The sequence below is a fragment of the Bos taurus genome, chromosome 4, assembly GCF_002263795.3.
Source record: "Bos taurus isolate L1 Dominette 01449 registration number 42190680 breed Hereford chromosome 4, ARS-UCD2.0, whole genome shotgun sequence".
Classification (NCBI taxonomy): Eukaryota; Metazoa; Chordata; class Mammalia; order Artiodactyla; family Bovidae; genus Bos; species Bos taurus.
In genome coordinates this window covers 54,646,194-54,790,372 of record NC_037331.1, presented here as the reverse complement: position 1 = coordinate 54,790,372, position 144,179 = coordinate 54,646,194, and the positions used below count along the sequence as shown (strand labels likewise).

At 37.1% G+C, this 144,179-nt stretch overlaps 1 long non-coding RNA gene across 1 annotated transcript; it reads left to right on the top strand.

Moving 5' to 3' along the window:
• The first annotated feature begins 28,125 nt into the window (after positions 1 to 28,125).
• LOC132345095 (uncharacterized) lies at positions 28,126 to 127,664 on the top strand. The gene is made up of 3 exons (XR_009494223.1): positions 28,126 to 28,297; positions 97,917 to 98,037; positions 127,337 to 127,664. It is a non-coding gene; the product is annotated as an uncharacterized lncRNA (long non-coding RNA).
• The last annotated feature ends 16,515 nt before the right edge of the window (positions 127,665 to 144,179 follow it).

The following is a 144,179-nucleotide window of genomic DNA, read 5'->3' as shown; positions in this document are numbered from 1 at the left end:
GGCAGGGACCATAATTTAATATTTCACAAACACAAAATACCAGAAGGTGTCAGTTGTTCTTGGTTCCTAATGTCAGAATACAAGCTTTTATACTGTATGTTTCTAATATTTACTTATGTTAGTATATATAAGTCAACTTCATTCATTTTAACTGCTGTAGGATTTCCATAATTCTATAATTTGCATTTTTCATTCAATACTGTTTTAAAATGATACATAAATCATGATACATTCTGTAGAATTTTAAAACATATAAATCAGTTTTATGCTTTGGTGAAAGATAAAAACATATTTGGTAACCATAGAAACAATGCAGGCAGGCAAGTTATACTTCAGGATAGTAATAGAAACTGTAAAGGAAGGTGAGCGAATAGGGATAGGGGAGCGATACGAAGAACCATGAACTGCTTATTTAATATTTTATTTAAAAAAATAAAATGAAAAGGAAGGGGAAGCTATCTGAAGCACATATAAGAAAAGGCAAAACCAATACAATATTGTAAAGTTAAATAAAATAAAATTTAAAAAAAAAAAGAAAAAGTCTGTTTAACCTGAGTGGTAGGCACATGGACAGAGAAGGCAATGGCACCCCACTCCAGTACTCTTGCCTGGAAAATCCCATGGATGGAGGAGCCTGGTGGGCTGCAGTCCATGGGGTCTCTAAGAGTCGGACACGACTGAACGACTTCACTTTCACTTCTCACTTTCATGCATTGGAGAAGGAAATGGCAACCCACTCCAGTGTTCTTGCCTGGAGAATCCCAGGGATGGGGTAGCCTGGTGGGCTACTGTCTATGGGGTCGCACAGAGTCGGACACGACTGAAGCGACTCAGCAGCAGCAGCAGTAGGCACATGGATGTTTTATTACTCCCTATGATTTGCTAAATGTTCATGTGGGAGACCTGAGTTCGATCCCTGGGTCTGGAAGATGCCCTGGGGGAGCCTGGCGGGCTTCAGTCCATGGGGTCACAAAGAATCAGACATGACTGAGAGACTAAACTCTCACTTTCTTTATGATACTTTAATGGATTTAAAGTGCTTTGATATGAAAATTTTAAATTACCCAAATAAAAAATGAAACAGTATCTTTTAACATCTTTCTGTATGATAGGATGAAATTAGTGACCTTTAAAAAATTATCTACCCTCTCTCCATTTTGAACTTTAGTTTTTGTTTTAAATCCTGAATATTAGATGGCAATTTTCTCATTTAATGATGCTTCAAAAAATTTAGTACTATCAGTTGAACAACTGTTTAAATGGTTTTAGTGAATGCCACTAACAATTTTGCACCACAAGTTCTCTATTCATTAGTTTTTAGTTTTGAAATCATTGATGAATAACTTAAATTTTTTGATGATTTTATTTTCTGAAATAATTCATTGTCAGTATATTTTCTAAGTCCTTGATTTATGAAATTATCTTACTTTCTTATATGTATAGTAATTTGGCTAAATATATCATTCATGGGTTAAATCTGCCTCCTGAGAAATCTGTATGCAGATCAAGAAGCAACAGTTAGAGCTGGACATGGAACAACAGACTGGTTCCAAATCGGGAAAGGAATACATCAAGGCTATATATTATCACCCTGCTTATTTACCTTATATGCAGAGCACATCATGCGAAATGCTAGGCTGGATGTAGCATATACCGGAATCAAGATTGCCAGGAGAAATGTCAATAATCTCAGATATGTAGATGACACCACCCTAATGGCAGAAAGCAAAGAACTAAAGAGCCTCTTGATGAAAGTGTAAGAGGAGAGTGAAAAAGTTGGCTTAAAACTCAACATTCAGAAAACTAAGATCATCATCTGGTCCCATCACTTCATTGAAAATAGATTGGGAAACAATGAAAGCAGTGACAGACTTTAATTTTCAGGCTCCAAAATCAGTGCAGATGGTGACTGCAGCCATGAAGTTAAAAGATACTTGCTCCTTAGAAGAAAAGCTATGACCAACCTAGACAGCATATTAAAAAGCAGAGACGTTACTTTTCCAACAAAGGTCCGTCTAGTCAGAGCTATGGTTTTTCCAGTAGTAATGTATGGATGTGAAAATTGGACTATAAAGAAAGCCTGAGCACAGAAGAATTGATGCTTTTGAACTGTGGTGTTGGAGAAGACTATTGAGAGTCTCTTGGACTGCAAGGAGATCCAACCAGTCCATCCTAAAGGAAATATTCATTGGAAGGTCTGATGTTGAAGCTGAAACTCCAGTACTTTGGCCACCTGATGCAAAGAACTGACTCATTGGAAAAGACTCTGATGCTGGGAAAGATTGAAGGTGAGAGGAGAAGGGGATGACAGAGGATGAGATGGTTGGATGGCATCACCGACTCAATGGACATGAGTTTGAGTAAACTCTGGGAGTTGGTGATGGACAGGGAAGCTTGGCGTGCTGTAGTCCATGGGGTCACAAAGAGTCAGACACAACTGAGTGGCTGAACTGATTAATGGATTAAGATACTTTCTCGATGCTGTACATGTTGACCATTGTTGACTAACATTTAGAAGCATTAAGCCAGTGTGATTTTTGTTTCTTAGATTTCTTAGTTTTTTGTCTATTACTTATAGTCCACGTTCTCTTATTTTTCAATTAAAAACATTTTCCTGAATTGTCACTGTTGTTGTTCAGTCACTAAGTTGTGTCTGACTTTTTGTGATCTAAACAATGGTGAACATTTTTGATATGTTCAGCTTGGTCTGTTTCATCTCCAAGATGTTTTCTTCAGCTATGTTTTGAATATTTATTCTGTTTAAGTGTTTGGCTTCTTAAGACTATAAATAAATAATTTTATGTTAGATTTCGATTATGTTATCTTCCCATGGACAATATATTTCATTAATGTTTTAACTCATCTTCTATCCTCCATCTTCTGGTTGAACTCCTCATGTTCATATTCCACATCACTTTACTTTTTTCCCTATGTCAGTATTGTTATTTATTACCTCCAAAGCAATTTTTAATATTGATATTGTATTCTTGTATTCTTGAAAATTTGTATTATAATCCTTGAAGCTTGTCTTATTTTCATCTCAGTCCTTGCGTCTCAGCTCTGGTGTTCCTAACATAACTGTTAGTAGTATTATGTCAGTAATACTCTTACTCCCGCTTAGTCTCTGTTTGGTTGCTATTAACATCTTTCTCATAGATCCTCACTCCTGAGATGGAATGGAGAGTGGCTGTTATTGTTAGACAGTACCCAAATTTTCCAATGTCTTCTGGCATTTACTGCTATACCCTTACTGACCAGATGGAATCCTTTGCTGTCCATATGAAAGTTTTTGGGTACTTTAAAGCAGTACAGCTGGTGAAACTTTCCCACTCCAATTATGACTTGTTCCCAGGTTTCTGTCTCTTCCCTCATCTATGGAGACTATGCATCCAAAAGTGTAGCATGCCAATTCTAGCAAACCTCCATGCCATTCATTGGCAAATAGAGTATCTAAATCGCTATGGAAAGGTAGGTAATAATGGGTTGTGGGTGAGTACAAGGGTAAACCAAATCTTCATGCAGTTTTAAGTAGGTGAGCCAATTATCTCTTTAGATAGGTGCCAAATACATCTATTTTAAAATGAAATTCAGAGAAAATAGAATAGTTAAAATTTCTACCTACCTACCTCTTAACTAGCAGGCTCGTATGTTTCAGAGAATGTGCCAGCCAAGTTTATGTTTTTTAATTAACTCTTTGGTATTTTTGTTAAAATAGAAGTTCCTTTTAGATTTTAGCATTCTAGCTTCTATTTTTTTTTTTTTTAACAAATTCACAGTGAGTGCTGGGAAATTCAGAGTCAGAGATTAGCAATTTGACACCTTCCTATACAACAAAGGGAAAATATTAATTATTCAAGTAATTTTGCATATGTTTAAAAAATAACTGATATACATTAAAAGTAAATTGGTCTGAAAACAGTATTTTTAAATAGTTCCTTCAAATCAAATATTTCTTCTCTACTTATATATTTGAAACATGACCAAATTATGTTTTTTGGTTCTGTAACAATAGATATTCAAAGTTGTAGAAAAAATTATTGGTGAAAATCTGTGAAAGGTGAAATTCACTGTTTGGTTAAAATTATACAAGTGTTTAAGAATATTAGTAACTTGTATTTTCATAGTAATAGTTACGGTCATATCATTCACATAGGTATATAAATATATAGATTTGGAGGGATATATATTATAGACATACATATATCATATCTATATCATAGTCTCTATGAATTTCACAACCATGGGCATTTTATAATTCAGTTCAATTTGTCAAAGGTATTGAGCAGAGACTTCCCTTATGGATCAGTGGTTAAGACTAAACACTTCCAGTGTGGCTGGTATGGGTTAGATCTCTGGCCAGGGAACTAAGATCCTGCATGCCACACCATGTAGCTAAGAAACAAAAATAAATTAACTAATAGAAAAAGGCACAAACTGGAATCAAGATTGCCAAAGAAATATTAACAATCTTAGAAATGCAGATAATACCACTCTAATGAAGGAAAGTGAAGAGGAACTAAAGAGCCTCTTGATGAGAGTGAAAGAGGAGAGTGAAAAAGCTGGCTTAAAATTCAACATTCAAAAAATGAAAATCATAGCATCTTGTTCCAAAACTTCATGGCAAATAGGTGGGGATAAATGTAAACAGGGACAGACTTTATTTTCTTGGGCTCTAAAATCACTGCAGATGGTTACTGCAACCATGAAATTGAAAGACACTTGCTCCTTGGAAGGAAAGCTATGACAAACATAGGCAGGATATTAAAAAGCAAAGACATCAAATCAGTTGGCTGGCTAAGGTCTGTACAGTCAGAGCTATGGTTTTTCCAGTACTCGTGTATGGATGTGACAGTTGAACCATAAAGAAGACTGAGTGCTGAAGAATTGATGCTTTATAATTGTGGTGCTGGATAAGACTCTTAAGAGTCCCTTGGACAGCAAGGAGATCAAACCAGTTGATCCTAAAGGAAATCAACCCTGATTATTCATGAAAAGGACTGTTACACTTAAAAATATTTTAATTGGAGAAGCAATTGCATTAATCCCTCTGCAGGGCACCAGAGGCTTGGACTAATTTGCCATCAGTTGAAATGAAAATAAATGAATGGATTTGAGACTATAATTTAGAAATAAAGTAATAGAAGCTACAGGAAATAAAGATGGATTGCATGTGGGAGAGGAATAGTAATGAGGATATTTTTTTTAAGTTAGCTTTAATGGTATTGACTATAACATGGTTTACTAGTAACTATTTTCAGACCAGACCAGATAAAAAGACAATTTTACCCTTCTGTCAGCAGTTATTTTTCATTTCTAAATTGAGTTAAGATTTGAGAGCTTCTAAATATTCTTTTTTTCATTTTAGTGCTTTTGTCATTTTATTTGAATGTTATTCTTCTGTGTAGGGTAAAATTGGAGAGGAGATAGCAAAATTTAATTAGTGAAGCTCCCCACCAACACCATCGCCAGCAGTTCACACTAGAACTCAGAATGAAAGTGCCAGATATTACATAGAAAATCAAGGAAATTTTCAAATGAGTCTTCAAATTCAAAACTACTAGAGAATTTAGTTAAGCTTTGAAAGTGAAAGTGAAAGTGTTAGTCCCTCAGTTGTGTCTGACTCTTTGAGACCCCATGGACTGTAGCCCGCCAGGTTCCTCTGTCCACGGAATTCTCCAGGCAAGAATATTGGGTTGGGTTGTTACTCCCTTCTCTGGGGTCTTGCCAACCCAAGGATTGAACCTTAATCTCTTGTGTCACCTGCATTGACTTTGGTGTGACCTTAAGTTTCATTTCATATAACTCTAGCTATTAAAAATATTTAAAGTGTTTGATCTTACTTCTTAATGAAATTGATTCAGATGAGAGTGATCAGGTGAAGTTTTTGAGGCCTGAAGCTGTTAGACCTTAGATTTGTGTGTCACAGCTGATGAAAGAGCTGTTTCTCAAACAATTTAATGTATTTCACTCAAATTTGCTGTGAGACCTTTAGTTGATCATATCAAAATAGGAATGTTCTCCCTTTCACTTTGCCAGGGTACTTATGAACAGCTCAAGATGCACTCTGACATTAAGGGCAGCAGTTGTCTTGTCCTGCTGTAGTAGAAGAAATGTTGGAAGGACCAGAAGTAGATCCTCTTGACCAGTGCATTTGCTGAAGTCTAAGATGTGTCCCAGATTGGTGTTCCAGATGAGCTCTGGCTAAGACTGATTCTTCAACTTACATAAATGTCTTTGCAATATTTAAGAAAGTGGGAGACTGTGCTATATAGGATTGACCAAGCAACTGGAAACTCTGAGCCTAAGTGCTAAAATATTATATCTGTAGTTAGTATTGGAGAAGCTAGGAGCAATTTGATTTCACCAATACAAATAGAGAATCTAAAAGGTACAAAGGGTGTGTTTAATAAAATACTTTAATTCACCTGAACAAATATTAGTATTTGTTCATCAGTTTTAAGAGATACATAAAATTTTTTTTCTTCTTAATTTTATGATTTTAATTTTTATAATGAACATAAATTAAGATGATATTCATGATGGAGTTTTTGTTAGCTGATTTTCTTTCAATTTTTTGGAGTAAACATTTTTATTCATTTTTGTTTAATTTCTGTGATAGAAAAAATTAGTAGTTTTATTATTAATTTCTCTGTGGATATTTGAAAACCACTTATACTCTTGTTTTAATTTACAATATGGTATAAAACAGAAATTATTACTTCATCTTGATTTTAAATGTATCTGTGCTTTACAGATTTTGAATGACTTACAGGGGAAATAAGACTGAGTACTTAGAGTATTTGTCATATTTAAGTGGAACAGATATTGAATGTTCTTGAAAGACTTGGGCACAAGGAAATATAGTGTACTAATCAGCAAATTGCTTCTTAGTTATTCTTAAAAGAAGCATATGTGCTACCAAGGCTTGTCAGGAAATAATTTACATAGTCTTCTACAGCACTGTGGAGAAGGAAATGTCAACCCACTCCAGTATTCTTGCATGGAGAATTCCATGGACAGAGGAACCTGACAGGCTGCAGTCCACGGGGTCACAGAGAGCTGGACATGACTGAGTGACTAACACACAGACACACTATAGTGCTGGGGGCTGCTAATTCTCAATAGAAAATCAAAACAGCAAAACAGAAAAAACAGATTAAAATGAACACAAGCTTTTAAAAAATAAGTTTTCCATTGAAAATACAATGGTTAATATTTTCTAATTGTGGTTGATATTTACAAATGCAAGTGAAATTTAAAACTAAATGAATCTTCATCAATCATTTTTGAAATAGGTTACCAACCAATGAAATAGAGATAAAATATATGATTTTTAGTTTAAAAATTGCTTTAAAATATATGTACATTTAATATAGAAAATTATAACAACTGGAGAAAGTAAAACATTTTAATATTAATTTCTTAGTTTATTTGAAAATGTTGTTATAAACTGTCCATTTTTTCTATAATTACATGCACAAACCAGTTTGCTTATATTGTTACAAGTTTAAGTAATTTTTTTAATCACTTTTTCTATTTATTTATTTTTTACTTTACAGTATTGTATTGGTTTTGCCATACATCAACATGCATCCACCACGGGTGTACATGTGTTCCCCATCCTGAACCCTCCTCCCATCTCCCTCCCATATCATCCCTCTAGGTCATCCCAGTGCACCAGCCCCAAGCTTCCTGTATCCTGCATCTAAACCTGGACTGGCGATGCATTTCTTATATGATATTATACATGTTTTAATGCCATTCTCCCAAATCATCCCACCCTCTCCCTCTCCCACAGAGTCCAAAAGACTGTTCTATATCTGTGTCTCTTTTGCTGTCTCGCATACAGGGTTGTCGTTACCATCTTTCTAAATTCCATATATATGCGTTAGTATACTGTATTGGTGTTTTTCTTTCTGGCTTACTTCACTCTGTATAATAGGCTCCAGTTTCATCCACCTCATTAGAACTGATTCAAATGTATTCTTTTTAATGGCTGAGTAATACTCCATTGTGTATATGTACCACAGCTTTCTTATCCATTCATCTGCTGATGGACATCTAGATTGCTTCCATGTCCTGGCTGATATAAACAGTGCTGTGATGAACATTGGGGTACATGTGTCTCTTTCAATTCTGGTTTCCTCAGTGTGTATGCCCAGCAGTGGGAGAAGTAATGTTTTCATTGAGATTCACTTTCAATTCAAATTGGTTATACTAATGAGTGCCTACCATGTAAGAAATCATGCTACAAAAATGTTTTGCATGTTAGAACAATTAACAGACCCAAAACAACTCTAAGAAACTAATATGACTTTCATTTTTGGCAGTGCGAAATCCGAGGTCTTGTCGAGCTAAATAACGACAAGCGTATAACAGATATAAACAGTCAAAGCAAGAACTAGAAGCACATTTTCTGATATACTGTGGTTTTCTAAAATTGTAGTAAATAACTCAAATTTTAATATTTTGATGAAACTGTAGATGCAGATATACTGTTGAGCATTTTTGTAAACTGTAACTCTCCATCTTCAGCACTTTGGATGGGTACAACTGGTGTTAATAAATCGAGATGAATAAACATAGTACTAGGATGAGCTCAGCATATTAGGACAAGCCAAATGCCAGAACAGTAGATGCAGTTTTTCTTTTCCATGATTCTTTTTCCTATTGTATGATTTTACTGAAAAAAATATTGCAAATTATTTTGAAATATTTGTTTATTTATAGCATGAGAAAATTATTATTTAAATCCTTTAACAGGGCCTCACTTCATTTATTTACACTGAGTTTTAATCATTATCTATTCTTGAATAGACACTCAGTTTAATTAATTTAAAATCATATTTCCTGAATGTAACCATATGTCAAGCACTCTGTGACACACTTCTGAATGTACAAAAATAAGTAAAACAGTTCCTACGCAAGAATGTATTCTGGGGTCACATACAGATTAAGACACCATGAAGTTTAGCAAAGAACAGCTGGTGGGGGAAGAGAGATCTAATCAGATATATCATAAGTCATGAAATCCTAAGATATATTGGACCTCCAGCCCAGCTAGAGTGGAGAGATACTGCTGAGCTCTTTTTATGTTGAAGTAAAATCCTAGAAGGCCATCCTTAAGGTAAAGACTACACATTATTGGTAAGATTAAAGAAAAATGCAAAATAGATCAATTCTAATAAGCATAAAATAAGCTTAACAAAATTTTTAAAAATCTGCTGGTAAACTAACTTCAAGTCAAAATAAAATTCAAAACACTTAAAAAGAATACTAAATAATCAGGACTCTCTCAAAAATAAAATAGAGTTCAAAATTAGCACACAGAGAAAAAGAAGCAGGAAATAGTGCCTTGTAATCAAAATAAAAAGCAGTTAACAGGAAAATAAACAAGTAAGCAAAGTCAGAGCTTAGAATGAACAAAGACTGTCTATAGATATCTACTATAGAACATTCTATCCAAAACCAGAAGAACACATATCTGATTTCAAGTGCAGATGAAACATTCTCTAAGATATATCCCATGCTAAGTCACAAAACAAGTCACAACTAATTTAAGAAGATTGAAATTTTATCAAGCATCTTTTCCAACTACAACAGTATGAAACTAGAAATCCATTACAGGAGGAAAGCTGGAAAAAACAACACATGGAGACTAAACAACACGCTACTAAAAAGCCAATGCGTCAATAAAGAAATCAAGAATAACTTGAGATGAATTAATACACAAACACAGTTTTCCAAAATATGGGATGCATCAAAAGCAATTCTAAGAGGCAAGTTTATATAATCAAGCCTCCCTTAGATAACAAGGAAAATCTCAAATAAGCAACCTAACTACACCTAAAGGAATTAGAAAAATAAGAAGAAACAAAGCCAGGTTTTAGAAGGAAGGAAATAATATCAGAGCACAAATAAATTAAATAGACTTTAAAAAGAAACAGTAGAAAAACTAATGAAACTCATATGATGTTTTTTAAAGATCTAAAGAACTGATAAAACTTTGGCCAAATTCATCAAGGAAAGGAAAAAAAAAAAAAGAGGGAAGGACCAAAGAAATAAAATTAGAAATGACTTTTTATTCTGATGTCACAGAAATACGAACAATTCTAAGACAATATTATAAACAATGCTAACAAATTAAACAACTTAGAAGAAATTGGTAAATTCCTGGAAACATACAATCTTTTCAGACTATATCAAGAGGAAATAAAAAATCTGGATAGACTGATTACTAGTAATAAAATTGAATCAGTGACCAAAAAAGAACTCCCACCAAACAAGTCCAGGACCAGACAGATTCACAGGGAAATTCAACCAAGTATTTAGAGAAGAGTTAATACTTGTCCTCAAACTATCCCAAAATATTGAAGAGGAGAGAATCCTTCCAAACTGCTTCTATGAGGACAGCATTACCTTGATACTAAAACCGGAGAAAAACACTATAATAAAAGAAAATTACAAGCCAATATCTCTGATGAACATAGATGTAAAAATCCTCAACAAAATATTAGCAAACCAAATTCAACAATACATTAAAAGGATCAAGGTGAATTTATTGAAGGGATGCAAGAGTTGTTTAATATCCCCAAATCAAATAACATGATACACCACATTAACAAAACTAAGGATAAAGATCACATGCGCATTTCAATAGATGCATAAAAATCATTTGATAAAGTTTATCACATCTTCATGATGAAAACTCTCAACAAAGTTGATATAGCAGGAACATACTACCTCAACATAATAAAAAGTATTTATAACAAACCCACAGTTAACATTACACTCAATGGTGAAAAAGTGAAAGCTTTACCTACAAAATCCAGAACAAAATAAGGATGCGACTTTCACCACTTTTATTCAATATAGAGTTGGGAGTCCTAGCCACAGCAATCAGATGCAAAAAATAGTGATAAAGGCCATTTTTTAAAGGCTTCAATGTAAGACTTGAAACTTCTAGAAGAAAACAGATGGGATGCTTTTTGACATCAGTTTTAGCAATATATTTTTTTAATCTCTTTCCTCAAGCAAGGACAACAAAAAAAATAAACAAGTGGGACTACATGAAGCAAAAAACCTTTTGTACAATGAAAGAAATCATCAATAAGGTGAAAAACTTGCCTACTGAATGGGAGAAGATATTTGCAAATGATATGTCTGATATCACGTAAATGTCCAAAATATGTAAATTACTCATAAACTCAATATCAAAAAACAATCTGCTTAAAAATGGGCAGGGGACCTGAATAGGTATTTTCCCAAAGAAGGCATACAGATGGCCAACAGGCCCATGAGAGTATGCTCAACAATGTCACTAATCATCAGGAAAATGCAAGTCAAAACCACAATGACATATCCCTTCACACCTGTCAGAATGGCTATCATCCAAAACACAAGAAATAACAAGTGTTGGCAAGGATGTGGAGAAAAGGAAACCCTCAGGCACTGTTGCTGGGAATGGAAACTAGTGAAGTCACTATAGCAAACAACATAGAGGGTTCTCAAAAAATAAAAATTTTATTACCATATGATCCAGGAATTTCATGCCTTGGTGTTTATTCAAAGAAATGTAAAACACTAATTTCAAAAGATACACGCACCCCAGTGTTCAAAGCAACATTATTTATATTAGCCAAGATATGGAAACAACCAAAGTGTCCATCAAGATGAATGGATAAAGCAGATGTGGTATATACATACTGTGGAATATTCCTCAGTCATATTAAGAATGATATCTTGTCATTTGCAACAACATGGATGGATCTGTAGGGTATTGTGCTTAGTGAAGTTAAGTCAGGCACAGAAAGACAAATAGTTGTGTTTTCACTGGATCTAAAAGTAAAACAAAAAATATAACAAAACAGAAACAGACTCAAGGACACAAAGAACCAATTAATAGTTGCCAGAGGGGAAGGGATATGAGTAGGGGAAAAATATGTGAATGGGATTAAAAGGTACAAACTAACATTTATAAACTACAAAAGTCACAGGCTTTATTTTATGTAATATACATCACAGAAAATATACTCAATATTTTATAATAAATTTGTGTGACATGTAATCTATAAAATATCAAATCACTATGTTGTATACCCAGAACTAATATAATATTATATGTCACTTATACTTCAATTTTTAAAAAGCCTGCTATTATAAACATTTTAATGATTTAATAGAAAAGATTGATAAACAGATATGAATTGAGCACATAAAAGAAAGCTACAAAAGAACCATACATAAAATTCTAAAAATGAAAAGTATAATAGTTGAAAATTATTGAATTAATTTTTTAGCCCATAGGACACTACAGTCATAAGATTCAGTGAACTAAGTGAAATTAATAGAAATTATCCTAACCAAGAAAAAACTAAATTACTGAACTCATAGATGAAAGGACATCACTATTGACCTTAAGAAATAAAAAGCATTAAAAAGGAATACTGTGAACCACTGTACGCCTGCAAATTAGATAGCTTATATAAAATTTTAAGGAAAAAATATTAATGCTTATATATATTATATATATCAAAATATTTAGCAACTATGAATATTTTGATTGATATTTTCCTTTTAATTTTTTATTTTGCACAATGAATATGAGTTACTTGTGTTATTAGAAATATTTAGAGGAGATTTAGCAAATGAGGCATGTTAATCTGTTCACTTTTGTGTGCTTCTGTTTGTTGTGATTGGGTTGTTAAGGAAATAAAATTTGATAAAAGTACTGCCTTACAGGAGATCTCTGAGAAAAACTTTACATCCTCTTAATAATGTGTATAACCTATGAAAGCTTATATGTAAGTTTCCATGTATCCATTAAATATTAGTCTATTTCAAGAGTTTAGTGACTTAAGGCTGTAACTCTGGACACTTTGAGACCTATTGGCAGTCTGAATAGTCGCACTTATCTAACCAGAGAGGCAGTCTTTATAAGTGTGAACACACACACCTCATTCTTTCCTTTTTTCCTCGTTTCTAAGTTCGTCTGTAAATAATTGTTATGTTTGAAATCTCAGACAAACTGATAACCCAGAATCCATCTACAGGGAAGTCCCCCTCCCTAATGATTATATTAACTAGATTTGTACTTCTGATGGAAGAACAAATTCCTGACTTGGGTTTTGTATTATCTGAGCTTAGATAATATCTGTTTCAGATATAACTTGAAAATATCTGAGTCATTATCTTGCTTCAAGTTCCATTTCATTGCATTTAAAAAATCACAAACCAAATTACAAAATATTGGGAAATATTTCTATCTTTGATAATGACTTTACTGAAGTTTCTTAATAAACAAGAAACAAGAGAGAGCATAACAAAAATACAGTTCAAAACTTCACAAAATATGCTTTATACATTTCTCTCCAAATTCCATTTCCCTTGGCAACTCCAAAATTTCTTCTTTTTCGTTCTCCTCCTTTCACGCTTTGAGTCAAGTGTACTCCATCTACTCCACCTACTTTTTGATGCCTGCCCTCCCACCTTCTCACTCTCTTCTCTTCCTCAGTGATACCTCCGTGCCTTTTCCAGTGTAAAGCAATTAACGCTCTCGTGTTCTATGTTCTCTCTTCTCTATCCATCAAATCAGCACAATAAAGGCTTAACACTAAGTTGTACAGGTTGAACGGCAGGGAGTGGGCTTGAAAAGATTTTCCTTAAAAATAATATGAATTCTTGTGCTATTTTTTGTAGCCCTGTTACAGTTATTGATTTACATGACCTCTATCAGCCTCTCTCTCTCTCTGTTTATGTGTGTGTGTGTGTGTGTGTGTGTGTGTATGGAACTTTATATTTCTAGGTACATAAATAGTGATGAGTTGAATTATCTTACACATATTTTTGACATTCTTCCTTCTCTGGTTTTCAGGCAGTGGGAGGGCAGGTGGTTGGCTACTGTATAATTTTACTGTGTACCCATCAGCAAGTTTCCTCTTACAACCTTGCAATAACCCCAAGTAATTTGGGAGCAATGGAGCAAACATGAATTGAGCCTAAATATAAAAAGGAGAAAGTATTTATTTAATTAATTAATTTATTTATTTGTGTTTTAAGGATAGAGTTATTTACTTTCTACTGCATTGTAATATATTCATGAATCATTAGGTTGGAAGGAAATTTAAAAGGTCATGCAGCCTACCTTTGCTCTGATTCTTACCCAAAGTAATATTATTAAATAAAAATTTGGGGAAAAGGAAAGATATTAATTGACAAGAGCAGTATACTTTCAGTTGGTTTAACTCCTAATTATGTAACATTTCTAATATCAAACAGAGACCATGGTCTTCAAGTCATGTGTTAAGGAAAAACTAATGACACTTAGAGTGATGAAGTTTAGTGATTACAGTAAAAAAGGCGTGTAGTGGAATAGATTAAGGTAAACTTGTATTTATTCAAGATTATATTCAGAAAGATTCCTAAAATGGTAAAACCTTTGTCTTGTGTTCTGGCTTTGTTCAATTAACACTTGTTAAATGGAGCACAAGGTGCCATATGGTGAGGAGAGGTTCAATGACAGATCATAAAAGAAATTCAAATAGAGCAATGTATTACTCATGGGTCCTGGAGGAAGTACATAATGTTTTAAGGGGCTACATGGGGAGGTCAAAGCAGAGTGCGGACAGAGAATAGGACCTGGGGCACATGTCTTAGGGTCCATAGGTAAAATGCTTTGAGATTCCTGGCCTTAAGGTGAATCGGTCAGTTCCAATCGAAAAAGCAGGGTAATGGTAAACTCCACAGAAGTCTTACCTAAGGGTTGTACAGAGGAGGGTGATGATCACAAGGGCTGCTAGAGAAAGTCACTCAGAAACTTGCATTTGCTTGTGACTCTGATTCTGTTATGTGGGGCATGTGTTTGCATGAGGGAGCTAATGTATAATGATGATAATTATTGAATTTACTTTCCACTGAACACCAATACAGTGTGCAAGATCAGGACTGTGATGTTCTGTGTATGCATATTTTAAATAACTGACATTTTTTGAAGTAATGTAATTAAATCATCATACTAAGACTTTTTTCTCTCTGAAGATCATTAAATATGAAGGGCTCATTTATCCATTAGATGCTTAAAAGTGTTGTAAATTATTTTTATCATAAATCTGCTAATTGTTGGACTATGTATCCAGATATCCAAGCAAATGATCCAGACCATTTGGCAATATTATTGTAACATGTGTTTGGGTTTTTTTGTCTTTTTTTTTTCCTATTTGAGATATAGACATTATAGCAGTTTTTTTCCTTCCTTAATATGATGCCTTAAACTATTGCTTCAGAATTGCCTGATATTTTTGTGACAAAATGTAAATTTCTAGACTTCTCAAAGACTTACTAACTCAGAATAATTAGAGGCTGGGAGTTTGAACTCTGTAGTTTTGAACAAACTCCTTGGGTGAAGCTTATGTCTCTAAAGTTTAACATTCTGAAATTTGAAAACTACCACTCTACCTTGTAGCCCGTATTTTGTTTTTTATTTGCAGGATTTATAGATCACGTTGAGTTATTGGTAACTTTGCCTATCTTTAGTGTATTCCATTCTGGAGACTTTGGAAGTAGAATCTGTACTCGAGTCTCACCAATTCCCGCTTGTAAATCTGTCTCACTCACTAGTGAGTATCTGATATTCATATATTCAGAGGATATCAGTGTCTATTAAAACCCATCATTTGTGTTATTAAGCTTTTAGTACAAATATATTGGGCTTCCCTTGTGGCTCAGCTGGTAAAGAATCCGCCTGCAGTGCGGGAAACATGGGTTTGATCCCTGGGTTGGGAAGATCCCCTAGAGAAGGGAAAGGCTGCCCACTCCAGTATTCTGGCCTGGAGAATTCCATGGACTATATAGTCCATGGGGTCGCAAAGAGTCGGACACGACTGAGTGACTTTCACTTTCACTGTCACAAATATATTAATAGCATCAAAGTTCAAATCATCAAGATGGTCTCTGAAATCTTAGTGGGTTTTTTGTTGTTGTTGTTATATTTTCTTCCAGCAAATTTTTTATATATCATAAACAAGCTGATATTTTAACAAGCTGCCTCATGTTTTTTTGTTGTTGTCTGTTTTAGCAATAGAAAAAGAATTTATCTTTAAGAATATACTGTTCTTTGGTTTTGGAAAGCATGCAGACATCTTGCAAAGAAACATTTTAATAGGCCCTTTAGCTATGAAATAGTAAAGCAAAAATGCTATTCTAGAGGGAAGGAATTTGAGTCAATAAGAAAATTAGCTACTTTCTGTAATAATGTGAAAGACCACCATTATTTTTAACTGGGAGAGAACTCAGCAAATTTTTAGACACCAGTGTGGTTTCAGTATTGGCTAAGGTATTTCCTTCTTAGCTAGGCAAGTTGTTTCTTGCAATGATAGAGAGAAGCAAGATCAAGGAGAAATCTAGAAAGGACATCTCAATGGAGAATCAGGGAAAAGTATGCTACCAGATATTCCAGGTTAAAATTTGCTGTGTGGCATTATGTTATTTGTTTTTTTCCCTCACATCCAAAGACTCCAGTGAAGAATTTTTAATGCCATAGCTTGATAGCAACTCTGCTTTGTGGCTCCCGTAAGGCAAACTGCCATTGTAAGAGGTGCAAGAAGTGGCCCTGTTAGGTGTGTGAAGGCAGGTATCATCAAAAAGCCAGAGTCAATATAAATGATAGAGAATATTAATGACTCCCTGAAAATTTCTAGAATTATGGTATTCTTTGACTCCAAGATGGCGTTATTTTAAGGTGCACTGTTATTTTATATACCACAAAGAAAAAAAATACTGCCAATTAAGTTATCATACAATTTTTCTTATAACTTACATTTTAACTTTCTACTTAAGTATACTATTGATTCTAGGTTATTTTTTCTAAGCCAGTGATGCTAGTTTTGAAGCTGATACTTTTTATAATCTTGCTGTGGAATTCATTAGGGTTCTGTACAACAAATAGATATCCTATTTCTTCCTCAAATTGTCCTTACATTCAAATGTTCAGAATGTTGAAATGTACATTAGCCAGTTTTGCCACCAGGGATATCTATAAAGTCACACATGTCTTGACAATGATACCTATTTCATAACTGTTGTCTGGCTGACAAAGACTGTAAGATTTCATTGACAGCAGGAAACATCCTACTTCAGTGATCTTAAAGTGTGAACAGTTATGCTCCTCATACTTCATGAAATACAGCACTTAGAGAGATCATTGGACTCCTAGCCTGATTATACAGGGTAGAGTCTTGGGGGCTTCAGTTGAATACTAAAGGAGGAGTATCCTTCTCCTAAGGCTAAAGAATTTGAGAACATACACAATTTAATTGTATTCATTGCAATTTTTAAAATTGTACTTACTAATACATGTATTTTTAAAATGGGACTTATCCTTTTTTCAAAAATGATTTCATCATAAGTGAAATGTCAGCTTGTCATATTAATAATAAATTACTATCTCCTTAGTCCTCTAAGGGTCCTTCACCCTTGTTATACTCTACCCTTCTGAGATAAGGAGCAGGAAGGCTTTAAGAACTTCAGCTAATGTAATAATTAGAGAAAGTTGAGCTAATTAAAAATTATGCAGAGACTAAATGACTCTTATGCCTAAATTGTATGAGTTAAGTGGAGGCAATAAGACTTTAAAAAATACAGTATATTCTACTATCTAATTTTCAAATCAAATTAAATACTGAAGCACATGCAAAATTGTATCATCATGTATTTATTTTCTTCCCCTTAGAACCAGAAATTAAAATGTACTTCATAAATGGAGAGACCATGATGGTGTACTTCATAGCCCAACTATGACACTCTGAGCACAGATATTTCTTTAAGAAGTAGTGCCTTACATGATTTATTATCCAAAACATTGAACTATTACCTTTGTCCAGTCTTGCCACCTGGAATGACAACCCACACACACACGATAACAATGACAAATACTACAAAACTGTTGCCTGGCTGTATGATCTAATGTAGATAATCTGGATAAGTTTTCTTAAGGTAATTGAGAACCAAAAAAGAAAGTGTAAATCTGAATTCCAAGATGTTGACTCAAATCTTATATTCTTATTTACAGTGATGTAACTGAATGGCATGCCAAGGTGGTAGGGTTCTTGTGCTTTCATCTCCTACACAAAGACAGTTGATTCAGAGTTTTCTTCATTTCTGGCTGCATGTTGTTTTTATATTCTCCTTCTTTCTCCTCCGTCAGTGTCCTTAAAATATTAAATAATATATACGTAAAATAAGTTTAGCATGAAGCAATCATCAAGATTGGGTTGTATTTGTATAGAGAAAAAAAACACCAATTTCCCCTGCCTTTCTTTTTTTTCCCTTTAAGTCTTCTGCTAGAGTGATTTTGCAGAAACAAATTGATAGGACTAGAAATAAAGAGTTCGGAGAAGGCAATGGCAACCCACTCCAGTACTCTTGCCTGGAAAATCCCATGGACAGAGGAGCCTGGTAGGCTGCAGTCCATGGGGTTGCTAAGAGCTGGGCACGACTGAACGACTTCACTTTCACTTTTCATTCTCATGCATTGGAGAAGGAAATGGCAACCCACTCCAGTGTTCTTGCCTGGAGAATCCCAGGGACAGAGGAGCCTAGTGGGCTGCCGCCTATGGGGTCACACAGAGTCGGAAACGACTGAAGCGACTTAGCAGCAGCAGAAATAAAGGGTCATCAACATTTCTGCTCAGAACCATCTCATTTAGATTATATGGGGTATTTATTCACATGTAAACTTTCATAAGCAAATTGCATTTTAAGTCTGTGTTTGAAATTATTATTATTACTATAGAATAAATTGTGAGAGGTTCAACATTAGCAATTAAGCACATTCACGAGAATGAAGTGACGATGACAAAGATATATGGACACTATTGTGTGAATAACTTTTAATAGGTCTGGAGAGATGAATTCTGAAACAAAAAACAAGACCCAATTTTGAAAATATTGGAAGGACTATTGAGCTGTGTTACTCTAGGAGACTGTGAGAAGGACAATAGATATATGGGAATCTTAAGGATGTATGCAAGATCTATATAGAAGATCCTTGTTACATTGTCTCAGATTTTACACAGTTATATTTAAGATAGTGAATTGTCTAGTCCTGGAGAATGTTTAGGAAACTCTTAGGCCTCCTTAGAATTTTGTGACTTTCTGTAGTCAAGTTTTCTTCTAATCAGTAATTTGGAATAGATCATCAAGACATGTGTTGAACAGAGCATAGGACAGTCAGTAACAGCATGGGAGATGGTAAGGGCTAAACAACAAACTTTTCCATCAGGGCAGCAGACCCTCATGAGCCCCCAACTCCAAACTCAGTTCTGCCACTAATTTGCTCTGTGACCTGTGCCAGCTTCTTAACATATTTTCACATTAAGTAAAGGCTTTGAATTAACAATCTGTAATTTTCCTTCTATCTTATGTACGCCTTCTGTACATTTTTACATAATGTTGACCCTGTTGGTATTTTTCTGTGGAATACACCACCCTTTGAGCACCAGCCCTGAATTCCTTACAGACCTTCATATAGACAATGTGTCAACACTATCGTCAACACCAGTTCTGACAAAACCTTCAGTACAACTTGTAGATATCAAAGAAGTGACACAATTCTGAGGGAAAAATAACGAAGAGGAGTTGAGAGTCTCCTTTAACCTAAAACGGACAACACTAGGTTTAGATAATCTAGCTTAGTGGGCAGAAACTCAGATTACACCTTTTGAAATTTTATTCCATTTAAGAATTTTAAAATCATTTGCATAATAATATTCAGATACAGATATCAGCAATATCAATCAGTTTGGTTAACGATGGCTATAACACATGACATTTAAATGGAGAAGTATTCAGTAGCCCTTACATTTGTTCTCTGGTAATGCTTGCATTGGACTGATATAACAAAAATAGCATTTAACTACATCTATCATTTTTAGTTCTATATTTGCTAATTAATATCTCAACATTCAAAGATTTTTTTTTCCCTTGGTGCAGGCTGGTGTTGATAATGTATATGGTACCTTTCTCCAGAATGACTATTAAGTTGATTCAGCACTTTTCTAATAAAATGAGAAGCAACCAAAAGAGGAACTTTAGCAAGGTTCTCTAAATTATACTGTCTTTTTCAGGCTATTCAGATGAGCAAAAATAATATAAAAGAGCATGGAAAGGAATTGTATTTCTGTCAGGTAGTCTAGATGTGATTTTTCCAGTAGTCATGTATGGATGTGAGAGTTGGACTATAAAGCTGAGCACCGAAGAATTGATGCTTTTGAACTGTGGTGTTGGAGAAGACTCTTTAGAGTCCCTTGGTCTGCAAGGAGATCAAACCAGTCAATTCTAAAGGAAATCAGTCCTCAATATTCATCGAAAGGATGGATGCTGAAGCTGAAACTCCAATACTTTGGCCACCTAATGCGAAGAACTGACTCATTTGAAAAGACCCTGATGCTGGGAAAGATTGAAGGCAGAAGGAGAAGGGGACGACAGAGGATGAGATGGTTGGATGGCATCACTGACTCGATGGACATGAGTTTGAGTAAGCTCTGGGAGTTGGTGATGGACAGGGAAGCCTGGCATGCTGCTGTCCATGGGGTCGCAGTATGGACATGACTGAGCAACTGAACTGAACTCGTTTGTTTGAAATTTAAGAAGGAAGGAAAGAAAGAAGGAAGAAAGCAAACAAACAATACTGTCTCATTTAGTAAATAATTGATAAATAATAAAATATAATCACTTGGTGTTCAAATGTCATTTAAGAAAACTCTGGAAGAAGGCAATGGCAACCCACTCCAGTACTCTTGCCTGGTAAATCCCATGGACGGAGGAGCCTGGTAGGCTGCAGTCCTAGGAGTTGGACACGACTGAGTGACTTCACTTTCACTTTTCACTTTCATGCATTGGAGAAGGAAATGGCAACCCACTCCAGTGTTCTTGCCTGGAGAATCCCAGGGATGGGGGAGCCTGGTGGGCTCTGGGGTCGCACAGAGTCGGACACAACTGAAGTGACTTACCAGCAGCAGCAGCAGCAGCAAGAAAACTCTGAGAGTTGGTAAAGTTACTTTTTATAAATCTTACAATTTTGTTTGTACATAGCATCGTTAAAGACTGAGTTTTTATAATAGATATTTTAGATTTAAAATTCATTGAATATAGGAAGTTTGAAACTAATAATTCTTTATCACTTATTAAGTCTGAATATCATGCAAGGAAAAATTAAAAGTCTAAAGTAGAAAAACAAAGGTCAACAGTATTTTTCTTTTAAAGTGACTTTCCAGTCACACTGGAAAATAATGACAAATTCAAATAATGTTATGCTGAAAATGTGTACATATAAAAATATTTACAAACGCAAAAAGAGTATTTTATACACATGTACACAAATCATACAGAAAAATAGTCTTTTTTAGATATAAATATATGGCCAATATTTTATGTTCATTTTCTGATAAAATAAACATAAATCTGTTTAACTCCATTTTTGTACCACAGTTAATTAAAATTTATTTATGAAACAGTATTTATTTCTGAAAGGGTATTTCTTGAAAGTATACAACTAAATATTTGCTTCTCAGTATTTTCTAGCTGAAATCAAGACTGTAGTATAAAATTTCTCTGACTTATTCATGAATTATCATGAATCATATGAATTATCATGAATCATAATAAAAATGATATTACTTGACTTGCATTATTAGGCACCCCAAAAATAGATATTTGGATATACCAATGGCAGAAAGATTTTCAAAGCTCTGTTATCATATCCCAAATGACAAAATAGGGAAATTGCACACAAAAACCAGGACTAGGGAGAGAGACTGGTTAGGTAAATCCATCAAAAGGATGCAAGTCAAAGAGAACAAAGAAACAAAGCCAATGGAAGAGGCTAATACCACTAGGTTCAGACAAAGCCCGTGTGTGAACCAGAAGAAGTTGGTTTTAGAGATTTCCCTTCTGTCCTTCACAGAATCTTTCCTACCTTAACAGCCAGACACCCATCTTGTCAACTAATTCAGACAGATTTGGCTTCCAGTGAGAGCTTGGGCTTCACTTCCCACACCACATTCTAGGAACAAGAGCAGTTCAAGCCTCCTTAGGGCCACTCTGCTACAAGCTGAAGCTTTTCTTGAATACTGGTCTTTTTTGGATTCACCTTCTCTCTCTTCTCCCCTTCTTTAACTTTCAAAACTAGATTGATTTTCCTTTCATTTAAAAACAAAACTGTTTTAAGATTAATATACATACAATAAAATGAATATTTATATAAAATTTATTTATATACTATAAATACTATATAAATACTATAAACTTGTTACATTTTGAGATAGATGTATACTTATGTAACTATCATCTCATTGAAAATATAGATTATTTCTATCAACCCACACACAAGGTCCCTGTGTCCTTCCCAGTTATGTCTCTGCCTCCATCACCGCATACCTTATGCTTCAGGCAACCACTGAAAAGCTTCTGGTCTCTGAAGGTTAGTTCTGCCTTTTCTGAAATATGGACTTCAGAAATATGGACTCATGTACTCTGTATCCTTTTGTGTCTGGCTTCTTTCACTTGGCAAGATTTTTTAAGATATAATCATGTTGTTTTGTATCAGTAGATTATTTCTTTTTGTTGCTGAGTAGTATTAGTATATTAATATAAAATTATATTAATCATTATATTAATATAAAAGAGCCACTCATCTGTTGCCAATTATCACTTGCTGTAACAAGTATTGTTGAAGGTGTGAGGCAACTCTCTACCTGCTGGTGAGGCTACTTAAAGTGGGACAACCACTTTAGAAAACAGTTTGGCAGCGTCTTTCAAGTTAAATGCATGCTTACTGCATGATCCAGCAGCTCCTTTCCTAGATGTTTATCTAAAGAAGTTAAAATAAATGCCCATAAAAATATTTATACATGAGTGCTCATAGCAACTTTACTAATGTATTACACACTTCAGGTAAATTGGACTAGGGCTACATCCCACCTGGGAGGGGTCTTCTGTTTTGAGAAAGCTGTGCAAGATTCATATTATCCCCAAGGAAAAGAAATCACTGAGTCTGTGAGGCAAAAACAAATGAGTTTAAAACAAATAAATAGCAATCAATATAAATCAAGTCTCTCAAGTGATCTAACACAGCTATCTACATATGGGAGTTTGGGTTAAAGCCTTTGCTAATAATAAAGAAGCAAAATTTTCACTCTTTCCTTATCTTCCTCAAAAACATAAATTTTGGCTTCATGATCTTGGCCAAATATCTTGGTTGTCTTATTCTATCTACGAAGAGACTCTCTCTTTTGCCTTCCAATAATCTGGTTTTTGTTTTTAAATCATAGAATTCCTAAAGTAGTGAAGTACAGTAGCACTTTTATAAATAAATAGAAAACTACTGTTGGATAGGAGGAAACTTGAGAAACCCCTCAAATCAAAGTGTGTGTGAAAATACCTACTTGCATAAGGAGAACAGCTATGAATCCCACTAGCTGGCACACTCTTAAGAAAAAAAAATGGACATCTGTAATCCCTGAATCATCAATATTAATGTGGCTCATAGGCAACCTGAATATAAAAAATTACTAGATCATATTGGAAATCCTACTTACTGCTCCATACTTGTTCTATTCTATCTGGTTATCAAACCTGGTCATTCATTGAAGGGGAAGGGAAACATTCAATTGTGTTTATTGAGGACCTGAAGAAATAGACATTATGTTGACTTCTGGTCACTTTTATCATAACAATTTATTATAGAGTAAAATTGTCTCCTTTAGTGAGTCAGTCAGCTTGACAGAACTTCTTTCTCTACATCATAAGTAATAGTCAATCATTTTGAAAATTATACTCTTTCATCAATTATTTCTGTTCCACAAAATGATTAATATAGATTAAAACAGTAAGGAAACACAGCTAAAGAAGGGGAATCCTACTTGTCTCAGATCTTGTCTCCTACCTATTTCTAAGAACAAAGAGCAGGTTATTCAGGAAACCTAATTTAGTAAATCACCCTTCCCTTATCTTCATTCTGATTTTTTAACCTGTAGAAACAAATTCTTCCCGAGTTTTTGTTTGTTTGCTTGCTTGCTTCCCATCCACCCCTGGTCTCTATTCTTTGTACCTTTGCTTCCCTTTGTTCCTTTTCATCATTATTTTCATGCTAAAATGGCCTGTATCTATTGATTAAAGTGAGAAACAAATGAAACAGAAGTCTTTGTGAATGTCTTCAGATGGGCAAATATAAATAGGAAGTTTGGCCCACAGCTTCTTCTTCTAACCTAGACAGCTTAAAGAAATGGAAAGAGCAGGATTGTTTCAGAAGACCAAATGGAAGCAATGCTCTCTGTACCACCTCAAGCATATTTTCTCTCACTAAGGGCTTAACTGTAACTTTCCCCAGTCTAGCCATAATTGGCTCTATCCCCCAAATCCTGGTGGTTCAGATGGTAAAGAATCCACCTGCAATGCCAGAGACCCCAGTTCTATTCCTAAGTCAGGAAGATCCACTGGAGAAGGAATAGACTAGAGACTCAAGAGACATGGTTTCTATCCATGGGTTGGGAAGATCCCATGGAGAAGGAAATGGCAACTCCAGTATTCTTGCTTGGAGAATACCATGGACAGAGGAGCCTGGAGAGCTACAGTCCATGGGGTTGCAAAGAGTGTTCAGACATGACTGAGCATGCACACACACATACCTAAACACTTTCCTCTTCATGATATTTTATCTAAATCAGTTGTTTTTGTTATAGTCACTAAGTCCTGTCTTACTCATTTTGTGACTCCATGGACTGTAGCCTGCCAGGCTCCTCTGTCCATGGGATTTCCTAGGCAAGAATACTGGAGAGGGTTACCATTTTCTTCTTCCGGGGATCTTCCCTATCCAGGAATTGACCCCACATCTCCTTCATTGATAGATGGATTCTTTACCACTGAGCCACCAAGGAAACCCATCTAAATCAGTAACTATTTCTAATAGGATTGGAAAGCATTTGAAGAGTGAACTAATGGATTATGTTTTAGTTTGTTAGTAGGAAACAAGATTCCTGTTTGTGTTAACTTTTTAACCTGGATAATTTCAGTAGAGATGGGAAACACATAATATGACTTTATAAAAGTTCTCTGTGACTCTATGATTAATAGAACCATTTTCCTTGGGCATATATTACAAGGGTTATTTGCATTAATACTGTCAGGTCTTTAAGGCACAATTTGAGGACATTACAATGTCTCCAAGAGATTTTGGAAGTCTTAATGTCTAATCACTTCCAAAATAAAAGAAGGATAAAAAGAAAACAGTTTTTGTTTGTTTTGCTTTTTTTCCACATAGGATTAGAGGCCACACTGATAAGCAATGTGCAACATCAAAACTTAATGAAGAGCTTTTCAGAGAATCTTGTTGGAACCGAAATATTGAGAGAAAACTGATACAATCCCTCATCTGTTTTGGGGAACTGGATGCATTGAACTGATATTGAAATGGTGTTCCTCATATAGTTTTATAAGACAGTGAATGGGAACAGAAATAGAAGTGGCACACATTCTATTACTAGCAAGGAATTTGGGCTATTTTCATTTCTCATTCCTTCTTAAATAACAACAGCCCTATTTTTTAGAACACAAATGAGTCTCTTTTAAGTTTAAATTATTTTTCTTTGAAATCACTTGTAATTTCACTAGGAAAAACTATATTGAGAAAAGTAAAGCTTTGAAATGAACTAATCACAGGAGAAAACTGCATGTGGCATTATTAGAGTACTAGTTAAATACATTAGAATTGTATTTAAGATGGATAACTCAATTTAATTTAAAAATAATTTGAAACTTTCTTGATTTTTTAATAGATTCATAAATGCCAAGAATCAGAATGGGAAGGATATAGATTGTGTATAGTTATTTGCTATACTTTAAGTTTTTTGCTCTACTTTAGGTTTTTTGCTCTATTTTAGGTTTTAGGGCTAAAGTCTTTAACATGTGGAGACCTTATTATAGATATGTTTGAGTTGTAGAATATAATATCAAAGATTTTAGAGGAAAAACTGTTTCTATTAAAAATATAGTAATCATCTAACTTTTCCTTGCTTTAATTAAAAGAGGTAACTAGGGGAAAAAAACATTTGACACATTACCACCTCATTGGTATTAATAGAATAATATAAAACTTTGCTACACAAAGTTTGATCAAAGAACCAGCAACATCAATGCCATCCAGGAGCTTATTGGCAGGGCATTTCAGTTCAGTCGCTCAGTCGTGTCTGACTCTTTGCGACCCCATGAATCGCAGCACGCCAGGCCTCCCTGTCCATCAGCAACTTCCGGAGTTAACTCAGACTCATGTCATCAAGTCAGTGATGCCATCCAGTCATCTCATCCTGTGTCGTCCCCTTCTCCTCATGCCCCCAATCCCTCCCAGCATCGGAGTCTTTTCCAATGAGTCAACTCTTCGAATGAGGTGGCCAAAGTACTGGAGTTTCAGCTTTAGCAACATTCCTTCCAAAGAAATCCCAGGGCTGATCTCCTTCAGAATGGACTGGTTGGATCTCCTTGCAGTCCAAGGGCCTCTCAAGAGTCTTCTCCAACACCACAGTTCAAAAGCATCAATTCTTCGGCACTCAGCCTTCTTCACAGTCCAACTCTCACATCCATACTTGACCACTGGAAAAACCATAGCCTTGACTAGACGGACCTTTGTTGGCAAAGTAATATCTCTGCTTTTGAATATGCTATGTAGGTTGGTCATAACTTTTCTTCCAAGAAGTAAGTGTCTTTTCATTTCATGGCTGCAGTCACCATCTGCAGGATCTCAAACCCTATGCCATCTGTCTGACCAGAATTAACGTGTAAGCAAGATACCAAGGGAATTCATTTGCACATTAAGCTGAAAGGGGCTGCTATAGACCCTGGCACTGTAATTTAGCACTGTCCAGTAGAACTTTCTGTAATGATGGAAGTGCCCTGTGCCTGTGTCATCCAGTGCAGTAACCAATAATCACATTAAGCACTTCAAATATGGCTAATGACCATTTAAGATTGATCTTTTTATTTTATGTAGCTTTAAATAATTCTAGTCTAAATAGCCAAAGGTGTCCAGTATATACTGTTTATACATTGCAGCTTTAACTTTTTAATCAAATGTATTTATGAGAACAGCATGTGACATCTGAAACTTTGGGGTGTTTGTTCTTTTTATATCATTTGCATTTGTTTGCTGCTGAGTCACTTCAGCCGTGTATGACTCTGTGCGACCCCATAGACGGCAGCCCACCAGGCTGCCCCGTCCCTGGGATTGTCCAGGCAAGAACACCAGAGTGGGTTACCATTTCCTTCTCCAATGCATAAAAGTGAAAAGTGAAAGTGAAGTCACTCAGTCGTGTCCGACCCTCAGCGACCCCATGGACTGCAGCCTTCCAGGCTCCTCCATCCATGGGATTTTCCAGGCAAGAGTACTGGAGTGGGGTGCCATTGCCTTCTCCGTGCATTTGTTTAGTCATAGGCTTATAGGACACTGATACTTCTAAGTATTGTTAAATTATTTGTATACGACCTGCACTATTCCTAGGATGTATTTGTCATATTCTACCACAGTTATTTGATTACATGGCTGTAATCCATCATGTAACACCATCAATCTAACCCAGGAAGATTAACTATAAGCCTCTTGTTAGAGATCACATCTTAATGATCTTTGTATTCCCATGCACTTAATCCCAAGTTTGGTGTGTTTATGGTACTCAATGCAATTTCATTGAACTGAGTTGGCGAAGAAATAAACCTATGGGTATTCATTTCAATAAGAATTAGTTATGAATGGATTAAATTTAATGTAACATTATCTTAAGGACAGAGAAGCCTGGCATGCTGCAGTCCATGGTGTCGCTAAGAGTCGGACACAACATTATCTATTGAACAACAAAAACAGTAGGCTATATCCACTAGTGTTCATCCCACCAAAAAGAAATGGTCAAATAAACAGAAACAATAACAACCATAACAATAATAATGTCTTGCATAGATGAATCAGTTTTCATCCTTTCAAGTCAGGCTGATGTAAGGAAAATGCTGATGCAGGTTGGTAAACATTATACTTCCTGGATAGTTTATTTATGACTAACACACATATCAACATTTTGTATTGTCAGTTCTAAATGGAAAGAACAACAGAGTTGGATCAGGGACGCAGAAGAAGGGATGCCTCCCTGAGGGGATGACTGGCTAATATGCTGCAACTGGATAGCTGAATTCTCCAAGTCCCAAGCTGATATAAGTTAAAAAATTTAGCAGCAGAAGAAAAACAACCCTGGGTCACTAGCACCAGGTGGGTACCTGACCCTCATGCCATGGTGAGAATATTGAAGAGCTATTCTGACAAGTAGAGCAAACAGCCAGGTAAACAGCTTGGTATGTGAGCAGATGGCTGTGTAACAGCAACTTTTTTTTTCTAAAGACAGGGCAGACTGCCTATGGTAACAATGGATTCTGGTTTTGGATTCAACATTCCTTATCAGAATTCTCAAATTATGTGTTTTTACTAAGTCTAGCTCCATGTACTTTGCCCATTTACATTGTCTTGTGAACAAAGATAAGTCTATGTTTAAGTTGGCATATCAATACCTTCGTATTATTTGAATTTACCAGACATTAGAAATGGAATGTTATATATACTGAAAATATTTTGTTGATGAATTTCATGCTCATAGTTCATTTTTAATAAGTCCCCAATATTTGCAAAGAGTTATGGCAAAAGAGTCCTTTGCATATTTATTTGATTTAAACTTTTATGATGGTCATAGCAAATACCCACTTCCACAACACAAGAGAAGACTTTACACATGGACTTTACCAGATGGTCAATACCGAAATCAAATTGATTATATTCTCTGTAGCCAAAGATGGAGAAACCCTATACAGTCAGCAAAAACAAGACTTGGAGCTGACTGTGGCTCAGTTCATAAGTTCCTCATTGCAAAGTTCAGGGTTAAACTGAAGAAAGTAGGCAAAGCCACTAGGCCATTCATGTATGACCTAAATCAAATCCCTTAAGATTATACAGTGGAGATGAGGAATGGATTCAAGGAATTAGATCTGGTAGACAGAGTTCTTGAAGAACTATGGACAAAGGTTCATTACACTGTATAAGAGGCAGTGACTAAAATCATCCCAAAGAAAAAGAAATGTAACAAGGCAAAGTGGTTGTCTGAGAAGGCCTTAAAAATAGCTGAGAAAAGAAGAGAAGTGAAAGGCAAAGGAGAAAGGGAAAGATATACCCAACTGAGACTTCCCTGGTGGCTCAGACGGTAAAGCGTCTGCCTGCAATGTGGGAGACCTGGGTTTGATCCCTGAGTCAGGAAGATCCCCTGGAGAAGGAAATGGCACCCCACTCCAGTACTCTTGCCTGGAAAATCCCATGGATGGAGGAGTCTGGTAGGCTACAGTCCATGGAGTTGCAAAGAGTCGGACACTACTGAGCAACTTCACTATGCTATGCTGTGCTATGCTATGCTATACCCAACTGAATGCAGAGTTCCAGAGATTAGCAAAGAGAGATAAGAAAGTCTACTTAAGTGAACAATACAAAGAAATAGAGAAAAAGAGTAGAATCAGAAGGACTAGAGATCTCTTCAAGAAAATTGGAGATACCAAGGAAACATTTCATGCAAAGATAGGCTCAATAAAGGACAGAAATGGTATGGACCTAACAGAAGCAGAAGAGATTAAGAAGAGGTGGCAAGAATACTCATGAGAACTATATAAGAAAGGTCTTAATGACCCAGATAACCACAGTAGTATGGTCACTTACCTAGAGCCAGACATCTTGGAGTGTGAAATGAAATAGGGCTTAGGAAGCATTACTATGAATAAGGCTAGTGGAGGTGATGGACTTCCAGATAAGTTATTTCAAATCCTAAGAGATGATGCTGTTAAAGTGCTGGACTCAACATGTCATCAAATTTGAAAAACTCAACAGTGGCCATAGGACTGGAAAAGGTTAGTTTTCATTCCAATTCCAAAGAAGCACCATGCCAATGAATGTGCAAGCTACTGTGCACTTGTGCTCATTTCACATGCTAGCAAGGTTCTGCTTAAAATCCTTCAAGCTAGGCTTCCAAAGTACATGAACGGAGAACTTCCAGATGTACACGCTAGATTTAGAAAAGGCAGAGGAACCAGAGATCAAATTGCCAACATTCATTATATCATGGTCAAAGCAAAGGAGTTTCAGAAAAATCATCTGCTTCTGCTTCATTGCCTATACTAAAGCCTTTGACTGTGTGGGTCACAGCAACAGACTGTGGAAAATTCTTAAAGAGGTGGAAATACCACCCTTCCTGTCTACTGAGAAATCTGTGTGCAGGTCAAGAAGCACAGTTAGAACCAGACATGGTACAACAGACTGGTTCAAAATTGGAAAAGGAGTACATCAAAGCTGTATTGTCATCCTGCTTATTTAACTTACATGCAAAGTATATCATATGAAATGCCAGGCTGGTTGAATCAAAAGCTGGAATCAAGATTGCTAGGAGAAATATCAACAACCTCAGATATGCAGATGATACCACCCTGATGGCAGAAACTGAAGAGGAACTAAAGAGCCTCTTATTGAGTGTGAAAGAGGATAGTGAAAAAACTGGCTTAAAATTCACCAAACAAAAAACTAAGATCATGGCATCCAGTTCCAGTACTTCATGGCAAAAATATGGGGAAAAAGTGAAAATTGTGACAGATTTTTTCTTGGGCTCCACAATCACTGGGGATGGTGACTACAGCCATAAAATTAAAAGACGCTTGCTCTTTGGAAGGAAAGCTATGACAAACCTAGACAGCATATTAAGAAGCAAACACACCATTTGCCAACAAATGTGCATATAGTCAAAGCTATGGTTTTTCCAGTAGTCGTGTACAGATGTGAGAGTTGGACCATAAAGAAGGCTAAATGCTGAAGAACTGATGCTTTTGAAGTGTGGTGTTGGAGAAGACTCTTGAGAGTCCCTTGGACTGAACAGAGTTCAAATCAGTCAATCCTAAAGGAAATCAACCCTGTGTATCCAATTAGAAGGAAGACTGATGCTGAAGCTGAAGCTCCAATACTTTGGCTATTGATGTGAAGACCTGACTTGTTGGAGAAGACCCTGATGTTATGAAACATTGAAGGGAAAAGGAAAAGGGGCTGGCAGAGGATGAAATGGTTAGGTAGTATTACTGACTCAATGGACATGAATTTGAGCAAACTCTGGGCGATAGTGAATTACTGAGAAGCCTGGCTTGCTGCCATCCATGGGGTTGCAAAGAGTCATGCATGATTTGGTGAGTGAACAGCAACAGTACTTTGTGTACACATGGGAGATACCCAAGGGAAAATGAATAACTCTCAGAAGTAGGCTAAGCCAGCAGTTGAAATATTGTCTTTGACTAAATACAAAAGGAGCAACTTTGAGGGATAGGGACAAGAAACTGGTACCAGGAAAGTCACATTAAACAAGGAAGGTAATGTTTACCATGGGCTTCCCTGTTTGCTCAGTGGTAAAGAATCTGCCTGCCAATGCAGGAGACAATCCCTGGGTCAGGAAGATTCTCTGGAGAAGGAAATGGATATCTACTCCAGTATTCTTGCCTGGGAAATCCCATGAACAGAGGATCCTGGGGGACTACAGTTCACGGGGTTGCAAAGGAGTTGGACAGGATTTAGGGACTGAACAAGAACCACAACAAAAGTTAATGTCTCTTCCAGTGATAAGATTCTTCTGTGAAATAGTCATCCATCTCTTCTTCTTGTGGAGAGGGAGACATCCTCACAAATGGAGATTTCCTTTACACATGTAAATTTCTCTTCCAAAAAGTAGCTTCTACTCTATTTTCAGATCCCCTCCTGTGTCTGCTTTTTCTCAAAATTATCAGTTCAAATAATCTTTGTGCCAAGGAGGCATATTTGGGAGTGAAATATTCTGTTACTTTCATTAGATACCTAGTAAGAGTGGAAAGCATGCAGCCTTTGTCCTTCTGTGACATATTCATTTCATTTAGCATTATGTCCTTAAGGTTCATCTATGTTGTCACATATGGTAGAATTCCCTTCTTTTTGAAGGTTGAGTAATATTCAGTGTAAGTGTACCATATTTTAAAAGATAGCAATTCCCTCTTTTAATGAGGTGCATTTATTAAAGAAATTGGGTCATTTGTGCTATAAAATTTCACACATTCTAAATATTAGTAACTATTCTTGTGATATTCTTTAAAATGTTCCACTTCAATCTCCTTATGAGTTTGTGATCAGAGGCAGATGTTACTAAATTCAAGCTCAAAGTCTTTTAGCAAGAATTCTGCATTGTGGCTCTCTGTCCTGTTATTTTATCACACCTCAAAAGAGATTCTTCATAAAGTAAGTCTCTGAAAATGGAGGTGAATCATGGTGCAAGTTCTCAAAGGATATTTGAAGCTTACTGAGGGATTAAATGTTTAAATGGATTCTCATGAGACTTGTTCAAAATATTTTTCACTATAAGAATTCGGCCCTAGAATTTTTCAATTCTCTCTTGTTCATAGGATTTTCATAGTTTGGGAGAAAACTGTATTAAAACAATAATAAAAAATGAACTTCCCTATCAAATAGATGAACTGTCTATTTCAAAAGGAGCAAATGCATAAATTTGGAGAAATGCATCAAAAAGACAGCTCTCAAACTTAGTCTGTGGTTTACCCATGGGGAATTGGATCAACACCCATCCAAAATTTAATCTGAATGTGGAAAGTGGTAATGCCACACAGCTGTACCAAGAGGGTATGAAAAGATTTATTATGCACATAATGGGGCTTTCTGGGGACAGCAGGGCAGGCTCTCCAGTAGGTCTAAAAATGACTTGCAAGAGTAGGGAGGGGCAGTAGCTTTGATTTCATTGTAGTTAGGGAATGGCAACGGAGTGAGGATTCCTCTTGCATAATGTGAACTCAAGACATCTTGGCTTTCTTATTGTTTTTTTCAGGTGTGGGGCAAGAGGGGAAAAAATAGGGTGGGGCTTAGATACTGTTACAGTTAAATTAAAAATATAGGCAAACTCTTTACAACAAACCTAAATTACTTGTTTAATTTGATGTTTGCAAAATACAATGACTAGAAGGAAATAGAGACATTTGGGGGTTTTGCTTTTTAAGATCTCTCTGTGTAAGTATACATATATAGACAGATATGGGTATATATTTTTTAAATATCTAGTTTTTAAATTTTTAATTAACTTTACAGTAGGTCCTGTTGGCTATCCATTTTAAATATAGCATTGTGTACATGTAAATCATAAATTTTCAGTCTATCCTTCCTCCTCACCCATTCTCCCTGATAACCATAAGAGCATTCTCTGAGTCAATTTCTGCTTTACAAATAAGTTTGTTTGTATTATCTCTTTATAGATTTACATATAAGTGATATATGATGTCTGCCTTTTTCTATCTGACTTAATTCACTTATGATAATCTCCAGGTCCATCCATGTTCCTGCAAATGGCATTATTTCATTCTTTTTTTTATTATTATGATAAACATCACATAATATAAAACATTATTTTAACCACATTTAACTGTTCATTTAAGTGACACTATGTACGTCCACATCATTGTGCAACTTTTGCCATCATCCTTCTAGGCTGAATAATGTTCCATTGTATATATGTATCACATCTTCTTTATCCATTCATCTATCAATAGACATTTAGGTTACTTCCATGTCTTGGCTATTGTAAACAGTGCTGCAGTGAACTGGGGTGCGTGTGTCCTTTCAAACTATGCTTTTCTGCAAATACATGCCCAGGACTGGGACCACTCAGTCATCTGGTAGCTGTATTTTTAGTTTTTTTAAGAAACCTCTGTGCTATTCTCCATAGTGGCTGTATCAGTTTTCATTCCCACCAACGTTCTAGGAGAGTTCTTGTTTTCCCACACCCTCTCCAGGATTTATTATTTGTAAATTTTTGATGGTGGCCATTCTGATTGTTGTGAAGTGATATCTCATTGTAGTTTTGATTTACGTCTCTAATAATTAGCAAAGGTTGAGCATCTTTCCATGTACCTGTTGGCCATCTATGTGCCTTCTTTGGAGAAATATCTACCTAGGTCTTCTGTCCAGTTTTTGATTGGATTGTCTATATTTTGGATATTGAACCACATGAGCTGTTTGTAAATTTTGGAGACTGATCCTTTGTTGGTTGAGAATATTTTCTCCCATTCTGTTGTGTTTTGTTTTGTTTTGTTTTCCATTTCATTTGTGGTTTCCTTTGCTGTGCAAAAGTTTTTGAGTTTAATTAGGTTTCACTTGTTAATTTTTGTTTTTATTTCCACCACTCTGGGAGACATTATAATAGATATAGATGTGATTTGTGTCAAAGAGTGTTCTGCCTATATTTTCCTCTCAAGAGTTTTATAGTATCTGGTTTTACATTTAGGTTCTAATCCATTCTGAGTTTTGGGGTTTTTTTTTTTGTATATGATGTTAAAGAATGTTCTAGTTTTATCTTTTTAGATGTATGTATAGTTATCCCAGCTGTCTTTTCTCCATTGCACAGTCATTCCTCCTTTGTCATAGACTAATTGGCCATAGGTGGGTAGACTTATTTCTCAGCTTTCTATCCTGTTCCATTGACCTGTATTTCTGTTTTTGTGTTAGTACCATTTGGTTTTGGTTACTATAGCTTTGCAGTATACTCTGAAGTCAGAGAGCCTGATACCTCCACCTCCATTTTTCTCTTTCAAGATTGCTTTGGCTATTTGGGGCCTTCTGTGTCTTTGTACAGATTTTAAGTTTTTTTTTTTTTTAAATCTGTGTTTGTGTTCAGTGACTCAGTTGTGTCTGACTGTTTCAGCCCCATGGACTGTAGTCCACCAGGCTCCTCTGTCCATGGAATTTTTCAGGCAAGAATACTGGAGTGGGGTATCATTTCCTCCTCCAGGGTATCTTTCTGACTCAGGGATTGAACCCACATCTCTTGTATCTTCTGCATTGGCAAGTAGATCCTTTACCACTAGCACCACCTAGGAAGCATGTGAAAATGCTTTTGGTATTGATAATTTTATAAGAATTGCATTGAATATGTAGATTGCTTTGGGTAGTATAGTCATTTTAACAATGTTGATTCTTCTAAGAACGTGGTATATTCATCTGTCTGTGTCATTTTGATTTATTTCATCAGCATCTTATAGTTTACAAATTACAGGTCTTTTGCATCCTTAGGTAGGTTTATTCCCAGGTATTTTATTCTTTTTGATATGATGGTAAATGGGATTGTTTCTTTAATTTCTCTTTCTGTTCTTTTGTTGTTAGTGTATAGAATGCAAGAGCTTTCTATGTATTAATTTTATATCCTGCAACTTTATAAAATTCAATGATGAACTCCAGTAGTTTTCTGGTAGTATCTTTCAGATTTTCTATATTTAGTATTATGTCATCTGCAAACAGTTATGTTTTCCTTCTTCTTTTCCTATTTGGATTACTTTCATTTATTTTTCTTCTCTGACTGCCATGGCTATGACTTCCAAACTATGTTGGATAAAAGTGGCAAGAGTGAACATCCTTGTCCTGTTCCTGATCTTGGAGGAAATGCTTTCAGATCTTCTCCATTGAGTATGATGTTAGCTGTAGGTTTGTTATAGGTGGCTTTTATTATGTTGAGGTATGTTCCCTTTATGTCCACTTTCTGGAGAGTTTTATCATAAATGGCTGTTGAATTTTGTGAAAAGCTTTTTCTGCATCTATTGAGATGATCATATGATTTTTATGCAATTTATTGTTGTGATATATCACACTGATTTGCTGCTGCTGCTGCTGCTAAGTCACTTCAGTCGTGTCTGACTCTATGCAACCCCATAGATGGCAGCCCACCAGGCCCCCCTGTCCCTGGGATTCTCCAGGCAAGAACACTGGAGTGGGTTGCCATTTCCTTCTCCAATGCATGAAAGTGAAAAGTCAAAGTGAAGTCACTCAGTCGTGTCCGACTCTTAGCGACCCCATGGACTGCAGCCTACCAGGCTCCTTCTTCCATGGGATTTTCCAGGCAAGAGTACTGGAGTGGGGTGCCATCACACTGATTTGCAGATACTGAAAAATCCATGCATCCCTGGGATAAATCCCACTTGATCATGGTGTATGACAATGTTCTGTTGGATTAAGAATGCTAGTATTTTGTTGAGGATTTTTGCATCTATGTTCACCAGTAATACCGAATGGTAATTTTCTTTTATTGTGTGTGGTGTTTTCATCTGGTTCTGTTATCAGGGTAATGATGGCCTCATAGAAAGAATTTGAGCATATTCCTTCCTCTGAAATTTCTTGAAATAGTTTCAGAAGATAGGTGTTAATTCTTCTCTAAATGTTTGATAAAATTCACCTGTGAAGCCATCTGGCCCTGGACTTTTGTTTGTTAGGAGTTTTTTAATCACAGTTTTAAAAATCTCTCTATATATTTAATAATAACCATAACTAACATTTATGGGGGCTTCTCAGGTGGCTCAGTGGTAAAGAATCCACTGCCAATGCAAGAGACATGGGTTCTATCCCTGGATCAGGAAGTTCCCAAAGAGGAGGAAATGGCAAGCCACTCCAGTATTATTTCCTGGAAAAATCCATAAACAGAGGAACCTGGCAGCTGCAGTCTATAGGGTCACAGAGTCAGACACAGCTGAGTGACTAAGCCTCAGCTCACACATGCAGCCTTTATGGAGCCATTTTTGTATGCTGGACACTAGTTCTTTATTTGTATTATTTGTATTGCTGAATAGTTCTCAATAGTAGTTCAGAGGTTTTAGGAGTTTTCCAAGAACTATAAAAATTATATTTGCTTTATAATTTGCTATAAACAGATTTAACTTATAGCTTAGAAAATGTTTTTGGAGAGCCATAAGCAGGAAAAACCAAATTCATAAAATCAAGTGTGTGCCTTCTATTGTGTGTTGAAAGTAGAGAAATACTCCTTTTATAAGGAGCTCATACGATGTGTATCAAAGTCTTGAAGAGTCCCAGGACCATTTTATCTTCTTTAAAAAAACATCTACTGATGTTCAACCAACAGAAGATCAATTTTTGTCCATTAATTCATTTTGAAAAACAATTTCCAGTTAAAAGAAATTGAAATGATTGACACATGGTCAAACTAATTAGAGAATTTGCAACACTTTATATCTTGCAGTCAGGAATTTTGGCATTACAGCAGATCCTGGGACTTTTTCTGTATTTTCGTTACCACTAGAATAAAATGAAATTACTTAACATTTGGTTTTTTGGTGCACTCTGTGCCCTCTGAGTTTGTACTGCACTGCCCTCTGGAGGACAGAACTCATCATAGCACATGCATTGTAATTTTAGAAATATCTTATACTCTATAAAGACAAACTGTGTTTTTAAGAATGAGTGATTCTTGACAATAGTATCATAATATAATAAAAAATAAACAATTATAACTTATTCTAATACTTAAGTTTGTATTATTTAGTAGTTCTTTTTATTCCAAATATTTTAATTTCTGTGACATATAATTTAAATATTTTATCAATATATTTTAAAATAATTATGCATCTCTTTGGTTGGCTTTTAAAATGAGTAAAATGTTCCATATTTTAGTCTATTAATATTCAAATTCTTTGTGAATCAAATTACTTTCCTGATAATCAGTGTGTCCCTTTTATTTTGAATGTGCACTCATATCTGCTAAGTCACTTCAGTTGTGTCCAACTCTTTGTACCCTTTGGACTGTAGCCCACCAGGCTCCTCTGTCCATGGGATTCTCCAGGCAAGAATACTGAAGTGGGTTACCATTCCCTTCTCCAGGGGATCTTCCCAACCCAGGGATCAAACCCGTGTTGCTTATGTCTTCTGCATTGCAAGCAGGTTCCTTACCATTAGCCCTTCCTGCAGAACCCTTTGAATGTGCATGTTTTCCTTTTTAAAGAATACATGTGTCTTGTTATTCATTTACCATAGATTTTTCACACATAATCAAAAGTTCACCCTTCACAATGCACATGTGTGAAAATTGATTGGTTGTGTTATAAAAATAAGCTGTTAAGATATATTTTTTGGAAAAATAAATCTATTGTATTTGACTGATTAATAGAATCAATGAAACCTGGAAAGAAAGATGGGGAATTATTTTAAGCATATCTAAGTAACTTTAAGAGCTTTATTGAACTTTGAAAATTATTATTTAATAAAATGAATGCTAGAGAATCTGTGAAAAATTACACAGTGACATTATTGTCTATGACTATCCTGTATTATTTAATTTTATCTGATCTGTATGAAGTTGGTATAAGAAAAGTTACTTTGTGTTTTTCTTTTTTACCTCAGGCTACATATCTAAGATTTTGAGGCGCTATGATCTTTGTCCTGAGAACTAGACTAATTTTACCACATGAAGGATGAAAAGAGAAAGTAGGAATATTTGGGATTTCTTCTATTTTCCTTTTCTAGTCTTATCTCGATTTTCAACCAAAAGTATCTGCATGACCCTAGATTGCTAACTAAAGCCCCATGTGGGTAAATTTTTATTTAGAATTGACATTTCTAAGCTGTCAGTTCAGTTAGGGATGGGTGACCACAGGGAAAAAAAATGGAGCAAAATATTAAATATTACTTGCCTCTCACAGCTATTTTTCTACTCCCATCACCTGAAAACTACTCCACGTTTTCAAGTGTCAGAAAAGCAAATATGACATGTTCTATTTATTTTTCAACTATAATGCAGGTACATGTCAAATGATCAGTTAATAAAAACTAATAAAAACATCAGAATTCATTTCCAAATAACACTACATGCTGGGGTTGTGATTTAAGAGAAAGAACAGAGTCAGAGAAAATTTGAAGGGGAGAGGTTCACTCTTGTTAATTGTATTTCTTTTACTGGGATAGCCAGATATTAAGAATGAAAGTTAATTTATAAATTAACAACCTTAAGGCTACAAAATTGTATTAGGAAAAAGTACTGCTTTTTATTTACTCATTCAATTAATATTTGTTTATTAAATGTCAGCTATAGTGTTATTATATGCAAGTTGTGCTGTCACACTTGATTAGTTTAAATAGGAATAAAATAGATAATAAAGAAAGAAAGTGAAAGTGAAGTCTCTCAGTCGTGTCTGAGCCAACTCTTTGCGACCCCATGGACTGTAGCCTACAACGCTCCTCTGTCCATGGGATTTTCCAGGCAAGAGTACTGGAGTGGGTTGCCATTTCCTTCTCCAGAGGATCTTCCCAACCCAGAGATCGAACCTGGGTCTCCTGCATTGTAGGCATATGCTTTACCATCTGAGCCACCAGGGAAGTCCAAAATAGATAATGCTGTGCTTTTAACTATGAGACTTTGAATCTCTATTCATTGCTCCTTTCTCCACTTCAACCATAGTGAAAGTAAGAGTCACTCAGTCGTGTCCGACCCTTTGTGACCCCGTGGACTATACAGTCCATGGAATTCTCCAGGCCAGAAAACTGGGAGTGGGTAGCCTTTCCCTTTTCCAAGGGATTTTCCCAATCCAGGGATCGAACCCAGGTCTCCTGCATTGCAGGCAGATTCTTTACCAGCTGAGCCATAAATATCTACTTAAAATGTGTATTTCAATATTCCAATGTAAATAGCTAGTTTATATAGATCAGGATCAGATGACAGATTATACCTCATTTTCAAGTTTGCCTATTATGAATTTCTTGTTCAACAAACCACTGGAGTATGTTTATCTCTTTTCTTCTGGATTGTTGTTCAGTCGCTAAGTCATGTCCAACTCTTCATGACCCCAAGAACTGCCAAACTTGCCCGGAGTTTGCTCAGATTCATGTCTATTGAGTAAGCGATGCCATCCAACCATCACATCCTATGTCCTCCCTTTCTCCTCTTGCCCTCAATCTTTCTCTGCATCAGAGTCTTTTCCAATGAGTAGGCCCTTCGCATCAGGTGGCCAAACTGTTGGAGCTTCAGCTTCAGCATCAGTACTTCCAATAGTAAATGCTCACTCTGCCTGTAGAATCCTTCAATTAATTTATTAAGTCAGGGAATCCCCATGTCACTATTTCATTATATTAGATTGCCTTTCTAGTGCATTTTAGTTATCTCATAGTAAAGCAAATTCTGATCTCATTACTACCAATTACAAATTAGCTTTAATCTCACTGTAACTATTGAAATATTTTAATGTTTGCACCAATAATTTTATAACCTAATAGTCATGGACTTTATCTGTTAATCACCATAACCTGAATTAATCTAACTATATATTTGATTTATTTGTATTGTTTCATGATCCCAAAGGAGTTACAACATATTTCAGAGTCTTATCTATGTTCATATTTACTTTTATTGTTGCTTAAAACTTTAGGATAAGACTTTGGCTTCCTGTGCTAATTTTTAAGGTAAAATTTAAAAGAAAAGTTTTGACTGTGCTTGGTACATGGTAATGTTGGCTTCTGAATATGTGTACATAGGATTTCTTATTGGTTGATATCTCACTACAATAGAAATATTACAAATATGGTCACCCCTACCCCAAATATATTTTAATCATCATTCCTGAAGATTTTTGCATACAAGTTTCCACTCTAATTTCATTGGTATGATTTTTAGTTGCTCTCTGTATTAGATAAATTTTTAAAACCAGACTAGATGGACTTTCTGACTACTGGACTTCTCATTCAGTTGCAGAGTTAGATTTTCACACATATCTGTCCCTCCACCTACTAGGGTAAATAGACACTTTATTAACTGTCTAAAATACAGCTACTTTGAAAACAAACACAAATGGATTGTATTGAACTGAACTTTGAAGTTTCCTTTGTAATGGCTTGCTGGATATATATTTTAAAAAGTAGGCAGCTGAAAAAGTGTACACAATTTCAGGTTCTCATTTTTTTTTTCACTCTCCCTTCAAATACACTAATCCCAATAAGCATAGGGATAGACAAAATGCTATGATATCATTTATTTTCTTAAACAAGATGGGACTCTATTGTTAGCAATAAAGCAAATTATTTTGTCCTTTGAGGATAAAGTTATGGGAGCAAACATAGTCACTCCAGTGTCTTTGAGTGGAAGAATCTAAAGTGAGGTTGATATATAAATGTATGAGAAATGAATTTTTTAAATTAATCTTAAGAACTTCATGCCTTTCCAGGCTTTACATTTGGGGTGACATCAATGTTTGATCAACAGCTTTATAAACTTCTGCTAGAACTAGATATCATCAGTCTAAAGAACTGTTGTACATTCATCACTCTTTGGAATTACCTAGCTCTTCAGCCAGAGAAGGCAATGGCACCCCACTCCAGTACTCTTGCCTGGAAAATCCCATGGACAGAGAAGCCTGGTAGGCTGAAGTCCATGGGGTCGCAAGAGTTAGACATGACTGAGCGACTTCACTTTCACTTTCACTTTTCACTTCCATGCATTGGAGAAGGAAATGGCAACCCACTCCAGTGTTCTTGCCTGGAGAATCCCAGGGACAGGGGAGCCTGGTGGGCTGCTGTCTCTGGGGTCATACAGAGTTGGACACGACTGAAGCGACTTAGCAGCAGCAGCTCTTCAGCTAATGATTTTATCATCTTCAGTAATGGTTCTAGAAAGGGAGTATAACACACTAGCACACTTTTGCAGACGATCTAAAGGTAAGAGCTTCAGTGTATGTTAGTTAAAATGAGAAAACTATTCTAATTGACTTGAGAGCTTAAAGAATGGATTTGATAGGAAAAAGATTTATAGGAAAAAAAACAAGCTGAAAAATATGATCCTCTTAAAAGTAACAAAAAAACAGTGAGGATGATTCAGTAAAGTATGAAATAGTCAATAATAATTTAGGAAAAGCATATGCAGAGTATTACTACAGGGACTTTAGAATAAAACAAAAGTATGTGTATAATAATCAGTATAAAGTTGGCACTAATTTAAATTATTTATGTCATAGTTTTTACTGAGAAAATCAATTAATAATTAGTAAGCTTTCTGATTAAGAAGTTGAATCTTTTATTAGTTTGAAGTTGATCTCTCTTAACCACAGGTTAATTTTCTTCTTGATTTTTCCACTTTCTAAAATTCAATCCTGAGAAAGGACAGTCTTTTCAAAAAGTGGCACTAGGAAAACTGGATATTCACATGCTAAGGAATGAAATGAGATCCTTACCTTCCACCATATACAAAAATTAACTCAAAATGGATAAAAGATAGAACCGTAAGAGGACCCAAAACTATAAAACTTTTGAAAGAAAACACAGGGAGGAAGAAGCTTCATGATATTTTTGGATATGATACTAAAACCCAGGCAACAAAAGAAAAACTAGATAAATTTGGACTTAACCAAAAATAAAAACTTTGTGCACTGAAGGACATTATTAAGAGAGCTGAAAAAGCAGTCCACAGAATGGGAGAAAATATATGATAAGGAATTTATATTAAAAATGTATAAATAAACTCCTATAACTCAAGTATAAAAATAAACAACCTAATTGTAAAATGGACAAAGAACTGAAATGGTATTTCTCCAAAGAATATATACAAATGGCTAATAAGAACATGAAAAGATGTTCAACACTGACTCTTATTAGGGAAATGAAAATAGAAACCACAGTAAGTCACCACTTTAAGTCCATTAAAATGGCTATTCTTTAAAAAGCAAAACAAACAAACAAAACAGAAAATACTAGGTTTTGACCAGGATGTCAAGAAACTGGAAAACTTGTGCACTGCTGGTGGGAATGTAAAATGATGTAGATACTGTGGAAAGCATTATGCCAGTTCCTCAAAAAATTAAACATAGATTTGCATATGATCCAGAGAATCCACTTCTTAATGTAAATTACAAAATAATTGAAAGAAGGGACTCAAACAGGTATTTTTACCACCATGTTCATAGCAGTATTATTCACAACAGCCAAAAAATGGAAAAGATCCAAATGTCCATCCATAGATGAATGGGTAAACAAAATGTGGTATTACCTACTGTGATGGTTAACAATGTGTCAACTTGCAGGATGATTTTGGATGAGATTGACATTTAAAATGGTTAACTTTGAGTAAGTAGGTTGTCTTCCATAATATGGATGAGTCTCATCCAGTCAGTTGAAGGAACTCTTAGAGCAAAAAGACTGACCTTCCGGAGCAAAAGGGAATTTTCCAGCAAACTGCCTTCTGTCTTCATCTGTACAATGAAGTGAAGTGAAGTCGCTCAGTCGTGTCCCAACTCTTTGCGACCCCATGGACTGTAGCCCACCAAGCTCCTCCATCCATTGGAGGCATCTGTACAATAAATTCTCCCAAATCTCCTCCCTTCAGATTGGAACTGCACCATTGATTCTCCTCAGTGTCCAGTATGCCATCCTTAGGACTGAATCCACACCATCGGTTCTCCTGGGTCTTGAACATGCCAAAATTGCAAATTTTGGGCTTCTTAGCCTTCATAATCACACAAGCCAATTCCTTATAATAAATCTCTTCACATAGAGATTGATTCTGTTTATTTGGAGAACCTTAAAAAAATTACTTACAGTTAATATGTGTATTTATCTCACTTATCTTTAGCTATAAAATTTTTCAACATTGCAGTTATCAGTAGTTATTGCTGGTGTCTTATACTTTGCTCTCAGAATTTCCTGGTGCTGAATTTCTGTTTGTTTTCAGTGCTTTTGATAGCTTACTCTGTCAGATTCAAGATTTAGCTTTGGAACCACGGACCAGGCTTGATCACTCAAGAGCTTTTTGTAGCAGAGTTTTATTAAAGTATGAAAAGGGGCAGAGAAAGCTTCTGACATAGATATTATATTAGAAGGGAGACAGAAACTGTCCCCCTCACTAGTCTTAGAAGAGGGAGTTATATATTTTTTCAATTGGTTATCACAATAAATCAAAAGAATGTCTGAAGGTTGTAAAGATCTTTCTAGACCCACTCCCACAATTTACATTGTAAGATAACAGGATTAGAACTAACAATAGAAAGATCTTACCAGCCACTCCCATAATACACATTCTAAGATAATAGGATTAGTCAAGTTTTCAAGAAGGAGAAACTGTCCTCAAGCAGGATACATTATTGTTATATAATCCTTACTAAGGAATGTAGAAAAAAGATATTTGTCCTTTCCTCCTCCTTGAGAGCCCCAGACTCCTTTTTCCTCCTCAGAGACCCCGGACTTCTTATCAATCTGCCCAGGAATTGACTCTCACTCTGATATCCCAGGACTCCATTTATAAAAAGTGCAGTGGAAACAGTGGCAGACTTAATTTTGGGGGGCTCCAAAATCACTACAGATGGTGAATGCAGCCATGAAATTAAAAGATGCTTACTCCTTGGAAGAAAAGTTATGATCAACCTAGACAGCATATTAAAAAGCAGAGACATTACTTTACCAACAAAGGTCCATCTAGTCAAGGCTATGGTTTTTCCAGTAGTCATGTGTGGATGTGAGAGTTGGACTATAAAGAAAGCTGAGCACCAAAGAATTGATGCTTTTGAACTGTGGTGTTGGAGAAGACTCTTGAGAGTCCCTTGGACTGCAAAGAGATCCAACTAGTCCATTCTAAAGATGAGTCCTGAATATTCATTGGAAGGACTGATGCTAAAGCTGAAACTCCAATACTTTGGCCACCTGATGCGAAGAGCTGACTCATTGGAAAAGACTCTGATGCTGGGAAAGATTGCGGGGAGGAGAAGAAGAGGACAACAGAGGATGAGATGGTTGGATGGATCACCAACTCAATGGGCATGAGTTTATGTGAACTCCGGAAGTTGATGATGGACAGGGAGACCTGGCATGCTGTAGTTCATAGGGGTCACAAAGAGTCAGACATGACTAAGTGACTGAACTGAACTGAACTGCTTGCCCACTTTTATGAATCCTTGTTTTAGGCATCAGTCGGCAGTTCTATTCACCTTTAGTAGTGCACTATAATCTCTTTCTCATCCTCCTTTCTTGCCTCCTTGCATTCATTCCAACATCGGCACCTTAAGCACAGGCACCCCTCTTTCCTCTTTAGCGCTCAGTTGGTAACTGTCAACTGTGAGTGCTAATGTCCCTGCAGTCTTCTCTAGGGAAGGGAAGGAATAAGGTCCCAGGCTGGACAGGCTGTCAGACAGGCAACTGAGAGAACTGGCTGTTCCTGCACAATGGTCCCAAAGGCTCTCAGGGGACCTTAAGAGGGTGGGAAGGAGTTGAGCCCAATAGTTGTACCTTGCAGATACCCAGCTGGAATAGACCCCTGGCACTGAAAACTGAAGAGAATGTGAACACAGCCAGATTGGTAGCAGCAGAGGAACATTTCTAAAAGTTTTAGTAAACTATATGTAATTTTATAAATTCTGACCATTGTCAATGAAATATTTATAATAATATCATTTAAATACTGACTGACAGTCATTTTGCTACAGTATTGCCTTCACTAATGTGGAGTTTAACTCTCTCCCCTCTCAAATTCTTGTCATTATGTTTTCTGTTGATTGAACACCCCTTTCTTTAATCCACACCCCTAGGTTTGCCAAAGTTAGCAGATAAAAATACAGGATGCCCAGTTAAATTTGAATATCAGATAAACAACAAATAATTTTAGTGTAAGTTTGCCCAATGCAAAAATATTTATTGTTTATCAGAAATTCAGATTTAACTGGGTGTCCTGTATTTTATCTGGCAGCCTAACCTACCCGCCCCAGTTTTGACTATTGATCTTGTCTGAGACCTTCAAATAGTAAACCGTGACCACCAAAGTGGACTTTCTCAAACCCACAGATTGTTAGCTTCCTTGGAACTCCCTTGTCTGCCTCCCCCAGGCCTTGGGTCTCTATATTCTAAAGTATGATAGCCAGTAAACTTTTAAGAGTGTTTACACATGGAATCAAACATGATACTCCTCTTGAAATGTGACCTAAGCCAAACAGGATAGAATTAACACTTCCCTTATTATAGATGCACTTCTGTTAATAGAGCTTAAAGTAACACCAGCCTGTTGGGCAGATTCATCACACTGATAACTAATATTGATCTGCATCTAATTAAGATTTTTTGCATCTAATTAAGTTTTTTTTAATATGTTAATCTGAATATTATACTCCGTGTTTGTTTGTTTTCAAAACTTAAGATCATTCAGTTCAGTTCAGTCCAGTCGCTCAGTTGTGTCCAACTCTTTGCAACACTGTGGACTGAAACAGCAAATAGATATTTCCATTTTTGGTTTCAGAAAATTATGAGACTGCTCTCAGCATTTTTCAACATCCCCATGTACTATGATAATCAGTAAGGAGTGTAGTTTTAATATCAAATTCTGGAGTCGAACACCCTCCTTGCTGAATTACTAGTTGTTGACATATCAGTTTCAGCTTCATGTTGACAGGTAGGTGTGTGTGTGTGTGTGTGTGTGTGTGTGTTTTCTTTTGGCCTTATACGTTTTAGTCAGACTAGATTTTAATAGTAGTATCCTTTTTTGATTGTTTAGGTATCCTTTCTGAATAATTGGCATCCTTTTCAAATCAGTGGTTAAATAACTTGGTGTTCAGTATTTTGACTTGTATACATATGTATATATACATGAGGTTGGATGGAAAGATAAATGAATGGGAAAGCCATTTGCTTCATGGATGCATTTGGTTTAATCAATCCATACATAGCTTCATATAGTGGCTTCAAACAATGAATGAGTTTTTATATATTCAAACTCTGACATTAAAAATAAGCAGGTCTATATACCTCTGTTGTATTGTCTCACTTATAGGGAACTTGAATTAATTTTTATTTTATAACTGGCATAGCTTATAACTCATAGCTTTAATCTACTATAAATACAAAAGTTTTAATCAGAAGTATAATCTAATCATTGTAAATTTAATGGTTGGTCAATTACAAATGGCCAGTAATTTCTTTTTTTCTTTTAACCTCATAAATAGTCATCTGGCATTAAATATTTGTGATCTAGGCCAGTAACCTTTTTCAATCTCACAGGACCTTTTTTAATTAAACTATATCTTTGTCCCATGTCTGTAATCCTCTCACTGACATTTTATATACAAGACACCTTGCTGAAGAAAGGTCAAGCAGTACAGTTATAAATGGAAAAGAGATTAAAAGAATTCTCAAGCCATGGGGTGATCTAAGAGCGAGTTAAATATGGAGCAGTACTTAGTAGACATGCTCATGAGACAAAGAGGAATTCTCTGGGTAGATTTTAATGACTGGGGCAGCAAAGCAAATGAAAATTATTTTTAATGGCAGAAATGAAAATTACACATTTTTTTCATAGTCCACAGTACATATTGTGAAAGACCACCATAAGGTTTTAATAACTATAAAATGTTCAAGAAAACAATTGCAAAACACAGTCACAGTGTTTGTGTAATTCTTGCCTACAAGGACACTTTTGTTGCTCCGTAAACTTGCCAATGTCAGTATAGTGTTAAGGTTAATTAACTCTAGAAGTAAAAGAAACATGTTGAAACTTATATGCATCAATGAAGAGTAAGAAATGAATGCAAAAACTGGGTAAGGAAGAGGGAGTGAGCAAATACTGCTTTACTGAAAATTCTCTTTTAGTACCTATGTATTGAAGAGTGTTTGGAAGGTAAATACTTTCACAGAAGTGACTTACATTATTTTCACCAGAACATTAAGCAGAAATTGAAAACGGATTTTTCCCCCCTTAATATTCTCCAGCTGGCATGTTATGACTAAAACTTGCTGAATCCATGCCACACTGTGATGCATTTAATGGTGTACATGGGTACCACTAAACAATACATTACTTGTAATGTCTGAAATAACCTAGCAAAGCATGGAACTCAAGTGCTGAAATACCACTGACTGTTTCTCAGAGGTTGCTTAGTTATACCCAAGAGGCCAACCTTCTTCTGAAAAGCCTTTACTGCTAATTTCTTTCTGTCACTTTTATATAGTCCAGTGAGAAAAGGGTAGCCTTTCCTTCCTGTGTCATCAGAATGGTGTTATTTAGATGTTAATGCTGGAGGCAAAGCAGTTGACCCAGCACTTTTAATTACAGGACTCATGATTTCAGAGCTCTTAGTATTTTTGTTTGTAAACAATCCACTTGGTTGCAAACACCCTTAATTTTTTTTTAAAAAAGAAAAAGGACCAAAAATAAAATAAAAATAAAACCAAAACTTTGACTTGAGCTAAATCTTTTTTGGTGTCTCTCAGGCTTTAGGTTTTGGGGCAGAATCTTTGTCAGTGCTAAATGAAAAGGTTACTGTTTGCAGTTTCCATCAGCTATTATAAGACTGCTGGCAGTAATGGAACTGTCAGGTTCCAGCAGGCCAGTCCCTGTCCAAAGTAACCAGATGCTGTGTTTGAGAAATGTGATCGTTGACAGGCTGACATTATGATGCTTGTGACCCAGCCTGTGCCCCAAGCTTCAAATCAGCTATCAATCTGCAGGATGAGAACAGTTTCTATACATAAAAATCCAGAGTTGTTTTATTTGTGCATTTTCTTAGTGGAAAAATATTTTAACTCAGTAAAGTTAGTTATATTTCTAGAATCAGACAACTCAGACAAGTTCATTGAGTTCTCTTGGTTCTGTTGGAATGCAACTTTTTTTCTTTACAAGTGACTTGTTCATCTAGATATAATTTTAGACTCAGAGCAGTTGAAAAAAAATTCAGTTAATCAAATAGTTAATTTTTCTAGATGAAAACTTGCAAGCAATTTTCTGAACTAATAGAAATGACTATTTTGCCAAGATTATGTTGGAGAATTGATATACAAAATGTGCTGACCTTTTTGTCCAAGATCAGGCAAAATAAATCAAGCCAGTCAAGACAAAGTAGGAATTTGATAAATGATATTTTTCTGTTTACTTTCTTAATAGGTTAACTTGTCAAATAGCTGAAAGCAAACTCATTGGTAGATAAATATCTATTGAATTATATTCTGTGTGAAACATTTCTCAATAACCCTGTTATTGTTATCATCATGGCATATTAAAGTTTAGGAAACTAAGATTCAGGGCAGTTATGTAATTAGCTTAGCATTGTAAAAATAGTAAGTTTGTTTCTCTCTAACCATGTTTTTCCACTTAAAACACTCTCTTCTATTTGCTAAATGTCTGCACTGCCATCAGAAATAGTGATTAAAAAAAATAAAATGTATGGACCTTCCCGTTTTTGTCATTACCTAGATATAATAGACAAAGCTTTGATTTTATTTTGTCTGTCCACCAGTGAAATAAACAACTGAGAATGTCAAATATTGGCATATGTTAATTATATATGTTATTATAAGTTATATAAGTTTTGTTAATAAAGAAAAAAGCATGTAAATTTTATTCTAATGCACAGGCATATATATAATAAACAGAATTTAAAAGTATAAACATGAAATATGTTTTTATAAGCTGGTCTTGAAATTTTTCTATTTTTCCTGCTGCATAAAATGTGTAATTTTCCATGACTCTGCAGATATTTAGAAAAGTATGTTCACTACTGGAAAAAGAGCAAAATGTTTGTGATGTGGTAAATGCACTAGGAGTTTGCTAGGTGGTGCTACAACATATATTTATAATATTGTACCAGAAATGTCTGCTTGAATAGGGAATTTTCTTGCAATTAGAAATGTTCAGATATGTATTGATACTTGGAGTCTTTTTACCCTGACATATGACTTAGTTTTAAAGCAAAATTATGCTACCATCTCAGCCCCTAACTAGATATCATCCTTCATTTTTATTGAATTTGGGCTATGTTTAACAAATTGTAATTTTATAGAGTATTTTACCATATAGACCAGGCTCAAGAGACCATTGCACAGTAACAAAGTTTAATCTTTAATACTATGTGTCATGGAATACAGGTATATTTTTCAATCATCCTAGTAGTAGCTGATATAATTCAAAATAAGATGATTTAATTTTAAGTATGCTAATTCAGGACAAAACAAAAATAATTTAGAGGGCTCAGTAATGTAAAATATAAAAGTATTCATTATTATATAACATTTTTCATTTAAAAATAATTCAAATAATTTAAAAACAACAGAAAGAGCAGTGTTTTGTGTTTTTAAGGCCAACACTATTTAATATCAACAAGGTGTTATTTGTAGTGTGGCTATTAACTTTAATCATGTGTCTATGCTGTCTGGCCTGTGTCCTAGACAGTGTTCTGCAAAATTAGGCTGAAATTATAAAGAAATAGTGGCCACAGCTAAAGGAGAAAATGGTTGATAATATATGTCAGCATTAACTAACTAATTCATTGCAGATATCATGATTATAACATTTCTAGAAATTCAAACACTTGTGATTTATATATGACCTTAAAAAGAAACAAACAAAAAATGATAAAAGCAATGAATTCTACTTTCCCATGCCTGAGACTCTCAGTATCAATCCTTCAAAAAGTTTCTCAAACCAGGTATGATCAGAGAACAACCAGATATGCCAGATTAAATAAAAGATTAACTAATTTTTAGTGAATGTCTACCTTGGAAAGAAGATATAGTTTGCAAACATTCTACTAAAACTCATAAGAACACATTTCTGATACAATATTGCTGGACAATATATATTGAATTAATAAGATATATTAATTAATATATCTTATTAATATAATAAGATATATTTATACTAATATAATATAGTATAAATGTTAATATATAATTAATTTATTATATATATTATATAATATATAATACACATATTATTATATATATTAATTATATATTAATATATATTGTTTATATATAAATATATAATATATATATTAAATATATACTAATATATATTAGTATATATTTATACTAATATTAATAGTATAAAATTAATACTATTTTATAATCAAACCAGCTGAGGATGATATCACACTGGTTAAAAAACTAAGATTATGTTGTAGAATTCCAGAAACTTCAACCCTGCTGAGTATGAGACAGAAATTTCCTCACTTGGAATTTCAATTGCTCTTCTAGGATTTTTGTATAGCAGACTGGTTGTTATAACATTAACTGTTTTATTGAGGGCAATTTGAGAAGCTGGATACTTTTTGAGGTCTGTTTGAAGTCACTGGAAAGTTCACAAGGCAGTACAAGTGATTTGAGGGGCAGGTTCTCTGAGAAAAAGAAGGCACAGAGGTAAGTCTGATATTTGACTTCTCTTTTTCATTCAAGGCAATATGCCAGTTCCTAAGTCAGCTGAGAAGCTGAGCAAAGCTTATAGAAGACTACAGTTATGGAGAGACAAAAACTGACATATGGACCTTAGAAAGAAAAAGGGGCCCTGGTAATTAGGCTTTTAATTGAGACCTCTGATGAGTTATCTTAGTAATGGAATCATCAACAATAGCTTTCAAAAATGAAAGTGAAATGAAGATCTGGCCAGAAAAAAACCTAAGGAATTATTTGTAAACCAGCACTAAAAAAAATACTCAAAAGATTTTTTGGGCCGAAAATTAAAAATCACAAATGAAAACAGGGAAATTCAGTAAAGAATGAAGGACAAAGGGGAATGTAAATATGTGGTTAAATGAAAATGAAAATACTGAATATACAAAATAAAGACTAATTATTTATGGACTTTTACGTACATACAGAAGATTGGGGAATATACACTTATCAGAACTCATGGAGACTTATAGCACAAAAAGCAAGACCTTAGTGAATGCAATTTAAAAAGGTCAATTTGGCTGTTGTGGGGTTAGAGTGGAATGCAGTTCAGGTCCGTTTAGTCACTCGGTTGTGTCTGACTCTTTGTGACGGCATGGACTGCAGCATGCCAGGCTTCCCTGTCCATCACCAACTCCCGGAGCTTACTCAGACTCATGTCCATTGAGTTGGTGATGCCACCCAACCATCTCATCCTCTGTCGTCCCTTATCCTCCCGCCTTCAATCTTTCCCAGCATCAACACCTTTTCAAATGAGTCAGCTCTTTGCATCAGGTGGCCAAAGTATTGGAGTTTCAGCTTCAACATCAGTCCTTCCAATGAACATTCAGGACTGATTTCTTTTAGGATGGACTGGTTGGATCTCCTTGCTGTCCAAGGGAATGCAGATTGTGACAAAGGGGTCTGACTGAGTTCCAGATGTATGATATAACTTCAATGAAGGGAGTGGGGAAAATTTAACCTAAGTACATTAGAAAATAAGTAGACTAAGGCAGATGGCACTAGTGGTAAAGAATCCACCTGCCAATGCAGGAGATGTAAGAGATGTGGGTTCAGTGAGTGGGTTGGAAAGATTCCCTGGAGGAGGGCATGGCAACCCACTACAGTATTTTTGCCTGGAGAATCCCATGGATAAAGGAGCCTGGTGAGCTATAGTCCATAGGGTCACAAAGAGTCAGACGCAACTGAAGCAACTTAGCATGGCATAAAGCTAAGGACTGAAAAGAAAGTATATATAAGCACTGTACTGTAGTTAATAAAGACATTTTCTATGTGATTATAGGTTAACAGTTCTGGTACCACTATGTATATTGGGATTAAGCAAATAAATAATTAATAGATATGTATAATGGAATCCAGGTTTATTAAGATTGGAGTGAGAAGTGACAAATAAGTAAAGGCCAAAGACTAAAATTAACCAGGTGGTACTAGATGAGAGTCAGGGACATCAGTATGGACTCATATTTAGCTTAAATTAATGGTTACTTAACAGATGGTTACTTACATAGATAATTGTAGACATCTATACAAACAGCTCGGAGAATGCAATGGCAACCCACTCCAGTGTTCTTGCCTGGAGAATCCCTGGGACAGGGAGCCTGGTGGGCTGCCGTCTATGGGGTCGCACAGAGTCGGACACAACTGAAGCGATTTAGCAGCAGCAGCAGCTGCTGCTGCTTATTTAACTTCTATGCAGAGTACACCATGAGAAATGCTGGGCTGGAAGAAGCACAAACTGGAATCAAGATTGCTGGGAGAAATATCAATAATCTCAGATATGCAGATGACACCACCCTTATGGCAGAAAGTGAAGAACTAAAGAGTCTCTTGATGAAAGTGAATGAGGAGAGTGAAAATGTTGGCTTGAAGCTCAACATTCAGAAAACTAAGATCATGGTATCTGGTTCCATCACTTCCTGGCAAATAGATGGGGAACAGTGGCTGACTTTATTTTTCTGGGCTCCAAAATCACTGCAGATGGTGATTTCAGCCATGAAATTAAAAGACACTTACTTTTTGGAAGGAAAGTTATGACCAACTTAGACAGCATATTAAAAAGCAGAGACATTACTTTGCCAACAAAAGTCCATCTAGTCAAGGCTATGGTTTTTCCAGTGGTCATGTATGGATGTGAGAGTTGGACTGTAAAGAAAGCTGAGCACTGAAGAATTGAAGCTTTTGAACTGTGGTGTTGGAGAAGATTCTTCTTGAGAGTTCCTTGGACTGCAAGGAGATCCAACCAGTCCATCCTAAAGGAGCTCAGTCCTGGGTGTTCATTGGAAGGACTGATGCTAAAGCTGAAGCTCCAATACTTTGGCCACCTGATGTGAAGAGCTGACTTATTTGTAAAGACCCTGATGCTGGGAAAGATTCGGGGCAGGAGGAGAAGGGGACAGCAGAGGATGAGATGGTTGGATGGCATCACTAACTCAATGGACATGGTTTTGGGTGGACTCCTGGAGTTAGTGATGGACAGGGAAGCCTGGCGTACTGTGATTTGTGGGGTTGCAAAGAGTCAGGCACGACTGAGTGACTGAACTGAACTCTTTTTTGGTTTGTTTTGGAAAAATCATCATTCCCAAATATTCTTTTTGCTTCTGAGGTATTTTTGTTTTTAAGATTTTTCACACTAAATGCAAAGTCTCCTATGAGGTTTAAATCTGAAGGTATATTATTCAAATGCCTTATGTAGTAGGAAGATGTAATCAGAATGGGAAGAGGTGCAGACTGGGATTCCCAGGTGGCACTAGTGGTAAAGAAACTGCCTGCCAATGCTGGAGACGCAAGAGATGCCAATTTGATTCCTGGGTTGGGAAGATCACCTGGAGAAGGAAATGGCAACCCGTTCCAGTGTTATTGACTGGAGAATCCCATGGACAGAGGAGCCTGGCAGGCTATGGTTCATAGGGTTGCAACGAGTTGGACATAACTGAAGTGACTTAGCAAGCTTGCAGACTGGAAAGGTTATAGGAAGGAGACCTGTAACATCAAGTGTTGAGTAACAGTGCTTTACTATTACCCTGATCACACTCATAATATATTTCTTTTTATTAAAGCTAAATCTCACATACTACAGTTAAATTCCCTTTTTTTTTTCCTGAATCCCCAGAAGAAACAGAGAAACATACTTATTCACTAGAGTAAGTTTTTTAGAGGAAGTCTACTGTGAAGATCTTGCTTTCTTTTACATGGTTTAAATCCATCTCTATGTTCTCTTGTAGTCCCATTTTTGACTCAGGAATCAGCTTCACTGTTTAATGAGTCCCTTCTCTTCCTGTTATTTTGAACAATTATAGGTATTATCAATAAAGAGTTACTTAGTTATTTTTTTTGTATCACTCCTAATTTTCGCTATTGGAAACATACATTATACTATATGCTATAGATTCCACAATCTCAAAATAGGAAATAACATATACTTTTTAAATACCATTGCTATAATATGTAATGTTAAGTTATAGATACTAAAAAATCATTCTTTCTGGTCATATTATTGAAACCTCTCAGAAGTTCAATATCTGAATCAGGATACTGAAGTTCCTCTCCTAAAAATACAAAGTTTAAATGGAGAGCCCAGAATCTTGCCTCACTGCCAGAATTCTTCCAGTGTTATTTTGCGGTGAATAAGAATCATTCATTTTCCCCTCATCATGGCCAAGTGAATGTCTCATTGTTCAGCTGAGCTGACAGAACAGATGATGGCAAAAGAGGCAATACTCAGGAGCACAGTTACTGATAAATAATTACAACAAGGACATTATAATTATTTAATTAAAATCTGCTCACAGGGAGAGATTATGAGTCTTTCAGCTTGCTACCTCATTTAGATGATACTAGTCATTAACCAATTTAGCTGGAGTCAGCACCTTAATGTCCACATGTTCCATTTTATCTTTGAAAGCTGTGCAGTCAGCAGCCATGGCTGCATGCTCTGGGACCCACTGGTGAGGAGGATAGGCATCCTCCGTAATGGTTTTAGGACTTGCCTGTGTTAACTACCCATTACCATCTTACAAACCTTCTCTGGGATTGTGAAGGTTTTCTTTAGAAACTGTGCCCAGAAATTTTGGTGGCTTTACTTTTGTTAAGAATAAACTGAAACCTCTGCCAGAGAACAGATATCAACAGAACTCAGGTCTATCTGATAGTTTCTCTAAAAAGGTATCTTTTCTGATGTATTGAAAAGAACTGGTTTGAAGGAAGAGAGTTCATCACTTATAATTCTTAGTAAGAGGCCAGATTATCAATATTTCAATTTCCACAGAGAAATTGAAACTCCTGCTTTTCACATATTTCCTTTGTTAGTATAATGAAAGAGGCAACTAAATTCTTACTACATAAGAAACCACTGGGGCAAAGGAAATAGAAGGGAGAATCATTTATCTAAATTTCTAAACTTAAAGATGGAGTCTGCTCTTTGTCTCTGTCTCTATTTCTCTTATATACCCACAAGCTTTATTTATTTCTATTTTACTTTGAAAGTCATTTATATTACGCTGTCATGGCCCAATTCTGCAGATGCACCTAGTTTCTAAAAATGTAACAAATTACTCTGTCTCTGAAATCAGCTTGAAGTAGGACATCCTAGCAAATCTAAGTCCCCCAGACACAGTACCTAAGAAAAATAAGACAGTTTGGACCATAGCTTAGTGGAAATTTTAATACAAATGAAAAATGTGATTCTGGACCCTAGGCTACTTCTTTGAAGGTCTAATATGTTACAGCCACCCAAACTGATGCGTCATCTCAAGAAACTTGAAAACAAATAATTTAAAAAATGTATGCAGTCTGTGTAAGTTATGTAAAATTGGTCTCTGGTCTTCCAATGACTCTCCAAAAGATAAATTTCAGGAATGCTGAATGTTTCAGATATGGTAAAACACACAGAAAACCAAATACAGAAATGCCTTCCTTTGAGAATTCCTTTGTCTAGTCTCTTTCCTTAACATAGGAGATGAATGTTCTATCCAAATAGGAGAAATGAGACTTGCATTAAGTAGGAAATGGGTTGCTGCTAAGTCACTTCAGTTGTGTCCAACTCTGTGCGACCCCATAGACTGCAGCCCACCAGGCTCCCCGTCCCTGGGATTCTCCAGGCAAGAACACTGGAGTGGGTTGCCATTTCCTTCTCCAATGCATGAAAGTGAAAAGTGAAAGTGAAGTCGCTCAGTCGTGTCCGACTCTTAGCGACCCCATGGACTGCAGCCCTCCAGGCTCCTCCGTCCATGGGATTTTCCAGGCAAGAGTACTGGAGTGGGGTGCCATTGCCTTCTCCGAGGAAAGGGGTTAGACTGGATCAATTTTAGAATTTATCTACATTCAGTTCAGTTCAGTCTCTTAGTCATGTCTAACTCTTTGCAATCCCATGGACTGCAGCACGCCAGGCTTCCCTTGTCCATCACCAACTCCTGGAGCTTACTCATTCTCATGTTCATTGAGTTGGTGATGCCATCCAACCATCTCATCCTCTGTCGTCCCCTTCTCCTCTCACCTTCAATCTTTCCCAGCATCAAGGTCTTTTCAAATGAGTCAGCTCTTCTCATCAGGTGGCCAAAGTATTGGAGTTTCAGCTTCAGCATCAGTCCTTCCAATGAACACCCAGGACTGATCTCCTTTAGGATGGACTGGTTGGATCTCCTTGCAGTCCAAGGGACTCTCAAGAGTCTTCTCCAACACCAAAGTTCAAAAGCATCAATTCTTCGGCATTCATCTTTCTTTATAGTCCAACTCTCACATCCATACATGATTACTGGAAAACCCACAGCCTTGACTAGACAGACCTTTGTTGGCAAAGTAATGTCTCTGCATTTTAATATGCTGTCTAAGTTGGTCATATCTTTCCTTCCAAAGAGTAAGCATCTTTTAATTTCATGGCTCCAGTTACCATCTGCAGTGATTTTGGAGCCCCCAAAAATAAAGTCTGCCACTGTTTCCACTGTTTCTCCATCTATTTTCCATGAAGTGATGGGACTGGATGCCATGATCTTAGTTTTCTGAACGTTGAGCTTTAAGCCAACTTGTTCACTCTTCTCATTCACTTTCACCAAGAGGCTCTTTAGTTCTTCCTCACTTTCGGCCATAAGGGTAGTGTCATCTGAATATCTGAGGTTATTGATATTTCTCCCAGCAATCTTGATTCCAGCTTGTGCCTCCTCCAGCCCAGCATTTCTCATGATGTACTCTGCATATAAGTTAAATAACCAGGGTGACAATACACAGCCTTGACATACTCCTTTTCCCATTTGGAACCAGTGTTGTTCCATGTCCAATTCTAACTGTTGCCTCGTGACCTGCATACAGGTCTCTCAAGAGGCAGATCAGGTGTTCTGGTATTCCCATCTCTTTCAGAATTTTCCACAGTTGATTGTGATCCACACAGTCAAAGGCTTTGGCATAGTCAATAAAGCGGAAATAGATGTTTTTCTGGAACTCTCTTGCTTTTTTCAGTGATCCAGCGGATGTTGGCAATTTGATCTCTTGTTCCTCTGCCTATTCTAAAACTAGCTTGAACATATTGAAGTTCACGGTTCATGTGTTGCTGAAGCCTGGCTTGGAGAATTTTGAGCATTACTTTACTAGCATGTGAGATGAATGCAACTGTGTGGTATTTTGAGCATTCTTTGGCATTGCCTTTCTTAGGGACTGGAATGAAAACTGACCTTTTCCAGTCCTGTGGCCACTGCTGAGTTTTCCAAATTTGCTAGCATATTGAGTGCAGCACTTTCACAACATCATCTTTTAGGATTTGAAATAGCTCTATTAATGTTATCTACATTAATAATTACTTATTGATATGTTAGTTCATATGTCTTTCCCTTGCCTCTTATACAAAAATATGCTTCCCCTTTTCTCTACTTAAATACATCATCTGCTACAGCAACTGTTTCCTCTTCCAGGGACCAATCTAGTTTCTTCTATCTGAAGACTAATTCTTGTTCTTCCCTCTATCTGGAATACTCCCTTTTCACAGATCTTCAAGTTTCTGGCTCCTTTTTGACATGCAGTTAGTAAGTTAACCACCATTTCCTCTGACAAGTCTTCCCTTACTGCTGCTGCTGCTGCTAAGTCGCTTCAGTCGTGTCCGACTCTGTGCAACCCCATAGACGGCAGCCCACCAGGCTCCCCCATCCCTGGGATTCTCCAGGCAAGAACACTGGAGTGGGTTGCCATTTCCTTCTCCAATGCATGAAAGTGAAGAGTGAAAGTGAAGTTGCTCAGTCGTGTCCGACTCTTAGCGACCCCATGGATGGCAGCCTACCAGGCTCCTCCGTCCATGGGATTTTCCAGGCAAGAGTACTGGAGTGGGGTGCCATTGCCTTTTCCGCTTCCCTTATTACTCTGTTTAAATCAGGCAGCCACCTATTACTCTCCATCTTGATACTTTATCACCTTCATAGTATTTTTAATTACATGAATATTCCTTTGATAACTCACATGTTGACTGTTTATGTCGACTCTAAGTTCCATGAATAGAGGTATAAGGTTGGTCATGTCCAATAGAGTCCCATTATCTAGCACAGTGAATGAATGCATGAACCCCTATCAACTTGGAGTTAATAAACAGAAAGTTTCCTTTAAATATCTTTGTTCCTTTTTAATTTTCCCTTTTCATCTGAGCTGGTTAAATTGTTGTCTAGTACTTTGTGTATTACAATGTAATTTTATCTTCATTCTTGCAATGTGTTTTGTTTTAATGTTTTGGTATTTTTCTCTATTGCAATCCATTTTATTTTTGACCATTTCTCCAATAGTGATTAAATCATTCTCTAATGTGATAAACATTTGGAATTAATCACAAAAATATTAAAATATGTTAGTTTCAGTTCAGTTCAGTCACTCAGTTGTATCCGACTCTTTGTGACCCCATGAATCGCAGCACGCCAGGCCTCCCTGTCCATCACCAACTCCCAGAGTTCACTCAGACTCACGTCCATCGAGTCAGTGATGCCATCCAGCCATCTCATCCTCTGTTGTCCCCTTCTCCTCCTGCCCCCAATCCCTCCCAGCATCAGTCTTTTCCAATGAATCAACTCTTCGCATGAGGTGGCCAAAGTACTGGAGTTTCAGCTTTAGCATCATTCCCTCCAAAGAAATCCCAGGGCTGATCTCCTTCAGAATGGACTGGTTGGATCTCCTTGCAGTCCAAGAGACTCTCAAGAGTCTTCTCTAACACCACAGTTCAAAAGCATCAATTCTTCAGTGCTCAGCTTTCTTTACAGTCCAACTCTCACATCCATACATGACCACAGGAAAAACCATAGCCTTGACTAGACGTACCTTTGTTGGCAAAGTAATGTCTCTGCTTTTGAATATGCTATCTAGGTTGGTCATAACTTTCCTTCCAAGGAGTAAGCAAGCGTCTTTTAATTTCATGGCTGCAGTCACCATCTGCAGTGATTTTGGAGCCCCCAAAAATAAAGTCTGACACTGTTTCCACTGTTTCCCCATCTATTTCCCATGAAGTGGTGGGACCAGATGCCATGATCTTCGTTTTCTGAATGTTGAGTTTTAAGCCAACTTTTTCACTCTCCTCTTTCACCTTCATCAAGAGGCTTTTTAATTCCTCTTCACTTTCTGCCATAAGGGTGGTGTCATCTGCCTGCATATCTGAGGTTATTTATATTTATCCCCGCAATCTTTATTCCAGCTTGTGCTTCCTCCAGCCCAGTGTTTCTCATGATGTACTCTGCATATAAGTTAAATAAGCAGGGTGACAAAATACAGCCTTGACGTACTCCTTTTCCTATTTGGAACCAGTCTGTTGTTCCATGTCCACTTCTAACTGCTGCTTCCTGACCTGCATACAGATTTCTCAAGAGGCAGGTCAGGTGCTCTGGTGTTCCCATCTCTTTCAGAAATTTCCACAGTTTATTGTGATCCACACAGTCAAAGGCTTTGGCATAGTCAATAAAGCAGAAGTAGATGTTTTTCTGGAACTCTCTTGCTTTTTCGATGATCCAGCAGATGTTTGCAGTTTGGTCTCTGGTTCCAAATGTTAGTTTAATTCACCTTTATTTTGTTAATTTCTTTGTGTTTTTTGGGGATCTTGATCTCTACCACTTATGGATACTTCTCTCAAAGAATCTCTCAACTCATCTACCAGCTCAAAATTATCAAATAAATTATTATAGTATCTAGCTATACTTATGAGATTACATCAATGTTAAGTAAAAACTAAGACAGTTTTCTAGTAATTAGCCTATTATTCAAGGCTTTTTAAAGATTTTTCCTTTGTTAAAGTAGGCATGTATCATTTTGTTTAAGAATAAACATTAAGACCTTTCTACATTGGTTTGTTTGTCCATTGTTTAGTCTCCCTAAAAAGTTTTATTGTTGTTATTGTTCAGTCGCTAAGTCATGTCCAACTCTTGGCAACTCCATGAACTGAAGCATGCCAGGCTTCCCTGTCCTTCACTATCTCCTTGAGTTCGTTCAAACTCCTGTCCATTGAGTTGGGAATTCCATCCAATCATCTCATCCTCTGTTGCCCCCTCCTCCTCTTGCTCTCAGTCTTTCCTAGCATCAGGTTCTTTTCCAGTGAGTCAGCTCTTCACATCAGGTGGCCAAAGTATTGGAGCTTTAGCCTCAGCATCAGTCCTTCCAATGAATATTCAGGGTTGATTTCCTTTAGGATTGACTGGTTTGATCTCTTTGCTGTCCGAGGAACTCTCAAAAGTATTCTCCAGCACCACAGTTTGAAAGCATCAGTTCTTTGGTGCTCAGCCTTCTCTATGGTCCAACTGTCACAATCCATACTTGACTACTGGGAATACCGTAGCTTTGATTGTCCAGACCTTTGTCAGCAAAGTGATGCTCTGTTTTTTAATACACAGCAAGGTTCACTCTCACTTTTCTTCCAAGGAGCAAGCATCTTTTTATTTCGTGGCTGCAGTCACCATCCACAGTGATTTTGGAGCCAAAGAAAATAAAATGTCACTATTTCCACTTTTTCCCCATCTATTTGCCATGAAGTGATGGGACTGGGTAGCATGATTTTAGTTTTTTGAATGTTGAGTTGTAAGCCGCTTTTTCACTGTCCTCTTTCACATTTATCAAGAGGCTTTTGGTTCCTCTTCACCTTCTGCCATTAAAGTGGTATCATCTGCATATCTGAGATTCTTGATGTTTCTCCCAACAATCTTTATTTCAGCTTGTGAGTCATCCAGCCCAGTATTTCACATGAGTTACTCTACATATAAATTAAATAAGCAGGGTGACAATTAATTAATGTGTAAATTTAATTAATGTGTTAATTTTGTTACACATAAATAAAATAATGTAGAAAACTGAAGAATGGTTTTGATTATGGTAAGTTAAGGTTATATCTTTTTCTACCTGGAGAAAGTGTTATCAAGAATTAAAAACATGCTTAGCCAAATCCTGCCTATTCAATATATTGTTCCTGGATTTGGATGACTAATGTATTTTCAAGAAGATTGTTCATAGTACAAAGTCTGATAAAATCTTACTTTCCTGTTCATATTACTGTAATTTAGACATGAATATATTCACACTCTTCCCTGGCATTTAGTTTCTTTTACCACTCCATGCAGTGTTTTAGTGAAACTGTTTCAGTTTATGTCCTACAACTCAATTTTTTAAACCACAAAGTTGACCATACCATCACTTTCAGTACTATTTATATTTAAGTAGTTGTTGTCTTTGTTGTAGAATGTGGGGCAACTGAGCAAGTTGTGAGAGCAATTTCTCCAGTAACTTGTGGGTTAGATACTGTGATGTGGCTTTAAATACTTGTTTAGAGTTTCATTCCTAGGAGGCAGTATGAGAAGACTATATATACATAAGAACAAAGACAATCTTGGAACCAATATAAATGGTTTTCCAATTCGTCACTATTTCAGATTTCCTACATAATATCTCTTAGTTAGAGACATAGAGTCTCTTGTTTGCTTGTTTTCTATTTTATAATTTTGGTCAGAACATTTACTGAAAACAACCCCCCAAAAGACACAGAAAATAATAAAACACAACACAATACCAGAAAGTCAAGCATCACAATTTTACTCTGCTTGCAACTATTTCTACATTCTCTCATCTTCTCATCTCTAGACATGGTGAGATGGTGAACATAATGAAAGTAGTTTTTTTTTTTTTTTTTTTATGTTCCTATTTGTATCTCTGAAATTCCTACTCTGAGCCTTGGCCATACTGAATACTTGTTCAATATTTGTTGAAAAATTTTTAATTAAAACTCCTATTGTGAATGTCCAACTTTAAAAATGCATAGGATATTAAATAATATGAAATCTTTTAAACGAAAACTCATTAAAGGCATTGGGATGCTGTAAAAATCTTAGGATATGTATCCAGATTTTGCTGGATTTCCAATCAAACCAATTGTTTAGTAAAAATAGGCTTTCCCATCCAGACAACCTATTCAGAATAGGTATCATTTCTGAGTACAACTTTGGAAACCTGTGAGGTTAGATTCAATATCACGTAAGAGATTCACTGAGCCAGAAAGAGAGAGCACACATCTCCTAAAACAAATAAGCAGCAAAAATAGTTGCCAAAAATATGTAGCTAACAACACAGTGATTTTTTTTACAAATGAACTGGCATTACAGTTTCTGGCAAATCACTGTGAAGTTTTGCTTCTGCACTTGAGGTTGACTAGCTGTATTAATATAACCTTACAGGGGGATGATATTACATCACCTTCTACGTGCGATCTGCACACAGTTGTTAAAGACCTTTAAATCTAATGTGCGCTGACCTCTTGAACATTTGCTCTCACTGGTGGTTTCCAATTTCTTCTATATCAAATGGTGACCTTAACATTCTAACTCACGGATATAACTGTTAGAATTGAACTGACATGATAAATGACTATTCTTGCCACTCCTATCATATTTTATTTTTCAGAGATTCAGTTGATAGTTTTGGTCTTTTCAATTTGCCTTTTACTTCTCTTGAGTTATAACCATTTTACTGTTAATTTGCATTCTCCATAAAACAGAAGAAATATTCAAGTAATTTTATTAGAAAATATGATCTTTGTGCATTATGGTTTGATATTATTGGTTGACTTGTTTGATTTTTTTTTCAAAATTAATTGAGGCACAGTTTGTGCAACTGTGTATCCTCATGATTATCTAAAACTTTATCTTCCACATTTGCAAATGTCATCATTTGCCTTATTATACCCAGTTCTACAGTTCTCACAATGATGTACAATTATTTTAAAAAGATTTTATTATTTAAGTGACCATCAATTTTCTTTAGTCTTGATTCTCTCTGTAAGTTAGTTTCCACAGTTCATGCCCCTGTTGATATTTATCTTCCTGCTACCTGACACTACTGATACTAAATATGTCTTAACCTAAATTATCCTTTCCAGGCACTGCTATTCCCAAACTGTCTGTCCTTGATTATCATCAGTGGTAGAATAGTTCTGTCCCAGCTTATGACAATAACAGAATGAGATGTATCCCTCAATTATGTCCATGCCAGTCCATTCTGAAGGAGATCAGCCCTGGGATTTCTTTGGAAGGAATGATGCTAAAGCTGAAACTCCAGTACTTTGGCCACCTCATGCAAAGAGTTGACTCGTTGGAAAAGACTCTGATGCTGGAAGGGATTGGGGGCAGGAGGAGAAGGGATGACAGAGGATGAGATGGCTGGATGGCATCACTGACTGGATGGACATGAGTCTGAGTGAACTCTGGGAGTTGGTGATGGACAGGGAGGCCTGGCGTGCTGCGATTCATGGGGTCACAAAGAGTCAGACACGACTGAGAGACTGAACTGAACTGAAATTATCATCCTACCTGAAGGGTTATATTTCATTTATCTAGATTTTAGAAATCCTAATTAATATTTACTGTTTAGGTAAGATACTTATCAGTTGGCTTAACTGAATTTGTAGCTATATGTTTGGCTAAATAATGATATATAGCTACAAGATGATCAAATAAAAGACTTTTAATGTTAATGAGGATTTATTTAATGGACAATAATAGTTTCATTATTTAAACACTAAGAGGGTAAGTGCTACAGTCAGATATTAAACTAAACTATCTCCTGAATTATTAATGTGTTTCCATTTAAATGTCATCCTTGCTGCTGCTGCTGCTAAGTCGCTTCAGTCATGTCCGACTCTGTGCGACCCCAGAGATGGCAGCCCACCAAGCTCCCCCGTCCTTGGGATTCTCCAGGCAAGAACACTGGAGTGGGTTGCCATTTCCTTCTCCAATGCATGAAAGTGAAAAGTGAAAGTAAAGTCACCCAGTCGTGTCCGACTCCTACTGACCCCATGGACTGCAGCCTACCAGGCTTCTCCGTCCATGGGATTTTCCAGGCAAGAGTACTGGAGTGGGTTGCCATTGCCTTCTCCGAGATGTCATCCTTAGAACATTATATAATCTAGACCAACTGTGACCGTTGTACAATCATTAAATTTTTACTGGAAGAGTTAAAACATTTTCTAAGTGTCTGATACACATCCAAAAATAACTTTATTTAACTTGACAGTCTAATACATGTATAAACTATTTTGAAAGTAATGGGAAAGTCTTAATAATAGCTGTTTTCTCTTGTGAGGTGTGGTGAATACTAATTTAGGGCAGGTGAAACAAAGCAATTTAACATTTCCCTTGTTAATTCCTTTGACCTATAAGTTTGGAGGTTTTTGCAATATCCTAGAGATTTTCCCATAGGATAAAATAATAGTTGATAAAACCTAGCCAGGAAGTTTTTATTTTGCTGTTAGGTTCTACCTGTATCTTAATACATGAACAAGATAGAAAAAAGAAGAGAAAAAAAAAGGTATGTGTATATGTGCATGTTGATTATACGTGTGCATTATGTATATGACTACAAGGAGATAGAACCTGTCAATCCATGAAGTTGAGCAAACTCGGAGATAGTGACGGACAGGGAAGACTGGCGTGCTGTAATCTATTGGGGGGTGCAAAGAGTTGGACATGACTTACCGATTGAATAACAAAAACCATTATATATATATATGGGCTTCCCCTGTGGTGCACTGATAAAGAATCTGCCTGCCAATACAGGAGATGCAGCCTCCATCCCTGGGTCGGGAAAAGCCTTTGAAGTAGGAAATGGCAACCCACTCCATTATTCTTGCCTGGAAAATTCCATGCACAGAGGAGCCTGATGGGCCACAGTCCACGGGTCACAAAGAGTTGGACAAGACTGAGCACAACCACATGCACATTTCATATATATATATATATATATATATATATATATATATTTATATATATATATTTCTTTCCGCACTCATTGTCTCTTAGCTAAAGTTGATACTGCTCAAGGAATGATGGCTTCTACCTTGATCTTATATAATGGATCTATGTGTCTGATGAATTATAAGTGTGTATTGCTTCTATGTTAAACTGTATGACCTTAAACCACCGTTGTGGCCGCCTCCATTGTTGTGGCTATTCCGATTGTCTTCAATCTCTGTCAATCTTGACTCTTCAGCCAGTCTGAGAGAATAAATTCATGACTCTATACTTTTGAGGAAATCAAGTAAATGCCTAGTAGAAATAATTTACTTAAAGTAAACAACTTGATTTCCTGCAAGACTTTCTGGGTCCTTTCATGTTCTGGGCTTGTGTGTGACAATGTACTTTCACTATCCTGGGCCAAATCAAATCAAGGCATTGTCCACTGCTAAATCAGCCAGCCTGGAGTGCTGTTTTAATTCTACCGTTACCTGACTGTGTATTCTGATAATCCCTGAAATTCCCTGGATTTTATTTTCCTTGTTGATAACATAAAGTAGTTGGATTAAGTTATCTAACATTTCCTCCTATCCAAAAGCTCTATGACTGAGAAAATTCTAAACAGAATTGAGAAAAGGTAGTTTGATGCCAGTGAATCTCCATTTGCAGCTTTGTCTTTTTCCTTCTTCTGGAAGTGCCTGGTACACTCATGGTGCCAAGGCCTCCTTGATCATGAATTGCCTGCCCAACAATTTTGAGCTGGTGAACTCTGAGCTTAGGCAGTGTCTGCTTTGTCTTGAAATAATGCTGACCTCCAATAAATGCAACCTAAGATGAAAGCAATATCCAAATATCTAGTTGTCCTTATCGTCTTCTGCTCCTCGAACACCTTCACCAGTTCAGAAGTATTTTATTGATATAATAATACTAATATTCAGTAGTGTAGAAAGCTTCCATTTTCATACATCTCAATGGAAGTTTAAATCAGTCTAATTTTATAAATAGTAAATCAATAATAAGTAACAAGAGGCTTTCCAATATTTTTCATAATCTTTGACCCAGAAAGTCAACATTAAGGACTTTGCTTTCAAGATATATCAGAAGGGGCATATAAAGATATAAATATAGCACTCTTTCTCATGTAGAGGGGGATTGGAAACAACAGAAATGTCCAAAATATGATATCTGTTCATTTTGAGGACTCCTGTAATGAGCAATTCTATAAGCATCAAAATTGTGGTTTAAAGATAATAGATGACCAAATGTGACTGGTTAATATAAAATTTTAAAAATGATACAAAACTGGATAAGCAGTCTTATTTCTAATTGGGAAAATTCAGGGGAAAATTCCAAAATAAATAAAATTATATGAATTCCTACCATTCAAGACCGTTCTTTATACATTTGTGAATCTTTCATATGCTACAGCTAAGTATTGCTTTGTAGTGTGAACAACAGCAAAAACGACAAACCAAATATTGTTCTTATTTTAAAGAATGTCTCCATGTCAGTGGCCAAATAGTAAGAGAGCAAAGATTTATATGTGTGTTACAGCACAGGGACGGGAGGTTGAAAACCAGAGATATGAATTCATAGAGAGTTTGTATACATATAACTATGAAAATTATACAGACACATAGAGCCTTCAAAAATACTATAGGTTCTGCCTCTGAGCAGGGTTTTTCAGCATTTGCCCCAATGATTATTTTGAAGGATAATCATTTGGCTGGGTTTCTCTGCTCATTATAAGATGTTTATTAATGTCTCTGGTTTCTGTCCAATAGATGCCAGTACAACCTCCCCCTTCACCAATTTGTGACAACCACAAAATGTCTCCAGAAGTTACCAGGTTTCTCTTGGGGTGGCAATGTCAACCCTGCTTAAGAACCACTGCCCTAAATCTACATTTTCCTAGACTGTGTCTTTTTAGTAGCAAACCAGAGATATTATTAGATTGTTTTCAATGTTAAAAACAGAGGAACCAGATAAAAATCACTGTAGGAAAAATTGTCACATGCTCTTGACTCCTAAGTGCGTTTCCTCTAACGTTCTCAGTTATTGACACTGTCTCCAAAGACAGGGCTTCATCATGCAGCAGCTTGGGCAGGAGGGCTCAGACATGCCTGATTTCAAAATAATATCCTCTTTCAGTCTATAACATGTGACAATCAGGCATAGTGTCAAGCACTATTTTTATATCTCTAGGTCCTCCCTGTTCCAAGTCCATGAGAAATATGACTGCCACAGTTCACGTATCTGGGTAAGAGCAGCTTATGTGGAAAGTGATCTTACCTAGAGGTGTGTAAACCATCTATCTTGGTCCATAGCATCTGTAATATTAATAATAATAACAAAATCCACATTACCAAATGAGATAACTTTATCTCTGGGTGTTCTTTATAAAATAAATGGCATTAATCTTTATGATGAAAGGAGGTTTCATAATAAACAAGACCCATGAACTTTTGGTTTTGCACAGACAGCATTACCATACTTGCCACCTCTCTTCCACACAGCAGAAGCACAGTCCTTCTCCTCAATTAAGTCACAATACAATAGAAGACAGAGATATGCCCTATGTAATTGCAAAACATGCAAACAAATCATGAGAAGTAATGAGATAACCAAGATAAGAAACCAAATCTTATAGTGGTAAGCTTGGGAGACTGGAAGTGTATTTCAGCTATAGAACAAAGGTGTGGCTTTAAAACCACTTAAACTCTATTGATATTTATAGCTTTAATAATGGTATATAATATTCATTCAACACCTTCATCACAGATTCAGATATTTTCCTAGCCATATTTTGAAATAAGACTATGGGAGAATAAGAGTTTGTTTCAAGCCCTTTGAGCTAGGAAAACTTGACATCACCCAGGAATCTCTCTGGTAGCTTACATTCTTAGATTGGACGTATTTTACCCTAAGCACATTCCAATGAAGCCTGACCTTTCAAGCAGAAGCTGTTAAGGAAAGTTTTCCTTTTTTCCTTTTGTTGTCATGCAATATTTCATATACCTATACAAAAAAGTATTGAAAATAATAAATTAAGCACCTTAAGAAATAAAGTATCACAAATACCTTTGAAATTCCCTTTTATTTCTTCCTGAAGGAATGCATTTCTCTTCTTTGACTCAAAGGTAGCCACCATCCTGCTTGTGTAAGCTGTGGTATTATTCTGCATGTTTTTATCTTTACATAAGTGTGCAACACTGCACAGATCCTTCTGCAATCTGCTTCTTAGCTATTGTTTTCTTAACTCTATTCTTCATTTTAACTGCTATGTGATGTTTCATTGTAGAAATTCTAAATGTATTTGTCCATTTTCCTCTTTATAATCATTTATATTTCTGTTTTTTCTTACTATTACACACAGTGTTGTTGGTATCTCCAAGAGCAGATCAGTTCAGTTCAGTTCAGTCACTCAGTCGTGTCCAACTCTTTGTGACCCCATGGACAAGAGCAGATACCAGAGTGAATTTATTAGATTACAAAGTTTGAAGAACTTCAACTTTACTGATTATTGCCAAAATGCTTTCCAAAATGGTTGTTTATTTTATACTCTTACTAGCAAATATGAGAGTGCCTTTGGTTTCAGGTTTTTGCCAATTCCTGGGAATGATTTCTGCCAATCTCACGGGTTTGACACAAGTCGTTTAAAATTTTGTATTTCCCTAAATAGCAGGAACTTTAAAAATACTTCAATGTTTATTGGTCATTCAAGTTTCCTCTTTTATGAGATGACTTTCTGTCATGTGCCTATTTCTCAATTGTTTGCCTCTTTCCTTATTAATCATTGACATTCTTTGGTGAAGGTATATACCTTTTCACTTTTTAGCTTGTGTTTTCACTATCTTTGTAATCATTTGATGAAAATCTTAAATTTAATGTAGTCCAATTATCAATTGTAGGGTAGGAAAAATAAATTTTCCTCTACTCTTCTGTGTTCTCGGCTGACATTTCCCCACCCCATAATGAAAAACAGATTAACAGAAGAAAAGCAAACTTATCCAAACAGATGTGGATTACTAAATTTAAACACTTAAAAAGACCTCTATTCTGATTTAGTTATAGTGTTTTTGAATGGATCTTTCTGTATATATAATTTTGGGGGAATTATAGATATTACTGTACATACATAGATAATATCTATAGATTATATAATGTAATCACAATCGGTGCTCTTATTTTTTCAGTTTTACTGTAGAAATCTTTAATAGTATGGTGTCAACTGAATACACACACACATGATAATGCACATATATAATGTAAGAGCAGTGACATTTTCTTCTGGGACTTTACTGAGGGTTAGAGTCAGGGAAACTGCCTCTTAGATAGCTCAGAGGTACTGCTCTAAAGATGTAGGAGAGAAGATTTATCAAAAATGTTCTGTACCTAATGAGATTTTAATTTTAATTTGTTAATGTATTACATTAGATGATTAGACTTCTCAATGATAAGTAATTCGTTGTTAAAATGCAACTTTGTTTATGTATATTCATACATATATACATACACTCAAATACATGCATACATGTGTGTGTCCATACACGCATGGACATACATGTGTGTGTCCGTATAGAAGTACATAGGATATATAAGATGCTTTGCTGATGTTTTGTTACACATTTTTGTTTCCGTGCTCATTGGCAAAATTGTATATGATTTTACTCTGCTACGTCTTCACTGTGTTTGTCTTTGTCATTCTAGCAGTAGGTTTGGCAATTTTACAGATCTTTTCAAAAAACAAAATCTTTATTTCATTGACATTCCTCATTGTCTCAGTTTCAAGTGTCATTGGTTCCTGCTCTTATTTTTATTCTTCTTTTCCATCTCTTCACTGTATGTTCATTTTGTTCTTGGTTTTCTAGGGTCTTTAGGTGAGACCTGACAGTAATGATTTAAAACTTTTCCACATTTCTAATGTATGCATGATTGTTCTCTGGTTTTGTTTTGTTTTCTGTATTTCTGAATACTGGAGTGGTTGCCTTGTCTTACTCCACGGGATCTTCCTGACCCAGGAATTGAATCCACATCTCCCGTATTGGCAGGCAGACTTTGTACCACTGCACCACCTGGGAAGCCCAATATTGTATTATATTTCAATATAATGTTGATTAGTGAAAGGAAGCAGAATATGCCACTCAAAATATGTCACTTTGATATACGGATTATTTTGAGTTGAAGGAATCAAGACCCAGCAAACTCCAGAAAAACTAATTTTGCTCTTAATTGCTTAAAAGCATGTAAATAGGGAGCCTACATCAGTAAGTAAGCTATTGACAGAGATAACATTTTTATTGGAAAGACCTATCTGCATAGTGGGACAAACTTCTGACTACCAAACATCTGCTGTTTATCCTATGAATCATCTTCCTCCCCTGTGAAGACCCAGATCCATCTATATCCCATTCTTTAGCTCAGGATGGTTTTCAAGCTGTGCATGCTAAGTCACTTCAGTCCTGTCCGATTCTTTGCAACTGTGTAGACTGTACCCACCAGGCTCCTTTGTCTATGAGATTCTCCAGGCAAGAATATTGGAGTTGCCATGCCCTCCTCCAGGGGATCTTCCTGACCAGGGATTGAGCCGGCATTTCCTGCAGCTCCTGCATAATGGGCAGATTCTTTACTGCTGAGCCACTTCAGTTCAGTCGCTCAGTTGTGTCCAACTCTTTGAGATCCCATGGACTACAGCATGCCAGGCCTCCCTGTCCATCACCAACTCCTGGAGCTTACTCAAACTCATGTCCCTTGAGTCGGTAATGCCGTCCAACCATCTCATCCTCTGTTGTCCCCTTCTCCTCCAGCCTTCAATCTTTCCCAGCATCAGCGTCTTTTCAAATGAGTCAGTACGTTGCATCAGGTGGCCAAAGTATTGGAGTTTCAGCTTCAGGATCAGTCCTTCCAGTGAATATTCAGGACTGATTTCCTCTAGGATTGACAGTTTGGATCTCCTTGCAGTCCAAGGGACTCTCAGGAGTCTTCTCCAACACCACAGTTCAAAAGCACCAATTCTTCGGCACTCAGCTTTCTTTATAGTCCAACTCTCACATCTATATAGGACTAGTGGGAAAACCATAGCCTTGACTAGATGGACCTTTGTTGGCAAAGTAATGTCTCTGTTTTTTAATATGCTGTCTAAGTTGGTTATAACTTTCCTTCCAAGGAGTATACATCTTTTAATTTCGTGGCTGCAGTCACCATCTGCAGTGATTTTGGAACTCAAGAAAATAAAGTCTGCCACTGTTTCCCCATCTACTTGCCATGAAGTGATGAGACCAGATGCCATGGTCTTAGTTTTCTAAATGTTGAGCTTTAAGCCAACTTTTTCACTCTCCTCATTCACTTTAATCAAGAGACTCTTTAGTTCTTCTTCACTTTCTGTCATAAGGGTGGTGTCATCTGCATATCTGAGGTTACTGATATTTCTCCTGGCAATCTTGATTCCAGCTTGTGCTTCTTCCAGCCCAGCATTTCTCATGATGTACTTTGCATGTAAGTTAAATAAGCAGGGTGACAATATACAGCCTTGACGTACTCCTTTTCCTATTTGGAACCAGTCTGTTGTTCCATGTCCAGTTCTAACTGTTGCTTCTTGACCTGCATATATATTTCTCAAGAAGCAAGTCAGGTGGTCTGGTATTCCCATCTCTTGCAGAATTTTCCACAGTTTATTGTGATCCACACAGTCAAAGGCTTTGGCATAGTCAATAAAGAAGAAATAGATGTTTTTCTGGAACTCTCTTGCTTTTTCCATAATCCAGCAGATGTTGGCAATTTGATCTCTGGTTCCTCTGCCTTTTCTAAAACCAGCTTGAACATCTGGAAGTTCATGTTCACATATTGTTGAAGCCTGGCTTGGAGAATTTTGAGCTTTACTTTACTAGCATGTGAGCCACTGGGATTGTATATAAGTAAGGCTCAACTGTCTGTCTGCCTTGCCTTTGAGTCTTATGTCTTTGGGGCTCCAGTATATACAAACTTTAAATTGTTTTCCTCCTCTTAATCTGTTTTATATCAATTTAATTTTTAATCCAGCCAAAGAAACTAAAAGGAAAGAAGAGAAAATGTTTCTGCCCCTATAACAGTAAGAAAGTTCCCCATAAAGGAACTCTAAGGAGTGCAAGCCAAAGTAAAGATATTCATGACTGATCGAAACATTATATGCCCCACCTGAGGAACTAACTTTTTGCAGGTAAATTACTCCCCAGGAGCATAATTTAATTTTAAGAAAGCAAGTATGCTACCCACGGCTTGCCAAAACTTGCTCTGAAATGGAGATTTTTCCACTTAACTAAAGTATACTTACTATACAGATTTGTTCATACCTATAAATGACAGGAAATCCTCTATCTCAGATAAATAGATTTTAAAAGCATTTTGACCAGAACATTGTTAAGTAGCTATGTAGATATATCTCTTAATTCTCTACTTATTGATATTAAACCAGTGGTCTTATCCAGATTATCTGGTCTATATCTCTCTCATTTTCTCTATAACACCATTAATCCTCTAGCCAATATTCTGTCTCATTTATTTGTTTATAATTATGTTTGAGTCCCTGTAAGGTGCCGAAGATTTTTCCAGGTGGTGGAAATATAACAGTGCACAAAACAGACAACACAGACCTGAAAATCCAATAGGAATTGTATAGAATTTACATGCTAGTGGGAAATATAGATGGTAAATAAATTATGGGAACATAAATGTGCAAGGGTTGTTAGAGAGTGTGAATTATAAATTTTACTAAAGTATAGCATTATTTCAGGAAAGAAAGTAGGGTGCAAGAGGATGGTTACATCCCAGGTCTCAGAGGAGTCCTTGAGATGGCCATCAAGAGTTGGGTTCTTGGCTTCAAGCAGGAAAGAATTCAAGAGCCAGCCATAGTAAAATGGAAGAAGTCATTCAGGGAAATACATACCCCACAGACATAGCGTGAGCCATTTCAGAAGGCGAGAGGCCCTGAAATATGTGGTGGTTAGTTTGCATAGGTTGGGTAATTTTATAGGTTAATGAGTGGAAAGATTATGCTAGCTATTTTGGGAAAGGGTTGGATATTTCCAGGAATTTGGTTACCGTCCACTTTTTAGCCTTCTATGGATAATCTGGGAACCAACATGACACCTATGGGTGTGTCATTTAGCACACTGATGTATTAAAATGAGCATATGGTAAGGCTCAAGGTCTACTGGAAGTCAGTCATCCACCATCTTGAATCTAGTTGGTTCTAATGAGTTTATGTCATGTCCTCAATGGCTGTGTCCTTTTAAAGGTTGTATCCTGTCCCCTTCCTGTTTCAGTATAAATGCAGAAAAGTATAACAATTATAAGTACACAGCTAAATGAACTTTCAGTGTGAATGCACTTATAAAGCCATCATTAAGACCAAGAAGTGGAACATTAGGAGAGCTCCAGTAGTCCCTCCTGGCCCTTAATAGGCAGAGCCCCTACTGGCCCCAGGGGTAATACTATCATATGTTCATTTAGAAGCTCTGCTGCACTAGCAAGAGCTATAGGCTGCGATTTTTGGTAGAAGAGAACATTCTTTTTGAAATCTGAGATGAGATAAGATTTTCTTGCTTTGTGAATGCTCTGTTGCTTCTCTCCCTCAGTTGACCCCATGGACTGCAGCCTTCCAGGCTCCTCCATCCATGGGATTTTCCAGGCAAGAGTACTGGAGTGGGGTGCCATTGCCTTCTCCAATTATATAGTGTAGAGGAGGGAAACTTTTCTCTTCTTCCTTTCCAGGTTCTTTGGCTGCACTATAATTAAACTGACATAAGATAGAGGAGAAAATCTAATTTCATGCATATGGGAGTCTATTAAAATATGAGTCTCAGAGAAGTGACCAAAGTGATCCATTTTATAGTTTGTTTATATTAGCCTTCTCAGCCCTAAATTCCTTATCTCTGATGATAAAGATGCCTTCCTTCTATTCTCTTGGCATGGAGAGGGTACCTTTCACATGAGAGATTTATTTCCTGCTTTCATGGGAACAAAGGAGGTCAGAATGACCTTCTTGAACCATCTGGTTCTTAAGTAACTTTAATTCAAAATAAATTAATATGCCAAAGTAGTATTTTAGGGGACATATTCTGATCCCCATCAATAGCAACATTAAAATTCCCATCTCCCAGCCCCTTAAGATCTTAACTATTCTATAGCCAGTATAAAGACAGTTTTAATTAAGTGCCAATGTACTTTATATAATCTCAAAATTACCTAATGAAGTGGGAACTGTTTATAATTATTTAACACATAGAGTTGAGGAAACTGAGGATGGGCTACTTGGCCAAAGTCTTAGCATTAATAAGTGGCAGAATCAGGATTAGGTTATTTAGAAACCAAACTATTTTTGATTCTAAAGCCTAGATTGTTAACCACAACTCTATTCTCATATTCTCTCAAAGATATCAATAATATCTCTGATATTATTGAAACACTTTATTTTGTTTCAGTTGTTTCACATTCAGGGGTTAATTGTGAAAATTTATCCCATAATTTGGGTCTTTTGGAAGTTAAATATGAAACAAAGACAAGGAAAAAAGCTATTAGCAATAATGAGCCCAGTAAAAACAAATGTTCTGGAAATATTCATGGAGACTCTTCCACGTTAAATGCTGGAATATATCCTTGACTTTTAGCCATTACAATTATATAAAATTTCCTCTTAGTTATTATGTTTGGGTTCAGGAATGACCATTTCATGAGAAAGTAATGTATTGTAGCCTCTAGAATCTTTAGACTTTTTCAAAGTTTACCTGGATCTAGATCATTAAATAGTTTATTCATATTTAAAGATTTAAAATCTACATACTTTAAAAATGTAAACTCTGAACCTATTAAAATGGAATTTTTAAGATTAGATTTCAGTTATCAATGGGTTTATAACAGAAATCAGTTCAGTTCAGTCGCTCAGTCGTGTCCGACTCTTCGCAACCCCATGAATCTCAGCACGCCAGGCCTCCCTGTCCATCACCAACTCCCGGAGTTCACCCAGACTCACGTCTATCGAGTCAGTGATGCCATCCAGCCATCTCATCCTCTGTCATCCCCTTCTCCTCCTGCCCCCATTCCCTCCCAGCATCAGAGTCTTTTCCAATGAGTCAACTCTTTGCATGAGGCGGCCAAAGTACTGGAGTTTCAGCTTTAGCATCATTCCCTCCAAAGAAATCCCAGGGCTCATCTCCTTCAGAATGGACTGGTTGGATCTCCTTGCAGTCCAAGGGACTCTCAAGAGTCTTCTCCAACACCACAGTTCAAAAGCATCAATTCTTCGGCACTCAGCCTTCTTCACAGTCCAACTCTCACATCCATACATGACGACAGGAAAAACCATAGCCTTGACTAGACGAACCTTTGTTGGCAAAGTAATGTCTCTGCTTTTGAATATGCTATGTAGGTTGGTCATAACTTTCCTTCCAAGGAGTAAGCGTCTTTTAGTGCTTTCTAATAATAAATAAATTTGCATTAAAATTATATAAGATTCCACCTTTTTAAACATTTTACCCAGTATTTCACTCCTAGAAGACATAACACATATTTTCTCTAGTAAATGATCAAGTGTCCCTATAGTTCAAGGGTAAACTATCAGGTTGATGATGAAATAGATTTATTCTATAGGATGAAACTTTCATATTATTCCTGATATATTAATACACAAGTCTTCATGCCTGAAATTTACACAATCTTTAAGCAAGACTAAAAACTTATTAAAATTAATTTTTCCCTTAGGACTTATTCTGGATTTTCACACACATTACACAAGAAAAGTCTTTTTAAACTCATGCTTTTTGTCATCATAATTGTTTTACACATCTTGGCAACTTTTCACACCCTGCATGAAACAGGGGTTCATTAATAGTCATTAAAAGAAAATTTTTTTCTTGCAAATGCATTAGAAAATTTGCACAATAATTTATGCAATTTTCAGAAGAGATATAAAATTGTTACTAATAGTGAAGCAAACAGTGTCACTTAACAATAATACAGGAAACAACCTCTCTCAACAGCCATTTCAGAAATGAGAACTTGATGAAATTTAGAAATGAAAGTTTTATAACTTGATATTAAATGTTTACCACTATATTTTTATTTGGTTGTTTTTAGCTCTTAAGTGACTAAGCAATATTTTTATATGTTCTCAAGTATTACAAGAAGGAAATAAGTGTAAGGAAAAATGAATAATAAAATCAAAGGGGAAAATTGTATTCTTAGGGCTTCCCTGATAGCTCAGTTAGTTGGTAAAGGATCCGCCTGCAATGCAGGAGACCCCGGTTAGATTCCTGGGTCAGGAAGATCCTCTGGAGAAGGGATAGGCTACCCAGTGCAGTATTTTTGGGCTTCCCTTGTGGCTCAGCTGGTAAAGAATCCGCCGGCAATGTGGGAGACGTAGGTTCTATCCCTGGGTCGGGAAGATTCCCCTGGAGAAGGGAAAGGCTACCCACTCCAGTACTTGGCCTGGAGAATAGATGCAAAGAGTCGGACACCACCGAGTGACCCTCACTTTCACTTTTTTCCACTTTAGCTTACTCTTACAAATTATTTCTTTCTGAAAGAACGTAGATAAGGGGTGGGGCTGGGGAGTGGAACATAAGGTAAATTTAGAAGTATGAAGTTTAGGTGGTGAGATGCTGTTGAAGGAAAAAAAAAAAAAAAGACAAGCATGCATTTCAGTATTACCAATGTGTGTCATACAAATTTTAAAAATCTGATTTTATGGCCACATTTTGGAGAATCCAGGCATAGTGTTACTACTAGATCCTTAAGAGCATCAACAAAAAATAGTCATATCATCATAATTTAAATGAAGTACAAATATGAAGAGTGAATAAACATTCTTTGTTTCTCAGGGCAACCTCTATTTACTGAATCATGTACAATTGCACATGTGCTTAGATCCTAAATAAATCAACTGTTAGGACCATGCAGTAAAATTTACAATCTGTATCTATACTCTCCAAGGTAAGCCAGGCAATAAATCTGGTACCAACTTATAAGAGAGCCAATATTGACTTTTGATCCTTTGGGAAGAAGGAAATCGTCTTCACATTACTTTGGTACTTACCATTGTGTGGAGGAGTCAAATCATAGAGGTTACTTTGAGTCTCTATTTAGTGAAAGTCTCAACCCCTCCTTTTCTGAGAGAGATGGTGGCAACATAATTACTTATTTATTTATCTGTGTATATATTTATTTTAGCATTTTGTTTCTATAACATTAGATTTATAGAAGTATTGCAAAAATATTGCCTTTCCTCAGCTTTTTCTATTGTTGACACTTTATATAACCATGTTGCTGATGTTGTTCAGTAATCCATCGTGTGTGACTCTTCATGACCCCATGGACTGCACCACACCTGGCTTCCCAGTCCTTCACCATTTCCCGAAGTTTGCCCAAGTTTATGCCCATTGCATTGGTGATGCCATCCAGCCATTTTATTTTCTGTCGCCCTCTTCTTCTGCTTTCAATCTTTTCCCACATCAGGGTCTTTTCCAATGAGATGGCTGTATGCATCAGGGGACCAAAGTATTGGAACTTCAGCTTCAGCATCAGTCCTTCCAATGAATATTCAGGGTTGATTTCCTTCAAGATTAACTGGTTTGATCTCCTTGCTGTCCAAGGGACTCTCGAGAGTCTTCTCCAGCTCCACAGTTCGAAAGCATCAGTTCTTTGGTGCTCTGCCTTCTTTACAGTTCAGCTCTCACAACTGTACATGACTACTGGAAACACCATAACCTTGATTACATGGATCTTGGTCAGCAAAGTAGTGTCTTTTCTTTTTCGCACACTGTCTAGGTTTGTTGTAACTTTCCTGCCAAGAAGCAGTCATCTTCTAATTTCATGGCTGCAGTCACTATCTGTGGTGATTTTGGAGCCCAAGAAGAGGAAATGTGTCATTGGTTCCACCTTTTCCCCTTTTATGTGCCATGAAGTGATGGGGCCCTATGCCATGATCTTAGTTTTTAATATTTAGTTTTAAGTCAACTTTTTCACTGTCCTCCTTTACCCTCATCAAGAGGTTCTCTTATTCCTCTTACTTTCTGCCATTAAAGTGATATCATTCACATATCCAAGGATGTTGATGTTTCTCCCGCTGATGTTGATTCCAGCTTGTAACTCATCCAGCCTGGCATTTCTCATGATGTGCTCTGTGTATAAGTTAAATAAACAGGGTGACAATAAACAGCCTTGTCGTACTTCTTTCTCAATCCTGAACCAGTCAGTTGTTCCATACAGGTTTCTAAGTGTTGCCTCTTGACCCACATACAGGTTTTTCAGGAGACAGATAAGATGGTCTTGTAGTCCATCTTTTAAGAGTTTTCCACAATTTATTATGATCTACATCAAAGGCTTTAGCATAGTCAGTGAAACGTTGACATGAAATTATTAAATATAGACTTTATTCTCTTGCTTTCTCTATGATCCAGTGAGTGTTGACAATTTGATCTCTGGTTCCTCTGCCTTTTCTAAACCCAGCTTGAACATCTGAAAAATCTTAGTTCATGCAATGCTGAAGCCCAGCTGCAGGATTTTGAGTATGGCCTTGCTAGCATGGGAGATGAAAGCAATTTTCCAGTAGTTTGAACATTCTTTAGTACTGCCTTTTTTGGGAGCTGAGATGAGGATTGACCCTTTCCAGTCCTGTGGCCACTGCTGGGTTTTCCAGATATAATGACATATTGAGTGCAGCACTTTGATAGCATCATCTTTTAGGATTTTAAGTAGTGTTAGGATTTTAAATAGATCTGCTGGAATTCCATCGCCTCCACTAGCTTTATTGACAGCAGCTCTTCCTAAGGCCCACTTGACTTCACACTATAGAATGTCTGGCTCTGGATTAGTGACCACACCATCATGGTTATCCTGGGTCATTAAAATCTTTTTTGTACAGTGCTTCTGTGGATTATTTCCATCTCTTCTTGATCTCTTCTACTTCTATTAGGTCTTTACCATTTCTATCCTTTATTGTGCCCATCTTTGGATGAAATATTCCTTTGATATTTCCAATTTTCTTGAAGAGATCCCTAGTCTTTCCCTTTCTATTATTTTCCTCTATTTCTTTGCATTGTTCATTGAAGAAAGCCATCTTGTTTCTCCTTGCTGTTCTCTGGAACTCTGGGTTTAGATTGGTGTGCCTTTCCCTTTCTCCCTTGCTTTTCACTTCTCTTCTTGCTTCAGCTATTTGTAAAGCCTTTCAGATAACCACTTTGCTTTCTTGTTTTTCTTTGGGATGGATTTGTTCACTGGCTCCTATATAATATTATGGACTTCTGTCCATAGTTCTTTAGACTCACTGTTTACTAGATTTAATCCCTTGAATCTGTATTTGTTACCTCCACTCTGTATTCATAGGATATTTGATTTAAGTCATACCTGGCTAGCCTAGTGGTTTTCCCCACTTTCTGTAGTTTAAGCCAGAATTTTGCTATGAGAAGCTGATGATCTGAGCTACAGTCAGCTCCAGGTCTTGTTTTTGCTGACTATATACAGCTTCTCCATCTTCAACTACAAAGAGTGTAATCAATCTGATTTTGGTATTGACCATTAGGTTTTGTCCATGTGTAAAGTAGTCTCTTGTGTTGTTGAAAAAGGATGTTTGCTATGATCAATGTATTCTCTTGGCAGAATTCTGTTAGCCTTTGCCCTGTTTCATTTTGTACTCCAAGGTCAAACTTGCCTATTACTCCAGCTATCTCTTTACTTCCTACTTTTTCATTCCAATGCCCAGTGATGAATAGGACATCTTTTTTTTTTTTTGGAGTTAGTTCTAGGAGATCTTCTAGGTCTTTATAGAACTGATCAATTTCAGCTTCTTTGGCTTGAATTACCATGATGATGAATGGTTTTCCTTGGAAATGAACTGAGATAATTCTGTCATTTTTGAGGTTACACCCAAGTACTGCAGTTCAGACTCTAGTTGATTATGAGGTCTACTCCATTTCTTCTGTGGAATTTTTGCCAACAATAGTAGATAACAAATGGTCAATGAAGCTATGAGCTATGTAACCAGGTTACATTTATTAAAACTAAGAAATGAACATTGACATAAAGCTATTCACTATAGACTTTATTCATATTTCTCCCATTTTTCTGCTGATGTCCTTTTTCTGTTGTAGGATCTAGTTCACATTACCACATTGTGTTTAGTCATGATGTCTCCTTAATCTCTTCTAATCTGTGATGATTTCTCCATCTTTCCTTTATCTTTCATGACTTTGACACTTTTGAAGGGGAATTGTCTAGTATTTTGTAAACACCCCTCAGTTTGTTTGATGTTTTCTCTTGATTGGATTGAGCTAATTAGATTTAAGAGAAGATATATAATAAATATGATGTGCCCTTCTCATTGCATCATTTGAGGTCAATCTCTCCTTTCAAATGTAATTTAATCTGATTTCATGAGAACCTTATTTTTGTGGTGCAGATCTCTAGGTACGCAAGATATGGTTGTGTCCTTGGTCTTTCTTGCCTAATAAGAGTAACTGAAAATACTGGAAGAGGTCAAGACAATTTTGGGGACCAAAAACATAGTAACATGGTCTAAGAAATTCTGAAAATTGTTTTAAAAAAAATATCAAAAATCATCTTATGCTATTGTAATTTTATACACCATGGTGAAACGATAGCTGTGGCTTTTTCAACTAAATTAAGAATAAATAATATCTGTGGTCATTATATTGTTATAATCTGTTCAATGATTATTCTCACTAGAATAATCTCTGCATCAAGAGAAAGGTAATACTTAATTTATTTGCTGAAGTTGAACTGATAGATGGTGAGGATCATGTCAAAGACACCCTAAAAGTTTTCTTCCTTGGCTGAAAATCTGCTTTGCTACTTTATTTTACAAATCAGCTTTGGGGTTTACATAATTTTGTTCCACAAATAAACTTTGAAGTCAAACTACTTGGGCTAAAATCTCGCCCTTCCTCTTTTAGTTGCCAAATCGTTCCCCTTGCTAGAGAATTTCCTTTTCTCCTAAGGTTGTTAAGAAGATTAAGTTGAGTTAATACACATAAATTCCTAGAGCAACAATGCCTGGCACATCAGATCAGATCAGATTGGTCGCTCAGTTGTGTCCGACTCTTTGCCACCCCATGAATCGAAGCACGCCAGGCCTCCCTGTCCATCACCAACTCCCAGAGTTCACTCAGACTCACGTCCATCGAGTCAGTGATGCCATCCAGCCATCTCATCCTCTGTCGTCCCCTTCTCCTCCTGCCCCCAATCCCTCCCAGCATCAGAGTATTTTCCAATGAGTCAACTCTTCCCATGAGGTGGCCAAAGTACTGGAGTTTCAGCTTTAGCATCATTCCTTCCAATGAACATCCAGGGCTGATCTCCTTTAGAATGGACTGGTTGGATCTCCTTGCAGTCCAAGGGACTCTCAAGAGTCTTCTCCAACACCACAGTTCAAAAGCATCAATTCTTCGGCGCTCAGCCTTCTTCACAGTGAGTACTTAAGACATGTTAGCTACTATTATTATTATTCAAAGCTACCAGGCTTTTTCTTAGTAAATATTCTGTATATGACATTTTAGTGTAGAAAAGTAAAGGATATAACTTTTTAGGGGGAAAGGAGCATTATACAAGTAAAAGTACTTTTGTGTATAGTTTGCCTAGCCTTTTTTATATCATCCATTATATATGTTTCTCTGTATTTCAAAAGTAAATGCTTTCCTGTTTGACTAAATTAATATTTATTTTTCAAAATACATCCTTTTTCAATTCTAACTTACTTTACTAACATACACATCATGTTTAGTTTTAGATAGCAAGCCTCTTGGTACCCAAACTTTCCCTATTTATATTGACTTTTAGATTCAAAGGCTGGTTTAGAAATTCTAGAGAATTTAATATTCTTTTCTGGTACACTGTAGTAGCAGTTAAAACCATTTATTCAGTACTCTTGAATAGTTAATTTAGTAACCTACTCTGCTAGTAAAAATTGAAACTCAAAGCATTGTAAATAAATTTGAGTGTGTATAGAATGAAATATGAAGCACTGTTTATATATATTAAAAAATAGTGCCTGCGTAATTATTTTTTATGGTCTGATTTGCCTGATCTTATTAGTGCATGCAGAGTGGCCTAGGTAAGATTACTCCTTGCTTCTCTGAATCAGAGGATCCTAGAAGCTTCATAAAATAACTCTATAATAAATTTGTATTCTCATTAAAATCTATTTCATCAATCCTCACATTGAACAAATTATATCCAACATATGATATAAACACTCTTGCTTAAGTGAAGTGTGTTTTTGTCTTTGTTTTTTGATCACTCATCACAAGTGAATTTCATGACTCCATTGACCATGATCAGAGGAACAAAGAGAAAGATGTTCTTGAAGCTCTTACAAAAAATGAGGAAGAACTTTTTCAAAAGTCTCTATCAAGCCCCTCCTCAAGTCTCATTGGTTCAGATAGGGTCACATGCCCAAGGGGACTCATTGCCCACAGTTGACATTGGTCGAGTTTGCCTGACAGATCAGATGAAGGGGGGAAGATGAAAAATGTAACCTTTTAGTTCTGTTAGGAAGAAGTAAGAAAATGGATGACAGACAGTCGACTAAAAAGGTATGTAATGGTAAAGTTGGATATATATTAATTAAACAGATATTCATATGATTGTTTATTGTATGTGAGACAGTCTTCTAGCAGCTGGGGTTATGCAAACAAGAAAGTCAGTTGCTACCCTCATGAACTTATTCTACTTAGTGAATTCAGACATTTAAGTTGATAAAATAATGTCAGTTATTAATATGTGCAGTGAAGAAACTGAAACAGAGTATGGAGTAGAATGTGTAGGAGACATTTGTTTTAGAGGGGTGACCTCTTGGAGGTGGTAATATCCTAGCTGAGACTGAAATGATGAGAAAAGACAGCTAGGTGAAGACCTGGGGAAAGAATATTCCATTTCAAAGAGAAAAGCAAGTGCAAAATCTTAATATAAGCTTGGTCTTTTCAAATGAGAGAAGGAAGATTGACAGGGTTAGTGTATTATAAGGAGGTAAAAGATGAGCCTGAGAATGAGGTAAAAAATGACTATTGAACTAGCTGAAGCTGCCAACAAAAAAAATGTCACTTGCCATCCGGTTCGACAAGGACTGAGTCATTAGCCACTGCAGTTACTAACCTACAACACACCCTGAAAGGAATTCAGGGGGTGCAGATCAGGAGTGAGGCACTCTGTGCTCTGAGAAAACTGGCAGAACAGACCTTCACAGAGATATTTTCAGAACAAAATTTTATGAACCCAAATTCTTACATCTTCCAGTACTTAGAAAAGTGCTAAAACATTAAGACTAGCAGCAAGCCCCTACTGAAATGGATGCTCGATTACCTGTACCCTTCACCAAATACCATGTATATACTGACCTCCTTTGTTACATCTATGAGCAGTTTCCCAGAGCTATCTGAGAGGCTGTGTTTCCTGGACTATAGTCTTTAATAAGACACTGAATAATTCAACTCACAACTCTTAATGTTGCTTTTTAAAAAATTTTCTCAAGTCAACAAGACTTCCCAGGTCATAATAAAAAGTTTGGATTTTATTCTACTTGGAAAACCACTCAAGTAGGGTTTATGGGGAAGAAACGGTGGTATCAAAGGAAAACTTTCTGTTGTGTGTGTCACAGTTTCATCTGCATTTATTTATATTTTCCACATCAATTGATCTCTTTAATCATGGGGCTTGAGACCATTCATTCCTGTACCCCAAATACTGTTCTGCACTGAATCATTGGTCAGCTTTTCATATGCAGCTTTTCTACAAAATGGGTCACTTTTTAATTTTAGAGAATGCACAACATTAACTTGAAAACACTATTTTACAACTGTTTTATATGGAAGTTGGGCTTTATAGCAGTACTGAGGTAGTCAAAGCATCCAGACTGGCTGGGAAGTATTCTAAATGAGCAAATTTGTCATGGCATGTACCATAAGTCTGAAGTAACTCTATTCACTCAACAGTCTAAACTGTCAACCTCATCCTCCTCCTGCATAAAAATAAACATTTTCTTCACAATGAAGACTTTTTATAAAAGCAATAAAACAACTCAAGGAAGTATTGTTATCATGAGCTAATAACACCCTTGGGGAATTAAAGGCACTTAGCCGCACCCAGTGCCTCACAGGACCCGAGGGCTGTGATTATCTCCAAATAACCTCCCAGTCTGTCAGGCATTGTTGGTTAGTCAGATAATATTCAACTTGGTAATACTGAATTTGAATGGTCTTTCAGAAGTTACATAAGCAAGCACAGTTTATAAAAACACATACATACATACATATATATATATCAGTAAATTTTTGAATAATTAGACTTTCCTCCAAGTGAACCTAAGTTTTAAATAACTATTAAAAAAATAGAGTCCGAGAACTAAACCCTGAGGCAGTACTTTAACAATGAGTAATTCTGATGAGTTCCACCCAGGAAATCTTTGAGTAAAACCAACAAAAATTACATAATGTAGTTTATTTCCAATCAATCAATGGTTGTAACACTTCAGTTCTCTTTATAAGACTGCTTCCCCATTGTTTATAAAACAATAGGGGCAGAATAATAAACACATATTCTTAATAATAAACACAGGTGTAAATACATGCATTATTTTGAAAATTGTCCTAATAAGAATTGTAATAAACTGAATGAGAAAAATCTAGAAATAAACTTGAATATTGAACATAGCTATTGCCAGTTAAAATTTTAATTTAATTATTTAAATAAATAAACTATTTCTTTCTTATTTGTATTCCTAACACAGGTTACTATGCAAAATAAATATGCCCATCCATAGAATATAGTATCTATGAATCTCATAAGTTATGATATTGCATTAATAAATGAGAAAACTTTTTAAAATAAAAGATGTCATAACTGATAATATTTTATAGCACTATCACTTGTTACAACCACCAGAAAATTAAGAAAAATGATCCAAATGTTTTGTTTTGATTTGCTTTCTTATGGTAATTAAACATGAACAAACGTAATAGATTTAAGTAATAATAATTCAGGGTCAGTTCAGTCACTCAGTCCCAACTCTTTGCGACCCATGGATTGCAACACACCAGGCTTCCCTGTCCATCACCAACTCCTGGAGCTTACTCAAACTCATGTCCATCAAGTCAGTGATGCCACCCAACCATCTCATCTTCTGTTGTCCCCTTCTCCTCCTGCCCTCAGTCTTTCCCAGTGAAGAAGGAATTCATAGGGCCTGGACTCCATCTTAGGCCTGTTCATGCTGATCATGCTCGGCCACCTTTCCAATGGACTCTGAACTCTGTGTTTAGTGCCTATGAAAACAACAACAGAAGGATAAGACCCCCTCCAGACAGGGGAACCTTGAAGATCCTATCTAGGTTACTCATCGCCTAAGAAAACATACACTAATCACCCCTTCCTCCAGACAGGCCATAAATTTTTCTGTATCTATTCGAGTGTGACCTCAGGTTTATTGATTATTGGCTAATTGTTTGACTGTTTGAGCACATGAGCACATAGCACATGAATGATGGGGTTATTGGAATTGTATTTTCCTTGGTTTATGTAAGTCTCAAGGAATTTGGGGTGGTGGGTTCGGACATGTACACATGGTGTATAAAAGATTTTCACAAATGCTGGTCAGGGTCCTTGGCTAAGAGGAGACTCTGCTTTGGGCCCGCCGGTGTAATAAATCTGCATTGTCCTTCTGAGTGAGTTTGTTTCCCGGAACGCGTGGCTACAACACCAGCACAGGCTCTTTTCCAGTGAGTCAGCACTTCACATCAGGTGGCCAAAGTATTGGAGTTTCAGCTTCAGCATTCAGTCCTTCCAATGAATATTCAGGACTCATTTTCTTTAGGATTGACAGGTTGCAAGGGACTCTCAGGAGTCTTCTCCAACACCACAGTTCAAAAGCATCAATTCTTCAGGGCTCAGCTTTCTTTATAGTCCATTTCTCACATCCATACATGACTACTGGAAAAACCATAGCTTTAACTAGATGGACTTTTTTCAGCAAAGTAATATCTCTGCTTTTTAATATGCTGTCTAGGTTTGTCATAGCTTTTCTTCCAAGGAGCAAGTGTCTTTTAATTTCATGGTTGCAGTCACCATCTGCAGTGATTTTGGAGCCCAAGAAAATAAATTGTGTCACTCTTTTCATTGTTTCCCCATCTATTTGCCAAGAAGTGATGGGACCAGATGCCATGATTATAGTTTTCTGAATGTTGAGTTTAAGCCAAGTTTTTCACTCTCTTCTTTCACTTTCATCAAGAGGCTCTTTAGTTCTTCACTTTCTGCCATAAGGGTGGTGTCATCTGCATATCTGAGGTTACTGATATTTCTCCTGGCAATCTTGATTCCAGCTTGTGCTTCTTCCAGCCCAGCATTTCTCATGATGTACTTTGCATGTAAGTTAAATAAGCAGGGTGACAATATACAGCCTTGACGTACTCCTTTTCCTATTTGGAACCAGCCTGTTGTTCCATGTCCAGTTCTAACTGTTGCTTCTTGACCTGCATACAGATTTCTCAGGAGGCAGGTCAGGTGGTCTGGTATTTCCATCTCTTTAAGAGTTTTCCACAATTTGTTGTGATCTACACAGTCAAAGGCTTTGGCATAGTCAACAGAGCAGAAGTAGATGTTTTTCTGGAACTCCCTTGCTTTTTTGATCCAACAGGTGTTGGCAATTTGATTTCTGATTCCTCTGCCTTTTCTAAATCCAGCTTGAACATCTGGTACTTCATGGTTCATGTACTGTTGAAGCCTGACTTGTAGAATTTTGAGCATTATAATTCAGGGTAGAATGTAAATTTTGAAAACTTAGTTTATAATGTAGCATGCTAAATAGTATACTAACAAGAGATGATGGGACTTTATAGGGAGTATCAGAAATTTAGTGTTGACTTGAAGATAGTCACAACCTAACAAGTTGAGAGTTATGTTTTATTCAGTCATAATTTTTAGGACTTCATACCGAAGAGACAGCATCTCTAGTAAACCTGAGAGAACTGCTTTGAGGACGCAGGGGAGGAGTCAGGTTATATAGTTTGCAACAAAGGACAGGTAGTCTGAACATCAAAAGTATCTTTTGTGAATTAAAACCAAATATCCCAAGTTAAGGAATTTAGCACTTTTCTATGTATGGGAAGATGCAAGAGTCTGGGCTCACTGAAATCATTCCTTTGATATGCACCTCAGCTATCTTGGGCTGGTACATGTTGAGTTCCTCAGTGTTCATTATGGGGAGTGGCTTTAGCCTGATGACTACCATATTCCTGGTAGAAAACTACCTTAGGGCTCAGGAATTGACCCTTGGAGGGCCGGAGTTGTGATGATAGTGACATCCTTGTTTGTTGATATGGCTGAAAATAACTCCATTTCTCATGAGGGTAAGTAGCTAAGGATGAATAAAAAAGAGAGAAATTAAAATGGAATTCTGAGAAAGGTTATAAAATTTTTTTCACTTTGGCATTGTCAAAATGCCAACCAACAAAGCAGGATTCATTGAGTCACCATTATACACCAAGTACCATTATGGTCTCATTGTATATAAAAGTCAAATAATAAGGTAGAGTCCCTGAACTTGAATAATTTGTCTTTTCATTGGGTATGAAATGACTCACATGCATGAATTTAGCAGATGTTTATATAAGTCAATACAAATAATCAAATTAGTTCAGGATCTCAGTGCCCATCCATTAGAATCAACAGGGAGCATTTATTTTTAAACACAAATTCTTGGGCCCCAAGAAATTCTAACTCAGCAGATCTGTGGGAGGAATTTGTTTATTAAGCCTCTCAAGTGACTCATATTAACAGCTCTTCTTGGGAAGTATTTAAGTGTTGCTTGAGAAATATAGTTAAAAACAAAATCTTCCCATGCCAGAAAACCTCTCCATGAATGTAGAAGAGAAAGAAAGCAATTTTATTATTGAATAAGCAGTAAACAGCATAGCATGCACATCAGAAGCAATCCGCTAAGAGACTGCAAAGACAGAAAGAGATCTCATTCTTTTATATCGCTGAGCAGTTATGACCCATTATATATAGAGCCTCAAGAAACATAATAGCAAGTTCTCAAGTAAGAGAACTTGACAGTGCCATTTACCACACTGTTTATGCTAAATTCACCTGGTAATTAGGTCTGTACAAAGGAAAAACAAATTTCTCATATCTTTATGACAGGAGATAGTTTTGCAACTGGAATTGCATCTCCCACAGAAAATGAGATGCACTCTCTCCCTTGATGTTTACATTCCAAAGGGATGGATCCCAGGCCCCTAAGAAAGATATTTCTTGGTTGTAAAACTAGCAAGAGACTTTTAAAAAGATTTACATACACCTCAAAGGGGCAGAGAAAGAATTTACAATTGCAAGTTTACAAAAGAAAATGCACTAAGAAATGGGAACGGGGCCTATCTTTCCCAATTTTTAACAGGGATAATTAAACCCCTTATTTTGAATTTGCATTTGCCCTTAAAATATACAATATCATAATCCTATCATTTAAGATGGTCTATGAACAAAATCACCTATGAAATAATGGTTATTTTTAATTACACCTTTAAATTCAAATCCCAAAGTGTTATTAGACTTGGGCAATCTAAGACTGAATAGTTAATAAGTAAGTGAGTAAATAAAGGAATTGAGAAATTGATGAATGAATATTCTTTCCTTTTAAGAGGGACTTTCTGTGGGAGGTTGGCTGTCCCACCCTGTTCCCTTGAACTCTTTAAGGAGATTGTAGTTTTGGATAGTTTTGTAGTAGGTGGCCTCCAATTCCCCTTCCATCAGTGAGATTCTTAGAGTATCTTGTTTAAATTATGTTCAAGGATGCACAGGTTAAAATAAAGCAGGCATGTTAGAATCAATCTCTTCTAACATAAGATTCTAGTCTCTGAGACAACCAACAAGATATTTTAGTGTTTGAGATACAATTGATTGGTAGAATTTACTGCCATCCTGTTAGATAAAACAGAAGGTATGGCTAAGTTGGCTACCACCATTAATGTCTTTCATATAAGCAACAAAAATTCTAAATGACCAGAAAAAAAGAGATGAATTAATCTGACATCTTTTGAATTATAATTATAACCCACTATGAAATTAACGCATATCCCAGAAAGTGGCAACCTGTGTTTACTCTGCATAGACTCTTATTAAAATGAAACATTTGAACATACTTCAAAGAATCTACTAAATAGCCAGGTAAAACATATTTCTAAGGGGAGTGTTTGAGCCAGTTTTCAGGATGACAAAAATTTTAAATCTGTAAAACAAAGAATGTTGCTCACCATCCTGTTGTACAAGGATGAAGTCATTAGCCATTGCAGCTGCTGACCTACAGTGTATGTCCTGAAAGAAATTCAGGATGAAGCACTCTGTTCTTTAGGGCAAACAAGCAGTATAAACCCTTAGAGAATTATATTTCAGTGAAAAAATTATTTATGAACATGGATCCTTTCATTTTTCCTTACTTTCAAAAGCACTAAAATTATTAACTGAAATATCTGTGCCAATATTGTGACAAGCAATGACCTTCTACTGAGACGTATGGTAGATAGAGTGCAGGCACTCTTTAAACAAAATCACTTATATATTGGTCTCTCCCTTTTGGAACAGTTCCTCAGAGGTATCTGTCTCCTGGGCTATAGTCCTCAGTAAGACATTGAATAGAATTCAATTTGCCTCATACTATTTATTTATTTAGTCAGTAAACCCAATCACATTCTTGGATTATTTACTCTATGTTTTTCTGCTCCCAAATAATGCATTCACTCAATAAGGCAGTTCAATAAATTTCTTACAAGGTTGTTCTGCAAATAATCCTTCTGAATCAATCTGTGTCTTATCTTACTTCTCTTTGCACAATATTTTGGATTATTTTTCAGTGGGTTAGCTGTTTTTCTTATCTGCAAGAATAAAAAAAAATACTGTTTCATGAGAAAGGAAACCACTAAATATTTTTAGAAGCAAGTAGCTCTATTACTGGAATAGTGGCACAAAAATAAGATGTCAGGCCTTCTACTGAACTATAATAGGACAATATTGTCAGCAGTTGAACACAGTTTTTTGAGCTAACCTTTTTTTGTATGGATTGATGTATTTAATGCAACAACTATTTCAAAATTTCAAGAGAACTATTGTTCAAACTGTTTAATTTTCAAATTAAAATTGACCAAAAAATTCATTGGTAATGTTGAAAGATAAATAGAGGGCTATTAAAAATGTTAAGAGTTTATTTCCACAAAAATTGATTTGAATAGGGCAATGCCAAACTGGAAGTGGTTAGGAGCACTGCATCCCACAGGAGATCAGGAGAGAATTTTATAGTAAAAAGACGAAAGCAAAGTAAGATGATTATTGATTGGCTATAGATAAAAGCCTAGTTGACTGTTCACAATTGATTGTCCTAAGGTTTCAAGTTGTAACCTTGAGGCATTAACAGGTTTAGGTTTTGATTTCCTCACATAGGTCACTCCATGGCGTTAGAGCTACCTCAGCCTAATAGTGTTTTATTAATTTAACAGAAATTAGCCCATAAGATCCTTTGGGACAAAAAGAACATCTTTATTCTATAAAAAATTATTTGTAATGCCTTAATATTTTTGATGAGATCTTGTCAAGATAGTGTGATATCTGGAGTGTACTTTTTGAGCATAAAGTAACTGGACTAAACTTTGTCACTGAGCTTAAACTTAGCACCTAGCAGAGGGCTTTGTCCAATTAAACTAAGAAAACACTGAGGTCAGGTATCAGAGAGGTCATATAATATCTTCAAGAATGTAGGCTTTAAGTAATTCTTGGAAGCCTGAGGAGAAACATATCTTTAAACATTACCTTCTTTCTTTCACGCTAGCTTCTTCTTCTTTCTTTTAAACTGTAATAATATGCATCATTAAAAGTTCCTCAGATCATGAACTCCTTGTTGCCAAATTCAGACTTAAATTGAAGAGAGTAGGGAAAACCACTAGACCATTCAGGCATGACCTAAATCAAATCCCTTAGGATGATACAGTGGAAGTGAGAAATAGATTTAAAGGACTAAATCTGATAGACAAACTGCCTGATGAACTATGGACGGATGGAGGTTCATGACATTGTACAGGAAACAGGGATCAAGATCATCCCCAAGAAAAAGAAATTCAAAAAAAGGAAAATGGCTGTCTGAGGAGGCCAAAAAATAGCTGAGAAAAGACGAGAAGCCAAAAGCAAAGGAGAAAAGGAAAGATATACCCATTTGAAGGCAGAGTTCCAAAGAATAGCAAGGAGAGATAAGAACGCCTTCCTCCGTGATCAGTGCAAAGAAATAGAAGAAAACAATAGAGTGGGAAAGACTAGAGATCTCTTCAAGAAAATTAGAGATACCAAGGGAACATTTCATGCAAAGATGGGCTCAATAAAGGACAGAAATGGTATGGACCTAACAGAAGCAGAAGATATTAAGAAGAGGTGGCAAGAATACACAGAAGAACTGTACAAAAAAGATCTTCATGACCCAGATAATCACGATGGTGTGATCACTCACCTAGAGCCAGACATCCTGGAATGTGGAGTCAAGTAGGCCTTAGGAAGTATCACCACGAACAAAGCCAGTGTAGGTGATGGAATTCTAGTGGAGCTATTTCAAATCTTAAAAGATGAAGTTGTGAAAGTGCTGCACTCAATATGCTAGCAAATTTGGGAAAGTCAGCAGGACTTGAAAAGGTCAGTTTTCATTCCAGTCCCTAAGAAAGGTAATACCAAAGAATGCTCAAACTATTGCATAATTGAACTCATCTCATACGCTAGTAAAGTAATGCTCAAAATTCTCCAAGCCAGGCTTCAGCAATACTTGAACCGTGAACTTCCAGATGTTCAAGCTGGTTTTAAAAAAGGCAGAGGAACAAGAGATCAAGTTGCCAACATCCGCTGGATCATCAAGTGTTCCAGAAAAACATCTATTTCTGATTTATTGACTATGCTAAAGCCTTTGACTGTGTGGATCACAATAAACTGGAAAATTCTGAAAGAGATGGGAATACCAGACCATCTGACCTGCCTCTTGAGAAATCTGTATGCAAGTCAGGAAGCAACAATTAGAACTGGACATGGAACAACAGACTGGTTCCAAATAGGAAAAGGAGTATGTCAAGGCTGTATATTGTCACCCTGGTTATTTAACTTCTATGCAGAGTACATCATGAGAAACACTGGGCTGGAAGAAGCAGAAGCTTGCATCAAGATTGCTGGGAGAAATACCAATAACATCAGATATGTGGATGATATCACCCTTATGGCAGAAAGTGAAGAAGAAAGAGCCTCTTGATGAAAGTGAATGAGGAAAGTGAAAAGTTGGCTTAAAGCTCAACAGTCAGAAAACTAAGATCATGGCATACCATTACCTCATGGCAAATAGATGGGGAAACAGTGGCTGACTTTATTTTTGGGGGGCTCCAAATTCACTGAAGATGGTGACTGCAGCCATGAAATTAAAAGATGCTTACTTCTTGAAGGAAAGTTATGGCCAACCTAGACCGCATATTAAAAAGCAGAGACATTACTTTGCCAACAAAGGTCCATCTAGTCAAGGCTATGGTTTTTCCAGTGCTCATGTATGGATGTGAGAGTTGGACTGTAAAGAAAGCTGAGCGCTGAAGAATTGATGCTTTTGAACTGTGGTGTTGGAGAAGACTCTTGAGAGGCCCTTGGACTGCAAGGAAATCCAACCAGTCCATCCTAAAGGAGATCAGTCCTGAGTGTTCATTGGAAGGACTGATGCTGAAGCTGAAACTCCAATACTTTGGCCACCTTATGCAAAGAGTTGACTCATTGGAAAAGACCCTGATGCTGGGAAAGTTTGAGGGCGGAGGAGAATGGGGTGACAGAGGATGAGATGGTTGGGTGGCATCACTGACTCGATGGACATGAGTTTGGGTGAACTCCAGGAGTTGGTGATGGACAGAGAAGCCTGGTGTGCTGCAGTCTATGGGGTCGCAAAGAGTCAGACACGACTGAGCTACTGAACTGAACTTAATAGTTCCAGAAGACAATTTAGAAGTCTTCTAAAGTGATTACATTTTCAGGCAAAGTTATCATATCTGAAAATAGAATAGCTCTACTTTGTGGAAGTCTCCTAAGTACTAGGAGAGAATTGCAACAACACATTACTAAACATTATCTAATACTTTGCCATCTGAGTTTTTTTTTTTTTTCTTTCATGTTTGATGATATAGAAAGCTTTAGCACATGCAAGTAATATTTCATTGAGTTTGTGGTTGAAATAACTCCCAAATGGAGATATTCAAATCAGTAATTGTAATTGTATAAAATAAGTTTTATTTTAAATGATATGTACTCATAGTTAGCAATTTAGCAATGACTAAATTGGTTAGACATCACCAACTCAATGCACATGAATTTGAGCAAACTCCAGGAGATAGTGGAGGACAGAGGAGCCTGGCATGCTACAGTCTGTGGGATCTCAAAGAGTCAAACTGACTTAGCCATTGAAAAAAAGAGCAAATTGCTTATGTTTGCAAAGCTATCAGCTTCCTACTCAGCATTTTTACCATCTTTACCAATCCTGCACTTTACAGATAGAACTGTGTAGAAAGCTTTCATTCATTCTTCTTCCTCCAACTTTATTTTTTCTTTGTTTCCAACACTTCACTATTTCTTTACTGTAAATTTTAAAATTAATTAATTTATTTTAATTGGAGGATAATTACTTTACAATATTGTGATGGTTTTTGCCATACATCGACATGAATCAGCCATGGGTGCACATGTTCCCCCCATTCTGAACCCCCCTCCCACCTGCTTCCCCACCCCATCCCTCCGGGTTGCTCCAGAGCACTGGCTTTGAGTGCCCTGCTTCATGCATCAAACTTGCACTGGTCATCTATTTTACATATGGTAATATACATGTTTCAGTGCTGTTTTCTCAAAGCATCCCACCCTTGCCTTCTCCCAGAGTCCAAAAAGTCTGTTCTTTACATCTCTTTTGCTGCATTGCATATATGATTGTCGTTATTGTCTTTCTAAATTCCATGTATATGCATTAACATACAGTATTTGTGTTTGTCTTTCTGACTTACTTCACTTTGTATAATAGACTTCAGATTCATCTACCTCATTAGAACTGACTCAGATACATTCCTTGTTATCACTGAATAATATTCCATTGTACATATATACCAGGACTTCCTTATCCATTTGTTTCCGGATGGACATCTAGGTTGCTTCCATGTCCTGGCTATTATAAACAGTGCTGCAATGAATATTGGGGTACATGTGTCTCTTTCAATTCTGGTTTCCTCGGTGTGTATGCCCAGCAGTGGGATTGCTGGGTCATATGGAAGTTCTATTTCTGGCTTTTTAAGGAATCTTCACACTGTTCTCCATAGTGGCTGTACCAGTTTGCATTCCCACCAACAGTGTAAGAAGGTTCCCTTTTCTCCACACCCTCTCTATTATGTATTGTTTCTTTACTGTAATTTTATTGGCATTTGAACAGGTATAGGAAATAAATACAAGAAGCCTGTGTATGTTTTATGTTTAAGCAATGTCCCTATTTAATTTTTGAAAGGGAAGAATCAACAAACTTAAACCTTTCCAATGCTAGCCTTGCCTTCATTTCCAGTCAGACTCCAATGAAGAGAAGGGTAAAGGGCAATAGTGTGGACACTTTTTAAAGCAGATGTCTTTCTCAATACTTCTTGCCATTCTTTCCCTACTGCTACTACTTCTTGGCATATAGTTTCCTTTCCAACCAACTATTTCCACTAAATTTAATTTTTATTGATTTGTTTTAAATAATTTTGTTGTATTTCTTTTTCACTTCTTGGCATATATTTCTCCCTTTCCATAACTACCTTTAATAGTTTTACTTTATATTGCCTTTATCTCAAGCAAATATTTATCTAATTTTAAAAATATTGGAATGTGTATAATATGCTTTAGAGAGATTAACACCAGAAAAAAATGAATAAAATTTATAGCATACTTGTAGATATTATTTAAGTGAGCTTCCCATTTCTCTATTGCCAGATGAGGCAAGACATCTCAAAATAAAGGAATCCATGTGTTTCCTCACTTGAACAAGTAGTGTAGCATTGATGGAAATAGAAATTTGAATATGTTACCAGCAAAATTTCCATAATCAGTCTCATGCATACCCAACTTTCTGTTTCTTTCTTCTACCATTTAAAAAAAGATAAGTAGAACCAACATTTCTAACAGAAATAAAACTGCTTTCACATTTATTTTAGCATTAATCAGGTGTGATCTAGAGTGCCAATAAGTTATTCATAAAGATTTTGTGGGCTCTAATTCAATACAGCATCATTTCTACAATGGCATCAAGATAATTAAGCTAAAAATAAATAAAGTGCCATGCAACTAAAAAATCATGTGGGCTTTTTTATTGTCTAACGCCCACCAAGTAATCATAATAAGCCCCTGTATTTATAGATGATTTTCAATATGCATTTTTTATAGTTTACAATAAGACATGAAGAAAAAGGAAACATATCATTTCAAAGAGTGGTTATATTTATCCATTATTTCTTTAATAAGAAAATCATTTTTTGCAACAAAAATGTTAGGTTTTGTAGAAATGATTTTATATGGTATGGAATGTCACCTAAAGTAGCATCTGTATAACCAGTTTTGTTTAAAATAACCAGCTACTAGTGTGGTACCCCACTCCAGTACTTTGCCTGGAAAATCCCATGGATGGAGGAGCCTAGTAGGCTGCAGTCCATGGGGCCGCTAAGAGTTGGACACGACTGAGCGACTTTCACTTTCACTTTTCACTTTCATGCATTGGAGAAGGAAATGGCAATCCACTCGTGTTCCTGCCTGGAGAATCCCAGGGACGGGGGAGCCTGGTGGCTGCCGTCTATGGGGTTACACAGAGTCGGACACGACTGAAGTGACTTAGCAGCAGCAGCAGCATTAGCAATGGGTTTCCCTGGTAGCTCAGCTGGTAAAGAATCCACCTGCAATGCAGAAGACCCTGGTTTGATTCCTGAGTTGGGAAGATCCCCTGGAGAGGGTTAGGCTACCCACTCCAGTACTCTTGGATTTCCCTGGGGCTCAGATGGTAAAGAATCCACCTGCAATGTGGGAGATCTGGGTTCGATCCCTGGGTTGGAAAGATTCCCTGGAGAAGGGCATGGCAACCCACTCCAGTGCCTGGAGAATCCCCATGAACAGAAGAGCCTGGTGAGCTACAGTCCATGGGGTTGCAAAGAGTCAGACATGACTGAGCGACTAAGTATATACATACAGTGTTAGTGGTATACTTTACCTGGTTGTTTAACTGAATTAAATATCTCCCTTTTCCACTCACTCTTCAAATTTCTTTGCTCCCTTGAGTCTAGTATCTTGAACCTGGAAACAGCTAGTGGGTCTTCAACTTAAAAATTTTAAATGACACTGCTTATTCTCTATTGCCTTCCCTAGGCTATGCTGGGCATTAAATATACCTAAGAATATTGGGGAATCAAAGATCACTTTAATCATAAATTAGGCAATGGTTTCATATGTCTCACATCCTGATCTTCGACTCTTCACAACCCCATGGACTAGAGCCTCCCAGACCCCTCCGTCCATGGGATTTTCCAGGAATGAGCACTGGAGTGGGTTGTCATTTCCTTCTCCAGGGGATCTTCCCTACTCAGGGATTGAACCCAGGTCTCCCGCATTGCAGGCAGACACTTTACCCTCTAAGCCAGCAGGGAAGCCCTCACAATACCTATTCAGTTCAGTTCAGTTCAGTCGCTCAGTCGTGTCTGATTCTTTGCGACCCCATGAATCGCAGCACGCCAGGCCTCCCTGTCCATCACCAACTCCCAGAGTTCACTCAGACTCACGTCCATCGAGTCAGTGATGCCATCCAGCCATCTCATCCTCTGTCGTCCCCTTCTTCTCCTGCCCCCAATCCCTCCCAGCATCAGAGTCTTTTCCAATGAGTCAACTCTTCCCATGAGGTGGCCAAAGTACTGGAGCTTCAGCTTTAGCATCATTCCTTCTAAAGAAATCCCAGGGCTGATCTCCTTCAGAATGGACTGGTTGGATCTCCTTGCAGTCCAAGGGACTCTCAAGAGTCTTCTCCAATACCACAGTACCTATTACTACCCTAATTTTGAAATTACTGGTATTCAAGTAAGGTTTCCCTCACACTCTCTAAATTTAGCATTTGTTATGCCCCGTATCCACCTAGCAAAACTGTTTGGCATGGCAAGGATGCATCAGTTTCCTAGGGATTAAATGGACACAGATGAGGATACCTGAACGTAAATCATCTTGTTGAGACCCCAGTGATACAAGCTGAGAGTGGGTTTTGGAGCTAAAGTTTTATTCTGGAAGAAGAAGGGAATCTGGCAAGGCTGTGTTGGAGCAGCTATTAAAACACAGCTAAGGCACATTTCCTAAAAGAGGACCAGCATCAACACTCCCTCCATACAGCGTTAACCAGTGATACCTAAGAACACAGTGCACTCAACAGAGCACTCCACCATGTGCCCAATTAGGGAAAAGATTTTTGCCCTTTCTCTATAATCCTTCTACCCGATTCCAGATTTAAGAATCTAGATTGAAAGGCAAGATAAAGAGTGTAGTAACATACCAGCTTTCTTCCCCTTTCCCTGATACAGGGTCTACTCAAGAGAAAATAAATTGGACTAAGAGTGACTGAGATTTTAATAACTGGAAATGACTGGAAAGCTATAGAAATCTGCTCAGATATCCTTAGGAGATCTGTTACCCAGAAGGAAGGTAAGATTTAACATTGTTCTCATTAGGGCAGTGATTGGTAAAAAAAATAATTTCATGTTATGTTCTACTGAGTTAAACATTTCAATATCCTGGTTAAACAAATCTCTTCAAAGCTTTAGATAATGAGACACAGTTATAGTGATGGGTTACTGTTTTCATTAGTGTTTTATTTTTAAAACTCAGCAACAGGTGTTAACTCATTATAATGGAGCTAGTTGTGATAGGAAAGGATATTACCCCAAACCACTCTCTGAATATAAATCCCTTAAGTTCTTATAGAAGGGCCTAGATAAGTAGTTTCCAACCTTTTCAAATTATCAAGTAAATTAAGACCCTCCTTAATTATTTTTCTATTTTGCCTCTAAGTAGTCTCATATTTTCCAATCCACCATAATTTTTTCTTTTTTTTTCTTTTTTTAAAATTTTTTTTCAATTATCCATTGAATATCTCTCCTAAATATCCCTTTAAGAGAGGGATCAGGTGTGATCTAGAGTGCCAATAGGTTATTCATAAAGATTTTGTGGGCTCTGATTCAATACAGCAATGGCATCAAGATAATTGAGCTAAAAATAAATAAAGTACCATGTCACTAAATATCCCTTTAGTGACAACCTTGTCTATCTTGTTCACAGATATATCCCCAGATCCTAGTTTATAGTAGATATTCAGTAAATACTTGTTAATTGAAGGTGACCTTTACCTATGCATTATATACATTTTGTATATAATTTCTGCTAAACAAATGGTATTTCATAAGTTCTAAATGTTTCGTGCCCCATTAATTCACCAGAATTGCTACTCTAAAGTGATGTCCTTTCAGGTCAGGTTAGTGAAACTTGATAAACCTTTGCATTATCATGGGGTTAATGTAGAATTTCCCAAGTTAGAAGTAACTGATCAAAAATGAGTGATAACTGTTACCAAAATGTAATGAATATTTTATATCAAAACTATATAATAAATGTATATAAGTGCCAGAGGTCAAGATGATATTAATATTAATTTTCCTCAATTTTCACTTTGATTTGACAAACTAAGCAGTATATCACTGACCATTTCTTTATAGATTTTTGTTATAATCAGAATAAGTATCAATATCAAGTAATACATCACATAATTATGCTTATTAAAGGCATAACATTAGATGCACTATAACTTATTAATCTTTTATTTCTAACAAATTTTTGGGTATAGAATTCTTAACATTCACTAGAATTGGATTTTGTCCATATTTCTCCCTAGTTCTAAATATGGGAATTCTAAAATGTTAAATATTTTTATGAGACTTTACATGTATATTCTGTGTAGATCCAAAGCTACTGATTTTCTACATTCAAAATTAATAACTATGAACATTATTAATGTCAGTCAAATACTTCTGTTTGACACTTTGTCTACCTTTGTGGGGCATCCCCAGCTTAGATTTAATTTGGGGAAGAAAATGAAAACATAGATTGAGACCTTTGGAAAACAATACAATCTCTAACATTAATTTTAATTAGAATGTTCTAAATGGGAATATCCCTTCAACTAAAATGAAGTAAGAAAAATCTCTTGACACAAAGTTGAAAGGTTAAACCAATCAAAATTCTAACCAGACACCAATAGCGCTAAAGATAATTTCACTTGTACAAATACAAATTTGAGGAGTTAGAAACATGGTTAAAATGGATTATATCATTCAGAAAGCGATAAATATAACTCACAATTTTAAAAAAGGTAAAGGAAATTATCAGAATACTTTGGAGTTCTTCTGAACATTTGTCTTAACTCTCAATGGCCACTAGATGGCACCTAGTATTTGGCAACCATAGCACTTTTTTATTTCTAGGGCTTAAAATAACTATAGCACTAGGTCAGTTCTGACAGAACAAAAATTAATCCTGCCACAGACACGGTAACATTTTCTTATCAGATGTCTAAATTTGAAATGCATGTGATTTTATGTCACACAGGAAAATATATACCTTTTTATTGTGCTTAGGTTTTCTAACTTCTAAAGAAATCGTGAGATTTGAAATTTTTCATTGGGTAGTTGATTTGCATCATTCTAAATAGAGATTAGACCATTTTGCTTTAAATATGCTTCATTCTTTAAGCATAGAGCCTTTACAAACGATCCACCCACTTACCCAAGACAGTTGTTCAGTTGCTCAGTCGTGTCCGACACTTTGTGACCCCATGAACTGCAGCACACCAGGCTTCCCTGTCCTTCACCATCACGGGAGCTTGCTCAAACTCATGTCTGAAAATCAACACCTGTTACAATCACTTTAAACAAATGGAGTATTCCACTGAAGATTTTAAATATCTAAATTTAAGATACTCAAAGTGATAAAAGGAATAAATTTTATTTTAAAATAGCAAGGAATTGTATTTTTATTAAAGTATACTTGATTTACAATCAGTGCAGTTCAGTCACTCCGTTGTGTCCAACTACTTGAGACCCCATGGACTGCAGCACACCAGGCTTCCCTGTCCATCACCAAGTCTCAGAGTTTGCTCAAAATCATGTCCACTGAGTTGGTGATGCCATCCTGGTCGTCCCCTTCTCCTCCCGCCTTCTACCTCTCCCAGCATCAGGGTCTTTTCTAATGAGTCAGCTCTTCACATCAGGTGACGCAAGTATTGGAGCTTCAGCCTCAACATCAGTCCTTCCAATGAATATTCAGGACTGATTTCCTTTAGGATTGACTGGTTTGATCTCCTTGCATTCCAAGGGACTCTCAAGACTCTTCTCCAACACCACAGTTCAAAAGCATCTATTCTTCGGCGTTCAGTTTTCTTTATGGTCCAACTCTCACATCTGTATATGACTACTGGAAAAACCATAGCTTGGACTAGATGGACCTTTGTCTCCAGGTCTCTGCTTTCTAATATGCTGTCTAGTTTGTCATAGTTTTTCTTCTAAGAAGTAAGCATCTTTTAATTTCATGGCTGCAGTCACCATCTACACTGATATTGGAGCCCAAGAAAATAAATTCTGTCACTCTTTCCATTGTTTCCCCATCTATTTGCCATGAAATGATGGGACCAGATGCCATGGTCTTCATTTTTTGAATGTTGAGTTCTAAGCCAGCTTCTTCACTCTCTTCTTTCACCTTCATCAAGAGGTTCTTTACTTCCTCTTTGCTTTCTGCCATAAGGGTGGTGTCATCTGCATATTTGAGAGTATTGATACTTCTCCAGGCAATCTTGATTCCAGCTTGTGTTTCATCCATCCTGGCATTTTGCATGATGTACTCTGCATGTAAATTAAATAAGCAGGGTGACAATATACAGCCTTGATGTACTCCTTCCCCAATTTGGAACCAGATCATTTTTCCATGTCTGGTTCTAACTGTTGCTTCTTGACCTGTATACAGGTTTCTTGGGATGCAGATAAGGTGGTCTGGTATTCCCATCTCTTGAAGATTTTTCCACGGTTTGTTGTGATCCACATAGTCAAAGGTTTTAGCGTAGTCAATGAAGCAGTGGATGCTTTTCTGGCACTCTCTTGCTTTTTCGATGATCCAGCGGATGTTTGCAATTTGATCTCTGGTTCCTCTGCCTTTTCTAATCCAACTTGAACATCTGGAAGTTCTCGGTTCACATACTGTTGACACCTCACTTGGTGAATTTTTAGCATTACTTTGCTAGTGTGTGAAATGAGTGAAATTGTGCGGTAGTTCGAACATTCTTTGGCATTGCCTTTCTTTGGGACTGGAATGAAAACTGACCTTTTCCAGTCCTGTGGCCACTGCTGAGTTTTCCAAATTTCCTGGCATATTGAGTGCAGCACTTTCACAAGCTTCCTCTTTTAGGATTTGAAATAGCTCAGCAGGAATTTCATCACCTCCACTAGCTTTGTTCATAGTGATGCATTCTAAGGCCCACTTGACTTCACACTCCAGGATGTTTGGCTCTAGGTGAGTGATCACACCATCCTGGTTATCTGGATCATTAAGATCTCTTTTGTATAGTATTTCTGTGTATTCTTACCACCTCTTCTTAATATTGTCTGCTTCTGTTACGTCCCTATGGTTTCTGTCCTTTATTGTGACCATCTTTGCATGAAATGTTCCCTTGGTATCTCTAATTTTCTTGAAGTAATCTCTACTCTTTCCCATTCTGTTGTTTTCTTCTATTTCTTTGCATTGATCACTGAGGAAGGCGTTCTTATCTCTCCTTGCTATTCTTTGAAACTCTGCATTCAAATGGGTATATCTTTCCTTTTCTCCTTTGCTTTTCATTGCTCTTCTTTTCACAGCTATTTGTAAGGCCTCCTCAGACCCAAGCCAGAAACCCAAAATTTCTCAGACTGCCCCCCTTCCTTATTTCTTACATCCCCAAATTCTGTGCTCTTTATCTTTTAAATATCTCCTGCTCTAATCCCTTCTCTTTATGTCATTCAGACTCAGTATTGCAAAAAATATCTTGTTTCCCTGATTGGCCATCTATCTGCCTCTCCAACTTCATTGTTCTCTGTCCTGTCTCTGATCTTGAGAATGACTGAAATACAGCTTCTCTTCTTTTTATCCCTCCTGCATCTTTATACTAAGTGTTCCCTTAACTTACCTACGGCCTTGATTCTTAGCCTGATAAACTTGTGTTCTCTCATCAGAGTTTAGTCCACACAGGACATGTTCCCTGATGTGACCAGACAGAGCTGGCCATGGTGCCAAATCAGTACCTTGACAATAGATATCTGGGCTTTAGTTTGTGGTCAGTAAAATGGGTAAATAATACATTTACATTATTTCATTTTTAAAAGCAATGAAATGAATGATGTGCTTAGAAAATTTCCTTGTATATAGCAAGTACTCAATAAATGTTAGCCACTAGTAGTAACAGTAGTAGTAGCAGTAGCAGTTATTACTACTATTATTACTATCTCTATTAAAGTACCTTCCATATCTCAGTTTCTGAACTTACTAGAAACAGATGATGGGCATGTATTATTTGCTTGTCTGTCCCTCTTGTGAAGGAGACAGCCAGGGTGACCTCATTATCTTTGGAAAGGAAAAAGAAGAATTTGAGTTTTTATAAACTATTAGGTGTAGCTCAACCAAGATACTTTTTGTTCAGTTAAATGAATTATTTATGAAAATATCATGATCATATTCCTGAAAATTTAGAAAATGTAGAACAAACATTTCAAATCAGTCATAATCTACTATGTGTCATTGTTTTGATGAATTTATCTCCAGAATATTTTCATATGCTTACCTGCTAGAGACTCTCAGTTGTGTATCAACCTTGCTTTCTTGCTGGAAGAAACCACCTTTTACAAAAGAGGCTGAATTTACCCAGTGCTTGTTTTCCCAGATTCCTTTGCAGCAAGGGCACATGAGCCAGCCCTGTGAGATGCTGCTAATACAGTAATTTCTTTACTGCTGAAACTGAAAGCCATATATGTGCAATTGATACCATAAATGGGCAATAGGGTACTGGACATGACACAGCCCCAGGGCACTGAAGAATGAGCTATTAACACTTGAAATAGAAGCGTGCCATTAAACCACTGCAAGTAGCTGGGACCCTGTGTCCTGCAAACACCTCACAAGGAGAGCAGCTGCACTCATATAAATGGACCTTGAAAACACAGTCATAACAGACAGAGAAAGTTAAGCAATATTTTGCTGAGTACTGAATTTTAAAATGATTAACAAAAGAAATGAAGAAATAGAAATTAAATAGAAGTATAATAGAGGCTAGAAAGAAGGAAAGATTGGGGAAAATGATCAATAGAACTAAAAATAAAAAATATTGTCAGTGATATTAAAAACAGTACATAAAATCAATTCATGATAAAAATTTCTAGCAATCAAAGAATAAACAGGAGCTTCTTAACCAGATAAAGACCTACAGAACACCTACAGAAATCTACACCTACAGAAATCTACAGAAAAACACCTACAGAAATCTACAGCAGATTTAAGTTAACATGGACAATCTAGTGGGGAATAGCAGTTTAAAATTTGATTTCATGATCAAGAATCACAAATCACAAATATTTAAGAAGCACCAGCATCATGAACAGCAAAGCAATAAAGCCACTGATCTGAATTTACACCTGAAGAAACAGAATTAATAGAGCAATCAGAATGGGATTTTAAAATGACAAAAATTAATATCCTCAAAGAGAGTATTATAGTATAAAAGAGGAACAGATGGTTAAAGGAGAGAAGCCACTTAATGTTAAAAAAAATTACAAGCAAGTACCTTTGTGTTTTTTTATAATAATTATAATATTTATTTATATAAAATATTTTATATTTTAAGCAAATATTTCTTAAAATAACAAATACTTTTCTAAACTAAAGAGTAGCAATATTTACTCTGTTTTCTCTCTTTTGCTCCTCTACTGTTTTTTAAATTTTAACCAATTTCAGCTTTGCAGATTGGTAAATGAAGAGAGGAAATCATCAAATGGTTGAAATCATAGAAATAAAGCACAAATCCAACTGCCTCAGCTTTAGTAAGGAGAAAATTAAAGCCAAGAGTGACACAAGGTCACTCTTGTCCAAGGTCACACAATCTTGTAGGGAGCAAGGGTTGAGAAGATAAAGAAAAGAAAAAAAAAAAAAAAAGGCAGACACAGAGAGAGAGAGGTAAAAAAGGGAAATTAGTTGGAAACTCAATTTATCTCATTATTCTCTCTACCATCTTATACCAAGTTTCCAAAGCTATAGGGGAATCATTTCTATAATTCTTAAGTAGGCTGAGGTCCACTTGAGAGAAAGAATGTAATATCCAATTAAGAAAGGCATTCGATCTTTTATATGATGGTTAAAGTGGTTTGTTGGTTCTGAACTTTAAATGCCACTTATATATTATGTTGAGTGATAAGTTCCCTATCACTATTCAGAATTTTTCCCATGTCTGTTTTTCAGGGTCTTATGGCAACACCTTTGCAGTGTGTGGAATGTTGCACATAGAAAATCTGATAAATTATCATCAGTGTTAAGCTATCCATTAAGGACCTCCTTAATCCTCCCATTGCTTTTTCTTCTTGACAGATAATGATAAGAAATGGTATGTTCAATGCCATATTCATAATGAAAGCCTACAACTTGCAATCAGACACCAGAGAAAATCAGTTTATATTTGAAGGCTTAGTGCTACCCCAGGGTCACAAGTGATTATGAGGTCAAAAGAAAGAGGCCAAAGCTATTTTCCAACTTGTGTCCAATTTCTTTTCTCTGTAAGGTACAAGTGTCATTCTTTTCAAGTATTTGCAATTCACAATTTTACATAACTCATATCTGCATTATAAAACCAAACAATGATAACTTATTTTCATTTCATCTAATAATTTATTAGATTCTAAAATACCTGTAGTAATTTCTCTGACAAATTATAGAACATTATTTTTCACTACAGGTCCAAATATATTTAGGAATTTGGGTTTAATTACACTTGATCTAAAATACCTATGGTAATTTTTCTGACAAGTTATAAAATGTTATTTTTCACTACAGTTTCAAGCATATTTAGAAATTTGGGTTTAATTAAGCCTGCTCCATCATTACAAGCTATTAGAGAGAACTCTCAAAAGCCTAGGAGCAAACGGTGAGCAAACACAGGAGTGATTGTGGTAATAAAAGTCATGCTTGGTCCAGAGCCTCTTTACAAAACACAAGAGTTCACATCATAGTCTTGAAACAGCACACTTGGGTCTTCCATTTATTTCCATATAATCTTGACTAACTTAATTTACTAAATCTAGGTTCCATAATTTGTAGAGTAAAATATGATATATACTTTACAGTCACCTATAAGGATTACATAAGGTACATATGTGTAATATTTAGCTCCTGGCTCATGGAAGGAACTTAGCATTTAGGTGCTACATTATCATCATCATCATCACTGTAATTGTGCTATCCCTGAGGTGGTCCCTTCCACAAACAGGATCATGGAGTTTATAGATGCCTTCTCTTTGGCCACCACTAGAGGCACTGAAGAAATGTGTGCCCCTCTCTATCTACTTGACGGCCTCATAGACTCAGCTATTATTGCATGACATGCTGATGACACTGGACTCCACGACTTTCCCGATTGCTCTAGGTTGAGCCTGCCAGTATCGCTCAGGTTACTGTCCAGCAGCTGCCAGCACCACTCACACAGTATTTTGGCAGCCTGCCCCAAATCTCCAGCGAGGGTACTCTCCTCACTAAGCTGCTCTCAGACAAGTCTTGCTCTTGGTTTTTGACAATGTTACAACTATTCCATTAGTGTTTCTCTCCCTCCTCATCCCATAACAGTGATTAGTGAGAAAATGTTTTTGTAAACCTGTTGCTCAGAATCTAGCAAAGAAGATGGACATATTAACAACAGGCTATAAAATGATGTGATAAGTTTCATGTGCTATAATTTTACTTGGTTCTCCTTTTCCTCTTGTATGGTATTTATGTTTCTGTCTTCCTAGCTCCCCAGTCATAACCACAGGTCAGATCATAGGCTTAGGTGTCTTAACTGGGCTTCCTGTCTCCGTATTCTCACTCCTCCTTTTCATCTAATATGTCACTGCTAGATAAATCTTTTCAATAGACTACTTTAATCATGTGAACTACTTAAAAAAATTTTGAGCTATCTTTGTTTCTTAAAGACCCTTTTACCAGAGAGATCTCTTGACCCAGTGTCCAAAGACAATTCAGATGCACAATCATACCACCCACTGAGACCACTGTGTGCCAAAGAGTTACCCAGGTCTTGCAATTTCTGCATCTCAGGATAAGCTTCCTCTCCTAGGAACACTCCTTGGCATTTTAGAGAGTACATTTTTTACCATCCCACTCTTAAGATTTTCAAAATTTACAAAAGCATTAAGGAGATGGATCCCTCTATCTATGAATGACGCCCCTCTGCTATCCTCCAGACTAGCTGGCTCGTCAGGAAGGACTGCTCAGTGTCCAGTTGAAACTGAAGCTTGTGGGAAAACTCATCAAGTCACTGAATTACAACAAGAATTAGAAAGGTCTTCTCTTTAGCAAGCCCCTTCCTCCAAACAGAGTCCAAGACCTTCTCATTTCCATTTGTGCCCCTTATAAGCTGTTTTCTCTTAGTGCTAAACTCACTATTCTACACTTGGCTTTGTGATGCCAGTGCTGAGGCTCTGCAAAGCACATTTCTGTATCTCTGTCCATAGTGAAGGCTATTAGGCTATGTAACAGAAAACACTAGAGGAATTCTTCTATGATAAAAAAGGAGGAAGAAGTCTCTCCTGGTTTGTTTTCTTTATGCTTCCTGTTTCTCTGAGCACCATCCTAGCAATGGTACCAGGACTTCTCATCCTGGCAATGGTTATTCTTTCCATAAGAAGATTCTTTCCATGGTTTATAGATTTTCAAACACTTACAAAGCCAGATTCATTGTGATATCCCCTCCCCCACCATGAGACAGCACTACCACCAGTATGACACCTCCTCCTCAGTGGTCTGGGTCCCAGGTTGTGGGGATCCTGCTCTGTTGTCTAAATTCCAATGGTTGAACCTCCTTTTCTAAATTGTGATGATTTCAACCATTCCCCTTCTCCCCTTTAGCAAATAATCCAGCAGAAGCGAGCCAGTGACTAGAGTTCCCTTTAACCTACAGATTACATAGTTAACAAGTTTATACCAAGTTAGTAATTCTTTATACTAGATTCCTCTGCTCAAATAACTGGTATAGTTTCTATTGCCTGACTGGACTTTGGTTGACAGAGACATCATTATTAGGCTGTCAGTCTGGTGATCCTTCTTGCCTCCTCCTTAACTTCTCCATAAAAATGTAGAGCTGCATATGTGTAAGGAAGGTACAACGGCCTGTACCCCCATTGTACATCCAGCCCCACCAGGCCAAGAACAACTCTCCGTTGGACAGTGAGACTCAGGGAGACTACATGAGTTTTGTTTACTTTCTGCCTATAAGTGTCATCAGTGAGCCTGCTTTACAGCTGCACCATTTTCATTTGTGGAGTTTGTCCTGTCTGTGGTTTAACAGGTAAAAACAGGTTCCGTATAGGAGTCAGAGAAGATATCCAGAAGAAGCTTTGATAAATTAGTAAAATAAAACTTATTAGTTGTTTTAAGGAGCAAAATTAAGACTTTAAATTTCTCAGAAGTGTTTCAGACAAACAACTCAGGTATCTGTTGCAGATAATACAAACTCTTGGTGAGAATCGTAATAGCACCCCTAAATTCAGAATCATGACAGGACCCCCAAATGCAGAAGCACATTCTAGTAGGTTCTGCACACATAAGCCACTGTGTTAGTTATTAAACTATTGTTTCTCAGCTTCAAATGTACCCTTCTGTAGTCTGCTTAGTGATGACAAGATTGCTACCAGCTCTAGATGGCTAATACTTTCTGCTCAGTACTTTGAGTCCCAGTTTTGTAAGGTCCTTTCTCTGAGATTTTAGATTAGTAAATCCAACCTCTTTTCATTTTGTCTGCAAGCTACGTTTCTTCTTTGCCAGTTGGCTTCCTGGTGGTTTCTTCCAACAGAGAAAACTAGAGAGAAACCAGAAGCCAAGAGGACAAGAGAAGGAGCTTCCTAATTTTGTTTGCTTGTTAGCATCCCTTTCTTTCATTTATTAAATAGGGATTATAATAATACCACAGTCATAAGATTGTTTTGAAATTTAAATGAATTGATATATCAAAATACTTAGAATAAAAATTATCAATGTGTTAACTATTATATGTTATTAAAATATTCCTTTTTAAATAGTTTGAGTTATATTTTTAAAAACCATTTAATGAGTAGCAGAGTATACAAAAGAGAGCTTCCCAAGTGGCACTAGTGGCAAAGAACCCACCTGCCAATGCTGGAGATGTCAGAAACATGGATTCGATTCTTGGATCAGGAAGATCCCCTGGAGGAGGGCACAGCAACCTACTCCAGTATTCTTGCCTGGAGAATCTCATGGACAAAGGAACCTGGTGAGCTACAGTCCATAGGGTCGCAAAGAGCTGGACATGACTGAAGCGACTTAGCACGCACGTATGCAAAAGGAGACAGAGGGGACAGCAGAAACACAGGAATTGAGTAAACATTGTAGTCAGTGGAGTATTCAGACTGCTTCCCGACCACTGGAACAGCTATAGCATCATGAATGAAAATGAAATCTGCTATCCATCCTCATGTCTTTGCACTTTTCTGTCCTATATTCAAAGAATTTATAATCAATCATAATACAGATTGATAACTGCTATAATAGAAAAATGTAGGATTTCTACAGTGACAGAAGAAAGTCCAGAGAAAATTCTCTGGAGTTAACAATGTAAAAGGGGGAACTCAGTGAAGAAAAGGGGAAAAGCACATGCAAAGAGAATGCTTGAGAGAGAGCACAGCATTTAAGAAAAGTGCAAATAGTTAGCCTGCACCTCAGCATATGTGTGGAATGTGGGGAAACTAAAGCTGGAGACATAGACAGAAGTTCAATTTTTCAAGAGTCATGATTACAAAGCTAAGGAGATTGATTGAAATTATAGGGAATGCTAAGTTGAGTCCCTTTCCCATTATCATGGTAAAGCAGAGACAATGCCATGTGCTTATACACTGCTTTACTTTCTTACTGTGTACACTGCTTATGCTAAGTCGCTTCAGTCGTGTCCAACTCTGTGTGACCCCATAGATGGCAGCCCACCAGGCTCCCCTGTCCCTGGGATTCTCCAGGCAAGAACACTGGAGTGGGTTGCCATTTCCTTCTCCAATGCAGGAAAGTAAAAAGTGAAAGTGAAGTCGCTCAGTCGTGTCCGACTCTTCGCACCCCATGGACTGTAGCCTGCCAGGCTCCTCCATCTATGGGATTTTCCAGGCAAGAATACTGGAGTGGGGTGCCATTGCCTTCTCTGACTGTATACACAGAAAACTACATTTCCAGGTCTCCCCGTTAGACCTAGGTGGGACCAACTGACAGGATTCAGACCAGTTCAGACCAGTACCATGTAAAGTGCTATATACTACTTAAAAACCCAGTGGTCTATTGATAGGCAAGGACAGGAAAATCTCTTGGTTCCCTGTTCCAGGGAAATATCAGCTGCTTCTGAGTGTAAAGAGGATAGAACACCTGATTCCTCCCCGACCATCCTGCAGAGATCTTGAGAAAATTCATCTGATGGTGGAGAGAAGCAGAAATAATCTCATTCTCCGGTGTCCTGCACAGATATAAAAGAGATATCTAAGGACACTAGTGGAGAAGGCAATGGCACCCCACTCCAGTACTCCTGCCTGGAAAATCCCATGGACGTAGGAGCCTGGTAGGCTGCAGTCCACGGGGTCGCTAAGAGTCGGACACGACCGCACGACTTCACTTTCACTTTTCACTTTCATGCATTGGAGAAGGAAATGGCAACCCACTCCAGTGTTCTTGCCTGGAGAATCACAGGGATGGGTGGGCTGCCGTCTCTAGGGTCGCACAGAGTCGGACACGACTGAAGCGACTTAGCAGCAGCAGCAGCAGCAAGGACACTAGGGAGAGCCAGGAAATTTATACTTGCCAAATGCACCAGAGATAGAAGACACAGTGGGCTGCCAGAGACAAGGAGGGAAATCTGCCTGCCCTTCTAGAGCCTAAGCTGTTTTGGAAGATACTAGAGACTGAATGTTTGTGTCCCTCACCCCCCACCCAAATTTATACATTGAAATTCTTATCCCCAATGTAATTGGGATATGAGTAGATTATTAAGGTGGATCCCTCATAAATAGAACTAGTGCCCTGATAACAGGGACTCCAGAGGCCTCACTTGCCCTTCCCCCTTTTGAGGATACACAAAATGACATTTTTTTTTTGAAACAACCATTTATGAAACAGAAACCAGTTCCTGACAAGACTCTAAATCTGCAGGCACCTTGATCTTGGACTTCCCAGCCTCCAGAACTCTGAGAAACAGATATCTATTGTTTGTAAGCCGCCCAGTTTATAGTGTTTTGTTATACAGCAGCCCAAATGGACTAAAGAAGGCATTGTCATCCACTGGAAGAGGAGCTGTAACATGGGAGCAGCCCCACCCTTTCGTTTCTGGTACACAGTCCTGAAGATAGAGGACAAGAGGAACCACCTCTGCCCCCACAGAATCATACACGTGTTACTTGAATAACAAGCAACAATCAATGTTTTGGGAGGGGCAAGAGTGAGGAGAGAAACAGGTGGCACAGGTGTGCAGGTCCCCTTGAGAACTGTATATGGAGCAGGAAAACTTTCTGGCACCCCAACTTCTAACTGAACACAAGAGCATGTGTGTCTGCTACAGGAAAAATATGAAGCCTGTGCAACGAAATCCAGGCAAACTGCTCACTACATTGAACTGGGTCTACATTAACACCCTGGTAAAAGAAGAGATGAACACATTTTGACCATGGATGCTATTTATCTGATTCTCTCCTATTCTTTTATACACAGTGTTTGGAATTCGATTTTAAAAAATGATACACAAATGAGCAAGAAAATTAAAAAATAAAAACATGGTTAAGACATTAAGAAGGCAACAGAACCAGACCCAGATGTTGGAACTATCAGGAAAAAACTTTAAAATGACTACATTGTGATTACAGTCGGTCCACCTGGATAATCCAGGAAAATCCCACCCCCCTTTTAAAAATGCTTAATTTAATCACATTAACTAAGTCCCTTTTGCCAAATAAGGGAACATATTTGCAGGTTCCAGAGATTAGGGTGGGATCTCAGAGTGGGGCAGGGGAGGCATTATTCTGCCTGCTGTATCCAGATTTCAAAATTTGGGGCAAGTTATTTCTTTAATTGCATTATCATTTCCAATCTCCTTTCTTGTTTGCACACCTTCCCCCCCTCCCCTTTCCTTTTCTCTCTCTTCTTTCACTCACTGTCTCCTTTCCTGAGTGCTCTACCTCTAAAATGTCATCCTCACTCTTTCTCTCCACTCTCTACTTCCTCTGCCACTAGAAATCTGGTTTCTTTTTGTTTACAGATTCCCCCATCCTCTACTTCATGTCTTATTTTGCACCAGATGAATTCTTCTAAAGTGCTCATCTCCTCATCTCTCTCTCATTGGCATAAAATCCTTGACTGATGTCCCATTGCTCTCAAGATGAAGTTTCTTAGCAAAGCCCTTTTATCCCCTGCTCCTTCCCACCATGCTAGCCTTCTTTGCAATCACTTCTATTCAGGTACATTTAACGTTGCAGCTTTGCCAGCCTACTAGGTTGTCCCTGAGTACACTAGGCTGCTTTGCATGTGTGTATCCCTCTTTTCTGCTTCTCAGTTGTACGTTCCTATCATCTCCAGGGCTACTCTTCAAGACTGTTGACTTGACCTTTGACCAGAAGGACCCCCTGATTTCTTAACAGAGATAACCCTCTTTCCTGCAGTCATCTGTCACTTTATCTTTCACAGATCCTCTTATCATATGCATGATTCTAAATAGTAATTTACTTAGGCATGTTTTCTTTTCTACTTCTGTGAGTACATGGAGATCAGGAATTATCCATTATTTACCAGGATATGGCCAGAACCAGCACAATGCCTTTATGGGGCACATTTGGTGCCTCATAAATATCTGTTCATATTTGTATCTATTATTAGTGACTTCTTAATATCATTTTTTAACACCTCTCAGTATTTGATATTTGACCTTTAGCAAATATCTCAATGTGAATTTATGTCTCTGGTTTTAGTGAATTTTTAAAATAATTTTCATATACTTAAAAAGATTCTTAAAATATTTTCTCTGATGATAAAATGAATCCTTTCTTTGCTCACTTTGGAAAAAGTCCTGTGATCTGGAAGTCTGAGATCTCATAATAATATAGGATTGGGTCAATTTATATAACCTGGATTCCTGTCTATTCCTCCTGGTTAGATAAACTGGTAAGTAGGTCAGGAATTTGTAGGCCAAGTGATAGGCACTTTTTAGAGAAGTTATAACTGCTACTTATTTACCATATTTTCTTAGAATGTAATTTTCTGATTTTAGCCTGTTTAAGTGTTTCTGGAAATTAGGAGACACTCGCCATGAAATCCAGAGAAGGCAATGGCACCCCACTCCAGTACTCTTGCCTGGAAAATCCCATGGACGGGGGAGCCTGGTGGGCTGCCGTCTATGGGGTCGCACAGAGTCGGACACGACTGAAGCGACTTGGCAGCAGCAGCAGCAGCCATGAAATCAGAAAATCATCCATCCCAGCATCATCATATGGGAGAATACAGACCATGTAAAAGATAGGACTGCAATGTGCGTGTGGGGACTCAATTGTTGTGTGATTATTTGCGACCGTATGGACTATAGCCTGTATGGCTCCTCTGTCCATGGAATTTTCCAGGCAAGAATACTGGAGTGAGTTGCCATTTCCTACTCCAGGGGATCTTCCTGACCCAGGGATCAAACCCATGTCTCCCGCATTGGCAAACGGATTCTTTACCACTGGGTCACCTGGGAGGCCAAGTAGGTCAATAACATCCCAATATGTAAATGAACACCAAGAGCAGCATTGAATGGGGAAAGAGTTCATGTAGCAGAGGGAAGCAGAGAATGTAATATAAAGTTGAAAGGAAAAGTCCAGTTTTGATGGAAACAAGATTCATAAATGTAAGCAGACACAAGAAAAAAAAGAATTGTTAGACATCTCTAAGTGTTACCTTATATGGCTTCTTTTTTTCCTAATTCACGTCCTAGTCGCAGGTAGTACTAAAAAACTTTATTTTTTTAATGCTCATTAAAACCCACTTTCTAGGGTTATTTTCTCTGCTACACAGATGAAATCGAACGGAAATACTATGACTCTTTGGTCACTCATAGGCAAGAAAAAGTCTTCTGATCACATCTAGTCACAAAAAGAAAGTTTCATTTCAGCAATTAAAATGCCCAGACATCTAAATTCAGGGCCTCTCCTGATGCCTATTGACTCCTATAGGTTTTTACCTGAAGGAGGAAAAGGGCCTTGTGAGTTTCTTCTTGATTTCCTCCATTTCTTTGCAAGTCCTTCATAGGTGGTCTAACTTTAGAATGTAGAATAGTTGGCAAATGTTGTCTTGGGGCTTTAGCCAAAACAGAGTCAGAAATAGTTCAGTTTTAACATCCTGTTGCATATCCTTGGTAGCATAACTAAAACACACAATTTTCATACAGTTTTCAACTCCATATATATTGCAAATTGAGATGGAGAATTCAAGAGCAGGCACTAGAATAACAAAGTAGGCACGTTTACACTCTTTACAGGAAATACCTAACCACACATGTCACAATCAACTGCAGTGTTTTCTAAACTTTCCCACCAACTTACCCTGAATCACTGAGAAAGAAGACAGACCTCTGTAGGATATGAGATCTTGGACTAAAGAGGCATTTTTATTTATGATATTTCTTAACAGGCATGTGTTTTACTAATTAAAGCACACAAACTTCATATTCTGTGCCATAGTGCCTGTGTTTATTTTAGCATAAAAATTACTAGTTTTTTCTAACATTTCCTTAAAATTGTTTCCCCAGGGATATACACTACATTTAACCTCTAAGTCCAGTTAAATCCTAGCAAAATGTCATATTCTTCAGTTTGATAATTGTGAACCTGTAGATGATGGTATTTAAGTAGTTCTAAAGGATGCTATTAGACTTGACTTTTCTTGTGTTTTCCCTTATTAATATTAGTGTTAATGAGCATTCAAACTGTGCTTAACAAAATATTTTAAATTCGTATTAAGAGGGGAGCAAACATTTGTTTGCAGAAAATATATTGCCCAAATAAAAACCCAGATCCCTTTACAAACATTGTTTTTTTCCACACCCCCTTAACTTTGCCTCTTAACATATCACTTCCAGACTTGATTAAACTCCAGTTTCAGGAAGAACACTCAGCTTAAAGTAGAAATCAGAAATATCTTTGGAAAGGAAAGTTTAGAAATATAACTGTTTTACTCCTTCAAAAAAAATTGGTCCTGTAAGAAAACCAAGCGAAAAGTAGTCCTGAGTTGAGAGGACACTTAGAAACTCATTTCTTGCCAATTGTCCTGCTGTACCTGTTGTGGACTCATTTACCCATTACAGTGTATCTAAAGTTTTTCTACCTATAACTCCAAGTATAATGGGAACAGGGCCCTCCTTGAACAACTTTTTAAGTTCAAGCTGATACTCTTGAGACAGAAACTCAAAGATAAGTGGAAACTATTCAGCTCTATTTGAGTTCAAAAAGCTAAGTCTGGCCATTGCAAGATAAACATCCCTGAAGAGTTACTGGTGAAGTTAATATTATTCTAGGAAGCCAATGGCTATATGCTGCTGCTGCTGCTGCTAAGTCGCTTCAGTCATGTCCAACTCTGTGTGACCCTATGGACAGTAGCCTACCGGGCTCCTCTGTCCACAGGATTCTCTAGGCAAGAATACTAGAGTGGGTTGCCATTTTCTTCTCCTAATAGTTGGCAATGGCACCCCACTCCAGTATTTTTGCCTGGAAAATCCTATGGACAGAGAAGCCTGGTAGGCTGCAGTCCATGGGGTCCCTAGAGTCAGACACGACTGAGCGACTTCACTTTCACTTTTCACTTTCACGCATTGGAGAAGGAAATGGCAACCCACTCCAATGTTCTTACCTTGAGAATCCCAGGGACGGGGGAGCCTGGTGGGCTGCTGTCTCTGGGGTCCCACAGAGTTGGACACAACTGAAGTGACTTAGCAGTAGCAGCAATGGCTATATGACTTGTCTGCAAAATTAGCCAGACTCAGAAAGGAAAACAAGAGAATGAATTAGCTGTTTCTATGTTTAAAAACACAGGACTGGAAAAGGTCAGTTTTCATTCCAATCCCAAAGAAAGGCAAAGCCAAAGAATGCTCAAACTACCGCACAATTGCACTCATCTCACACGCTAGTAAAGTAATGCTCAAAATTCTCCAAGCCAAGCTTCAGCAATATGTGAACCGTGAACTTCCTGATGTTCAAGCTGGTTTTAGAAAAGGAAGAGGAACCAGAGATCAAATTGCCAACATCCACTGGATCATAGAAAAAGCAAGAGAGTTCCAGAAAAACATCTTTTCTGCTTTATTAACTATGCCAAAGCCTTTGACTGTGTGGATCACAATAAACTGTGGGAAATTCTGAAAGAGATGGGAATACCAGACCATCTGATCTGCCTCTTGAGAAATTTGTATGCAGGTCAGGAAGCAACAGTTAGAACTGGACATGGAACAACAGACTGGTTCCAAATAGTAAAAGGAGTTCATCAAGGCTGTATATTGTCACCCTGTTTATTTAACTTCTATGCAGAGTACATCATGAGAAACGCTGGACTGGAAGAAACACAAACTGGAATCAAGATTGCTGGGAGAAATATCAATAACCTCAGATATGAAGATGACACCACCCTTATGGCAGAAAGTGAAGAGGAACTCAAAAGCCTCTTGATGAAAGTGAAAGTGGAGAGTGAAAAAGTTGGCTTAAAGCTCAACATTCAGAAAATGAAGATCATAGCATCTGGTCCCACCACTTCATGGGAAATAGATGGGGAAACAGTGGAAACAGTGTCAGACTTTATTTTTCTGGGCTCCAAAATCACTACACATGGTGACTGCAGCCATGAAATTAAAAGATGCTTACTCCTTGGAAGGAAAGTTATGACCAACCTAGATAGCATATTCAAAAGCAGAGACATTACTTTGCCAACAAAGGTTCATCTAGTCAAAGCTATGGTTTTTCCTGTGGTCATGTATGGATATGAGAGTTGGACTGTGAAGAAGGCTGAGCACCGAAGAATTGATGCTTTTGAACTGTGGTGTTGGAAAAGACTCTTGAGAGTCCCTTGGACTGCAAGGAGATCCAACCAGTCCATTCTGAAGGAGATGAGCCCTGGGATTTCTTTGGAGGGAATGATGCTAAAGCTGAAACTCCAGTACTTTGGCCACCTCATGTGAAGAGTTGATTCATTGGAAAAGATTCTGATGCTGGGAGGGATTGGGGGCAGGAGGAGAAGGGGACGACGGAGGATGAGATGGCTGGATGGCATCACTGACTCGATGGAAGTGAGTCTCAGTGAACTCCGGGAGTTGGTAATGGACAGGGAGGCCTGGTGTGCTGCGATTCATGGGGTCGCAAAGAGTCGGACACGACTGAGCGGCTGATCTGATCTGATCTGATATGATGTTTAAAAAAAAAAAAAAAGACTCAAAATCCAGGAGATTAAACTTGGAGTTAAGGACAATAATAGTTTACCACAGTGAAAGGTAAACTAAAGTTTAGAACAATATTTTCATTCCAAGACTTTCTGCATCACAATCACGGCAGTGATAGGGGTTACCTAGATTGTTAAAATTACAGATTCTCAGGCCCTACCTTAGACTTACTGAATGAAAATTTGAGAGTTGAAAATTGCTGCCAGGAGATCTTTGTTGTTGTTGAAGCTTGAGGACTATTGGATTGGATTCTAATAGCTCAATAAAGTAAGATGGAAGAAATTATGAATCTGATAGTAAAATAACTCTTAACAATAGTACAAATGATATAGGTTCACAATTCTGAAATCCAAACACCTTTTTTCAAGCTCTTAAAACCAAACATCTTTTTTCTTATAATTTATTTATAGACCATTCCCATTCTGATCTAGACTTATTTAGTGGCAAAAAAAGTGACCTGTATCTATGAGAGATCATCTATAGCCTCTACTTATTGCACTTTGTATATGTGTTTGGATTTCACTGCATAGTCTCTCTGTAATACTCCAAATGGAGTCAGTATATAATACAAGGTAGATGTACTACATTATGAATTCAGAAAACCATTTGGCCCAAAGGGTTTCAGATAAGAGAATGGGTACTTGCAGGTGTTTAAAACTTTTCAGTTGCAAGAAAATAATGCATCTAAATGAGCTTGAACTTATGGCAAATATTGGAGGGAATATATGTGAAAGGTATTAATACCAGTGGAGAGCGAGAAGAAGAAGCAGGGAGAGCCTTTGGGCCTCAGTGCAGTTCTGACACCTGTGAAAGGAGAGCAAGAGGGAATAAGGATAGGCAGGGTATGTTCCAGACTGCAAAGCATCTCCGAGAAGTGTCAGCCCAGCCAATGTGGACTCCTTAAACAAAATTTACCACTAGAAATCTTGCATCACCACGGCAAAGATGGCCTGACTCTGACAACCCTGCCACACTTAGTCTTTGGCTGGAAGTAGCCTAGGAGCTAGTATGGCCTCAACAAGAATGTCTTGGAACATCTGAACATGCAGCAGCTAGTCTTACGGCAGGTTTTCTTTTAAGAAAATCTGGGTGATGCACATTCTTGGCCACCAAAGCCCATAACTTACCAAATGAGGTAGAGCAACTCAACAGACAGAAGCTATGGATTGGAATATTACAGTGAAACATTCTTCCTTGTTCTGTAAACTTCTGTTTTGTGAGGTCTTTTTATTATATTAGCCTAATGGTATTCTGGCCAATACATTTCACACTTATAATTGTCTTTCTCCATGTATTTTGTCAAACTAAATGTCATCATTTAGGATCAGGAAAGTATGATCATTATAAGTAAGAAAATTAAAAAAAAACCCACACTTTTGACCTATAATAGTCATTGAGCCCTGACTAATCAAAGGAATTACTGGGCTCCAGATCCTCTGAAGAAACCTTAAAACATTTACCAACTTCTCTAATTCATATTCTGTCCAGTCCTTTGTTGTTAATAGAAGAGACTGAGGTCAAAACCATCCTTGTTGATAAAGACCAACACCAAAAGGATGCCACCATGGTCTCTGCCTTTCTGATTATCTCCTAAGGGGACCCAGAGCTGAAAGAACCTAACTGGCTGTTACAAGCCAAAGTTAGTAAAGAAAAATTGATCTTTTACACTTTGCATTGCCTCATAACCCCATTTGTTCTTTTTCTTTATTGGCAAATAATGTAGAGTTTTCCACATAAGTCTTACGAGGTACATTGCTTGACAAAAAATAGAGGGATAAATTGGAACACAGTGCTGACTTCTGTTATTAAGATGATTAGAAAATATAATATCTTTTAGTTGAGTCCTTTCACAGAATAAACATTTATAGGATCAATCATTCCTCTCTTTCTCTCTCTTTTTCTTTTATTTATTTATTTTTTAAATTTATTTATTTTAGTTGGAGGCTAATTACTTTACACTACTGTAGTGGTTTCTGCCATACATTGATATGACTCAGCCATGAGTTTACACGTGTTCCCCATCCTGAACCCTCTTCCCACCCCCCTCCCCATCCCATCCCTCCGTGTCATCCCAGTGTTAGTAGTGTTTAGATACAACTCTGTTTTCCCTTGTTTCTTTGCTCTTTCAAAATAGTGGTCACCTTGAAAATAAAGCATAAAAGAATCACCTAAGAACTTAAGTGCCTGCACTTGTTCAGGATTTCACAGGGGTTTTGTGGGTTTCAGGTATAAGAGAATATGGGGAAAAAATTTCACTAGTCGGTGCCGTTGCCTCAGAGCTCAATTTTAGTTATTCTCAGAGATTTTAGCATCACACTCATTGCTTATTTATATCTTCCCTCTTTTTTTCCCACTTTGCAGATAATTGCTACTTAATTGATACTGCTTTTATGCAAACCTAGTCACAAGACACATTGCTAAATAGAGGAATCATTAATCTCTTTGTGTGTATGTGTGTGTATCTCTGTTGTAGATTTCCTTGAAAGGGTGCCTGGAGTAAGCAAAGTTATTAGCAGTTTATTTGCAACAGTGCACTTAGGAAAAGCTCTGTGGAGAACACATCAACAGTCAGTATGTAACTGAGCAATTAACACAGGACTTCTGTACTTTGGGGTGTTAGCAAGGGAGTAAACAGAAGCAGATGTGAAGTGTTTGTGCTGTTAGCATGCACAGTCTGTTCTGACATATGCAAATACCACTTACGCTTACAGAACCTGCAGCCCCTGTTGTATCATGACCTTACTGATGAAGCCCTATGACAGAAGTGCTTCATTTGCACTGGGTGCTATTAATTATTAACAGACCAATAGCACCTCCTCTTGTTATTAGAGCTCTGCAGAGAGCCAGGTGAGAAAGTATCACAAACAAGTTGGTAACACTCTGATTCCCAGTTCACCTTGACTAGTGCTGTCTTACCAGAAAACTCGTTGAAAATAGAGAACAAATAAGCCCAGAGACATGGACTGCAAAAAGATCAAACCAGTCAATCCTAAAGGAAATCAACCCTGAATATTCATCGGAAGGACTATTTCTGAAGCTGAAGCTCAACACCTTGGCCACCTAATGATAAGAGCCAACTCACTGGAAAAGATCCTGATGCTATGAAAGACAGAAGGCAAAAGGAGAAGGGGGCAGCAGAGGATGAGGTCGTTAGATAACATTACTGACTCAGTGAACATGAATCTGAGCAAACTCTGGAACATAGTGAAGGATAGGGAAGCCTGGTATGCTGCTTTCCGTGAAGCTGCAAACAGTCAGACGTGACTTAGCAACTGAAAAACAACAAGGCCAGAGACCAGAAAGGATTTCAAAGAACTGACAGATGGGATCACCTGTGTAATCCAGACATGAGTTTGAATAGTTTTTTCCATGGAATGTAGGTAAACTCTCTGATGATCCAGTGGTTTCTACATGAAGGCTAAAGAATTCTGATCTTGGGTGGATATGTATGTTAGATATTAATTTACCATTCTTCCTTCTTTGACAAGGAGCTGGAAAATTATTGCTCACCAGAATAATTAAAATTAGAAGCAAATGGCATGGCTTTCTCTCCTTGTGTCTTTAAAGGACATGTCATAAGCCTTACTTATCATATTACTTGAATTCTGGAATAGAAAACAAATTTTATGTTGTAAAATGTAATACCTTCCATCTCACTGTCAGTAAGTACTGAGATTCCTCATCATTAAAGATATATTAAGTATTTCCAAAGTCATCTATACATCTTAGAAGTGGTTACACTTAATTAAAAAGAGAGTAACAACAAAGATTATTCTAGATCCATTTTAATCTGTAAATGAGCAGCTTATTCATAGGTAGCCTGACAAAAGATAAGTGATTGATATTAACTCATTAGGATTGTTTTTAATTCTCTAAATTACAATATGATATAATTTTAGGATGATGAAGGGAGACTTTTCTTCAATTCTTTATTTTATAAAGAATTTTTTGTAATCGTGCACTGCTAGATATATGCATATATTTTGGACTTCTCATATTTTTCTCTGACTGAGCTAGACTCAGTTTAAGTACATCCTGTTAAAATGAATTAATTTGAGCCATTAGTATATTCTGCTATAGATATCCTAACATTTACTCTGATCTTATACCAAAACCCTGGTTTTCCATCATCTCTTTGTATAAACATCTTATATGGAGCCTGACTGAGGGTATTAAGGTAAGGGGCTAAAACAACATATCTCAGAGTTATTGAATTGAAATCCTATCTCTGTAAAAACTTAATCAAATAAATGAAATATGAGGGGGATACCTCCCTCCTCCACTTCATTCTGTAATGGAATTCTCAGATTTGAGGGGAAATAGCAAATACTAAATCATATGCAGAGTGTAAATCTTTATTTGCTCATAACCTTAACAATATCATCTCCATCTTTGAGTACTGCCTATACTTTTCTAGGTTTTAAAATACCTGTCCAGAATAAAGTAGATTTTTTTTCCTAGTCATATTCTAAACATACTGGGTATAAACTTAATAAAATAAAATTTATTTCATTTATTAAAATAGTATTTAAAATTTAGAAATATCATCTATCAAGTAAGAAATATTTTCCACGATAAGGGTATGAGTATAAATAGGAAGTAAGAAAACTAGAAAAGTGAATAAGGAATTTGTGCAAAATAACTTTGCTTTGAATGCTTTGATTTTTGAACTGGGACATGTCCCTATATAACAGGAACTCTCAAAGGAAAGGTTTAAAATCTAAGTACTATGTTAACTATGGTGAAATGGGATAGATCTAAATGTACTGAATCCTGGAATCTGGCATCTGGTTCCTGGGCTGTACCTGAGTGTGTAGAGGGGAAAGTAACAAAGAATCTCTATGGGTCTTTCATGTTTCTAGGTGTCTTGGAAGAAGAACCCTTTGTTCTAGATTATCTTTTTAAGGATGTTTGCACAGAAAACAATTTTAGAAGATAGAGATGGTATCTCCCTCCAGAGGAAGGGGGAGATTTGCTTCCTGTCTTGTATAATAAAAATAATGTCTCTCTCCAGGGCAATGTCAGGCATGATGACTGCCCATTATAAAAGATTTGGGTTCCTACATTCAGAGTTTATCTCCTGGAGTGCAACCTATTGCATGTGCAATTACCATCTGGCCCTTTTGTAAGAACTTGGGCTCAGAAACTATGCATAATGTATACTGACTTTCATGCTGGTTTCTGTGCTATGAGTAATGAAGTCCGTTGACATTGGAAAAGGAGTCTCACATCTACTGCTAGTATCCATAAAACTGTGTCCAGTTAACTTGTTATCTCCCCTGTAAAGTAAAGCTCAGACCCTTCACAGTTCTTGAGAGTTTGGTGGTGAATATAGGATAATGACAAAGATATGCTTTCTGGAAGAGGAAAAATTATTGCCTTGCAAGGCAATTAATGGTATTCAAGGAGGTCCATAGGAATCAGTAATAAACATATAGATCAAATTGCATGGCCAGCCTTTCAGTAAATGGTACTGTTTTATTACTTATGAGTGAGGAAGTGTTAGGGAGGTGGTTGTAGGCCGAGTACCAGGAGGTAGGTTCAGAAACAGATGTGTAAATAGTACCCTTGTTGTTGCTAGCTCTGCTTTGAAGGCAGAGGGTGAGGATTCCTGGATAATCCAGCAGTCAGTCTCAGGTCTGCCCCACTGTCACCAAGACAACAACACTTAAGAGTCATCCTGAGTAGGCAGGTAATTCCAATCCATTTCAGCCAATACCTACAGAATGTGCACTACACTGGGTCGAAAGAGGAAAATTCCTAAATAGCATGGGCAGGACTCAGACAAATTTTAGAATGTTGGCTGGTTTGCTTGAGAGATGAAGAAATGAGAGGCCGGAGACTTAACTGCTTGTTTAGGATAATGCAGTGGCTGGAAGTCTCATAGGTCAGCCCGAACCACAGTCTCTTATGACAAACTTAAATCCATTCAAAGATTACAGGAAAAGGTCAAAAAGGTATTTTTGTTGTTGTTTTTGTTTGTTTGTTGCAGTGGTTCATGGCTGCAATAAGGGAGCTAAGGCCCTCTTATGGAGATTTCTCTGAAAGATCCTTTGAGAAACCCCAGGTGAAGCATTGACAGGACTTTGGACTCTTACCGCCCTGATAGGGCTAACAATTCCAGTGGAGTTTATAGAATTCACCCACTGGAGAATGAGAAGCACATCTAAAGACATTTAGATAAATTATTGCAGTCAGTCTTGACACTGTAGAAAATTGCCCTAGCCTTTATATTGAAATTGGGTGTGAACTTAAGATATACGGCTTTGACAATGGGATAGCGAATGATGTAGATGAAGGTAGATTCCTTTAAAGAAAAACAAACAAACAAACAAACAAACAAAAAACTGCTATATAATGTAGATTCAGCTAGATTCCTTAAAAAAAAAAAAAGATAAGACTGCTATGTGAGTTAAGCCCAAGTCAATCAATGTATGCACTTCTCAGGGCCATAGTCTCAAATATATTTGTCTTTGGCTGCTGAATCAAAGGGTTCCTAAATCTGAAATATTGGTGCCAGCAATGATGACTTTTCTGCCCCATATAGGTCTTTGGTAGGCCAATACCATTAGAATTTTGCTTGGTTGAGCCATGAACAGCCACCATATCACTAGAGACCTAAAGTAGATGTGCTTTATATAATAGCCTAGCTCCAACTCTCACCCTGCACATTCCTTCTCTCCTTCTCTAGCCTTACTTAACTACCTTAAAAAGAAAGATAATTAGGGGGGAAGGCGAAAAGCTTCCCCATCCTGAAGAGGAACTGAAGTCCATGCATACCCATTTTAGTAATCTGGGGAGCTTTGGAGAGGGTAAGGACTCAGACTTTTACAGCTCTGTTTGGTGTAGGCAAAAAATTACTATCCTATATAGTCCAATGAGGGGGGAAGTGAAATGAAAGTGAAAGTCACTCAGTAGTGTCTTTGCGACCCCATGGACTGCCAGGCTCCTCTGTCCATGGAATTCTCCAGGCAAGAATACTGGAGTCAGTAACTGTTCCCTTCTCCAGGAGGGGAAAGGGACACCCAAATTCAACTGACAGGCTTTGGGCAAGGTTTGCAGTGGGGAAAAGAAGTTACAGTGATCTCTTGTAGGTGAGATCCTTTGAGTTAATTCAATGTGGCATTGTCATGACCTCCATTGCTGAAAGTATAACTGAATTGATTTTTCATGTGATGGTGATGTGAATGTTCATAAAATCTAGGGGAACTTTTCTGATCAAGAAGAGGTACATCTGGAGAAGTGCTAGGGGGACACACAAAATATGTATTGACCCATCTCCCTATCATCTGTGGAGCCTAAAGAAAATCTTCTGGCTGAATGGAAACCTGAATTCACAGAATTTCCCCTGAATATCTAGGCCTGGTTCATTGAATGATTCAGCAAAGCAGATATATGGTGGTGTACACTGAAATGTTGAGGCTTTTCTACCTTAGTGCCAACTATCCAGGATCAGAGTCTGCGGTTGTTTCTCTTAGTAGGGTAGAGCTCAAGACAGTTCTCATAGCTATAGCTATTATTGTCCTTGGTGAACCTAGTTACAGTTTTAATGAATCTTGGGCTGTTGCCTAGTAGCCTAGATGTTTATTCTGCCACTTGGGAAACTATAAACCAGCAGTTTATAAGCCTCTTCCTGGCAGATTAGCTACATCTGACCTTAGGCCTCCCTTCAGGATTATCAGTGATACTGCACCATTTTTGATACCTCCTCAGGTTATTATGTTGCTGTTCTAGTCCAGTCTGTCAACTGGCTACTAATAGGTATCAGGCTTTCAGTTTTCCAGTCCATTCGTAGTTTGAAAATCATGCAACAGCCAGTGAACAAGAGGATGGTACTCAAGGTTTTGATGGTCTTCCATGCATGCTACTGTTCACTATCATCTGGTATTGCTGAGTGTGGGAATGGTCCCATAAAACATTGACTTCAGAAGCTCTCTGCTTCCCCCTCACCTTGTCCTGGTCCACACAGTTCAGAAAGACTGATCATGGATATGACCTTCTATGGAAATGGATCATCTCCTCTTGACCACTTTCTGCATAATGACCATAATAATCAGGGCAAAATGAGGGAGGTATATAGACATATTTTGAAATTTTTGGAATATGGGTCATTACTGGGCATGATGAATTTTTCTTATCTCCAAAAGCAACTCCAGGCAAGAGATGGTAAGACACTGTAATAGAACCAATAGTGGGAGTGGCAATGATGAGATGACTTTGAGAGAACTATCAGAGGAAACATTAGCAGGATATGATGTATTTTTGGATGCCACTATGTCAGGCAGAAGGAAATGGCAACTCACTCCAGTGTTCTTGCCTAGAGAATCCCAGGGATGGGGGAGACTGGTGGGTGGCCCGTCTATGGGGTCGCACAGAGTTGGACACGACTGAAGCGACTCAGCAGCAGCATGTCAGGCAGGGATGAAAGGAAATTCTGAAAGAGAAGATGTTAACAATGATACCCAGGTCAATTGTGATATGCTAATTAGGAGATGGAAGCTGAGAATGAGAGCTGGTCTGGATTAGGTTCTCACTGAATAACGACCTTCTTTATGAACATGTTGAACAAGCAAGTGGATGTTTTAAAGCTAAAGAGTGAGTTCTGGACTGGAAGTGTAGATTTTGGAGCTACTGATCCAAAGAAAAGATTTTAAATTATGGTGCAGAATGAGATTTCCCATAGAGAGCATATGACATATGACAAAAATTCCAAAATTGGAAATGTATAAAGCAACATTTTTTATGGTCAGCAAAAGAAATTTAGACAAGGAAAGTAGGGATATTGAATTTAGAAAGAACTTTTTTAGAAAGTGGCAAAATGAATGACTTTTCTTATTCTGAAGAAGAGGAAAGTTAGTCCTCTATTGGAGGAAGATAGTCCTCTCTATAGGAGAAATGCAACTTCTCTTGCTGCTGCTAAGTCGCTTCAGTCGTGTCCGACTCTGTGCGACCCCATAGACGGCAATCCACCAGGCTCCCCTGTCCCTGGGATTCTCCAGGCAAGAACACTGGAGTGGGTTGCCATTTCCTTCTCCAACTTCTCTTACTGACACACATTAGTTTATTATAGTAAAGCATTTTTCCACTGACATTTTTAAAAGCTCAGTGATATTTAGATATTCAGAGTGAAAAAAATGTTTTGGTGAGTATAGATTTTATATATATATATATATATATATATATATATATATATATATATATATATACATACACATACACACACATGATTCTAAAAGTGCTGTGCTTAGTTGCTCAGTCCTGTCAGCCTTTTTTTGACCCCATGGACTGTAGCCTTCCAGGCTACTCTGTCCATAGGAATTCTCCAGGCAAGAATACTGGAATGGGTTACCATGCCCTCCTTCAGGGGATCTTCCCAACCCAGGGATTTAACCCAGGTTTCCCACATTGCGGGCAGATTCTTTAACATCTGAGCCACCAGGGAAGCCCATGAATACTAGAGTCAGTCACCTATCCCTTCTCCAGGGCAACTTCCTGACCCAGGAATCAAGCCAAGGTCTCCTGCATTGCAGGTGGAGTCTTTACCAGCTGAGCTACCAGGGAAATGGGTACCTTAAAGTGCTACCCATTTCTTTCCAAGGGAAGTAGTAAATGCAAAACTCTATGTAATCTTTTTGGCAAGAAGAAATTTTCAGAAGACAGTGATTCTCAAGACAAGTAACTAAAAGAAGATGTGATATATTTATCTCCCTAAAAAAAGATGGCATAGATTTTTAAATGCATTGAAACCTGTCTGACAAGAGGGGGAATCCACTGGCCATGTTCATCAAACCATGGATGAATGTTTTTTCCACAGCCATTCCGGTTCTCCAGGCCAAATGGGAAGAGAGAACTAAGAATGCAGACGTGTACAATTCATCCCTAGCTCAGGCGTGTCAGAATCTATTTTAATTTCTCTTTATAAATAGCATTTCTTTTTAAAAACAAATCGTAATGCCTAGCAATAAAGAATATTCTAGAGAAGTGCCAACTATGATGGTAGTTACATTTGCCAACCCTTTGCCCTGCTAAAAAATTGGATGAGAATATTATGTTTGGTATAGGATTTGAAAGACTGCTTCTTTATTTCAAGTGTTTGGAAATATTATGGAAAGGAGCTCTTGAAAATACAACAAAACATATCAAGGAATTAACTGTAAAATATCAACCCTCTCACATGCTCTGTTTTTCCATCCTCAGCCCCCATCCATCACCTCTAGCATATTATAGAATTGAAAATCAGAACAAAGGGATGAGAAGAGACAAACCACACAGGACCTGACATGTTTGTGAAGAATGACAGGTAAAGTGGTCTTCTGTGTTACTTGCTGAAAGTTTCATTACAGAATAGTAATTAAAATTATCCCTCACACTGGTAAATTAGAAGTAGAACATGCTATTTCTCTGAAATATTTCATAGACAAAACTAAGAGTTATGCCTCCTGTGCGCTCCTGACAATTTGTGCAATGTTCCCAGATTCTCTCCTCATCAATTTTCTTCTTGGTTTTTGAAAGAGAGAGGCCCAAGTCATTTTCCAGACCTAGTTCTTTGTGCTTGGTATTGCCTTAAAAGGAATGTGCTGTGAGACTGTACATTTTAAGGACAAGGGAGGCTTACTGTGTAATCTATGCACCACATGAAGGATTTATAAAATAAAAGGCTATTTATAGATTATGATCTAAACTTTCATCACGTTCTTTTCCTTCATAGAGAATCCCACTTGGATTTCTCTCCTTTCTCCCTTCCTTGCTAATTGAATCTTCCTTTTTTAATGTTTCTTTTGTCTCTTCTTTGCTTTCTTTGAAGGGGAAGTTAGGATTTTATTCTCGTTTTATCCCTTTTCACCTTGTTTTCTATTGAACAGATGATCTATTGTTTTGTCCCTCACCACTAAGTTGGGAAATTCTCCACATCATTTATTTAATGAACTAATTACAATTCTTCTGACTTTAATTTGGTCAATTACAACTTATGTTTGGTTACCTCAAGTTCCTAGACTGACACAAATTGTGTCACTTCTAGCAGCTACAAATGCCATTGAAAATAAAAATTTGGTGTCGTTTCAATCAGTCAGCTCTCCCTTCTCCTTTTTAATTATTTATTTTATTTTTAAGGCTCAAACTTCTGTCATTATGAAGAGGGTTGTTCATTATTCCAAAAAGTGCTAAGAACAGGATTGCTACCCAAGCAGAAGAGAATCTGTTTTAAGTGGTGAGACATTTGGGTTGATTGTGGAAGAAAAAGGTGCCTCAAACCTTCCCTTCACTGGTAGAAATGCTTTATTTTAGAATTCTCAGACTTGGTCCTTATTCACTTATTCTTAAAATAGAATGTAGTGACATTTATAAAAGGACAGATGAATTCTTTCTTTCTACCTAAATGCTTTAAAATTTAAACACTTCCTTTAAAAAGATTAAAAGAGTGTATCTATTAACACTAATATACTTAAATTAGTGGATTCAGATCTGTAGAACGTTAAAACAATAAGATTAAGTGTTGAAAGAGTCATCCTAAATATTTATTTAGCCCCATCTACCTATATCTCTGTAATTGGTATTTCTCCAAGATACAAAGAAAGCAGAATTCAATTTGATTCGACAAATATTTATTAAATTACTTTTATGGCCAAGACACTGTGCTAAGTACTGCATGGAATACAAATACAGAAAATGTTTTCTAGTAAGGGCTTGAGTTCAATACTGTTTATTTCAGACAAGATTTATTGAGCAGCTAGGTACCGTGCTGATTATTAAAAGATACATTTTCTGTAGGTAAAGAAACTTGCAGCCTTGTAAGTTGGAATTGATGAAGCCTTAAAATCATATTCAAAATTGTGTGTGCATACATGAGGTATGCATGTGTGTGTGTGTGTGTGTGTGTGTGTGTGTATGTGTCTATGTGTACATTCATGGTTTTTCTGAGAAGAGGGATACTATCTACTGGGTTCTCAAAGAATTCACTGACCCCATAAATGTTAAAATTCATGTATGCAGTACAGGGTAGACTCTCAGAGCTATAAGAGTGATCTAAACAAAGGGCTATTTCTGTTCTGGGTCCTTCAATTACCTGCTGCCTACATGGTGCTTGGGACTAAGATGTGTGCTGAGATGACAATTTAATAAAGTACTTTACAAAGCAATGGAGGACAAGTCTCTATATCAGAAGGAACATTTAAAAGCTAGTGCTAAATGGGAGTATTAAATGTTACAAGAGAAAAAGTCATAGTTACTAAATTTTGGAATTGCAGGAACAGGCTTTCGGATCCCTGAGTTGAGCTTTGAAAGGCATATAGGGCTTTAATAATTAGAAACAAAAGACAATGTATGGGCTCCAAATGAGGAAGTGAGCAGGAAATGGACAGGATATTTTCCCTGATACTTCTGGATACATCCTGAACTGATGGGATTCTGGATCTAAACTCTTTGGAGCTCAATCGTCCTTCAACCCAGCTCTAAAAATTGTTGCACCTGTTATACCACTGTTTGGCAGAAAATAGAGATCTTGTGTGTATATATTTATGTACATAAACACACACATGCACACACGCATGTTAGATCATATATATGTGTACATGCAAATGTATATATGTTATTATCTTTCACACAGCTTTTTTGATCATATTTAACTGTTGTATTTATGAAGTGCCTCTCTTTTGCTCAGTCTTGTATAAGTGCTAATGATGAAAAATATTTCCCATCATCAAGGAACAAATTCCTATCAAATCAGAGGGAAAAATAAAGTATTACAAAAGAGAACAACATAAATGAAGACAGGGAGATAGTAACCTCGCGACCCTTCGTGGCAGTGGAAAATATGTAATTTGAACTGTTGTTGAAAGAGGAGTACACTGAAGAATGAATCTGATGAAGAATACCTCAGGGAGGACAATGTACATCATGTTCAGAAGCTTAGGGTTTAGATAACAGAGAATCTTTAAAAGATTTTCATTGGAAGGACAATGTAATTAGATTTAGATTTAGACAGTCTCTCTGGTAGGAATGTGAACAGTAAGAGTAAAGGTTAGGACAAATTTCAGTTCAGTTCAGTTGCTCAGTCGCATCTGACTCTTTGCGACCTTATGAATCGCAGCACACCAGGCCTCCCTGTCCAACACCAGCTCCCTGAGTTTACCCAAACTCATGTGCATCGAGTCGGTGATGCCATCCAGCCATCTCATCCTCTGTTGTCCCCTTCTCCTCATGTCCCCAATCTCTCCCAGCATCAGAGTCTTTTCCAATGAGTCAACTCTTCGCATGCAGTGGCCAAAGTATTGGAGTTTCAGCCTCAGCATCAGTCCTTCCAATGAACACCCAGGACTGATCTCCTTTAGGATGGACTGGTTGGATCTCCTTGCAGTCCAAAGGACTCGCAAGACTCTTCTCCAACACCACAGTTCAAAAGCATCAATTCTTCAGCGCTCAGCTTTCTTCACAGTCCAACTCTCACATCCATATGTAACCACAGGAAAAACCATAGCCTTGACTAGCCTTGACCATACATACTTTGCTGGCAAAGTAATATCCCTGCTTTTTATTATGCTATCTAGATTGCTCATGTGGAAAATTCTTCAAGAGATGGGAATACCAGACCACCTGACCTGCCTCTTGAGAAACCTATATGCAGGTCAGGAAGCGACAGTTAGAACTGGACATAGAACAACAGACTGGTTACAAATAGGAAAAGGAGTACGTCAAGGCTATATATTGTCACCCTACTTATTTAACTTATATGCAGAGTACATCATGAGAAATGCTGGGCTGGATAAAGCACAAGATTGCTCGGAGAAATATCAATAACCTCAGATATGCAGATGACACCGCCCCTATAGCAGAAAACAAAGAAGAACAAAAGAGCCTCTTGCTGAAAGTGAAAGAGGAGAGTGAAAAAGTTGGCTTACAGCTCAACATTCAGAAAAGTAAGATCATGGCTTCTGGTCCCATCACTTCATGGGAAATAGATGGGGAAAGAGTGGAAACAGTGTCAGACTTTATTTTGGGGGGCTCCAAAATCACTTCAGATGGTGATTGCAGCCATGAAATTAAAAGACACTTACTCCTTGGAAGGAAAGTTATGATCAACCTAGATAGCATATTGAAAAGCAGAGATATTACTTTGCCAACAAAGGTCCATCTAGTCAAGGCTATGGTTTTTCCAGTGGTCATGTATGGATGTGAGAGTTGAACTGTGAAGAAAGCTGAGCGCTGAGGAATTGATGCTTTTGAACTGTGGTGTTGGAGAAGAGTCTTGCGAGTCCCTTGGGCTGCAAGGAGATCCAACCAGTCCATCCTAAAGGAGACCAGTCCTGGATGTTCATTGGAAGGACTGATGCTGAGGCTGAAACTCCAATACTTTGGCCACTGCATGCGAAGAGTTGACTCGTTGGAAAAGCCTCTGATGCTGGGAGGGATTGGGGACATGAGGAGAAGGGGACAACAGAAGATGAGATGGTTGAATGGCATCACCAACTCAATGGACATGAGTTTGGGTAAATTCCGGGAGTTAGTGATGGACAGGGAGGCCTGGTGTGCTGTGATTCATTGGGTCACAAAGAGTCAGACACAACTGAGCGATTGAACTGAACTGAGTAGATTGGTCATAACTTTCCTACCAAGGAGTAAGCGTCTGTTAATTTCATGGCTGCAGTCACCATCTGCAGTGATTTTGGAGCCCAAAAAAATAAAGTCTGACACTGTTTCCACACTTTCCCCATCTATTTCCCATGAAGTGATGGGACCAGATGCCATGATCTTACTTTTCTGAATGTTGAGCTTTAAGCCAACTTTTTCACTCTCCACTTTCACTTTCATCAAGAGGCTTTTAGTTCCTCTTCACTTTCTGCCATAAGGGTGGTGTCATCTGCATATCTGAGGTTATTGATATTTCTCCCAGCAATCTTGATTCCAGCTTGTGCTTCTTCCAGCCCAGCGTTTCTCATGATGTACTCTGCATGTAAGTTAAATAAGCAGGGTGACAATATACAGCCTTGACGTACTCCTTTTCCTATTTGGAACCAGTCTGTTGTTCCGTGCCCAGTTCTAACTGTCGCTTCCTGACCTGCATATAGGTTTCTCAAGAGGCAGGTCAGGTGGTCTGGTATTTGCATCTCTTTCAGAATTTTCCACAGTTTATTGTGATCCACACAGTCAAAGGCTTTGGCATAGTCAACAAAGCAGAAATAAATGTTTTTCTGGAACTCTCTTGGTTTTTCCATGATCCAGCAGATGGTGGCATTTGATCTCTGGTTCCTCTGCCTTTTCTAAAACCAGCTTGTATAGCATTACAAAAGATTCAGTGACAGAAAACATCACATAGACAAAGAAAAATTGAGTAGAATCAATAAGCTTGATATTAGATGTCAGAAATGAAGGAAATGAGGAATCCAGGATAACTTCCATGTTTAAGGTTTAGATGAAGAAGTAGATGGTAGTTCTACTCAACAAGTCAAGGAACAAAAGAGAGGAGAAAGTATAAGCCAAATTAGTTCAAATTCCTGAGGTCAGGCAGAGTTTGAGGAATCTAATGAAGTGAAGCTGTTGCCCACTTTATAAAATGAAGCTTAAAGAGGGACCTCTAGATCAAGGGTCAGCAAATGAGGGCCTGCAGCCCCATTCTGGCCCATTATCTGTTTGTGTACATCCTGTGATGTAAAAATAGTTTTGCCTAATTTAAATGGTTGAAAAAAATGAAAAGAAATGTGATGTACACACTGCTATATTTTATTAAAAGAAATAACCAACAAGGACCTACTATAAAAATAATTAATTAGTTTTTTAAAAAGAATATGTTATATTAGTTTTATAGGACTGTTATAACAAAGTACCACAGACTGCATGGCTTAAACAATGGTAATTTATTTCTCACAGTTCTGGAGGCTGGATGTCCACAAGGTATTGGAAAGACTGCTTTCTTCTGAGGCCTCTATCCTGAAGCTGTGGATGGCTATCTTCTCCTTGTGTCGTCACATGGTCTTCCTTCTATGTTCTCTCTCTGTGTCCTCTTCTTATAAGGGCACCAGTCATAATGGATTAGGGCCCATCATAATGGCCCAAATTTAATTACCATCTCCTAAAGATTCTATTGCCAAATACAGTTATATTTCTGAGGTAGTAGGAGTTAGGACTTCCATACTGCATGAAATTCAAATTCCAGTGTTTTATTGGAACATGGCTGTGCTCCTTCATTTATGTTGCCTATGGCTGCTTTGTGCTACAACAGTGGGGTTGAGTAGTTGTGACAGAGACTGTATGGTGTGCAAAGCCTAGATTATCTACTATCTGGGCCTTTACAGAAAAAATTTGCATCTGTACTCGAGATAAAAGATGAGTTGGCAGTTACGAGTTTAGGCTGGTAACATGAGTGATGAAGTTATTAAGGAATAGTGAGTTGTATGAAAGGGAAGAGGGTGAAGCTTGCACCCTTAGGTGCATACCGACAGGTCAGAGAAAAAGACGGAAAGAAACTACTAAGGTAATGGGGACAGAATGGGCAGAGCTGTCAGAGGAATAAAGGAACTGAGCTGTGTACAGTCTTTCCCAAAAGAGGGAGCGATGGACAGTGACGAGAAAGCAGAAGGGTTCTAGTGTCATAGAAACCAGTATTTCACATAGAAGGACCGGGCAAATTAAAGCAAACACTATAAAGAGATGAAGATAATAAGCGTTAAAAATGGCTTTTGGATTGAGTAATGATCTGTTTGCTTTGGAAATGTCATGTAATATATAATTTAATATGTACTAAGCACTTAATATATATTTAATTATACATAAATTTAATTAATATATATTTAATTTTATAAATGTTTAATATATAAATATTTAATTTAATATTTATTAGAGGCAGTTTTGCATTCATAGGGCTTGCAAAATATTCCCCAAGAAAATAATCAAGTTTCTGTAATGTAACTATTTATATTATGAAAACACTTCTTGCAAAATTATCTCTAGAATACTGTTTTAACCAGTGAGCAAAGTGAGGTAAAAAGAACCATTTCAAATACATTCTAAAACCAGTTTTGTGTACACATTTTAAAAAGTGGAGAGGGGAAGGCGCCAAGATGGCGGAGGAGTAGGACGGGGAAAACACTTTCTCCCCCACAAATTCATCAAAAGAGCATTTAAACATCGAGTAAATTCCACAAAACAACTTCTGAATGCCGGCAGAGGACATCAGGCACCCAGAAAAGCAACCCAACTCCTCGAAAGGAGGTAGGAAAAAATATTAAAGACAATAAAAGAGACAAAAGAGGGAGGGACGGAGTTCCGTCCCGGGAAGGGAGTCTTAAAAAGAGAGAGGTTTCCAAACACCAGGAAACCTTCTCACTGCCGAATCTGTGCCGAGCTTTGGAAGCACAGAGGACAACATAACAGGGAGAAAAAATAAATAAACAATTAAAATTCGCAGATGGCGAGCCCTACGGTAACTCCTCCAGTGGAGAAGCAGCGCAGACGCCTGCATCCGCCATTAGCAAGCGGGGGCTGGGCAGGGAGGCGCGGCGCGGGCTGCATCGCTTAGAGTAAGAATCTGGCCTGAATACCCTGAACACTATCTGAGCGAAATAATTTGGGCTAGCAAACCAGACTGTGGGATATCTACCATGCGAAAAGCCAGCCCTAACCTAAGACACCGCCAGCCCGCACACGGAACAAAGGACTAAACAGAGGTAGCCGGCTGCAAACCTTCCCCCTCCGGTGACAGGCAGCCAGAGCCGGAAGCGGGCAATCGCAGCCCCAGAGAGACATTATCTATAAAACTGGCTTCTTTGCTAACTAAAACTTATTGGGGGTCTGGACGGTCAACATCTGCCTGAGAAGGTGCGCCGGTTTTACACCCAGATAACCAAGTGGCGGGGAGGCGATAAGTCGCAGCATTGGCGCTCGCCAAACACCTCATCACCTGAGCTGCTCGGACCTGGGAAGAGCACAAAACGCAGCCCCAACTGAGTCTGCGCCTCTGAGGACTACCTGAGTGCCTGAACCTGAGCGGCTTGGACCTGGGAGGTGCATGCAACCCAGGGCCAGCCTCGGATTGTTCCCGGCGGAACAACCTAGAGCCCGAGCAGTGTGGGCAGGGAGGCTACACGCGCCGTGAGCGGGGGCAGACCCAGTGTGGCTGAGGCACTGCGAGCGCACGCCAGTGTCATTTGTTTGCAGCATCCCTCCCTCCCTCCCCATAGCAAGACTGAACAAAGAGAAGAAATACAGCTCCACCCACCAGAACACCGACACAAGCTTCCCTAACCAGGAAACCTTGACAAGCCACCTCTCCAATACCTACACACAGCGAGGAAACGCCACAATAAAGAGAACTCCACAAACTGCCAGAATACAGAAAGGACTCCCAAACTCAGCAATTTAAACAAGATGAAGAGACAGAGGAATACCCAGCAGATAAAGGAACAGGATAAATGCCCACCAAATCAAACAAAAGAGGAAGAGATAGGGAATCTACCTGATAAAGAATTCCAAATAATGATAGTGAAATTGATCCAAAATCTTGAAATTAAAATGGAATCACAGATAAATAGCCTGGAGACAAGGATTGAGAAGATGCAAGAAAGGTTTAACAAGGACCTAGAAGAAATAAAAAAGAGTCAATATATAATGAATAATGCAATAAGTGAAATTAAAAACACTCTGGAGGCAACAAATAGTAGAATAACAGAGGCAGAAGATAGGATTAGTGAATTAGAAGATAGAATGCTAGAAATAAATGAATCAGAGAGGATAAAAGAAAAACGAATTAAAAGAAATGAGGACAATCTCAGAGACCTCCAGGACAATATTAAACGCTACAACATTCGAATCATAGGGGTTCCAGAAGAAGAAGACAAAAAGAAAGACCATGAGAAAATACTTGAGGAGATGATAGTTGAAAACTTCCCCAAATGGGGAAGGAAATAATCACCCAAGTCCAAGAAACCCAGAGAGTCCCAAACAGGATAAACCCAAGGAGAAACACCCCAAGACACATATTAATCAAATTAACAAAGATCAAACACAAAGAACAAATATTAAAAGCAGCAAGGGAAAAACAACAAATAACACACAAGGGAATTCCCATAAGGATAACAGCTGATCTTTCAATAGAAACTCTTCAAGCCAGGAGGGAATGGCAAGACATACTTAAATGATGAAAGAAAATAACCGACAGCCCAGATTATTGTACCCAGCAAGGATGTCATTGAAGTATGAAGGAGAAATCAAAAGCTTTTCAGACAAGCAAAAGCTGAGAGAATTCTGCACCACCAAACCAGCTCTCCAACAAATACTAAAGGATATTCTCTAGACAGGAAACACAAAAATGGTGTATAAACTCAAACCCAAAACAATAAAGTAAATGGCAACGGGATCATACTTACTAGTAATTACCTTAAACGTAAATGGGTTGAATGCCCCAACCAAAAGACAAAGACTGGCTGAATGGATACAAAAACAAGACCCCTACATATGTTGTCTACAAGAGACCCACCTCAAAACAGGGGACACATACAGACTGAAAGTGAAGGGCTGGAAAAAGATTTTTCATGCAAATAGGGACCAAAAGAAAGCAGGAGTCACAATACTCGTATCAGATAAATTAGACTTTAAAACAAAGGCTGTGAAAAGAGACAAAGAAGGTCACTACATAATGATCAAAGGATCAATCCAAGAAGAAGATATAACATTTATAAATATATATCCACCCAACATGGGAGCACCGCAGTATGTAAGACAAATCCTAACAAGTATGAAAGGAGAAATTAACAATAACACAATAATAGTGGGAGACTTTAATACCCCACTCACACTTATGGATAGATCAACTAAACAGAAAATTAACAAGGAAAAAAAAAAAGAAAACATGTATCTATAAAGTTCACTAAAGCAAAGCACAGTAAAATGAGGTATGGCAATAAAAGGCGTTAAATTTATCAAATAAAAAAAAAAATAAAGTGCTGAAAAATTAAAGCTGTCAATTCTGTAATAGATATTCATTGAAAGTATCTTTTGAAATGGGGGTGAAAACACCTTCAGAGAAATGAAAGCTAAGGAAGCATGCACGAGCTATAAAAAACGATAAAGTCCTTTATGAATGATGATAATATCAAAACAAAACTTGGAAATACAGGAAGGAGTAAAGAGCACTACGAACAGTCAATACATGGATAAACATTAGAAACTATTCTCTTTTCTTAATTTCTTCATGGTAAACTATCAACATTATATTGTGAAATTTTTCAGAAAAAAAAAAAAAAGAATATGCTATGACATAGTTCTGTCTTAGATATTATGCAAGTGGGATGAATACTGAAAATAACTAAAGTACCTCATGGTACATATTTTCACTTATAAATTGATTTCATTTAATTGGCAAAAAAAAATAAATAAATAAATCCCAAAGCAAATTCTATAAGCCAAACTGTCAAGCCCTCTGTCTCTTGCGGGCAAAGCAGTCATAAGTTTGTTCTTTGTACTGTGCCTCTGATTCTTCTAAAAAAAAATAAAAATAAAAAAATAAAAAGTGGAATTTGCAAATATTTCTCCCTATCCCATTTCACTTTATATCGAGAAAGTCATTGTACTTTGAAATTTATTCCTTTAATGTTACTATCAAATCTGTAACTATTCGTCCTTAAAGCAAACCACTTTCATATATACAGTGGATTTTTCTAAACTTCCATATTTTGCACTATTTTATATTTTATGCATTTAATGAAGTTATTCAAAAGAATGACACTAAGGACTTTATCAAAGTTTAAAAAGGGTATTTGAATAGAAAAATCAGCCATAATCATGAACCATTGGTTTCCAAATTATGATTATATCAAAACAGATGTACTGTTTCTATATATTAATAAGACCAGAGGGGAGGACCTATGTACACTTATAATCATTACTTGCTGTCAACAACAAATTAGTTCAAACATACAGATTCAGAGTGCAAGAGCAAAAGCATATTGCAAAAATAGTAAAGAAGGAACTGTCACTAAAATCCAATACATTAAAGACAAATAGTGAACATAGAGAATGACTATTTTTTTTGAGTGTAATTTTATTACTATTAAATTCTCTTATGCTTCTTATATTTACTCTTGAACTGTATTTTCTCTATTATTATAATCATTTTTATTATTCAGTAATTACATTTAAATCTGCATATTTCCTAAAAGATTTTTGACCCTTACTACATTTCTTGGAACATTATGTTTTCTACTCAAAGTTATTTATTTTCTACACTTTGCTTCTTAAGAAAGAAAAAACTATTTAAAGGAAAAGATGGAAAATATTAAGAACACATCATCTGAGGTAACTACTTTGATGCACATTCTAATATTTTTATTGGACTGGGTTTCTAATTATTTTATCATTTTAGGAACAATGGCACAGAGTGGTTTTTACATGAGAAAAGTATTTCCATTTGAAAGACCAATGATCTACTTAGAAATGGTTCCTGAATAATAGAGTAATGGAAATAGATTTTTAAAATTAGATTATTTAGATAAATAAGTGAAAATAATGTGCTTGGTGTTTGTAGATAGCATAAAAGCATAATTATAACTGCCAAGATAAATACTTCTCCAGCCACATTCTTGTACTTAATGGATAGCTGGTTAATAGAAAATACTTGATTTCAAAGCGAAAATCCTGAATTTCTTCCATTCTTTCACATCAAGATAAATTTCCTATTTAATGTCTTAACACTGCCTGTTCATTAAAGAACAGGTTTAGTATCAATTCTTTAAAAAGTGTTTTCAAAGAAGACTAAGTGCGTGTTAAGTCGCTTCAATCATATCTGATTCTTGCGATCCCATGAACTGTAGCCCGCCAGACTTTTCTGTCCATGAGATTCTCCAGGAAAGAATACTGGAGTGGGTTGCCATGCCCTTCTCCAGGGGATCTTCCCAACCCAGGGATCGAACCCATGTCTCTTATGTCTCCTGCATTGGCAGGCAGGTATTTTACCACTAAATGTGATTATATCTTTTGTCCCAGACAATTTCATTACATCATTGATACAACTTTTAGTTGCATTTCACTTCTAGGGGGAAAAAAAAATACTTCTGGCTGTAGAGGGACCTGAAAAGAAAAAAAAAGAAGAAGAAAGTATGGTGAAAATATTCTTAATATTGTTCCCCATTTATTTAATTAGTTAGGTGTCTTGATTAACAAAATCCTATGCTTTGCTGTGGGGCTTCCCAGGCAACTAAGGTGGCACTAGTGGTAAAGAGCCTGCCTGCCAGTGCAGGAGACGTAAGAGATGCAGGTTCAGTCTCGGTGTCGGGAAGGTCCCCTGGAGGAGGGCATGGCAGCCCACTCCAGTATTTTTGCTCGGAGAATCCCATGGACAGAGGAGCCTGGCTGGCTACAGTCCACAGGGTCTCAAAGAGTTGGACGCAACTGACGCGGCTTAGCATGCACCTATGCTTTGTTGTTGAGTTAAGCAAAAGTTAAGTCCAGAAATAATAGAGAATGAGTAAGTAGTTTTACCTTTTAGCAAGTATCTTTACCATTTCCCAAATTTTTTCAGAAATAAAACTGACCAATTTCTACATGTATCACTCAATCACAAGCAATCTAGAATTTGACCAAATTTTGTGGTTATGTATTTTTTGGTTTATTTATGTGCATGCTTGTTCTCTAACTATACTCCATCCCTCAACACTCTGCACACACATACAACACTTAGACTGCCAGGTAGCCAAGCAGAAAAAAATCTCCAGTCTCAGAAGCTTGTTTCCTAAGTTAGGCAATATTTTCAACTTTCCTAAAGATATTTTCTTTCATCACTTTTTGATGAAAATACCATATGTCTCCGTGGCTCGCATAATAGAAAATGTAATCGTATACATCTGGGCAAGGTGAAGAATGCCAAGGCTGACCCAGAAGCCAAATTACGTTACCTTAATCTTCCACACTTAGTTCAGGAAAAAATGTTAAAACTTAAAATAATAGGGTCTAAAAGCACTAAAATGGCTCTTTTTCATAGAATTTGGAATTGTAGTTTTAAAACCCTTTACAGTTTTTTTTTTTTTTTAAAGCTACCAATTAGGCTGCTAAAGTTTGTAGAGTTTTTCCTTCACTATAAATCCCCCATAATTCAATTTTCATTTGAGCAGTCAAGAAATAATATACCGAGGATCTGTGTGAATTGTGACCCTTGCTGTTTTTGTTTTTCCATTTATAGCATCCACCTTTCTCATCTTCCCCAACCCTACCCTTTAACCTACTCCATAAGTCATTTTTGTTACCGGTAATCTTTTCAATTTTGTTATAATTACACATTAACTGAATCTCTTAAAGTCTGAGTACATTGTTACAAAATACTGAATGTAAAGGTCTCCACAGGCTATGAAAAAAGGTATTTCTCTTCTTAAGTAAACTCTGGTTATAATCTTTATCTATTGAAATAAAGTTTCTATCTCTATTGGTTATTGGATCACAGAAGAATGGCTGAACGGATTTGCAAAGTGTGTTTGGTATGATATATACAAAATTCATTTTGGAGTATCCTGGCTGATGGTGATGATAAAGGGCATCTCCATAGTGGGCAGTCATCCACAGATGGCAGCTCAAAGAAGACATACAGAGGGCTAACAAACACATGAAAAGATGCTCAACATCAGTCATCAGAGAAATGCAAATCAAAACCACAGTGAGGTACCATTTCATACCAGTCAGAATGGCTGCTATCCAAAGTCTACAAGCAATAAATGCTGGAGAGGGTGTGGAGAAAAGGGAACCCTCTTACACTGTTGGTGGGAATGCAAACTAGTACAGCCACTATGGAGAACAGTGTGGAGATTCCTTAAAAAACTGGAAATAGAACTGCCTTATGACCCAGCAATCCCACTGCTGGGCATACACACCGAGGAAACCAGAATTGAAGGAGACACGTGTACCTAAATGTTCATTGCAGCACTGTTTATAACAGCCAGGACACGGAAGTAACCTAGATGTCCATCAGCAGATGAATGGATAAGAAAGCTGTGGTACATATACACAATGGAGTATTACTCAGCCATTAAAAAGAATACATTTGAATCAGTTCTAATGAGGTGGATGAAACTGGAGCCTATTATACAGAGTGAAGTAAGCCAGAAAGAAAAACATCAATACGGTATACTAACGCATACATATGGAATTTAGAAAGATGGTAACAATAACCCTGTATGCAAGACAGCAAAAGAGACACAGATGTATAGAACAGTCTTTTGGACTCTGTGGGAGAGGGAGAAGGTGGGATGATTTGGGAGAATGGCATTGAAAAAAAAAAAGAAGAAAAAATCTATTTCTCTTCTTAAACTCTGGTTATAATCTTTATCTACTGAAATAAAGTTTCTGTCTCTATTGGTTATTGGGTCACAGGAGAATGGCTGAATGGATTTGCAAAGTGTGTTTGGTATGGTATGTACAAAATTCATTTTGGAGTATCCTGGCTGATGGTGATAATAAAGGGCATAGTGGGCAGTCATCCACAGATGGCAGCTAAAAGTGACCATTAGGGCTGCTTTGCAGAAAGAAAACAGTGGTTTCAAATACGAGCCCAGAAGGCAGGGGTTGACTGGCAATTGGGCTTCCTCTTGACATTCTGATAAACGATTAGTGGCAAGGACTTCTATATTTAAAGATAGATTGATTATTCCAATAAATTTTGGAGATTCTAGCTGGTATGTGACAATACCATATTGCAACTTTTATTTCTCAAAATTATAATTTATACTGTTACCAAAATGGTATAAATTGATAGATTTATGTTGTTTCACACTTTGAGCAAAATATTTTTGGAGGAAAACCAATGCAAATTTTAAGAGAAGAAATCAAGACCTAAACCATTCTCAAACTCAGTATACTTTGTTCTTTGGTTTTGTTTTCCTTTATACTAGGTGTCAAGTCCTGTGCTACTGCACTATATATAGTGAATTTAAAAAATATTTAAGATGCACTCCTTGACCTCAAATGTCTGACAGTCTTGTGAGGTAAGAAACTATATTTGCCTCATATAATGCATGAGGCAGAAAAGGTTTAAGCATTGTACTATGTCAACACTGAGCAAAGCTGACTAGGCTTTCCTAGAAATATAGAAAGCCCCTTCTTTAAGATATCTGCTCCCATATATAAAACCCTACAATTTCAACTCTAAAAATGTTTTACAGAGCAGATATTCATACCACTAGAAGACTGGACAAATTTTAGCAACACCTAACAAAACAAAAACTTTGAATATACAAACCTTCAAATTAATTTTGCTTGACTTAAACATTAATTAACAAGTTTTTACACAGAAGGTATGTAAATTTACCATTTCTTTCTTCTTCCCATTTCTTACATACTCTCCCTTAAATCTGCTGTCCAGGGTTCTGTTCCCATAATTTTCTTGTATGTGGTCTTTATTTCAGAAATATGATTGGAAAGCACAGAGTTAAAATAGTGACTGTATTAGCACAGAAGAGATGAAAATAAGGATTTGTAGGGCTGTTATAGAAGGATTTCATTATCACCTTTTGGCCTAAGAGACTGTATTAGTTTGCTAGGGCTGCTGTAACAGAGTACTGCAAACTGAGTGACTTAAACAACAGTACTTATCATCTCAAGTTTGGGAGGCTAGACTTCTGAAATCCAGTTGTCAGCAGGATCTGTTTTTTCTGAGCGTTGGGAGGAAGAAATCTGATCAAGGCTTCTGTCTTGAGCACATATGATTGTTATATTCATGTAGTGTTTTCCTTGTGTGCATGTCTGTATCCAAGTTTCCTTTTCTCATAAGGATACAAGTTATAATAGATTAGGGCCCACCCTAAAGACCTCATTTTAAACTTGATTACCTCTGTAAAAACTCAATATCCAATAAGGTTATATTCTGAGGTCCTGGGGTTTAGGATTTCAAAATATGAATTTTGAAGGGGACACAATCTAACCCAACAGAATCTTATAGCCAAGGATTAAATAATTTGAAATCATACAGTTAGTCAGGATTAAAATCTAGATCTGTTAACCCCTCGTCCAGGATTTTGTGTACAATACCACAGGTGATGCTAGAAATCTCTCTGCTGTCAGCCAGCATTGTGGTTTTAATAAGGTAGCATCTAAAGTGCTGATATTGTCCATAAGGAATCAGTTATTAGTGAAGAAGCTGACAAATGTCTTAAGAAATATTTAAATTAGAGTCCTGTTTTTGGAAACCAAATTGATTCTTTTAACAGAATTTAGAAAGCAGAGTTACTCCTCTTGAAGCAACCATCAGAACATCATTCAAAGCACTACACTCAAGCCATTACTCATGCAGTCTTATTAAGCGTTATCCACTCATACTTCTAAAAAAATCCAAGGAGCACAGTTTGTGGAAAATTAAATACAATAGTGTGTATACTGGTTAAAACTCCACTTTTAAATGTTCAATATTTTTTGCTTCCATAATATTATAATGCTTATATCATAGTGTCCAAACCAAGACAAGGTTTGAGTGGTGGTAATATGGAACCTAAACTTGGGAACAAACATCAAATTCCCTTTCCCTTATGCTGTAAATCAGCTTATATGATGATTAATACAGGATTTGTATGGGTAGTGCCCACATGCTATAAACCACTCAACAGATAGTTAGCCACAGATAATTCGAATTCTTCATTAACTAAATCTTTGCGGCCATTATAGAAATTTGCTTAGCACTACTAAACAGACTTCATTACTTGAAGAAGATCAATTTTATTAGTTGTCAAAATTGTTATGCCAAGGCCATTTATTTACTTTTTGATGAAAGAAAGTATATGATAACATTTCTTAATAGGTTTATGAACCTGCACAGAGATGTCCCACAAGGAACTTGGAAATAAATAAAATGAACTTGTCCATGGAGAAGTAAATTGTAAAATCAACAAGTAATGGATGGGAGAACACATACCCAATCATTGGAAAGAAACAGGGTGGCTCATAGACCATGCATTTGGATTTAATTCTAATCCAAATATACACACATATATACACACACATTCATACACATTCAAAAGGACTATGTCTATCAGAAAAGCAACTGATCAGCATAAAAATAGAGTCATAGAGCCAGGTGTTA